At 39.9% G+C, this 143,012-nt stretch overlaps 10 protein-coding genes across 14 annotated transcripts in view; 3 read left to right on the forward strand and 7 right to left on the reverse strand.

Moving 5' to 3' along the window:
- Positions 1-2,172: 2,172 nt before the first annotated feature.
- Positions 2,173-6,674, reverse strand: LOC121886123. The gene is made up of 3 exons (XM_042396047.1): positions 6,554-6,674; positions 5,115-5,684; positions 2,173-2,583 (listed from the first exon to the last, which is right to left on the reverse strand). The coding sequence occupies exons 1-3, from the start codon at positions 6,672-6,674 to the stop codon at positions 2,381-2,383; spliced, it is 894 nt and encodes a 297-aa protein (XP_042251981.1). The 3' UTR covers positions 2,173-2,380.
- A 4,909-nt stretch (positions 6,675-11,583) lies between these two features.
- pigo (phosphatidylinositol glycan anchor biosynthesis, class O) lies at positions 11,584-22,501 on the reverse strand. 2 transcript variants are annotated; one of them, XM_042395846.1, is made up of 11 exons: positions 22,410-22,501; positions 21,531-22,009; positions 20,459-20,602; positions 19,946-20,069; positions 19,451-19,610; positions 17,315-17,497; positions 15,534-17,130; positions 15,210-15,413; positions 14,178-14,362; positions 13,878-13,948; positions 11,584-13,290 (listed from the first exon to the last, which is right to left on the reverse strand). In XM_042395846.1, exons 2-11 carry the CDS (start codon positions 22,006-22,008, stop codon positions 13,161-13,163), a joined length of 3,276 nt encoding a protein of 1,091 aa, XP_042251780.1. In that variant the 5' UTR covers position 22,009; positions 22,410-22,501; the 3' UTR covers positions 11,584-13,160. The 2 variants fall into 2 exon arrangements, with proteins under 2 accessions (XP_042251780.1, XP_042251779.1); XM_042395845.1 differs by having other exon boundaries at positions 22,288-22,501.
- A 958-nt stretch (positions 22,502-23,459) lies between these two features.
- LOC121885605 (stomatin-like protein 2, mitochondrial) lies at positions 23,460-29,608 on the reverse strand. 2 transcript variants are annotated; one of them, XM_042395234.1, is made up of 10 exons: positions 29,587-29,608; positions 26,912-27,064; positions 26,528-26,627; positions 26,340-26,398; positions 26,106-26,207; positions 25,859-25,993; positions 25,464-25,608; positions 25,176-25,255; positions 24,933-25,061; positions 23,460-24,818 (listed from the first exon to the last, which is right to left on the reverse strand). In XM_042395234.1, exons 2-10 carry the CDS (start codon positions 26,993-26,995, stop codon positions 24,714-24,716), a joined length of 939 nt encoding a protein of 312 aa, XP_042251168.1. In that variant the 5' UTR covers positions 26,996-27,064; positions 29,587-29,608; the 3' UTR covers positions 23,460-24,713. The 2 variants fall into 2 exon arrangements, with proteins under 2 accessions (XP_042251168.1, XP_042251169.1); XM_042395235.1 differs by lacking the exon at positions 29,587-29,608 and adding an exon at positions 27,967-28,136.
- Positions 29,609-29,756: 148 nt separating this feature from the next.
- Positions 29,757-100,236, forward strand: LOC121885601 (protein unc-13 homolog B-like). Of its 2 annotated transcripts, XM_042395223.1 has the most exons (40): positions 29,757-30,031; positions 39,660-39,689; positions 45,328-45,427; positions 48,080-48,197; positions 48,676-48,799; positions 52,052-52,125; positions 52,438-52,495; positions 54,210-54,423; positions 68,207-68,500; positions 68,620-68,710; positions 77,078-77,124; positions 77,358-77,436; positions 77,714-77,719; positions 78,393-78,467; positions 78,663-78,882; positions 79,155-79,382; positions 79,514-79,655; positions 79,964-80,133; positions 82,525-82,640; positions 83,305-83,468; positions 84,004-84,154; positions 84,373-84,441; positions 84,665-84,754; positions 85,012-85,149; positions 85,305-85,435; positions 85,652-85,737; positions 87,771-87,897; positions 88,057-88,153; positions 88,291-88,434; positions 88,848-88,925; positions 89,367-89,444; positions 94,476-94,564; positions 94,670-94,816; positions 94,986-95,109; positions 95,255-95,308; positions 95,468-95,545; positions 96,116-96,263; positions 96,762-96,854; positions 97,025-97,184; positions 97,647-100,236. In XM_042395223.1, the coding sequence occupies exons 1-40, from the start codon at positions 30,010-30,012 to the stop codon at positions 97,930-97,932; spliced, it is 4,740 nt and encodes a 1,579-aa protein (XP_042251157.1). In that variant the 5' UTR covers positions 29,757-30,009; the 3' UTR covers positions 97,933-100,236. The 2 variants fall into 2 exon arrangements, with proteins under 2 accessions (XP_042251157.1, XP_042251158.1); XM_042395224.1 differs by lacking the exon at positions 77,714-77,719.
- A 4,634-nt stretch (positions 100,237-104,870) lies between these two features.
- On the forward strand, positions 104,871-118,462 carry LOC121885589 (phospholipid-transporting ATPase ID-like). Its single transcript, XM_042395197.1, has 24 exons — positions 104,871-104,999; positions 105,826-105,887; positions 106,032-106,104; positions 106,318-106,388; positions 106,576-106,658; positions 107,083-107,241; positions 109,763-109,851; positions 110,126-110,319; positions 110,445-110,653; positions 110,741-110,784; positions 110,883-111,048; positions 111,334-111,522; positions 111,874-111,989; positions 112,105-112,269; positions 112,639-112,750; positions 112,922-113,027; positions 113,511-113,661; positions 114,036-114,219; positions 114,369-114,592; positions 115,353-115,436; positions 115,585-115,830; positions 115,932-116,070; positions 116,482-116,612; positions 116,930-118,462. The coding sequence occupies exons 1-24, from the start codon at positions 104,982-104,984 to the stop codon at positions 117,191-117,193; spliced, it is 3,279 nt and encodes a 1,092-aa protein (XP_042251131.1). The 5' UTR covers positions 104,871-104,981; the 3' UTR covers positions 117,194-118,462.
- Positions 118,463-123,825: 5,363 nt separating this feature from the next.
- stbd1 (starch binding domain 1) lies at positions 123,826-131,087 on the reverse strand. Its single transcript, XM_042395963.1, has 3 exons — positions 130,647-131,087; positions 129,221-129,636; positions 123,826-128,008 (listed from the first exon to the last, which is right to left on the reverse strand). Exons 1-3 carry the CDS (start codon positions 130,936-130,938, stop codon positions 125,369-125,371), a joined length of 3,348 nt encoding a protein of 1,115 aa, XP_042251897.1. The 5' UTR covers positions 130,939-131,087; the 3' UTR covers positions 123,826-125,368.
- Positions 131,088-132,652: 1,565 nt separating this feature from the next.
- On the forward strand, positions 132,653-133,603 carry LOC121886062 (heat shock protein 30-like). Its single transcript, XM_042395964.1, has one exon. It carries the CDS (start codon positions 132,716-132,718, stop codon positions 133,400-133,402), a length of 687 nt encoding a protein of 228 aa, XP_042251898.1. The 5' UTR covers positions 132,653-132,715; the 3' UTR covers positions 133,403-133,603.
- Positions 133,604-134,772: 1,169 nt separating this feature from the next.
- LOC121885650 (heat shock protein 30-like) lies at positions 134,773-135,534 on the reverse strand. The gene has a single exon (XM_042395318.1). The coding sequence runs from the start codon at positions 135,402-135,404 to the stop codon at positions 134,811-134,813; it is 594 nt and encodes a 197-aa protein (XP_042251252.1). The 5' UTR covers positions 135,405-135,534; the 3' UTR covers positions 134,773-134,810.
- Positions 135,535-136,802: 1,268 nt separating this feature from the next.
- Positions 136,803-137,696, reverse strand: LOC121885649 (heat shock protein 30-like). Its single transcript, XM_042395317.1, has one exon. It carries the CDS (start codon positions 137,591-137,593, stop codon positions 136,955-136,957), a length of 639 nt encoding a protein of 212 aa, XP_042251251.1. The 5' UTR covers positions 137,594-137,696; the 3' UTR covers positions 136,803-136,954.
- A 1,438-nt stretch (positions 137,697-139,134) lies between these two features.
- Positions 139,135-143,012, reverse strand: part of LOC121885330 (N-acetyllactosaminide beta-1,3-N-acetylglucosaminyltransferase 2) — a 3,888-nt gene continuing 10 nt past the window's right edge. The window contains exons 1-3 of one of the 2 annotated variants that reach the window (XM_042394695.1): positions 142,962-143,012; positions 141,442-141,585; positions 139,135-141,304 (exon numbers count right to left, since the gene is read on the reverse strand). The exon at positions 142,962-143,012 is cut by the window's right edge and continues 10 nt beyond it. In XM_042394695.1, the coding sequence (XP_042250629.1) occupies positions 139,958-141,301 (1,344 nt within the window). In that variant the 5' untranslated portion in view covers positions 141,302-141,304; positions 141,442-141,585; positions 142,962-143,012 and the 3' untranslated portion in view covers positions 139,135-139,957. Of the gene's footprint in view, positions 141,305-141,441; positions 141,586-141,928; positions 142,669-142,961 lie in introns of those variants that run through there. The other variant, XM_042394694.1, reaches the window with a different exon arrangement.

A 143,012-nucleotide genomic window follows, 5' to 3' on the forward strand; every position in this document is an offset into this window, starting at 1 on the left:
TCAGCAACCAACCCTCAGATAGAAACATAGGTCAGAAGTTCAGCTAACCTAGGAACAGTCTTTCTTTACGACCATATATGACAGTACATAAGCACCAAGTAGCATCACAAAATAACATCCCTGCTATATTAAATTAAGGACAAACCACACTATCCTCTAAAGCTTATCAGTTTTACACATAAACATCTACATAACTACAGTTTATCTTATCACTGGCTCAGGTAAGGGTATAACAGAATAAACTTAACTGTTAAACACACAACTGCCTCATCTTACACAGCAAAGAACTAAGTTTAGAATATATATAGCACAGAGGAATTTAGAACATGTGTAAAACACTAACTAACACTAAACTGAACTTAAACACTGTCTGAAACATGTATGATATATTGAAGAAATACATCAAATGATAACCTGTGATTCAGTTTTCTTTTACATTCCCTCCTTTTATCATTTGATAATCCTTCGTACATATCAGAGCTCAGAATAAACTCAAAAACTAAACAACATGACTAAAACACATTTAAACAAACAAAAATAGATAATGAGTTTCACACTTATTACTACATCAGAATATAACAAATAGGCCTACACATAATATCAATACGGATAAAAGTCTTCTCACGTCCTCTTCACCCTTATAGCTCTTGCAGCTCATTCAAAGGACCAGCGCTGCATGCTTATGCATCCTCGAAATCATCCAAGTCAAGTTGAAGTTGCTGAAGGTAGTTTTCATCACCAATATCCCTACAATTACCCTCAGCCATTAGATACGAGTGGGTGTCCAATAACGTATTAGACAAAGGTCTTTTCATATCAGACTGTATTGCTACAGCAGTCAATGAGGTGTTAACCACCTTGTGAATCATAACTTTAACACAACTCAAAGCGCACATAATCATTACAAAAAACAACAATATTACTCCAACAACTGGCAAAAGTAACTGTAATATACCTGCTCCCCATGATCCAAAGATATTAACCAACCAACTGCGATAAGGATTCTCAATTCTAGGTTTAGAATACAAAGAAGACTGAAAACGGCCTAAAACAGTGATAACATCTGTCAAATTATCCGTAACATCCGGAATCAAAGTCATACAAGAACCACCAGTCAAATTTAGAGTCGCACACAAACCTCCAGTTTTAGCTAATAAAAAATCCAAAGCTTGTTGATGTTTCAACAAGGTCAATCTATGAGACTTTAAAGTATCCTTTATGAGTGAAAACCCTTTCATTGTTGCATTTGCAAACCCCCACATAGTATAAGATAATCTATCTACATGCAAAGACATAGCAGTTACTGCTACTTGTGGAAAGAAGAAACTCATAAACTTATCATACCAAGAAACTTGTTGACCAAAAGCTGCTTGCTGACCAAAGGCTGTTATATCTGTAAGCTCTGTAGGAAGTGATCTAGGCTTTCTAACATGTGTACTATTTAACTCGCTTGCTTCAGCCGAAGAAGTATTTTCCCATTGTCTTGTCATCTGAATTAAGTTTACTGGTACTGTCAAATGAACATAGTAACAGCATCCTGACCAAAACCTAGGCAAATAATAATAATAATTTTGACCCCCACACATAAAAACAAGATCTATCAAAGCACCTGTGGCTGAATATCCAATAGTAGGACCCTCTTGTATTACTACAGTTTTTCCATTTCCATGAAACTTATACACACCAGGATACCTCCCTCCATACTCCTTACATTCTGCCACACCCATAAACACTGTTTCAATCATATCCTGTCCAGATGCATATGGAGGATTCCCATCCTGGTAACAAAAACAATAGGGTGGCTTTTCTAACACCCGAACCTGACCAACAGGCTCCGGTCTACTCCTAAGATCTGTAGCACTATGAATCGGAATAATTTTACCATACTTACTATCACACTCAACATCGAACGAACTCTGAAAGTACTGCTTCCCAATTTGCTGCTCATACTCACAAGAAACACCCTTCATCTCATCTTTCCTCAGTGGTCTTCCAACAGGACTTAAACACATGTCTATGCTATTACAAGGAGGCGTAACCACAGCTATCATTCCTCTCCTATCTGGATATGTGTGCTTCACCATATAGGCCATCATTTCATACCATGTATTACCCTTCTCACCTAATGGCTGTAGGTAATTATCATCTAGCTCATTTTCATCATCAGTCTGTATTGGTTCCAGCAGAGTTTGCCTCTTTGCCTTTCCATGAATTCCCGCTGATGAGACATCTTGAGTCTGCGTTGTTTCCACTAAGTCTGCAATGTGCTCTTCCAGGGTTGCATTTAATGTCATTAAGCCTCCAACAGATGGTAGCAAATGCACCAGCATAAGCAATCCCACAACCTTGAATTTGGGCATCTCACGGTATTGGTGCCCTCTTACAGTGGGACGCATGGATCCAAGTTGTCCTCTCCTTGACTTTTACTGCCGTTGGTGTAGTCAGCAGGACCTGGTATGGACCTCTCCACCGCGGAGAATGCCAATGTCGTCTCCTCAGATCCTTCACCAAAACCCAATCTCCTGGCTGGAAAGGATGGGTTGTTTCTCCTTCCCTCAGAGGCGATGGAAGAGCTGCTTTCACCTGAACAGAAATTGAACTCATTACTTGAGTTAACTTCTTACAGTAGGCCACTATAGCCTCATCTACAAGAATTTGATCTGTGTGTGTTCCCTTATACAGATTTTGGCCTATAGGCATAACTCTTCCTGTCAAAACTTCATGTGGGGAGAGACCTGTAGTAGAGTGATGCCTTCCCCTCATATACATTAACACCAGGGGGAGACAAGAAACCCAATCTAACTGCGTTTCTTCCATCATTTTCGTGAGCTTGTTTTTCAACACTCCATTAGCTCTCTCAACAGCACCCCCACTCTGTGGATGGTAAGCACAATGCTGTCTTAAATCAATACCTGTTTTTTCCGCCAGGTATGAGATTGTATTATTAACAAAATGAGAGCCATTATCCGATGACAATTTTTCCGGAATCCCCCATCGTGGAATAATTTCCTGCAACAAATGTTTAGCAGTAGATTTTGCATCTGCCTGCTTACAGGGAAAAGCTTCTATCCACTTGGAGAACATATCTACAACAACCAGACAATACTTATATCCTCTAGCTGGAGTTAATTCAATGAAATCCATCATGAGATGTTGAAACGGACTATCAGGAATAGGAAATGCTGATTGTGTCGTGTTGTGCGACTTACCTATGTTATGTTGAGCACACACCAGGCATCTTTTGCAAAAGTTTTCTGCTACGGTGCTAAAGCCAATGGAGTCCCAATTTTGTGCAATGAATTCAGTCATACCACCCTTTGAAACATGATCCGGTCCATGGGAGAGCTTCGCCATGTAGGGGAAAAGTTGCTTAGGCAAGCAAGGTTTATCTCGTGGACCCCTCCAGACGCCCTTTGAATCACAACGACCATGTTTCCTCCACGCAGTCTTTTCTGCTGCACTGGCCATTGATTGGATGTCTTTAAGGGACATGTGTGGATCAAAAGGGGTCTGAGCCGCTGGAAAAGCAAGGTACATTTGAAGCGAATGCATTTCAGATGAAACCGCAGCAGACTTAGCAGCAGAATCAGCAAGAGAATTTCCTTTAGAAACAGCATCTCCAATCCTAACATGTGCTTGGCACTTACAAACAGCTATCTGAGATGGAAGCAGGATAGCCTCAAGAAGATTGCCAACAAGTTGATGATGTTGAATCGGGGTACCCTGTGACGTAAGGAATCCTCTATTCTTCCACAAAGTCCCAAAATCATGTACTACTCCAAAAGCATACCTGCTATCAGTATAGATAGTAACAGATTTTCCAGATGCAAGAATACATGCCCTTGTTAAAGCGAAAAGCTCAGCAGCCTGAGCAGAAAGATGAGCTGGAAGTCTTGCTGATTCCACCACTTCATGATCAGTAACAATGGCATAACCAACAGCCCCTATTCCTTCCAACCTTCTAGCTGATCCATCCACATAATAAATCAGGTCAGGATTAAGAAGAGGTTCAACAGAAAGATCTTGTCTAGGAGTTACTGTTTCAGCAATAACCGCCAGACAGTCATGAGCTTCCCCATCCTCCTCAATAGGAAGAAGGGTGGCTGGATTCAAGACATTACACCTTTGCAAGGTGACATGTGGAAGACTCAAAATGTTATAATAATGGAGGGTAGAAGCTGGGGTAAAATGAGCCGTCTTAGCTTGAAGAAGAATAGTAGCCACAGCGTGTGGAACCAAAACAGTCAAAGATCTGTAAGCCACTAAAGAAGAAGAAGCTGTCACAGCCGCTGCAGCCGCAGCCACTGCTCTAGAACAAGGAGGAAGCCCTCTCACAACAGATGGAAGCCTTTGAGAATAATAAGCAACTGGCTTAAGTTTATCACCATGCTTCTGAAGCAAAACAGCACTATAAAACCCTTTCTTCTCATCCACTGCCAAAGTGAAATCCCTTGACAAATCAGGAATGCCTAAGGCTGGAGCAGAAGCCAAGGCTTCCTTCAGTTTTACAAAAGAGTTAGTAGCTTCAGGAGTCCAAGTCACTAAGTCATGTGCAGTCAGTCCAGTCGCATGCGCCATGTCTGAAAGTGGTTGAACTATTTTAGCATAATCACAGATCCACTGTCTACAGTAGCCTGTACATCCCAAAAAGGATAGCACCTGTTTCTTCGTCATTGGTTTAGGCATTGACAGTACCGCTTGAATTCTGTCTTTGCCAATTGTTCGTTTATTTTGTGAGATCTCATGTCCCAAATAGTGCACTTCTTGTTTTACCAGCTGGAGTTTTTCTAGCGACGCTTTATGTCCCTGCAAAGCTAAATATTTTAAAAGGGCGTTTGTATCCGCGATGCAGTTTTCCTCAGATATCGAACACACAAGCAAATCATCTACATACTGAATTAAAGTACTTCCCTTGGGAAATACAAAACCTGCTAAATTTTCCTGCAATGCAGCTGAATAAACTGTTGGTGATTCTGCAAATCCTTGAGGAACTCTGGTCCAAGTATATTTTTTACCTTTAAAAGTAAAAGCAAACCAATATTGTGAAGCCAGATCAACTGGAACGCTAAAGAAAGCATTTGCCAAATCTATCACAGTGAACCATTTTGCATTACCAGGTACTGAAGACAAGATTGTAGCTGGATTGGGTACAACTGCTGCACGGGCAAACACAGCTTCATTCACAGCACGCAGATCATGAACAGGTCGCCAGGATTTGCCATCAGCTTTCTTTATTGGAAGGAGTGGGGTATTACATGGAGAAGTTGGAGCTGGAACAATAATTTTATCGTTCAGGAGTTGCTCAATAATAGGAGTCATACCTTCTTCTGCATCGGGCCTCAGAGGATATTGTCGCTTATTAGGCCTGTAATCTGATTTAGGAACCACTACTAATGGAGTAGCATCCTTGATCAGACCCACATCATATTTATGTGTTGCCCACAATTGTTTAGGAACACCTTCCAATGCTGGATGGTTTTCTTTAGACTCAAAACTGTCCATCACAAAATTATGGACCACAAGGGGAAACTGATCAGCCAATTGAATTGTCCTGTGGGCGCTAAATGTACAGTGGAAAGGATGGAGAATGACTCCCTTTTCACAGTTCACCTTCTGGCCTGTAGCTAACTTAGTGTCACAACAGGACACATCCATGCCTTGTAATACCATCCCTACATCATAATCTGAAAGCGCAGGCGAACTGGCCAAAACAACATAAGGGACACCAATCTTCCGAAACACTTTCCTCTGCATTTCATTTAGATCAACAAGCAAAACAACAAAATCCTCTGTGACCACAATACCATTACCATGCAACCTTTCCTCTTGTATTTGTCTGTTCCACTCTTCCTTGAACTGTTCATCTACACCTTCATATGTTACATGTGACACACACTTATAGCTGCATAAATCCTGTCTAAAAAACATTTCTTCACTATGAGTCTCAACAAAATCATGCAATTCCTGCGCAACTGAAGAAGGGTCTATGCTCCAACAATACTCAACAGCTGGGGAGTGACACACCATAACAGCCAAAGTTTCGTCACAATGATCAGATTTTTTCAACACTAAACCTTTTTCTGTGCACTCAATAGTCAAGCCCAAAGCACATAACAAATCTCTTCCTGCCAAATTCACCGGACACTCTGGGACAATGACAAATGAATGCTGTATTTTTGAAACACCAAATTCCTCACATTCTACTGGACACAGTTTGGTCACCTTACACTTTATAGGTGTTCCGGAGACTCCAATGCAAGTCTTAATTTTTTGAGACAAATGGAAAGCTTCTGTTGCCGATCTTAATGTTGATTCAGTAGCTCCTGTGTCAGCCAGCATTTCATAGGTGGTGCCGTGGACTGTGATCTTAAACATTGGAAGTTCTTTAGACTTGAAGCAAAGAGAAAGGTAAAATAGATCAGAGTTTTCAGAATTATTTATTTGAGGTTTTTCACTCTCCTTCTCCTGAATATTAGAAGGATTCGAGACTTGCTCAGACAGTCATGTTCTCTGTGATAGTTGATTCCTTCTTCCAAATGGTCTATTCACAGACACATTGCCAGGTGGAGGACGTGCCACTCCTTGTCCACCATCCCATTCCTCCGACATTGCAACAGGACAGTCTCTGGCCCAGTGGCCCATTTGGCCACACTTCCAACAGGCCTCGCTTCCATCTCTATTGTTAAAGGAGAAGCCTCTACCTCTTCCTCGTCCTCGACCTCTGCCTCTTACAGGTGGAGCATAATAAGCCATCTGAACCATCTGCAATCTTTCAGCCACTACTTTAGATTTCTTCTTTTGCTGGTTTCTTTCATCCTGAAGAACAGTCTCAGCATGTATGCAATATCTTTTAATGTCATTCAATCTGGCAGTTTGCCATGCCACACAGTGTCTGACAAAAATAGCTCTCACTTCCGGAGACAGACCATCCACCAAGGCCTGTACAAACTGTCTTTCCCACACAGTATCATCGACAGTGTTAGCTGGTTGTTCATTTCCACTATGTGTGTTAAAAACTTGGAGCTTTCTGAAGAAATAATCATCAAATGATTCTTCTGGTTTTTGCACACATGCATTTACAGTTGTCATATTTATGACTGGTTTAAATTGTGTCACCAATGCTTGACACAAAGCTGCCAGCTGCGTTTGATAAGGGGCGCCATTTGCAACAGTCCATGGGGCAGCTGGATCCCAATTAGCAGGCTTAACTTCTCCCCAGGCAAGACCCATCTTAGTAGCACAAACGTGCTCCAATTCAGCAGCAGTGGGTTTACACTGTATTACCATCTTTGCCAAAGCGTCTGCAAAGACTTTTCCATTATTCTTAGGGTCTGGAAGTTTGTCAATGATAGCCTGCAATTCTGTTATCTTCCATGGTCTATAAACATGCTGTACACCCCCAGCTCCATTAGGGCATTCTATCATTGGGCCAAGAAATGTGTCTCCAAAAGCACCTCCACATGCTCCCTCCTCTGGAGCAGCAGACGGAAGATCCAATGTTGAAGCTGACATTGTGGGCTGATAAACAGTTCCTGACCTTGTCATAGCTAGGCCACCTGGATTGAAACTTGTTTTTCTCCTCACCACCATTGGAGTCAACCATTCAGCAGCACAAAGACGTGGTGTTTTCTGAGGTGTTAGTGTTGGTGGTTTCATGGCTTGCTCCAGCAACCCAGCATATGGTGGAGGGGGACGGCTGATAGGTGACACTACAGCAGCTCCTTTACTTTCCTCTGATTCTATAAATACCTCTCCTACAGCTCCTCCTACAGCTCCTTCTCCCAGCTGTGGGTGATATTGTTGCTCACTGGGAGGAGCCACATCTCCCAACTGTGGAGGAGGACTTCTTGCTGGACAGTCCAACAAATCATCCACCTTATGAACACTGACCATAGTAGTAGAGGGCGGTGTTATTTTAGGACGACTGCCAATTATCTGCTTCGTGTGACAAATCTTTCGACTGATGGCATCCCATACCCCAACACATTCTATCATATACCCATAATCCCAATCAGAAGGGCCTAAAGGACTGGGTGGAGCTGTTAACTCATGCAACAACAATATCTGAGACTTCTCAAAAGAACCACTTCGTGGCCACCGCGAGTCAAAATCTGCTACATGATCACAAAATGGCACTGTGTAATAAGTTGTACTCGTTATTTCTTCAACAAGGGCTTTTGGCGTCATTTGTGCCAATTTGTTGTATGTGTCATCCACACACAAGGAAACAAATGTTCTAACACTTTTACACATTTTTTCAGTTCTTTCTCTATTGTCTGCTTCTTTTTCCCACAATTTCAAACTTTCAATTTGTTTTGTCCATCTATCATTAACCTTCTTAGCAGCTCGTACTTTAGCTTTCTTAATTTTATCCTCAAATCTCTTTGCTATTTTTTTTCTCAGATTCCTAAGAGAAGCATGTTGTAGACTCCCATATTGAGGAAATCCTGAATTCTTATGCCACTTTGGCAAAAATTGTACGGCAACAGAGCCATACTTATCAAACATTTCTTTTGCTGGACTTTGAAGGTTTTTCTGATTGCTGTTAATGGCACCCATGGCGATTCTGTTCCAATTATATAATACTATGTTAAGATATTTAAATAAACACCTTCTAATGAATCTTATATTAACTTCTTCAAAAAGAGAAAGAAAAAAGAAAAAGGAAAGAAACCTTCAAAAAAAACTATCCCTTTTCTTCACCTACTGACATGCACTCAGGGACTGAATGAATGTGTGACAAAAATATCTCCCACAGACTAACCGTCTGCTGTAGAAACAGGGGAGACAAAATATGTACCAGCTGTCTGGTTCCCTAGTCTGACCACTAACCTAATCAGACAAATCACTATTTCTCACACTTCTTTTTGTCCTTTCCTTGTTGAAAAGAACTTAAAAAAATACGCCACACCAACTGTGCAGTGCGTTCAATAATTTCAATAGGAGAAAGGAAAATTTGACCTTGCTCATCAAGAGATTGATAATGCATGCGATGTAAATCACCAAAAAGGTGGACAGGCATCATTAATTACTCATACAAAACAGTCCACATTGAACTATTTTCATTTAGTCTATGCATTCAGCATAACTCACTTTTCGTCTTTATTTATTTATTCCATTTATTTATCTTGTGTTTTTTTTTTTTTTTGTTTGTTTTTTTTTTTTCTTCGTGAGTTCAACAACTAATTGTTAGCATTTATGTGGGGAAAAATTTCCTGAACTGGTCTACACCCAGACATCAAGCAGACAGAAGCCGCCGACACATAACCACACAGGGAAATGCAGTAACTCAAACAAAGAAAAACAGTACCGTACTAAGCGCTTTTTAACAATTTACGCAGGCTCACATATTGATAGAACTCTGATCTCACCTCGTATCGTACGCAGGCTCACATATTGATAGAACTCTGATCTCACCTCGTAATTTAGGCCTTTTTGGGGACTCTAACCCCTTTATTTATCTGGCTTTTATTTACGCAGGCTCACATATTGATGGAACTCTGATCTCACCTCGTATTGTACGCAGGCTCACGTTTGTTATTCCCGATCTTACCTCGCACTTTTAGCCTTGGGGACTCTAACCCCTATTAGCTTTTATCAAGGACTCTAACCTTGAAAGGGACCCTGGCAGCGGACTCTAACCCTGCCTTTTTTACAGTGCACACAGGGGACTCCAACCCCAAAACCAACCTTATGACTCCACTATTTCAACAACCAACAATGCATAGTCAAACCCACCAATTTAGAATTTAGAAGCAACAAACAAATGCAATTTCCACATAATCAGATCAACAGTTGCCAATACAAGTCCCCATAAAAGTGGTTCTTTCAACTTACTGCCGTCCCGTTTCTCGAAAGGAAGACGTCAGGCGTCCCGAAAAAACCCTTTCTTACTGGGCGTCGAGGTTCCTCAGTCTCCTAGGACTGTCCCGATCGTGGAGTCCGTCAGTCTTACGAGAAAAGGTCGGCAGGTTAGCATCCCGGACGAGCCCCCAAATGTAATGGGAAATTGCTGATCACTCAATAAACACACAAGAGAGCATTGTCAGGTTATGAAATAGTGTAATCAAATAATACAATCAGAAGTATAATGCATCATAGTTCTGGAGACAAAGATACGTACCACCTAGCTATCTTTTCTTTGTCTGAAAGGTTGGCACTTAACCAGTCCCTTAAATACTACTTGTACAGAATTTATGACATCTGCTTACTAACCTTACAGGTCAGCAACCAACCCTCAGATAGAAACATAGGTCAGAAGTTCAGCTAACCTAGGAACAGTCTTTCTTTACGACCATATATGACAGTACATAAGCACCAAGTAGCATCACAAAATAACATCCCTGCTATATTAAATTAAGGACAAACCACACTATCCTCTAAAGCTTATCAGTTTTACACATAAACATCTACATAACTACAGTTTATCTTATCACTGGCTCAGGTAAGGGTATAACAGAATAAACTTAACTGTTAAACACACAACTGCCTCATCTTACACAGCAAAGAACTAAGTTTAGAATATATATAGCACAGAGGAATTTAGAACATGTGTAAAACACTAACTAACACTAAACTGAACTTAAACACTGTCTGAAACATGTATGATATATTGAAGAAATACATCAAATGATAACCTGTGATTCAGTTTTCTTTTACAACATCCACTGGGTTAAAGTTTGGGAAAAAGTAAATAAGGTGTGTTGTAAAAATCTTTCAGGTGCCCATAGCACAAAAAAACAACCCAATATATTTGCAGGGGGTTGAAAGAACTTTTGATCAATACCAAAAGTTTGGTTATTACTTCGGTAGGTGTTTAGATTTCTGGCTTTCAAAACATGCTTTTCAATTTTCAACATTCTATTATTATGTGATTTTTTTTTTCATTTCTGACTTTTACAGTACACATAAGCTGTGCCAGCAGTCTGTTGATGCCACAGCAAATCCTTGGTCACTCATCAAGTTCAACTAAATCATAAATGACTTCATGCCCTTTGAGTTGCACATTTTTAGCACAGACATTCAACCCTGTCCAGCTCATGTTATGGCCATGACCAAATTATATTCTGTAATTAATAGTTAAAGAATGTGTAAATAAAAGTGTGAATCCCCATCTGAGACTTTTTTTTTTTTTTTTTTTTTTAAAGGATGAAAAAACTCTTAAAGGGTAACTAAACAGATATATGTAACTAAAAAATCTTCAGTTGTAAAATAGGAATTAGATGGAAGCACAGAAAACTTTTGCATAGAACTTTTGCTAATGTGTGCAAGTGATACTTTCAACAACTTACAGAGTTATGGTAACTGGAAATGTGGAAAGCCACAGTAAATAATGAATGAATCACCTTGACTGATGGGCAGTAAAAACCTAAGGCAGCACCCATCCCTTCCATCAACTCCTTAGATCAATAAACAAAACATTAAATACGACTTTTATGCACCATATAAATAGTTTGCACTGCTACAATAAATAAACCAGAGGTTGAAACATGGATCTAGAATCATAAGTCAAAACTGGGAATAAATTGAGTGCAATATTAATATTTCTCATCCTTGAATCCAAATTATTGGGAGAGCAAAACATCATGTAAAAAAAACTTTTATTACAGTTTTCACAGAATGTAAAATCATTTTAGTTATTTATATATTAAACTTTTTTTTCCTTTTTTAAACAGAAACAAATGTGCCATCTTCATACAACCACGCCAAACCATCAATTGGGCTGACGACCCATCACTCCCGTACAACAGCCTGAGGAATGCAGTACTAGTGTAGCTAATTCAACCTGAGCTCAACATCTCTTCGATATCATGTATTAGCTAATGAGCTTCGGCTGCTGACTACAGCCGCAGCACAGTAACAGATCTGACTCAGAGGTCCTGCAGAAATAAATTAACTGACAGTGTTTGTGGAGGTCCTGGATTTAATGACCATGTCAACTTGATGACATCATACACAAAAAAAAAAAGGCATTTGTTAAAAGGTAGGCACCTATTCCCGGGAAAAGGTGTACAAGACCTAATTAAGACAAAAGTTTCATTTGAGATTAGAAAACTCAGTGATTAATAAAATCTTAATTATAAATAGGCATTAGAGTTAGGAATCAAAACCCTAAAAAACATAAAAGACCATGGCAGATTAAGTACCCAAAACTGTAAAAAAAACAAAAGCTAACTGCACAGTAATACTCTATGAATTGGCAGTAACCAGACAACACTGGTTATTTCAACATCTTGAAAATACAAAAACATAGAAAAAATGGAAAAAAACTTCCTCCAGCAGACACTTAGATGACAGACATGCTGTAATGCACTTGGATGGATTTCGGCAAATGGAGTAGACCCGCTTGTGAATTGATAATACACTAGCTCCAGACATCGGGTGATAGAAGCTTTAGTTGCACACTAATTGTAAATCACTATGGAAAAGGGTCAGCTAAATGGCTCAGGTGTAAATCTAATTGTCAGTTCTACCAGGGAAAATTCTCTAATTGATATTTTACTGTTTTTTTTAACAACATGAGACTGTCAAATCAGCCATTCTGTCACATACAATATGCGTATTTCAGCCTAAGTAATGAAGTGTTTAAAAAACCTTCACATATTTAAGGCCAAATTTGTTTAAATGCTGAGGCAGCTGTGACAGGTGTGTAGCTTTTTTCTGTATGTAGTTACTGAAGGTTTTTGACTGCTGCACTATGAACCACTTGCAAGACTGTCTTGCTTGAAGAGCTTGGAAGTTTTCATCCACAAGTCAGAAAACAGGAGTTTAGGAGAAACATTCAGAAACCGTTGTTTCCTCTTTTAACCGCATACAATCTGGGCCTCAGAGGCCTTAATCCTCAATAACTGTATGAGGGTTTACAAGCTTATCGCCAAAAAACACCACATATAAAAAAGTCCAACGCTGAGTTCGGTTGACGTGCAGAAGTCCCTCTGGCTGAAAGATGGGCCTCAGTATCAGTATTGTACTACTTAGCCCTCAATAGAGTTAAGAGGCAACCTCACTTGACATGTTTGTGGGAGTCTTTATGTTGGACACGAATGGCAATGTTTGTATAAAAAAACTTTACGGTTACCACCATGTCCATTTACTCTGTGGCACAGTGAGCTCTGGTGGGCTGTGGTGGTAAAGCAGCAGCAGCAGCAGCAGCGCCGTCGCTACCTGGATGCATCGGGGATGAGTCTCTTAAACCAGCGGCCCACGGCCAAATCTATTCTCAGCACTAATGTGACCCCGATCAGCAGAAACACGCTGCTCACCAGGAACCCTGAGGCCTCGAACATTAACCTGGAGGGAGAAAACACAGGACTTTGACCATTGGAATCACCGTTAAAAACAGTTCCAACTTCCTGGTTTCAATATTCATCTCAAATTCAAGCTTACCAACCTTTTCAAACCTGAAAGTGTTAACTTTATCTGTGCAATATGACTACATAACAACATGACAATATGGTACATGCCAACGACATAATATAACTCTATATAATGCTGATCAGAAAATGCAACTCCAAACTCCAAAAACTGTTTTGTTGAAATTGAAATATGTATAAAATTGACATGTTTATTTAAAATACTTATAAAAACACATAATTTGATGAGATGTCATAGGAAACAACATTTCATGCTCACAATTATTTTAAAATACTGGTAAAGAAAGGCCAATTATGTAATAACTGAAAAAAGACAGGCCTTTCTACAGATGTAAATGTGCACATATGCATTACAGTTGTTGTTTACAGCAAAGCAGACTTGCAATCACTAATGTGTGTTGAGTGACCTGAGTAAGTGGTTTGCAGTTATACCGTGTCCATATCCTCAAAAGCCTTTACTGTCAGTGAATTTGCATGAGCTGGGAAATCCATTCAGGCACTTACTTGGGTGCGAAAACCTTCCACACCATTAGGTGTCTCCTGAGGATAGCAGCTGCACAGACTGAAGCAAAGACCTGTGAAAACAGCACAGATACTTAGTGGAGTGATGCGATACTGATACACATTCTAAAAGGTGGAACTGAGCCAAAGAAATAAAAAAGAAATGATCCTCATACTAAAAGGGGACTTAATCCCAGCTCATAGATTCCTAAACTGAATGACATGTTTTTGTTTGGTGACACTTGATCATTTGGAGACTTCATTATGTGAATTTATACAGACATTCTTAGTCTATGGTGGTACCTGTGCTCCAAGAATAAAGAGGTAGCGTGTTGAGAGTTGTAGGAGAGCAGAGCTGAACTGCTGGGGGTTTTCTCTCAGTCTCATCTCCATCACAGCGTCCTCTCCTTCTTCTCCGCAAGCTCTTACTCCTCTGCCCCCACGTACCTCACACACCAGAGGCCAGAACAGTAGCAATGGACAACCCACTGAAGACAATGAGACATGAGACACAAAATCAGCAAGTCAACAGGTTCACCATTTCATTTCTAGCATTCTAAAAATCTGTTTCCTTTTTACTCTTTTACTTTTAACTACTTTGGTGTTCGACAGAAACACTCTGGCGTGACAAATATCTGCTTTACCAACCAAGCTTAACTGAAAGTGGTGCAGCTACCAGGTTCAACTGAGATGTTATATTCAGTAGTCTCTGTATTGTTTACATTTTTTGGGGACCGAACGTCACACTGACTTACATATTATTTAAAAAACAATTAAAGAACAAACTTTTTCAGCAGTGTTCCCAATATTGCACTTTAATTTTCCCTTTTAACATATTTTAAACATTGATGGGAATGTGTTTATTATAAGAGTTGTTGAGATAAAGATTAAAATTCATGATGCCATAACATAATGTTTCAATATGTTAGATTTATACTAACAAAGTATACTTGTAGTTTGTTATAACTGAAAAAAACTTTTTTAAAATAAATAAAAGCTTTTTAACTTTTGTACTTTAACTAAGCAATGTCCCGCTGTGTAACACTGCAAATATGAATCATTTATTAATAAAAATGATAAATAATCCACAACACACTGAATACATCATATATGAATGCATGGTTTTAATTAAATTATCATTTAATTCAAGTAATTTTAAAATATTTTCTATTGCTTAGTTTATTCTTATTCTTTGTTTATGCTGAACCTCATCATTTATAGCAACTGAATCCTATTACTTTTTCAGATGCAGCAGCCTCATTTCCCTAAAGAATCATGGTTTTTTTAAATCATATTAAACTTGCTAACTGCTTCACTCTTAAGTAGGATCGCTACCTGCAAACAGGATGTGTGAGGCAAAGGTGTTGAGGGTAACCAGTGAGGCGGGTAGCATGGTGCCTGTGTGTCCATCAGGGAATCCCACGAAGGCAGCGCCCCACTGGATTGAGGGGAAGGTGGGCAGGTGACCTGTGGCATGGAAGAACTGGGTGGCAGCCAGGGACCAGAGCACAACGGGCGTCCAGGGCACGTTAAAGCCACCTGAGGGAAACAACGAGAAGTGGTGTGAGCGTAACCGAGGTAACCAAAATGCAATGACTCAAGAAGAGGCAAACAAACCAGAAAAGAAAAGCTCTGTGTGTGTGATTCTGAGTATCTCACCAGGATATGTTCCATGCAGGCCACTGAGGGTGGTGGAGGAGGCGTGAATGTGCAACAGAGCTCCCATTTCTAGCAGCAGCAGGAGGAAAGACAGAGCCATGCCCTCTGGGTGCAGCAGCAGCAGACCTATCCCCAGCAGGCCACAGAACAGAAGCAAAGGGGCAGAGTAGACCGTTCCCAGTCCGTAGGCCTCCACAGCAGGCCTGCTGTCCACCTCGCCGCCCCCGCTCAGCTCTCCGTCATCCAGGGAACGACGCATGCGCTGGTAGATCTGGGGGATGAGGTGGTGCAGCTCTGCTTGGGGGCTGATGCCGGTGCTGGCTCGGTAACGGGGTGGGGGTAGAGAGGAGCCCCTGGCTGAAGCTGTGGCCCTTGTCTTCACGAACACAGTGAGAGGGTCTAGCCAGATCAGGAAAAGACCCAGTCCCAGGAGACAGAAGGCAGCCCTGGGGAGGGCCAGCTGTGCCAGGCTGATCAGCTGGGCCAGATTCCTGAAGCTGTCCTCTGGAGTGGCACTAACAGCCCAGTGCAGCCCCAGGCACACAGACAGCAGTGGTAGGATCCAGCGGGCTGTGAACACTGTCCCACCTGAGGAATTGAGGTTACCGTAGTGGCGGAGGCATCGTCTCAACAGATACGTCCACAAGCCCAGGGAGAAGACTGATAGGATGTAGTGGAGGTTCTTCAGCTGATTGTCCTGCATCCGGGAAAGAGGAGAAAGGAAGGGCGATGGCTGGCAAGAGCCCTGCTCTTCCCGACAGCCGTGGAAGGAGAGGGAGAGGTAGAGGCTGCCAACGAGGAGTCCTAAGCAGGCTAGGAGGGTGCTGCTTTCTTTTCTCACAGTCGATGGGGACAAGGCGGGTGAAGGCAGCAGCCCAGCAGGCTTCAGAGGGTCATGGATGGGGGGAAGAAGCAGGCCTTCCCAGTTGAGATGGAAGGGAATATAGAGACCAAGAGAGAACACCAGAAAGGTGACTACACGGCCCTCAGCGATCACATAGCTATCAGAGAGCAGAGAGGCACAGCGGAGGAGGAGCACCAAGAGAGGGGGGATGAGGAGGCTACTGGGTGTCAGCCAGCTAGCAGACTTTGGAACTTTAGTTCCGTTCTTAGCCACAGCAGTTGCCCTGGATCGATGAGCCCTCCAGAAGAAGAAAAGTTCAGAGCTGAAGGCAGCGGCTGCCAAACACCATGCCACCTCGATGTAGCCCTGTGTGAGCAGCTGACCGGCAGCCACACAAGCCCCCCCTGTTAGCGCCGCCACAACCGGGACCTTCAGTACTGGACCGTTCTCTCTGACCAGCACAAGCGACAGCTGGGAAAGGATGAAACACATCAGGCAGGCTAGCGCCAAGATGGCTAAACCTGCTGCCATCTTAAGTGGGTTGAATCGGGCCCAGGTAGCTCGGCAGGTGTCTCTGACGGAGGTGAGGTAAGCCTGCAGCGAGGAGGCCAGCTCTGGGGAGGGTGACCGACCCTCTCTAACCGATGAGAGGTACTCAGAGGAGAGGCGGGCAAATTCATCCTTCAGCTGTGAGAGGCTCTCTGGTGGGATATCTTTTGCCATGCCGGAGTATGTTTCCAGGAAACGGTTGACCTTCAGAGACAGAACGATCACATCAGTAAGACAGGTAAAATTAAACAGAGAGACAAAAACACACACTGCGTACAACTGAACATCCTCCAGGGTATGTATCACATTTTAAAGTGAAGTCTTTTTTTCCCCACATGAAGACATTTTAACTGGCAAGCACAAGTGAACTCTTTACTGAGCAGAGTACCTGTTTTGCGTTGATCCACAGCGCCTCCAGCTGGCTGAGACCTCCAACTGCACCTGCTGTCTGCCCGTGAGGAGGGAATAAAGGCAAGAGAACCTGCCCCACGCTGCTGTACGGGATGGGAATTCCCAGCAGCAGAGCCAGGGTGGGCACGAGATCAGTCTGGGGCACCACGTCTGGTTCACGCTACAAATGTGAGGACATAAAAGGGGGTTGTATTACTGCATTACTGACATTTTAATATGTAATCAGTAACTGATTAATGACATATCTTAAACTGCTCGGCTTAAGTGGACTGATACACAAAAAATAATTCTCTTTCAATTAGACACACTCTCAATGATAAAAAGTGCCTATAAATACTTACCATAGCAACCAGCACAGATAAAGCTACCACAAACAAACAGGCGATTTTTGGGTGATTAATTGCACTTATTTCTCAAAAGTTGGCGTAGTCTCTTAACTGCAAGCAGATTATGAATAAATGACTCAACTCAAGCAATCAGCTACCACTGCCATTACATTCATCAGTGAGATTAGTGGATTTGTTTACTGGTAGATAAAAATAACTGATCACTGAATAGAAAAAGTGTCTCAGTGTCTAATAGAGCATCATGTCTAATAATCTCTCCTATTCCTTGTACTGGTGGGTATTTTCTGTACAGTCGTGCAACCCGTGGTTTTCCACAATGTGTTATGTAACGCTCCAATTACACTGCAATTATGGAAATGAGCTGTGAAGTTCACTACTTGAGTGTTTTACCCCTTAACAGGCAGAGACCACCTGCCAGCATCAAATTTGTGGATTCAGGCAAATGCTTTGAATGGTTTGATGTTTCATACTCATAACACAGCAAACACTCTGCTGAATTGGAGAGATAAACGTGATGTAAACTATTGTTTGATAGCAAAATAAAAAACACACAAAACTAATTTATTTATGAGAAATTAAAATCCTTGATGACATCAATTACCTCTGGTTCCTTATCAGCTCATTCATGGACTGAACTGATTTGCTCCTGTTGTTCGACAGTGTGATCTGTTCTCTCAAAAGGTCCAAGAGTTTTCTTTCTGCTGTGTGCTTATCTCTTGCTCTCTGTTGCATATACACCTAGTTCACTGATTACTGGAATGTGGGATTTCATACGTTTTACTGATAGTCACGCTAACATCAGATTTCCTGTTCTAACTGAGCCAAGATCTTTAAGATCTTAGTTTTTATTATTATTCTTTTATGCTGTTTTGTTTTTATTATTGTTTATTCTTACTTATTCTAATTAATTCTAAACTTTTGTGTTTATCAAGACTGGGAAAGATATTTCCTATGTTTGCCAGACCTGGTTATAAACCCTGTATTCCTAATCTCATTTTCATAAACTTGAGTAGTACTTGATTTGCTTTTAAATCTGCATTAACTGTTTTTTTTTGGCCAGTAGGGGACAGCAGAAAAAAGCTGTGAACAGAAGACTGACATATAATAAATAACCTTTAAAGTTGATATGGCGAACTTGTTAGCAAACAGTTTCTTATTTACACATCCAGCAGTTACACAGCAACAACCAAATGTCTGGCTCTTTAGCTGCAAAATGTTCCACTGTGTTCACCAGCTAGTCGGTAACTGTGTCTGTTTTCCATTTGGTGCTATGCAGGTGGTGTATAGTGGGTTTTTAGAGGTTTTTCTCTGAAAACAGCTGCCTGCTGTGGCTGAAAATGACACTATGAGAGCAGTGAGAGTGAACCAAAACAGTAACGTTGCAGCCGGACAGCAAAATAATGAGCTGAAACTTGCTATAAAGCTACGTAAAGCCAAGGGGCGCTGCAGAGTCAGGTGATAATTCTCTGTTGGCTCATCACTACGAGCTATGCCACTGACATTACACATCGTCATTTGATACAGCCGCTTTAAGCAGACTTGTCATTTACTTTGATTAGTATAAAAGGTTATAAAGGTTGCCTTCTATAGTATAACCCAGTTAAAAATACACAAAGGCCTCTCTTGACACTGATTAGTTAGCTAGTAATTCATCCTACCAACTCGACCACAAAATAAACTGTTCCTTTGCATTTCCTTCCCTCTCATTACAGTATCAATGAGCTCTTGTTAAAACTGAGTGTGAAAAAGGCATCTACTCTACTGACCTGCGACGGGGGTCCGGGAAAAAGAGGTGAAGGGCTGTAGAGAAAGATGGCGGCGTCAGTCTCCTTCTGACTTTCTCCACCATGATCTCCGGTGTCTGTCATCCCGTGATCTCCCATCACCACCAAGAGGGTGTCATTCTGCAGACGGTCAATCACAGACCTGAAGGAAAAGGATGAATATGGACAGAGGGGTTCAGTGGAGTTCCTGTCCATTTCTATAAAAATATATGATTTCCCAAATACTGACCTTCTGATTTTAATGTTCAAGTTGCTCGTTCATTTCTGAACTTTGATATAATTTGTCCTAATAACTCATATTTCCTCCCTGTCCATGACTGTCTGGGTCAGCGTCTTACACTTAACTTAACTGTGTTATTACAGCAAGTGAACAGTGTGAAGTGAACAGAACTACAGGTGCACTGAGACAGCACATAATGATGATTGCAGCTGGGGATGCTGTCGAACAAGCTCGCAGCAGCTGTACTGTTGTCTGACCTGATGACTCCATCCATCTGGGTGAGCTTGTCAGCCATGGCCGGGTGGTCAGGACCAAACCTGTGACCGCAGTGATCCACCCCGAGGAAATGAGCAACCAGGACATCCCAGTCACCCCCCACCACTGTCAAAACCAACAACAAGTGACAGATGGACAGATATGAAGTGCATGTATACGACAGAAGCACGATTAGATGGACAAAAAATGTATCTGTGACTATTTTAGTCTATTGATTAATTGAAGTTAAAGTACATTTTAAGCAAAAAGATTGATGAGATTTGAAACATTTGAAGGTTCCAGGTTCTCACATTTGAAATTTGAAGATGCCATCCAGGGTTGTAGTAAATCACTGCTTTCTAATGTTTTGTATCCCGATAACAATGTCATAGGTAACAAATTAACATACTGTACAGCCAGGAGTTAGACCTTTTTTTCCCCCACTGTGGCTGCATAATGTACGTTAACATGTATGAGCTCATGGTACAGTAAAAACATATGAACAAAATACATACTGGTTGTGTAGAGGTGCTGGAGGATCCCATTGTCCACAGTGTGAAGATCCTTGACATTGAAAGAAGGGAAGGGTAGAGAACGGTAGAACTTCTTAGGAAAAAGATTCTCCCAAGTATCATCGCCCATGAACACCACCCGTTTGCCTGTAAGGGGACACGCACGTTTAAGAACGAACAAAACCATATCTTTCTTTTGAGGTAGAAAGAAAGGTTTCCTTTTAAGCATAATGGCCATATAACTGTCTAGATATTTTTTTTACAGGTAACATAAATGTGAGATAAAGGTATCTGACTGACATCTCAAAAACTATAGTTCTCTTACTTGTCCATGCTTTTCTAGACTTCGTCCAATTCCTAAACCTTGTAACAATATTATTAATGATGATAATTCAATGTTTGATCACATGTTTGTTATATACAAAGTTGTGATATATCAGACTTTTAGCAATATATTTGCACCAGTGTCATGACAGATTTTCTTATGAGGTGTGTTCTTCCTTTCTCACACATATTTTAAACCCTGAACTGCTCTGCACTCTGGCAGTGAAAATACAGCACAGTTCCCAACTGCTCATAAAGTAGCTGTTCTTCTGACCACACCCTAATCACTGATGCCGTGGCAGATATTTTACCCTTGGTAGCTGAGTGGTAACTCTCCTAATCTAATTTTGGAGGTATATTTACCTCTCCAGTTCCGCAGGATACATCCATAATGTGATGTATCCTGAATAAGGGTCTTGAACTGCAGATATATTCACTATATAAATATTATTGTTCTGCACAATGTATAATAACAATGTTTCTATTGCACATTATTTTGTATCATATTTCATTATATACTATGTATACAATCATTGCACAATGGATAATAACTATTTTTCTCTCTCACTACTCTCATTTCATTATATACTATTATTGCACAATGTATAATAACAATATTTTCTATTTGACTATTTTATTTTATTCTATTGTTGTGTGTGATGTGTGTTGTACAGTGCTGTTGTGACACTTAAATTTCCTCTTGGAGTTAACAAAGTATTTCTCATTCTTATATCCCTGTCTAACTACTCACCTTCTTGCCCAAGCTGGTGGATGAGGTTGTCCTCCAAGATTGCACTGGAGGCAAAGTTATTACCTACATCCACAAAGGTGGGCAAGGACCCTGTAGTGAAGCCCTTGATCCTCTGCATGGTGGTGGTGGGTGGGTCAGCACGAAAGGGGTACAGGCGGCCGTGGGAAGGCCTGGATGAGGCTGTTTCCTCCAGCACGGGCAGCTTGTTCTCATAAGGTCGGGGCGTCGTGTTGTTGGGGTCAAAACGGGCGAAATCGATCTTCAGGGCGTCGATGATGAGGAGGACAGCCCGGCGGAAACGTGGCTGGACGCGGCAGAAGTCCCCCGGCTCCTCTCCGGGGTGCAGCACGTCTCTACAGGTGCTGGTCCTGTTCACCTCCAGCCTCACCAGCAGGAATCCACCCACAAACAGGTAGATGCCCACAGAGTACACCGCACACATCCAGAGGAGCAGGGACAGCACAGGGAGCCCCTTCATCCTACACACAAACACACATATAACACAAGTCAATACAAGTCTAATTTAGGCACGTTTTACACACCAAGGGAAAAAAAAGTCAGTGACACCTGCTACACGAGATGCTAACGCTGGTAACGTTTCAGTTGACGTGAACTTCAAGCTCCACTTAAACTAAGCAAAACGGCACACAACATTCAGACGTGACAGGTAATATTAACTATTAATAGCTTTACGTTAAACGGAGGAGACATTTAACGCTGTTAGCCGCGGCTAGCTCGCCTAGCTGTTATCACTGACCTTGTAGCAGTCGGGTTTTCGTCCTCTCTCGGCCGGAGGGCGGACGTTAATGTGTGTGTGTTAACAACACAGGGGGCACAGGTGTCTCAGGTAAACAGAGAACGACGCGACACCACGCTCACCTTCATTGGGACTCCGGTACAATGAGATTAGATTGCTGGTGACAGCCAGGAACTTCAGCGTGCAAGAACCCGGCGGAAATTCGGGGCGGACGTTTTTCTTGGTGACACAGATGGTTTCTAAATTTATATCCCTGAAGTTTGACTTGCAGGTGCAGGTTGCTTGATACATAAATACAAAAAACACTAGTCAAGAAGGTATTGACAAAATGTTGACGAATTTTATTTCCTTATTTATTTATTATTTCCTTATACCTTCCATTGGGAATCAGAAAAGCTACATCAGTGTCCTCTAAAATATATTCTTAAAAACGAATTTTTATAAAATGGCATTTAATTAAGAGTGTTTTCTTTTTGTTTCGTTTTATGTTTTATTCATTTATTAATTCTTCGGATTTTTATTCATTGTCTTTGATCTGTTTCTATTTCTTGATTGCATTGAATTTATTCTAATTTGTAGTTGCATTGTGTTTATCTGTATTTATGTCTGTGAAACATTTTGTAAACTTGTTTTTGAAAAATGCAATATAAATAAAGTTTATTATTATTTATGAAATCTAATAATTGAGTGAGATGCAATAAAATACAATGAAAACTGGGTCCATACCGTCTGTAAGACATAGTGGAGGGATCAAACACCCATAACACAGAGGGCGAAATAAAGATGTCTCACTCTGTCACTACTTCAAGGAACCAAAAATAATTCTGTAGAATTTCATCTTGTGGAAAGTGCAGATTATCTGCTGGTAAATTAATCAATCCTATTTCAAGTCTGTCTTATTATGGTAACAGTTATGCCTGTTTGGCTCTATCATATGATGCAGAAAATTCCTGAAGAGTTTCTAAAAATGCGTTTAACTACATTTGGGGAATTTTGGAACTGTCAAATGTTGTTATGAAATCCAATGCTGCTGAATTTGTTTCTCCCCTTCATTCCCCCTTGGATCAACCATAGACTGTATGGGATTAACCCAACTACTTTGTACCATATTGCTACTGATTTAAAATCGTAGTGGCACATTTTGAAATAAAACCGTTCAAACACAGACCTACTTAAACAATTCAACAATGTTCTTTATTTTATGCTAATTTAACATTGCAGAACCGCAACAGAAAACTAAAACATGGAGGTGAACTTTAACATTCATTTTCCAAAATCATACTGTGAATTTTTCTTAATCAACATATTTCATATCATTACATATGAAGAAATCCACTAGTTTCTCTTTTGCACCATTTTCTTTTAACATAATTGTATATTTTTAAACAAGTGTTTCACAACATCCCATTCCCCCCCCACATATACCTTCTAAAGTCTCTTGTGAGGGTCTCAAATGATAAACACTAAGATGTGCTGGTTTCATTTTGCACTATTTTCCATAAACCTGTAAGCATCAGTGGTCTTTCTTTACAGAAATCCTTGATATCTAATAAATATATCCCATAAGACATAAGAGGCGAATACATACATGAAGAGGACAGGCACACTGACTTTGTATACTATCAAGAGGGAAATATTTCTGAATTCTCAAGACTATTTCTCAAGCAATGATTGGTTTTGCTTTTCAAGGGAGATACAATAAAGTTTTAATATAACATGAGCCAAACTGTCAATTTACTACACTTTGGGAAACTTTTGACCATGCTGAGCCCTCCAGCCAGACATCACATGTAGCAACTTAAAGTTGCTGGTCCCAACGATGCTGAAGACAGTTGAACAATTGCTTCTGATTTCTGTAAACAAGCCGTTTCAAAGCAGATGGTAAACCTGAGCTAACTGAACCAAAAACAGTACCAAAACAGGTTGCAAAAAAAGGAGAAAACATTGTACACAATCTTATGTTTCACTTAAACTTATACATTTTCAAAACCTTTACATCCAATTCCATGAGGGTTTATGTGGGAATTATGCCAAGAAATCATATACTGCACAACATCCAGGGCTTATTTAATATAAATGTCTCCATTCTGTCAGCCTACCAAAGTCACTGCTATGAGTATATTTGGCTGGAGGCTGGTGTTAAATTTCCCAACCTGAAAATAACTGACCAACATAAACAATAGTCAGTGAAGATTATAAATCCTCTTACAAAAGATGTGATTTTCCCAGGACTCCCAAGGCAAGAAATCCCAAGAGTTTATAAGTTGGCAGTTTTTCCGTCTGTCCTGCTAGCGGATGTGTATGTGAGCTTCGGTCACACAGCGATGCCTTGGAGACCCGTAACTACTGTATGAAACATAAACTGCTTCTCCTGGTTCTGTGTCATTTACTGCTTTTGAGTTCATTCACGGATCCCCCCCCCCCCGTTATTGAGATGATGCTGAATGATTCTCAGGCTCTTCACTCTTCTCCTCCGCCGCTGCTGCTACTTTTGGGGCTGTCTTCGCCAGCGTACTGTAAATGGTCATAGCCTGAGGGCGGGAAAACATGATGAGTCAAGACAACAAAAGCAACAAGCCTGTTAACAATTCTATAAAACTGACCCCGCTCTGAACATGAACATATATATATAAACATATACATACCTGTGTGACCATGCTGCTAACGTCACCACTATTAGATGGCAGAAGGATGGTGTTGGACTCTTTGGCGAGTTTGGAGAAAGCAGACACGTACTGCTCGGCCACACTTAGCGAGGCTGCCGCATTTCCATTCTGCACAATGCACACAAAACAATATCAAATTGAAACACTTTCTAAAAATAAGACTGTGATCATGGTAATCCCATTAAAAAATATAGTTAGTTAAAAATATAAATAACCGTTCACCTGTTCAGTCAGAGCTTCTGACAGCATACGGATGGCCTTGGATTTTGCCTCAGCTTTGGCTAGGACTGCTTGGGCCTCACCTGAATGGAACACAGTCATGTATTAGTGATATGTACCTTGTTTCATCAGCAGTAATTTGAGTATTTTTTTAAATCATTTTTTTAGCCCCACAACCTCAACTTAAGAGCAGCAGATATTGGAGAATACAAGAGCTATCCCTCCGAGCGCAGTAGCTCGCGTTAAAAACTACAGATAAAACAACTAAATTGGGTCTGTGAATGCACCTACCAGCCGCTTTATTGATCCGCTCTGCTTTTTCACCCTCTGAGGCCAGGATCTGAGCTTGTTTACGACCCTCTGCGACGTTGATGGCTGATTCCCTCGTCCCTTCAGATTCAAGCACTGTGGCTCTCTTCTTACGCTCAGCCTCCACCTACACAGAGTGATACAACTTTTTCTGTGATTAATACGTCTCTCTAGATTGCCTGGAATCTCATTATATTAGTTAAGTGCTGAATTTCAGACTGGCTTACTGTAGTTTAAACAACAAAAGCCACACACTGATTTACAAAAATTGTATTAATTGCTGAAGACATCTAATAAGGCCTCCAGCAACTGAAATCCAAATAAAATATCCTTTGATCCCTTTTCACTGTCTCACATACTCATCATATTAACCCCACCTGCATCTGCATGGATTCTTTGACACGAGGTGGAACATGTATATCTTTAATTTCATAACGGAGGCAACGGATTCCCCACTCGTCTGAGGCTTGGTTGATGGCGTGGACGATGTTGGAGTTGAGGGACTCCCTTTCCTTGAAAATAAGTTAAAAAACAGAATTTTTTTTTTAATTACAAACTTTTCATTACAGGGATACAGAACAATGTGAGATACAGCAGTAGTAGTAGTAGTAGTAGTGTCTTTACCCTGAACACTTTGTCCAGTGTGAGTTTGCCCAGTTCTGAACGCATGGTGGTCTGTGCCAGCTGTGTGACAGCATATTCTGGATCCTCCACACCATAACTGGCCTGGGAACGAACAGAGGTGATTAAGAGACGAGAAATGCATTCATAAAACAATGATCAGAGCGTAACATAACATAAAAACAGAGAAGACAATCCCTCCATTATATAAAGCAGATCTAATTTTTACCAGCTTACCTTAAAAGGATCTAGGATCCTTAAATAAAGCACTCCATCGATCTGTAGTGTTACATTATCTGTAAAAAACAAAGGAAATTTGATCTTTTTTTTTTCCACTGTGTCACACAGGCTCAACATAATCGTCAAAAAATGATGAATGATTGATACTCATCTATACACCAGTAATGGAGAAGCCTGTTACTCACCTAAAGATACTGCAGACTGCTCTGGGACATCAATGACAATCTCTTTCAGACTTTGCACATAGCGAATTCGGTCAAGTAAAGGTATTAGGAAGTTTAAACCCTAAAAGAAGGAAAAGGGGAAAATGTTAAAGACTTGCAGCACCTTCCCATACCTGTTTGAATTTTTTTTCATACTACCGCATAAACAATATCCGATATACAATACTAAAATTGTTTTTTTTTGCTGTCTAAACACAAGCCTCTGTACACAGTCTAAAATTGGTACAATTAAAAAAGTAAATACTTCATTACAGAATGAGTAAACAAGATTACAAATCTAACAGGACACTGTTCTAGTAATTGTGCTTTTGGTTTTTTGAAATCTATTAAAACCAATGATAATACCGGCTCTAAGATCCGGTGGAAGCGACCCATCCTCTCGACCACCCAGGCTTCCTGTTGGGGCACAAACAGGACCACAGTGTTCATGGGCAGGTTGGACGCCCATCGCTGCTGCGCTGGTGTCACCCATAACCTCGGCGCCGTTCGCTGGGTTTGCTACAAACACACAGAAGTAGAAAATTTATCAATCATTCATCAATCAATCAAAATTACAAAACTGATAAAGGAATTATCTGAAGATTAGTGATCATGAATGGTTTTGTTTTGTGCAATTAATCAAATATCAGAATTGCTGCCAGTTTATTTCCCGCCAATTTTTATTTGATTTTTAGTTTGTTTGCTCGTATTCCTGCTATGGTTTCAAAAAAATGACACATATATTAAAAAAAACAAAACTCACAACCATAACAAGTCTTAACAATTAAACTATCACTCTCATATAGACAACAAATACAATTGAAATAAAGGAATAAATAAATACATACATAGCAATTCAGAATCCTCTAAAAATGTGCAAAGTTGTTGATATACACAAAATTTATATAGCATCTGCTCACTTTATATATATTGAACCGTTACTTATTTTTGGTTTGGCTGATTTATTCAACGTATTTATTTCTATTTCCATACAGCTCATCTATATGTATTCATGCAGCACATTTATATCATTATATACAGTACAAGTTTCTATTCTCACTTTACATCCATATTATATATTACTCTTCCACTTTGAATGCCTGCTTGATATGTGAATGTTATTACACACTATTAATGATTGATACTTTTAACTTCTATAAAAAGACATTCACTGAAAGCCACAAGCAGCCGTCTAACAACAGCACAGAAGCGTCCAATTTGGTCAATAATTAATCTGCGTAAAGGTTTAAAAGTACATTTTCTTAGTTCGTACGGACTAAGTGACACTTCTGTCCGGCTGAAGAGTGACAGTTCGTGGATTATTAACACACTGATGCACGCTGAATGACATGAAGGCAGTGTCTCTCTCAGCAGGTTTACACGAACTAACGAGCCGCAGATGATGTAACGCTTGAATTTACCTGCAGAAGCGCCCCGCCGGCCCGACACAGTGTCCGCAGCATCATTTAAATACAGTTGAGTGACTGTACTGAGTAGATTCAGCTCCGCAAACTGGACTCTAGCTACCAAAACTCTACACTCATGTGAGTGACCCTTACTGAGCAGGAAATGAAAGTTACATCATTGGTGCAACGCTGAGAAACTCCGCCAGCGCCGGCAACAGGAACCAGAAGGATATGGTTCCACTACTACTACTACTACTACTACTACTACTACTACTACTACTACTACTACTACTACTAATAATAATAATAATAATAATAATAATAATAATAATAATAATAATAATAATAATAATAATAATAGCAATAATTTGGTGTGAAGGCGATAAGTAAAATATGTTGTAATTTAGATATATGTTGATTTATGCTCTCTTACACACATTTGCACTACTTGCATCCTTGTTTACAGTTTACAGAAACTCTTTGACCTGTATATTGACATTGTGTGTTGTTGTCCATTTGTTATTTCTATATGTATGTATCTAGTTTTTCTCCTACTTTCTTGTGCATAATAGTCATATGATTATGTCTAGTTTTCTTTGCTCAGCTTTGTTGTCTTATTTGGCTATATGTCCATGTGTATATTCGTGAACATTGTGGTATGTAAATACAGTGTGAGCCACTAGAAACCGGAGTCAAATTCCTCATGTGTGTAAATATACTTGGCCAATAAAACTGATTCTGATTCTGATTTTAATCCATTTCATCCATCAAACGATTCGATGCATTGACTCACTAAACACACAGGGCGGTGCTGTTGAGTTTGTTTTCGTTCTACAGTTATGGCTCCTTAGAGAAAAAACATATTCAAATTTAATTAACTTTTAACCCTATTATTGTTCGGGTCCCTTGTTCTTTGTCATGGCTGATCACACTTGATTGGGGTGTACGTAGTGTGAGTCTAGATTTGTTCAGCTGGTGCACATAAAATTCCAGTGGGACTGATGTCAAATGGTGGTGATGGCCAACTAGATAGGGATAGGGCTAGAGAAATGCATTCTATTTTTTTTTTTTTTTTTTTTCTTGATTGATTGTTGATTATCGGGTGGACTCAATTTCTGTAAAGCTCATTAGTGATTAAAGGGTTAATAAACCTGACCCGACTTTACACTTTTGCAAAATCAATAAAGCAGTGGCTAATATTAGTAAGCAGTAGCAGTGACTAAAGCTTAAAATAATAAAAATCAATAGCTTAAAAGACTCAAACCATAGAAAAGGTTACAGCAATGCTACAGATAAAATACTGCAATAAAACAAAATATGTGGGGATAATGCATTGATGATAATTACAGGATAACGCAGGATAAAGAAGAACCATAAACTGAGAAATAAGTGAGAAACTAAGATATTAGTGATCAAACAAGTTGTAGATACAACTTTAGGAGGTAGGAGTAGTCAACACCTGGAAAAATAGTGAATTAGTCCCATACCTGAGAGTAACTTTAGTCTAAATTTAATTCTAAAAACACAAATTAAGTAAAAATAAAATGCTTTAAAAATAAGATATTCATTAAACAATTTGAAACGTCACTTTTACAAAGAAAAGTTTTTGGTCCATTTGAGAACCGTGTGCGTCACCTGTTTCTTCCTCCAACCTGTCCCTGTCAGTGATTGGTCAGATGTATTCAGACGGCTCCACCCTCCAGCGCGGCACTGCATTCTCATTGGACACATCAGACGCCAGTAACAGGTGCCTCGACCCCCCCACCCCCCCTTTCCCCTCCCTCCAGTGCCCTCAGGTTGTCCGTCAGTCTGAAAACCTGCGATGGGAGTTTTAATAATGGCGTGTCCGTGGCGGGGGGCTTCAGCTCTCTGCCCAAGTCCAGCATCAGAAAACAACCTGTAAACATCGACGAGGAGCTTATCAACGATTAAAAAAAAAAAAAAAAAAAAAAGTAGTTTAACGGACGCTACAATGTTACCGCACAGAAGAGGCTAAATCTCCGCGGAGAGCCTGCGCTGTAAACAAAAACTGTGTGAAACTACTGGAAGCGCTTTGCCATGTCGTTACTGTGTGTCAGAGGTAAGTCTTAGTTGTTTTTTTATCTCTTTATCCGGCTAGAAACGACAATAAGAGGTAGTTTTACACGTAAACACCGACGTATGTTGACTTAAATCTGATAAAGTCAATGAAATCTCACAGAACAGGTTTTCTCGCAGGAGACATCCTCCCTCAGGTATCCAAAAAGTAGCTAGTAACGTACATGATTTTACGTTTGCCTCTTCATTAGGTTAATGAAACACCAGAGTAGCCTAATATTTAAACTGTTTTTCCAACGAAGTGTTGCCTGTATTTTAATGGAGTCAGGAGTTCACCATACCAGCTGTTAAGGCTAACAGTATAATCACTGACCTCAGGTTTATAATGACTTTAAGATAATACAAAAACAGTAGCAATGAGTATGAGTTATTATCTGTTTAGGATTACCCCAATTCACTATTACAGATCAGTTAATTTTGTGAATTATCAATGACATCATGTTTACTGTAGTGTTCATGGAATTACAGGTTGGTGTATCTCTGATGGGTAGCTCAATTTGACTGGCAAATAGATTACTGATGAATGACATGAGCAGTGGGATACCTTTCATTAAAACCAGTACCAGTACACAAACTCAAGCACAGGCCCTACTCACGATTTTTTATCAAGGGTCCATATTGACATAAAGTATTTTTTCATTGGTAACTTTCTCTCCTCATTTACAAACAAAAATGAAATGTAAAAAAAAATAATAATTAAGTGAAACATAAAATAACAATCATTCTAGGGGCCCAAGTGACAATATAGTAATACACTTTATATCTACAGGACCTTTCAAAACAGAATTACAGTTTGCTTTACATGAACACATTTCAATACTAAAACAAGACCGAAACAAATCAGGCTGTGGTGGGTTGATACAAAAAAAAGTTAGGGAATCTGTGCCCACTGTAGCATCCTTTACAGCAGCAAAGCACATTATGTAATATCCAATTCTGTGACAACAAGACTGATGCCCAGCAATTTGGTCCAGAGCTGCCAGGAGGGCGAAAAAAACATGCTGCAAGCTCAAATTAGAGCTGTGAGCTTATTTCCTTTTAATCACATATGTATGTACATCTGTAAAGACAGAGCCAGTACCTTTTTTTTTCCAAACAGTGCTTAATATAAAGTTTGGCAAAAAATGTTAATGTAGTCATTCACAAAAGGATAAAAAAATTGTTTCTTCTTCTCTTCCACCTTTATGGTAGATAACATGACAAGTCAATAACTAAATCTTGTTATCATAATTATGCTTGTTAGAAATTACACACTCTTACATTTATCAAATAAAAGGCAATGTTAGCAGTAACTTTGATAATCACAGTGGGCTTATATCTGTCAGTCCTGTCTCTGATCTATAATATCCTTCCAAGTGGTGGTGTGATTACCATCTGTTTCCTTTGTGGCCCTGTGTCAAATTGATGCGTAAAATATCATTGAGCATTTGGGTCAAAAACTGATCTTATAATTTTTGTTGGTCAGAGGAGTTGGGATTGAAGTTTGTTTGTGTTTGCAAATTTTTGTCTTGAACCATGGTGTAGCTATATTGTTAGTGCCTCCCTCCTACCAGTACTTGTCTCTCATTCTGTCATTGTCAAAATAATTTTTTCATAACTTTTTGAATGCATTTTGTCCAATTCATATTAGACTGACTTTTCTCTTACTTTCGACTGTATTATTATTGTTAATGAAGCCGCTGATTGTGTCCCAGGTAAAGGGCATACTCCCTCAAATATCCTCTGAAAATCTAGCTTCTAGCAGGCAGGTAATATACATATAGGGCAGCCTTAGTCTGATGTATTGAATTGCTTCCACATGTTCTTATGCTTTTGGTGCCTGGCATTGAATTTTTGATGAAAACAACAGCCAGGTTATAAAGCTTCATACCTAGTCATAGACCCACCACAATTCCATTCTCCCTCCACTCATACCTGTTTACACAATCAAGCAAACACCTTCTGTCATGATCTCAAGTTTCTTCAGTGCCTTTGCAAATGTTAGCCGAGTCACTGTTGAGTTATGACTCAACACAACTCTCATCTCAAGATAGACAGAGCAGGAATCCTCCCCACTGAAGTTGCATAAAACAATCTTAAAATGATCCTGCTCAGTCATGATCCATCTGGGTTGTGTGTCTGTGCCTGTACACGCCTTCTGCCTCTGTTTCTATTTCTGAATGCTCAGGATACTTTTGTGCTGCAAACTTTTGAAAGTGGGTGTGTGAGCCTGAAAAACCTGGAACTAATACCACTGCTAACTGACCCTTATCCTGCTGCTTGTAATGAGATTAAGTTAAGATTGCAGGCTAATTTGGAGAACCAGTTAACTAGTAGCTATAGGTAGATAATAGGGTGTTTGCAAATTGTATACACAAGTAGCAAGAGGCAAACTGTCACTTGGTATACTTTTAAGCAAGTATGCCATTGTAACAGATAAAAATTGCAATGTTTAGGGTTTCCCTGAAGAAATTGTTGAACAGAGGTGGTAAGTATTGTCCCCTCCCTTCCTCTGTCTGATCATAGCCATTGAGGATACAAGTCCAGCTGGTCAGTATCTTGTGATCACTCAATTAACTGTATAGCAGCATCAGACACACCCTGACATTAGTTACTAAGTGACTGCTTCAACATTCCCCACACTCATTACTTAAAAATGCGTCTTGTGTGACGTAGCACCACTGCTTGTTTTCCCTGAAGCTTATTATATGTCATGAAAATCTAATAATTTCGTCTTACATTAGCAGAGGTGGTCTTTATTTCAAGCTGGTCAGATTGCCTTCTTTATCAAATGCTGCAAAGTATTTATATGGACTATTTGGAAGTTGTGTAATCACTAACTGTGCATCAGCCCCTTCATACGTGGCACAAAGATGCACATATTCCATTAAGGATGGAAACAGCCTGCAGCAGGAAATACAAGAACTCTGGGTGTGTGGGGACATAAAATCCAGATGAAAGTCAGTTTAAATGTATCCTTTTGAAGAAGAAAAAAATCAAGATATTTTTCTGTAAAAACTGAAAACAATAAGCCTCAGAAGAGATTCAAGCATCAATACTTCAGCTGGGAAAGAAAGAGGCTCCTGGCGGTGAAAAAGGTCACACAGAGGCAAGTCAGTCTGGTCCCACTTTCTTCCGAAAGTTCAGCCTAACGGCTCTGGTAATAAAGAGTTATTCTACTAAATGGGGCCTTTCACTATAGAGCTTGTGCACCATCTATTTATTGATTACTGTTAGAGCAATGTCAAGCTGGTAGGTGTTATGCAGCCCAAAGATAACAGGAAAAAAGGTTGCTTGGGCAGGGGTTGTGTGTGATTAGCTGATGTTGTGACTCATCCCCTGATAGCAAAGCTTGACAATGTTGCTTATTTATTGCTAGTCGAGATGCTTCATCTCCATGGTGATGTCTTTACACAACAGATAAGTGGTTGCCCTTACAAGTGGACATGTGGGTGAGACTCCTGCTGTCGATCAGGGCAGGGCTGAGTGGACACATGTATCCTAATGATGCTGCAGTATTGGAGGTGTACAGATGCTGTTTCAGACACGTGATCACCTCAGCGACAGAATACCTGGTAATATCTGAGACCAGCTGGACAGAGCTCATACACGTCCTGAAGGAAGCTTTCGTGGTTACGGTCTTAAAAGAGCTGTGTGGGCCACAGCAAGTTTTTGAAGGAAGTGGTTGTGAACTGGATTGATGGTTTCCTTTGCTGTCCATCACTGATTGTTTCTTGCTGTGTTTTGATGGAGGGCAGCTGTCAGACGATAACCTGTTCAAACTGAACAAATCGCCTGGAGGTTGTTGTTGGAATATGTGGAGGCAAAGCATAACCTAACTGTGCTGGAGGGACATTCAGACAATTAAAGCAATTAGATTTAGACAGGAGGTAAATGTGGGTTATATTGTATACGTATTCGCCTAGTGAATGCAAAGTTATCACATAAGTCTTTAATCTGTTTAAGTAATGCATTAGAGTGACATTGGACAGATACAGCATTGAAGCGGCAATCTTTATTATCAAGAGGATTGCAACTAATTATTTTCATCATCACTTATTCTTCATTTATTAGAAGTAAAGCACAACATGTAACAAAAGCCACTTTTCAAAAGCTCACTAATTAACCTCTTCCACTCCCCGAGGACGCTGGAGTCCGCGGGTGACATTACTGTCTTTCAGAGGCTGTAGCGGGCTCAGTTAAAGCTACAGTGAAGATACTTCTATCATATGAAACTAGGCAACCTAAGGAATCTATTCCAACCTTGCTAGTTTGTCGGGAAGTGGGCTAAAAAACACACCAAAGTTAGGCTAAATTTTGGTGAGGGAAAAACTGGTATGGCCATTTTCGAAGGGGTCCCTCGACTTTTCACCTCAAGATAACTGAATGAAAATGTGTTCTATGTTCATTACAGATTTATCACTAGAAAAACTTGACACATAGTGCTGAGCTGCATTTCAAATTAATCTTCAGGTTCCAAGCTTTCAGGTGATGTATACCACTTCTATGTGGCGAATACTGTTGACCCGCTGTCTTTCCCTAAACATCCCGTTTCCCTCAAAAATGAGTCTGAGGTAGGGGGACAGGAGTGAAATAAGTTAACACGCCATATCTTGTCTCTCTAAGATGTACAAAAACTGAAGTGTAAAAATGACATGTTGTGGTTTTAAAGGTTTAATGTGTAGAATTGGCCACCTAATTGAAATAAGGGGCAGCATTTCACCCAACCCCCCCTTCTCACACACACACACACACACACACACACATGCGTGTGCCACCCCACCACCATTATCACTCACTGAATATAGTGTAAAGCTTACTGTTTACAATGCATCTGTGCTATGGCGTTGTCAAGATATCAAAATGCTACAGAGACAGTGCTAAATTACAAACGAGCTGCACAGATCAGAAAGCGGTTGCACCATGGAGATGAGTTACAACATGACTCTTAGCAACAACTAAATATTTACACACATGCCCCTAGGGTAGGTGTTAATCATAAAATATCACAGACCTCACTGATGGTAAAACAGCAGTTTTTCTGCCACACAGCATCATTTTTTCATTAATTGCTGCCATTTTAAAACACAGTAATCCAGTAGAGACCAAATTTAGCAATATGATATTTCAATATGGATCCAGCTTACTACAGTGTGCTATGATGCCAAATGGCTCATGCCAGCTTACACATAGCTGGTGCAACCCAGTGCATTTCATTGGATCAGCTGATATGAACAGCTGATGTCTCTCCAGCAGCATCTGCAGCAGCAGCAGCCAGCTGCCCTAACGACGTCAGTGCAACTTTCCAAATAGGCGTTATTTGGATAAACTGACCACATATTGCTGTCTACATGGTTACTTTCTCACCTGAAAAAATATTAAAACAATAAAATGACATATTAACAGTCCTACAGCGAAAATTTCAACAGCATTCAGCCTGGTTCCACTATTATTGCCAGGGCTCAGGCCAGCGCTACTTCTTCTTCCCCTCATGTACGGTAGCTATGGGCCAGACGGGGCCGAAGCTAGCTGGTTAGCATGCTAACTTCAATACAATACATATAGGTCTTTGACATAACGTCAAAACTGTTATTTCTTCACATTCTGTTTATAATTTTAGTTAATTTTCTGGCCAGTTCTCACACATTATACCTTTTAAGCAGGGTTATGTGCAGGACTTTTTCTTGGCTCTGGATTTTGTTACTGTTGTACACAGTCAGGCTAGCCATTTCCTCGTTTTTGTGCTAAGCTAAGCTAACCAGCTGCTGGCTGCAGCCTTATATTTAACGGACAGACATGAGTTCATGAGTTGTATCAATTTTCTCCACCAGAAAACAAACAAGCATATCCCAAAATGTCAAATTATTCCTTGAAGGGATTAATTGATTATCAAAATTGCTGTGGATTTACTTTCTGTCGATCAAATGAATTGACTAATCATTGTATCAGTGATCAGTGAAATGCTATTCAGCTGCACTAAATGTAATAGGCTGGTGCTGGTGAACTGGCTCCATGCTTCCTACTATGGTACCTTGGTTTTATTGCCAGAACAGTGTCCACACAGGATGTCAAGCTTGTTTCATGCATCATTGCACCTTTTGTGCATTGATTCTTCTGTTGACATACAGTAAGATTTGTTTTACTTTCCAATTGAAAACAGTGATACAGCAGTTCTTTGTCATGACATACACTCCAGTCATTCAAGTGTTAAAGCCATGAATTAAGGACACACTAGTTACAAAACCACATTGCATTAGCTGTCACAACTGCATTAAGACCACTTGCTTGAAACCCCCTTGCTTGACTTTGGCTCTGTAGCAGAATAAATAGATGAGGAGATATAATTTTATAAAGAGTGATAGGAGGACAGAGACCCAGCAAGACTATAAACCACAGAACTGCAGGCAGAGTGGTTGAGTGTAGCGAGCAGCAGAGTAGTGGAATTATGAGAGAAAGAGGCAGAGTGAGACAGAGAGAGCGCTTAGAGATTGAGGGTGTAATCCCCTGGCCATCTGTTGCTCTCTCTCTCTCCCCCTCTTACACTGGCTCCACCTGACCAGATCCAATAGCCAGCACAGAGCGGAAGTACGCCACTGCCTGCAACAGTAGTACACTGTGGTGTCATTTCCTGTTCTTACTTTCCTGTTTTCTGTCTGACTTTCCAATGATGATTTCTTTGTATTTGGAAATTACTTTTCACTTTCACTGTCACTTTCCATTTCCACTAATAGCTTACAGTAGTATCCATGAGTGGATTTTGAATAGAGCTGCATATGTAATACAAAAAAAGAGAAAAAAGAAAATACTATGATATTGACTCTTGCGATTTTTGCACTTTTGTAAAAATAAATTCATCCTTCTAAAAAGGTATACCTCTGTTGCAGGTATTTTAGCAAATGATTATTAAGTTATAAAGATCATAAAGTTATTAAGTTAATGATTATATTGATTATTCCGCCAATTAAACCTCCACAGTCACTGCTTCAAGTGAAGAAAATCCCTCCACGACGACACCAAGTTCCCCAAATGAGCCAAACACTCAGATAAACAGACCTCCAAACTAACTGTCAGGAGGGAAACTGATGACAAAAAAGGAAAATAACAACATCAAATCTCTGTCTCGAAGCACATAAAACAACAGGCAGGAGTCCCGGTTTGAACTAATATCACGGAAAGTGAGCAGGAGTCGAGAAAAGAAGCATCACCGACTCTCCATGCTGAAGTTCCCTGCCAGAGAGGCTCCTTGCCCCAGTGTGCACCGCACAGGCAGACCCCCAGTGACACTTTTTTTTTTTTTTTTTCATGTCTGTGACATATTCTACAAATATAGACATTGAAACTATAGTGAAAGGTGTAATGTTGCTGGTATGATGTCAATATGACTGTCAACAGATCGTTTTCACTGTCTATTTTTACTGAGAACCACGTGCATCACATGGGAAAAAAATAGGCGAGACACCAAATCTCTAGCCTGTGTAGCCCACATGAGCCGTGTGGCTGCTCTAACCTGTTAACACGGGCGCCGAATGAAAAGCAAAAGGTTCGGCGACGCACACCTCAACACTGTACCTGAATGCCTCTTGTGTAGATATTTTATTACATGCCTATTTTGGTACATTTACCTGCCAGTGTGGCAGATAGCCTTCCGAGATTTACTCACCAGATGGAAAATCTACCCGCGTTTGGAACTTGGCGGGTGTTAATTTTGGACCCTGATAACAAGTTGCAGTCATGTTCAGAAGAAAATGAGCACAGTGGAAAAAAGAAGAGGGGGGAAAAAACAGTAGGCTGATAGGATAACTGGTCCTGCAAAATAGTTAACTAAATGGCCTCTAAAGCCATAGAGGGCCCAGGACAGAAAATGATAAGCATCAGTTTCCACCATAATGGCCCCCTGGTTTATTGCCCTCTGGTCTGTGTATCACAGTCCTAAATAACATCATGCAAATTAGGACATAAGGCCACTGTGCCAGCTCATTTGCTCCAGTGACAAAGAGATACGCCCATGGCTGAAAAGCCTTAGTAGAAGGCCAAAGAAAAAAAAAATCACACTTCTGGTTTCTCTCCACATTTCCACTGCTCCCTTTCCGCCTCACACTGAGGTATGTACAAGACAGGAAACTCAAAGTTCCTTTTTTCCCCATTGTTATCTTAAAATCACAAATGGTAACATCCGGTGTGTGGAATTCCATTTAGACGTGTTCTTAAATTGACTTTATATATTCATTTTCTTATATACAAATAGGCAAGAACTGTAGCTTGTTTTGGTTTAGTTCTTATAATAAAGAATGTTATTTCAAACATAAGGGAACAAAAAAAAAAATTCTTCTCCTGCATAGTTGTTTTAATGTGCACAGAGAGAAGACGAGGGATGTTACATGAAAATATGAAAGCGTCATTTGTGCTTCCATCATCCCATTCTGCCCATCTGCCATCTCAGGCTCCAGAGGTTTAGTTGGTTATATGCCTGAACACATAACACTGCCACAGCAATCACAATTAATCCCCTCCAAAGCACTTCAGAATCCCATAAATGTTATTGTATAGATGGATCAAGGGGCTAAACATGGACAGTCTAAAAATAAAACAAAAAAACACCATTTTCCCCCCTTTTTAAATAATTCTTTTAGAGGTTTTCAGAAATGGCTGCAGACATTTTGTATTTTTTTTTGTTATCTTAATCTGCCCCAGTTCACATTTGCCATTGTTTACCAGCTGTTGTGGTTTGTGATACAGCTGTCAAGGCTTATGCCTCTTGATAACATTAAATTTACAATCAGATAAAAGGTATTTGTCAGCTCTGATAAAGGTGTCAAGCTTAAGTAACTTATTTTACACTTGTATAATTGTTTAATTACACTTGGGGGTCTGACTCAATGCAAATATTATGTCTTAATAACGTGACCACAAATAATCCAATATACAGGTTATTATTTCAAATGTATGCTCAGCATAACTGAGGTGTTACACATCTTTTTGTCAGAATATGAGTGTCTCATACTTATTTAGATGTTTGAAACAAATGAAGAAACTAGACAAATGAAATAGAACTACTCACTTCTAAGCTCTAGCAGAGGTTAGGATTATTGTTTCATTGTCAGAGGGTTTTCTCGATGGGTTGCATTTGTATAAGAATGGATTGGTACCCGGAGATTAAATAAAGATTAGTTCTTCAAAGGCAGTTAATATGGACTAGTAAAAGGAAAAATGGAAATGAGGCTATTTACATGATAATGTCATGAGTGATGACATTTATGTGTTTTTACACGTGAAGTGTCCCTGCTCTTGCGGACGACAACATCGTGAGGCTGTTGATGTGTTTGTGTGATTCGGGTGTCACGAGTCATGGGCACACGGCTTCGCTTGTCTGCATATTAATGAATTTGTCAGGCTTCAATAACATGAGATCCTGTCCACTGTTCATTACTCATGCATAGATAAGTTTGCATTTCTGACTTCTGTTTTCTCTACTGGTTCAACAGTGCATTAATAAGATTTCAATTAACATCACATTGTCATTTACACATCAAGTTCTGCTGAGTAAACCTTGCATTGTATGTCAGTACATTCCAAATAAGTTGATTTTAAAGTGTTCTTGCTAGACTAATCATTGTTTTTGTTTTGTTTTACAGTGAAAAAAGCCAAGCTCCAGGGTCCTTCAGGTGAGTACATCATCCAAATGTTTCACATTTTCACTTTCTTTGTCTCACATCACGTTCTCAATTTCCTGGGAATTCAGAGCAGGTTTATATATTATGGGACTTTAATTTTGCCTTACTGGCATATTTACACAGTTTGCAAGCTCTCAATCCTAACTTGCTACATGTATAGTAGTTGTGTTTGGAAAAAGGCCACATGGACTCATTCTGTCATGTAGGTTAATCAGTCAAATTCTGGCAAGTCACTGAATGCAAGGGTTGATTTTACATTATGTAATCCTGTGTCCTTCTACACCAGGCCGTGCACCGGTGAGCTTACATGAAGATCGCTAGCTGCTAAGTCCAAATCCCCATGCTCTCCACCTAAGCAAATCCCCCTAGTGTTCAGCCTCACGCCTACCTTTAAGCCCTGTGACGTTTCCAGCAAGAGCAGGCAGCAGAACTGACAGAAAGTCATTGCGGCTTTGGATCCGCCGGTGACTCTCATTCTCAGTCCCCAGTTGACCTCTGTGTTCGTCAAGGATAATTGCTAAAGTTAATTATCCAGTAGGTCTTTGCATTAGTTAAAACGTTTATTATTATTAGTCCCTATCCCTTCACCTTTGGGAAACGTGATGATTTTGCAAGGTTTCCGCATTGTGTCATGAATGACTCTGTTGCTCTGAGATATTGGGTTTTTGATTGTGAGGTTGTGCTGGCCTAGTCTATCTTGTCTGTGTCCTCCTCCCTCCCTTGGGCCACACCACATGAGACACCTGTCCCAGAGCAAACATCCAGGATAATTCAGTTAAGCCTGTCGTCTCCCTTTGGCAAAATGTAAACATCAGACACTTTTTAGCTACTGGGCAAAGTAGGATTTATCAGATATTGGGCAAACGTAAAGTCAACTCAAAGGTTATGTTCATACTGTAAATGACAGTAAATATCAATTTGTTTTGCACATGCTACAGTACAGAGGAATAAAAATGAGTACTGTGTGCATGGGAAGTTAATGGAGACAGTTCTTTTAGCAAGTCTAGGGCTGCCTTGTTGCAGTGCAATTTTTTAATTTTTTTTATTCAACATTTAGTAGGACATTCACGCAGAAGAGAAGTTGTAGATAGAATTCAGAAATAATTCAATACTATTGTACATCAGCTTGTGAAGATGTGATCATATCATGTTATCATGTTATCAAACCTCTGTTGTCCAAATCAATGATTCTAAACAATTTTTATTAAAACCTCACAAATTAAATATTATGATTTAGTTCATGTATTAAGAGATTTTTGTCTGAAATATAGTGTTTAACAGTTGGAATCAGTTTATTGCATTGAACATGAATTTGATCATTTTGTTTGTAATTTTGCATACTTTTGCCATACCATCATATTTATCCATATTGTAAAAATAAACTATTGTTTTGGTACTGTAGTATTAATATTACAGCCCTAGTAGTAGAGACCTGTTCAATGAGGTCTTTCAAGAAAATGTAATCAAAGATTCCTCTTTCAATCAGAACACCTCAGCTTAACAAAAATATCTCTGTAAAAATAAAAAAAGACAAAGGATAGACAGACATTATGAAATTATTATTGAAAACAATTATTTGGCACCTGGCCAAATGTTTCTTTTTGTTCAGGTTTAAGGAAATCATTAATATGTCATGGTTATTTATAATTCCCCTGCTCATGATAACCCTGACTCACTCTGCATACTGTAAGTGAACCTGTGACTTATTGGAAGATCCCACAAAGTTTACATAGGGCTGGTCTGTGATGTATTTGCATTGTGCTTTCACCACACCTTCAATTGTCTAGCTTTTAGGCCTGAGTTTGGAACTATTACATTAAGTAGTTTCTGGAAAATATTAGTTGGACTAAAGGTGACCTTGGATGTGCCAGTGGCCAGCTGTCTGACTTTCCACTGATTGCCTCAGGAAACTGGAGCTTGATAAGGGCTGAGTGTTACTGAATTTGTGTATGTTCAGCCTTTGCATGTATACCCTACGTGCAGATTTTCTGTGCTGTTAGGTATTTTAGTTGTATGTTTCCCATAGAGCTTCTCTTTCAACAATACTCCAAGTGCCCAGAATACAGACTGTTCACATTGTGTTCAGTCCAGAACTCTACATACGTAGGTTTATGTCTTCTGTTGCATGCAACATTAATGAGTGGTCTGAATTTGAAATGTCAGCTTTCCAACTGCCTGAGTTTTCCTGACTAATTTATTGAAAACTTCATCATCAATCAATAATGGATGAAGATACTTGACTGAGGGCTCAGGGGGGAGTGGGTGGTTCACATACAGGGGCAGTGAGTACTGTAGTCTCATGACATGGACAGGACAAGCAGGCCACATCATCACACAATTCACTTCAACTTCCTTCTCTTCACAACACACTGACTGGTGTGTTTGGTGTGCTTCCACTAAGTCAATGTGTGTGTGTGTGTGTGTGTGTGTGTGTGTGTGTGTGTGTGTGTGTGTGTCATGCATTTTAAAATGTCAGGACCAGTTCTCACATTGAGGAAGATCCTACAAAGCTATAACTTTTTACAGTATAGGCTTGATTTATGTGGTTTTATGTTGTGTGTTTGCGTGTACGGGCTGACCTGGATATGGGCAAGGTCAATACTATCAGTCACTATTTCCTTATGATGGATATATTAGTAGTATCTGTGTATATGTTGGTAAAAAAGAAAGTAAGAAAATGTATCACTGGAATTTGTAGATCTATGGGCTGCATGTAGAGTTAATGACTTTCATTTTTCTTTGTTTAACTCAAATAGATGCTTTTTATAGTCACAGTCATTACAATTTAATTTCAAGTTTCACAAGATTGATAACTTGAACATTGCTATTCTTTTATATCAGGGGTTACTGTCATCTTTGATAATAAAACATTTTGACAGATCTCTCTAAACTGAAGCTACATTTCAGGGATTATTGCAAAGAAAAGTTTGTAACTGTTTATGATTCGTGTTAATGTTAACTGCATGTCATCGGTAAAGAAAAAGAAAACAAAACAAAAAAAAAAACCCAAATATTAAGACAGTTCCAGCCCTACTTTGTGTTTTTCCAAGCAGTTAAGGCTGCTTCCTCCTCAACAGTGTATCAGCCACAGTTTACAGTGCCTGCAGTAAAGGGCCCACAGCCACTAAGTGGCTCTTATCTAATCCATACATCCTCTTCCCTTATCTCATCTCTTCTATTCATGGGAGCCAGCCCAAGTGTGGCACAAGGCATGGACTATCTAATTAGGGAAAGGCTTGAGCATCCCCCAGGCTCCTTTTGTAATAATGCCTGTGTTTTGTCGCTAGATTTGCTACTGTCCTCTTGAGACACTAATTAGGTCTGCGTCTTGTCACTCATGGTACTTATAGGCTGGACAATGCTTTTAGACAGTGTCATGTCAGCTGTGCTTTTAGTACAGCTTTTTATTTTGGGGTCTAAACTAATCCTAATTTATGTTGTGTGTCAGTGGAATGTTGTAAGAATCCACCTGTGTCAACTATTTACTGTCTCATTGTGTCAAGAGTTGTGTTTACTTATCTGGCTGCTGTGTTAAACACTATGTGCAGAGTAAATGTTTCAATATGTTGCTAGGGTAACCAGGAAAATCTTTGTTTAGTGTGGTCAGGTGATCAGTCTGCAAACGAACAGCTGATGCCTTACTTTTATTTCCCATAGACCAAAAGGTAGAGTGTGTGTGTGGGTGTATTGTGTGTTTGCCCCAGAAATCATGAACATGACAGTGCGGTCAGTTTTAAAAAAAAAAAAGAAATAAAAAAGAAAAGTTGTATGCTGAAATGTCATGTTAATATTGCATGTCATATTTTTTTCTCTGTTTTATTAGGTATCTCTTATAATTGTTTAACTTAACATTGTTAATGTTTAATATTACTTAATATTTTGGAGGTGCATTGATGGCACAGTAGTAGATTTTGATCAGTAGAAACAATACTCTGTAATACTGTGATTGATAAATGTGAAAAACTAAATGAGATGAGTTGTATTTTGTAGGGCTGGTTGACATGATGATATACACTCATTTACAGAAGCCGCATTAGGTACTAAGAGGGTTTTAAAGAGGGTTTTAAAATACTCAGGTTACCGTGAATGATATACAGTAAAGAGTGTGGAGACTTAACTGTAATAAATACCAAGGTAGCTCTCCCTTTTTAATATCTCTGGATGTATCAGGCCATTGTTAGCACCGTTGCAAATCAGTGAGTACTGCATCAATGTGATGAAATATCTAAATTTGAGATAAATTTAATTCAATGGATCAGCCAAAATTAGACATTATCATTAGCTTATTTCTTCTATAAACAGCTTCACATGCATTTCCAGAAAATGTACTATAACATGATATATATTTTTATCACAACATTAAGTTAGATATAATGGCATAGAGGATTTTATCCATATTGCCCACCCCTAGTCAGTCATACAACCCATACCCATCCACGTTTTTCAGCATTTCTAATCTAAGCTGTTCCTCCAGTCCCTCTAGCTGCTTTTGTGCCCAGGTAGGCAGTCAGATTTATGCTGCTGGAAGGGGGTAGTCACAAGGAGGACCACCAGTGGTGCAAAGCTAGTAACTACCAGAGTGAAGCTGAGCACATCAGCAGGCACGTGTTGATGCTCCCTCGCCCTACTGAGGGAAATGAAAAGTGGTGGTTGTGTCACGGGCCGTCTAATCCCCCTCTCCCTCCCCCTCCCTCACCCCTCACCCCTGCCCAGCGCTGACAGCTGGTACTGACGGTCATCATCGCTCCGTTGTCCGGGACTACTGGCTGAGAGGAGGCTGACGGAGATCACTGGGTGTGAAAGTTGTCTACACAGACAGATAGGCACTTGAATCTGTGTCTCAGCTGCTAGTTTCAACAGCCAGCAGAGTTCCAGCAGTGTTCATTTAATGCAAAAATGGCCCAGCTGTCATACAGTATTTGGACTTTGTTTGTGGTCGGAAACAAACAGGAAAATTAAATTCAACTGACACCGTCACCCCTGACCTAACTAAATTTCAATTTCAGTCTTGATGGTATTAGGGCTGACGGAGACCTTTTCTGCAGTAGTAACAGGTCAGGAGTGACTTGTGTCTTATTACGTCATCAGCAGACGGGCTTCCTCTGTTGTATACTGTATGTTTAGAACGCCATTATTAAAACTAGGTTCAAATGAAGCTAGGACATAGGAGGCAGTTGAATCCTTTGGTTGCATTTGCTGTGTGGGGTTGGCTCTTGGTGGAGATTAACAGGGTCAGTTAGCTAGCCTGGCATGGCTTGGCTTGACATAGTTTGGGGGAGGAGACTTATCTGCTTTCACTCTCACTAGAGCTCCTGATGTTATTTTCTCCCACACACAGACAAATTAGAACTGGCATGTATCCATTCGAATGTCAGATCTCCTGCTTGTTTGTTTATGAGCTGCGTTTCATTTTCATTCATCACCCTTAAAAATATGTTTTGGCCCATTTGTGTATGATAAATGACCCTGCAGTTCCTGCAAATATCTTTTCCACCACTCATTTTCTTTCTTTTGTAATAGTGATACTGCATAGTTTTCTCCCAAATGCAACCAGTCCTGTGCCTCTAGTGTACGGCCACCACATCACTACATTTTAAAATATAATCTTTGTTCTTTTCCTTTGTTTCAGACAAGTTCAACACCTACGTGACGCTGAAGGTGCAGAATGTCAAAAGCACAACGATCACTGTGCGGGGGGACCAGCCTTGCTGGGAACAGGATTTCATGTTGTAAGTTATTAAACACAGACACACTGGGTTCATGTTTGAAGATTTATTGAACTAATTAAAATTTGATCACTTTAATCAGCGACTATAATAAATGTAAAGTTTATGATAGACTGAGCAAGGGCCATAAGGACTTCACAGAATATATATATAACCAATATAAATGGAACACACCAATTCAAATTTTATACTAGGGTGTAACCAAAAACAATCAGTATGTTCAACTTGGTATCTTAATGCTCTGTATCCTGCATTGCAACAAAAATCATTCCCAAGGGGCTTCTTTCTGCTCACACATTTTAGGATTTAGTGAATTTACACCTCCTGATATACTGCCTTTCATGAGACCTTCTTGGCTGTTTATCCTAAAGAATATATAGAAACCATGTGTGCTGCATCCCTCTGGGTCAGACACATGTGGTACAGTGTATTCACACTGCCCTGGAGTCACATTTATTGTCACTCTGTGCTGTCAAAACGGTTCAATAAAGGCAAATTGCCCAACAAATCTAAAAATGAAATGGTGCAGGAGCTCTGAACGCTATAAGAGTTCTTCTTTTTGTTCTTTATCGTTAGTTTTATTTCTTTTTCAAGTTGCCTCACTGTAATACCTTAGAGCTTAGAGCTACAGGAAATGTTTTCAACTTCTGTAACTCTTTCTAGGAAACATACTTGTTAAGCAGCTGCTGTTCATTTCCTCCTTGTAATTCATTGGTTTAATTTCCTCATTTTACTTTCCCTGTGAAAGGTATCCATGGTGATGAAAGAGCCAGCACGTTGTTGCATGTGTGTCATTGTTTGTCTTTTGTGAACTCCCCCATTGCAACAGTGTTTGTTTTTCCAGACCTTCATCCTTCTACTGTCCATTAATGATGTGTCAGCTAGGTGTAATTCATAATCATTCATCAGTGTTTCCAGCAAATGCCCAGCACCACCTGTTGCAACAAAATACGTTCACTAAATGCTAAGAGATGATGACTCGGCTCAACTGAAATCTAATAAAGGAAATTCCAAACTTCCAAATTGCGAACCCCAGCTGCTAACCAGTAGTTAACTCTGCAGGCTGTTTAGATATGCAAGATAGATGAGAAGATTGGTAACATTGTAAAGTGTCTACAGTTAATATAAAGCTACTGCCAGCAGCCATTTAACTTAGCATAGCGCAAAGTCTGGAATCAGGTAGCCTGACTGTGTCAAAAGTTCATGTTATTTAAAATATATATATATTATATATACTATACATTGTCAAATACATAACAAAAAAGTGTAAAAACGACAAGTTGTGATTTTTTGGGGTGTTATGTGCCAGACTATTTCTTGGTGGAGAGCAGTTACTTCCTGCAGCTATAGTGATAGGGAACTAGCAGAGACTCCGGAGGCCTGTACTACAAAGCAGGATTTAGGGTTAGTGAGGTAACTTCAGGTTTAACCCTGTTCACTTCTTACCGGGGTACGTCGCCATGGTAACTTATGCTGAACAGTTAACCTGCTCCAGAGCAGGTTAACTTCAGGGGATCGGATCACAACCTATCAACACTCAGATCACTGACCAATCAGATCACTGCAAAAAAGAGTCATCATTCCTACAGGATCCTGACATGGACAAAAGTCCTGAGTTTACAATGAAGTGACGGAAAAAAACCAAGATATACAATATTTGTTAGTGAGCTTTAGGGGTGCTGATTTCGTTACCTCTGGACAGAGCTAGGCTCGCTGTTGTGCTAACTTAAGCTAACTGGCTGCTGGCTACAATTCCATATTTAAAGTACAGACATGAGAACAAAAATAAATACATTTTATAAAACAGTACTGTATTGCTTTGATTTGAACCCAGTGTTGTACTAGAAGGTAGGAAATCAACCTGTATGCTTTTGGTATGCTAGGCAAAATGGTCATCGATAACAAAAAATAAAAGACAAAACCGCCACTAGGATCCTTAAGTGCATGGATGATACACATTGATAAAAATAAAAAAAAATTGCAATATTGGTTAATAGTATCTAAATGACAATCTAAACAACCAAAGTTAAAATTAGCAACAGTTTTATTTTAATACCTCTCTAGACTTGTTTATTCTGTGCCATTCTGTCTGAGCACATAATTCAGAAAGCCTTTATCTCTGCACCTGGACACCATGGATACTCAGCGCCCTCCCCTGCACTTCTCTCAATTAGCTGTTCTCTTTGATTATCTTTTCTCTCATCTTCCTTTTGTTTAGCCTGTTGATAGTTGTAAACTGCCACAGATGAGAATATGCAAATGCCCCTGTCACACGGCTCCTTTCAAAATTGATATGCCATTTTATTGCTGTCATCAAGCTGTTTTTGTGCCCTTTGAATAGCATGTTGAATAACAAAACAAAGCTGGAATGGATTATGACGGCTAATACACAACAAAAAGAGGAAGTAGCTTTTGTTATCCGACAGTGGTTGAGCCTGGCTGTAATTATGTAGAAATTTCTGGTTCATTGAATGTGAATTGAATGACATATCGGAAAGTTCTCTGGTATCGTTGTTCTAATAACAAAGCCTCAGACTACACAGTTAATTGTTACACTCTTTTCATCGGATGACATTTACCACGCTGTTTATCAGGAAGGTTTTTTGTCGTAACTTGACATTGGTTGATACATGAAAATTTTTTTGTTTCCTCTAGTGAGATCAACCGGCTGGACCTTGGTCTCATTGTTGAGGTGTGGAACAAAGGCCTCATCTGGGACACCATGGTGGGGACGTCCTTGATTCCTCTAAAGAGTATCCGACAATCAGAGGAGGTTAGAATGCAACCACACATCACATAATCCACACAAAAATAGGAAAGATTTCATTCTAAAACACTATGATTGTAAAAGATAAAAGCCACCGGAAATCCATCAGTTTTTCTCATTTGTAACAAGATACATTATTTAACTTTTGAATTTTCTTCTTGCTCCATAGACATTCAGATTTATCTTAGAAAAAGTACAAATACACATCTGGTAGCGGAGTGGTTAAGATGCTTACTGTGTAGCCATAGCACCCTCGGTTTGATTCCGGCCATGGACCTAATAAAGTAAATAAAAAAACAGGCCAAAGTCAAAATAAAAATAAAAAAAATCCCACCCCAAAAGCTTTGTTGTTACACTGATAAGACTATCTGAAATGCATTAACTTTTATAATAACAATAATGGCATAAGGGTGGTAGAAGAATAGACACAAAGAAGGTCCAAATGTCTTCCTACTGTTAAGTAAATGTCAATATCAAATTGCAGGAGGGCTCAGGTGAATGGATTTTCATGGATGCAGAGGTCCTGATGAAAGCAGATGAGATATATGGCACCAAGAACCCAACACCTCATCGAGTCTTGCTGGATACTCGTTTCGAGCTGCCTTTTGGTGAGTGAATAATCAGAGTCCCCAAGCCATTTTTTGTTATAAATAAGTCCAAGCTTCTGGCTCTTCTAATTTGAGGTTTTGGCTTTCCTGCCTTCGTTGGCTTTTTGTCTTTCTCATAACTTTCTTTTTATTTTAGGCTCACGTTTGACTTCCAGAATTAGGGGCAAATTCCTATTGAATAATCCGCACTTTTGAAAAGTTCAGGCACTTATGTAAGACATTTCGCAATGCTGTCATCTCAAGTACCTGCTCTGACTACAATGGGTGCTTTAGTGATGTAGACAGTACATTAATGATTCTGGCTACCTTAGGGCAAATCAACCTTGATCCCTCTGAGTTACACAAAGACCACAAATATTTCCTGCTGAAATGTCAGCAGATGGTTTTCAAGGCTACATAGGAAAAATTAGCCAGCCTGGGGCACCTTGTAACAAATCGATGACGTAGTGTAACCTGGTGTCCTGTAGTGTTATGCAAGCATACCTTACATTGATCTCTCTTGAGCAGAAAACATATGAACAACAGGAGTAGAGTATGAGGTAACATTTTTCTTGAATTAAGTTAAATCTTACTTGCCATTATCTCATTGCATGATGTGAAGAAGGAGGCTGGTATTGAACAACTGATGGCTAGAAACACTCCTAGATATTCACTTTACTGTCTAATCTCCTCTATCTGGTTCCAGTAGGGATGAGGAGCCTGGTTCTGTCCTGCACAAATTGAGGGCACTGACTCATCATTTGCAGATCTTCCTTTATTAACTTAGGTTCTGTAAATATAATTTTGTCTTTGCCAGATTGTTCCATTGTGGCCAACAGGATTAAGAAACCATTCTGTTTCATTATGCTTTTATATATATTGCTAAAATGATGAAGAGAAAAATATAACTGTAAGTTCAGGTCCATTAGCCACTTACTGTTTTCTGGAATCATGCATCACAACCTTTCCATACACATTTAATTAAAGCTGCATTAATGTATTTATTTTTTGGCCATTTGGGTGCAGAAGAGGTCCATAACCTTAACATGTTATCACCTAGCAAACAGTTTCTCATTGCACATCCAGCAGACACAGAGCTACATAAGCATTCTTTTGGAGTCGTGTCTTGTATCCAAATATCTGGCTCTTTAGCTGCTTCCACTTTCTTCACCTGCTATTTTTTTTGACAAAAATAGCTGCCTACTGCTGCTGGAAATGGGGTTGACGAGAGAGCGATGAGACCAAACCACACAGTAAATGTGCCATAAAACCAAAACAACAAGCTAATAGAGGTTAAAAACTCCCTAGTGATGCAATTGGATAATAATTCTCTGTGGGTATATCGCTATGAGTGTCCCCTTTCACAATACATGTAGTTATTTGGTTTATTGTTGAAATAAAAATATTAATGCTGCCTTCTTGCTTGCCATGATGGTGGCCACAGCCCATTCACCACACCTTATCCAATTTCATTGGTCTGTCAGTTGCTAGATCCTAGAAATAGAGATGGGTGACAAATTAATGGAAAAACTGGTATAGGTCTGAATGCTTGACCCCTACAGTGAGGGGATCCGGTGGCTCTGTTATGCTTTGGGGGGCATTTTACTGGCATGCTTTGGGTCCACTTGTCCCCTTAGAGGGATTGGTCACTGCAAATCAATACAATGTTGTTCTGAGTCATGGTTTTCCTCAGCCTTGGCATTGATTCTACAGTTGCTGAATCTCTTCTGGAGGGATGAACACCATTCTTCAGATGATATTCCCTCATTTGGTGTTTTGATGATGGTGGTGGAGAGCGCTGTCTAACACATCAATCCAAAATCTCCCATAGGTATTCACTTGGGTTGAGATCTGGTGACTGCGAAGGCCATAGCATATGATTCACATCATTTTCATACTCATCAAACCATTCAGTGACGCCTTGTGCCCTGTGAATTTGGGCATTGTCATCCTGGAAGAGACCGCTCTGATCAAGATAGAACTGTTTCATCATAAGATAAAGGAGATCATTCAGAACATCTTTGTATTGATTTCCAGTGACCCTTCCCTCTAAGGGGACAATTGGACCCAAACCATGCCAGCAAAATGCCCCCCACAGCATAACAGAGCCACCAGATCCCCTCTTTGTAGGGGTCAAGCATTCAGGCTTTTCCTTTAATTTGTCACCCGTCTGTAGCTACATTAATGTCAAGTCAGGTAATTTTTTATTTATATATGCCAATATCACAAATCTCAAATTTGCCTCAGGAGGCTTAATCCTTTATTCTTTTTCATGTGATGGAACAGGATTTCACAATAAAAGTCCAATTGATAATTAACAGTATGAGTTAATGTATGCAATGAATTTCATTTCATGTCATTTTTCCCAGGGGGACAATTCAGTGCTCTCCATGATTGAAGGGTAAAAGGTCCCCTGTGGACCCCTCTGCTCTCTGTGTCCTTGACCACAGCTCTACCGGCACTGCATATATGGCTGAAACCTTGTGATCAAAAGGCATCAAAGTTAAAGCAGGGTGTCTGTCCGCTGAGTGGGAGAGAGCCTCTTTTTTTCAGTTTAAAGAGGAGACCTTTCAAGGTTGCAGGAGGCCATCATGACTCTGCCACCAGAGCCATTCATTAAAGCTGTGTGTCGGTGTGTCTTTGAAGGCCTGGCCTTTGTGTATATGGCCTTTTAATGTGCATCTGTCTGCAGAGCAGTGCAAACCCCCCTCCACCCCCCCCAAAAGTGGGAGTGGTGAGAGAATCTGATTTGATACAACAGTAATCTTGTCTCAAGTAGTAGATATATTTGGAGAGGTTGGGTTAAGTGGGGAAAAAAGGAGGAAATAACACTCTTATCCTGCTTATGGCTCCATCAGCTGTGAACCAAATTTAGACTTGATTTCATATCAGCTGTACCCCACCATTATATACATGCAGCTGTATGTTCATTTGGCCTCTTGTAACGTTTTTTTTTTTTTTTTTTTTTTTTTTCGTGGCTGCTGGCATGTTTAAGTTGTTTTTTGTTTTTATTTAGTTGTTTTTTTCATGTTGTGTCTGCTTTAAAATCTATAACTTGTTTCTGCCGTTTCTAGTCCCTTAACAGCTTGTAGCCATTGCTTACTAAATGTTTTCATTTCCTCATTCCTGAGAGGCTCATGAGAAATTCAACAGGCATTAATGTATTATGATGGCGTCCTGGAATATGATGCTTGAAATCAGAGGGGGCAGGATGTTTACTCCAAACCCAGGTTCACATGTATGTATGTTTGTTTATGCATATTTTGGTACCAGACATCCCAGATGACGAGGCACAGTACTGGACAGGCAAACTGGAACGCATCAATACCATGCGAATCCATGATGAGGTAAAGAAAATTAACAAGATTTTACTCCTTTGTTTGTATGAAGGCCAAACAGTGCATCAGTGTGTTGTTATGATAAACATACTGTATGTCCTATTATAGATCAAGCTTTTTTATGTTATGATATATTTAAAAATTTGTTTGTATGTTCCTGTTTACTACTTCTTGTGCTAATAATGCAGAACTGCTATATTTATTTTTGTTGTCATTAATGCCGATGGAGTGGTGCAAGTAAATTACTGTGGTAATAACAATATGATGACATGAAAAACATACTTGATACCTCCTGTTTTTCCCTCTCTCTCTCATCTGTAGTACCCACTTCAAGATGACGTTCAGAGCCGCCCACTGCCTCTGGCAGCTTCCCAGTGCTGTGAGTGTGCCTGACCATACTCCTCTTGGCCTCTAGATGGAGCCAATTCTCCATCCTTCCAGCTCACAGGCTTTGATATTATTTCCTCTCATTTCCTTGACCCTTTTGTATTGCCTAATGTAGTAACAGTTGAATCCTCTTAATCAGAGTTGAAAATGAAGACTACAAATTTCAAATTTAATCTGTGCATATTTTCTCAAACCACATAGTGAGCCCATGTTATGCATGTTAAATCTTTTCTCACTGTTGTGACATTTTGTTTTCCACTCTGAGCACCGCTGATGGGGTTCCCTCATCCTCCCTCTTTTACAACACAGAGAGACTTTTTGTTTTGTTTTCACAACCCCTACCTCCTCTGACTGTACCTCTCACTTGTAACATTTGCACTTTCACCAGGCAACTATTTCGGATGGGCTGACCCACTGAGTATGTAAAACACACTTTGATGAAATTATCCCCCAGGCCAATCCTCAGTGCCCTCTGCATGTCCTAATGCCTATATTTTCCAATAATAACTCTAACACTTGATTTTCCTCACCTTCCTCACCTAACCTTTGGCCCCATTTTTTTACCTCAGTTCCTGCTATTGCTATTTTCCTATTTTCCATGCTCTGTGCTGATGTTATTTGATTTTTATAACCCATGTATACTTTATCCATACATTATTGCTTTAGCACACATCCTGGAAAAAAGAGCTTTGCAGTCAGGAAAACGCTCTCTCTCTCTCTCTCTTTCTCTCGCTTTCAGTAATAATATTGAGATCAAACATATTTAAATATGATCAGTAATACGCAAGAAATATTACTCATTTCACAGTTAAATAAACAACAGAAACCCATAAAAATCCTTAAGGGTGTAAATTGCAGTTGCATCATTAAACTGATAGGTGTCAGTCTTTGCTAAACTATATTCATATATCACCTTGAAATTTCATTGTCCTCCCACTTTACTCTTAGAGATATCAACAAAAATCAGTTTACCCTTCATCCTCTCACTTTATCGCTTTGAAAAGATAAACCCCCAGCTCAGCTGTCCCCTCCAGCAGACACCAACCTCTTGGTTAACTCTTGAAAGACATTTTCCAAGGGTCATTTTTAGGGTTGCCATGGTCACTTTCAAAATAGGGTTTTTGTAGGTTCTCTTCTTATGAACAATTATCCGTTATTATTATTACGGGTTTTCGAGTTGCTCTCAGTAATCTCTCTTAACATGTTACTCTTATGTTTGTGTAAGATGGCTTAACTGTGGCAACAACAATTGCATGTATTTCTTTTTTCTTTTACATTTTTTGTCCCTATCCTTCTTGTGGGAAAAACTAAAAGTACTCAGTCATTTTCAATTGAGGATCCATCTATGAATTCTGTACCTCTTTATGCATTGATGATAGAACAAGATACAGGATAACACAGATTAAGAGCAGCTCAGCAGTTTCCATTTGACTGGAAACCTTGCATGTATCAAGGTTATAGTCTTTTAAAACTGCATGACCTTTGCCCTCTCATCCTCCCAATTGGTATCCACTGACCCTAATTTGTTAATTTCTTCAACTTTTTGCATTTCTTCAGATAGATAGAGTTCTAACAAGGGTGCATCCTCAGCTTCCACATGGGTTTAATGATAACCAAGGTTCTTTTTTATTAATGATTGCTGTCATATGAAGCATGTTTACTAATGTGTCAGGAAATATTAATTTATTGTGCTCATCCTGTTGCAGCTCTGGATGACCAGGACAGTGCTGTAGATGACCGGGATAGTGACTACCGCAGTGAGACGAGTAACAGTCTACCTCCACGTTACCATACAACGGCTCAGCCCAACTCTTCCATGCACCAGTATCCCATGGGCCCTCGGCCACAGCACCACCCAGACTCCTGCACAGACTCTGTCCACAGTTTTGACTTGGACTACAGGGACCAGAGAGGATGCAGGTAGACAGAGTTTACTCGGTCACCCATACACACCCTCACTCGCTCAGTCAGTCATAGCTTTGAGCTACCGATTTAAATTTATTTTTGTCCAATTTACATACATACCTCCATTTACATATACGTACTTGAGGGGAAAAAATTACCAGAGTTAAATCAACACCTCTGACACAGTGTCAAAAATTGAATTATAAGCTCAACAAAAGGTAAGATACTGTTAATTGCAGGGCTATTTTACTAATTGCATTAGTATGAACAGGTATACCCTCAGCAATAAAATGGTTACTCAGCACATGTTATTCTGTTATCTTACTAATTTAATCATTTAGTTTCAGCTTTACAGTGACAGAGGAAGTCATTTTAATTATCATGCTTCTTTCAGATAGCTTGCCTGACCAAGAATCCAACATGACTGAAGCTGTGCACTTTCATGTTTTTGTCTGTGAGCTGGCTTTCTTTGTGCCATAGTAGATGGGTCGTTCAGCTGCTTCAGTAGATCAGGAGGGATCTGTACTCAAGAGGCGAAATGGGTTTTGTCAGTTAGTTCTATGGCAAAGTGTGTGTGGTGATTGTTACTATAATTATGTATTTACATTAAAATAATAAGAATTTTAGAGGAAAAGACCATAATAATGCTGTTATTATTAATAATATTATTAATATTACCACCACACAGCTGCTTAGAGGTCAGTTTTGGTCCATAAGACAAATGGTCTTAGTGCATGGAATTTTGCATGCACTCATGGATTGTCATGGAAAACATGTGTCCCAGTGAGACTGCTGCAAATCTGCCTGTGTGGACTGATAGGAAGCTGATCCGGATAATTCTGTAACATCAGGAAAAAAAGGATTACAGCCAGGGAAAGCTCATTGCTCGTGCTTCTTTTTGTCTTGAGGGTCTATTGTGTTGGTGAAAGTTCCTGGTAGTTGGGATGACTCTGAACTAGTCATATCACTGAGGAAATCCCTCTGTCACACAGGGAGGGAGTGGGTCAGTGACATACATAGGCTTTTCATTGGTGATTAAAAACTTTGTTTAATGAACACCATATGGTGGTGATTTAGCGCATATTTCTCATGAACACTGTTACAGGCTGAGTGTTGATAAGCATGACTGTTGCTGTAGGGATTTACAAAGATCTAAATTCACACAGGCACAGGCAAACACAGGGGCACACATACACGCTCTTACTCTTGCATACACAATTTCATTACCCATGCACACTAAAAGAGTAACAATGTATTTTTCAGGTAATTACTGTGCAGCTTTCTGACGACAATGAAATTAAGCTGTCTTCAAATCTTACAGGATCATGGACAACTGCTAAATAATTGATTTAGTCTGTAATCTCTGTTAAGAATGTTGTAATATTATTATTATTACAACTCAAACTGAAGAGCATAATCGTGTCTTCACATTTGCATGAAACTGTTCTTATCTTAATTTATCGTATCGATAAACTTGTGTTTTTGTTTTGCATTTTTTCTTCTTATTTGTTTGCTTGTTCTTTTCTGTCCCTGTCTCCTTTCCCACTCCCCTTGTTAAATTTACCCTTAAAATTTAACCTATTTTACCTCAATAAGATCATTACACCAGAAAGGAAGGGTCAGAATTATACCTGTGGATTCTGGCATGGGGGTTGAAGATTGGGAAAGCAAATACAAAGGGCAGGCCAAGCCTCAGCTAAGCGACTTCTTAGATGAAGAGGAAGACAACGTTATCCTTCGAATGGGAAGACCTTACCCTGAGCCATCACATATCTCTATCCGTCAAAATACTCAACGGAGTGGTATTCTGCCTGCCACCTACCCTGAGGGCTATGACACTATTGATCGGCGGCGAAAGAAAAAAATAAGGGACCCAGGAGGGTTGCTCAGTACAGAGGCAGACAAAATGAGAGAAGAGGCTTTTCCCACTGACCTTGCACTGCTCCGTGAGAAGAGAGGGGAGCTGTTTATACGGCAGGTAGCAGAGATGCAGGAAGAGGAGGAGCATATGACATCATGCCTCAGGCCATACAAGAATGGGCTTCTCTACAAGACTAGGATGTGGGCTAAAAATGAGCTGGACAACACTTTAGAGAATTATGTGGCATACAAAAAAGAGCAAGATGCTAAAATGAGGGCACGGTTTGATTTTGATTCAGTGGATTCTGAGGATTTGCACTACTCCATAGGAGCAGAGGAAGATATTGATGACATTATAGCAGAAGACTTTACCCCAGAGAATGCAAGACATTTCAAAGACAGGTATTCTTTCTCCTATGAGGGCCACATAGAACATTCTCAGGGTTTTCGGGAGAAGAAGTGTGGAAAAGCTAAAATTGGAGGATGGGCTCCAGAGGCAATGCTTTCTCCTGTAGAAGAACCAAGTGATGAATATGTAGACCCTATGGATGAGCTTCAGTGTCTAGTTGAAACTGTTTCTGAATACCTTGCTGAAAAAGAGGAGGAAATTAGCAAGTATGGTTCCCTTCCTAAATCAAGCAAATCTAGGCTATCATCTCAGGGTAGCAATAGAACCGATTCTTTTGGAGAGGATCAAAATAGTTCAAAGGATCCAAATCCTTTGGACAGACCCAGAGAAGGAGAAGCCCAATTGCACACTCCATCTGACCAGGGCATTTCAGGGGTAAAAAATGCCATGAGCTCCTTATTTAGTTCTCTCACTGACAGAGTTGGAGGAGGCCCCAAACAACCTGTCCCGTCTCCACAAGCACCATCTGCACATCCCTCACAATCTGGACTAACAAAACTGTTGTCCTTTATTCCTAAATCAAACAGCTCAGCTCCTGTAGCTGTTGTATCTCCAGTAGAAACTTCCCCTGAAAATTCATTCAGTTCTTTGCCTTCTCAGCCACCACGTGATGCCAAGACACAAGGTCATAATCATGAAACAAAAGCTCCCACAAGGAGTCAGATTCATACAAATACAAAAGAACATGTATCTGAGTTTGTAGCCAAACCTGAAATTGCTTCAGGAAACTCAGTCTTGGGGAAATTAAATCCTTTAAAGCTTTTTTCATCAGGAGATAATATGAACTCAGATGAATACAAACAGCCGCCAGAGTCCACATATTCTCAAGGCCATACACAATGGGATGGGAAATGTGTTCATCAGGGTAAACAGTCAATGATAACCGAAGGAGGTAGGAAATCTGAAAAATTACGAAGTTTATCACATGAGAAATATTTGGGACAAAATCTAGATGTAAATATGCATGGAAGACAAGATCCCCTGATTATCAAACAAGAAAATGTGCCTGCTGCAGGGGCAGCAAGGCCTACTGGCCAAACACAATCAGAAAACACTGGTTTCTTTAGCCCTTTTAAGAGATCATTCAGTTTATTGATCACACCTGCTGCCCCCATTCCACCTCAGGGACCTCCACCTGTAGCAGTTTATCCAATGTTTAGATCCACGGAGGAACCTCAAATACAGAAACCAGTGGAGGACCCATCATTCAATACTAAGCTTAAACTGCCTTTCCGCTCTTCTGAAAATGTCTCTACTCAGCAACATCCCAAAGCAGAGGGAGGCATGCTCTCTGGTTTTTTAAAGTTCGCATCCAGTGAAGATGTTAGTGCCTCCACAAATACTCAGAACCCTGTGCAATCATATCATGACTCAACTTCAACAACCTCCACCACCTCTACACAAAATTCTGGAGTGCCCCAGGAAACCTCTGAGAAAGGATGGCTCTCCAGCATATTTAACCCTACATCTGCTCCCTCTGGTTCAAACCAGAATTTTATCAGTAATCAGCAATCTCAGAACAGCAAAGTGCCATCTGGCTCACATGCACAACATACATCAAATCAGAAACCAACAGTGGCACCTCATGGAATGCAGCACCAAGCTCCTAATCAGCCTGAATCACAAAATTTTTTAACAGGTCTTTTTAAAGGGGGCTTGACAGAGGACATCTCTCACTCGGGCTCTAATCAACCCAAGCAAGGAGGACTGCTGTCTGGACTCCTTAAATTTGGTTCAACCAGTGACCTATCAGGCAGTTTGCCACAGCAGGCTCCCCATAACAATCAACCACCCAGGAGCAGTAATCCCCCACAGATGCCTCATCACCCTCCCCCACAACAAAATTCTTCAGCTATGCAGACAGGGGGCCTTCTCTCAGGGCTATTAAAGTTTTCATCAACAGAAAATATACCACAAAATGCACAGCCCTCTGAAACTGAAAGGCAGAGGAGCATCCCTGGCAATTACCCTGGTCAGCAGCAGACTTCAGATGAAACTGAGCAAAGGCAACCTCAGCAAAAGAAGCTGTTGTCTGGCTTCCTTAAATTTGCGTCCTCTGAGAATATTTCAAGCAGCCAAACAGTTGAGCACTATGAGCAACAAAGCAGTGTTCAACATAATCAACAGGTTTTTAACCAACAGAATACTCAAGGACCAAACCGAGGGCCTCATTTTAGGAACAGAACATCAAGTCAGCAAGTTAACCAACAGGAAACAAGTAAACCAGGCTTTACTCGACAACAAACGGTTCCACTCCAGCACAAACCATCCCAGCAAGGTGGTCTTTTATCTGGTCTTTTTAAATTTTCTTCAGCAGACAACATAAACACACAACAGCACCCATCAGCACAACACCATGGAATTATCCCAAGTAGATCCAGCCATGAGCAAACAAGGACAAGAGATATCCCAGTTTCAAACCAAAATCAACCACAAAATAGCTCAACACAAAAAACAACTCAAGCAAGTGGTTTACTTTTTGGATTATTCAAATCCTCCTCAGAAAATATACCTCAGCAACAGCAGCCTGAAATCATTCATGAGACACAACAACAGATTAAAGTGCCATGTAGCCAGACTGGTCAAACACAACCAGAGATGACAAGCCAATCTGGAGTGCTCTCTGGATTGCTTAACAAGTTAACAAAATCATCTGACAACACTGACACAACCTGCCAGACATCAACAGGACAATCACTGCATCAGAAAGCTAATAATCATACAGTCCCCATAAAGACACCCCTGCAGGCACAGTCACACAATGATGTTACAGAACAATCCTCACATGAACATACAGAGAAAGAGAGGAGCACTCCACAAATTGCCCAGCAAGGGTTTTTATCTGGACTTTTCAGCAAAAATGTACCTGAGGCCCCATGTTCTTATAAACAAGCAGAAAAGTCAGGTCATATTACAGAACAAAAGACACCCTCAACTAAATTCACAGAGTTACATTCAGGCATATTAAAGAGTGCTACGTCTGACTTTGGAAGGGACAGCAGTCACAGAGTTGTTCCTGAGTCTCTCAATCCAGCACATAGCAGACACGCTTTCATCAGTGCACCTGTCTCAATTGATACTGAGAGTTTAGACTTAAGAACATCAGCTACTTTCGCAAGATCTCTTCAGAGTCAGGCAACATACTCCTCAATTAGCACAGGTAATTTATCTCAGTTATATTATTCTGGCTCACTGCAGTCAGTTCACCCAATGGCTTATAGTACAGGAAATATTCATTCTCTTTTACAAAGCCCTACAAATTCTTCAATAATGACCATGCAGCCATATATTGGTGGAAGCACTCCCTCTTTGTATGGAGCTACAAGGCAAAATCTTTACCAAGGTCAGTTGTCCCCTTATGGAATAAGTCCCTCCTATGATGAAAACCAGTGGATCCGTGGAAGTTCGATATGGCAGCAGTTTCAGAATGAGTCACTGAATTATCAATTACAGGAAGAGGATCAACGGTATATACAGAGCAGTGAAGGTGCGTCATTACAGCCATCTTCTCTTTGCTGCAGCTCCTCAGATATCAATCAGTCATTTAACTCCTCTACACCATGGCAAGGTGCTGTTTGTCACCAAGAGCAAATCGAACCATATAATTTTGTGGGAGACAGGATTGGCGATCCGTATCCCAAGAGGAAATTATGGAACAGCCATGAGGACTTGGGAAACAAAGAGTATACATCTAATGAGGAGGGTGCTTTGAACTTAACTACCAAGCAGAGTAATGCAAAGTTCGGGAAATGGCATTCATTTAATGATGGCAGCACTTACAGCTTGAATGGAGTTTCATATCATGAAGGCTATTACGAGGAGACTGTGCCAAGCTTATCTTATTCAGCTAACTGGCAATATGGAACGGATAATGCAGTCCAACAAAATTTTCACACTGATGGCATGATCTATCAGAGTCAGTTTAATTTGAATAAACCAAAATACTCAAACTGTCCTCCAAGTGCCAATACTGAGACTGAAGACTCCCTGTACCTTGAAGACACTGAATGGTATCAGCAGTGGCTTGCACTGTTGGAGCAAGGTATGTGGTGGCCAGCAGAAGATGGTGACTGTGGCTACTTTGTTTACACTGATCATGAGTATATTTATGCCTTGCTTACAGATGCAGCAGGAGAATATGTTTATGCATGTGCTCCTGAAGGCGAGTCTTGGGGAAATGCACAGAAATTAGATCATTTTCCCAATGCTGTGCTTTACAATGAAATGGTTTTAGTCTGCGGCTTTAAAATTCCACTGTACAATGAGGATGAGCTTCTTTGGCTGCCTGGTCAAGATCACAGTGATTCTCAACTTCTTAATGCCCCCCTAGATTTGTCTGCTGCCTATAGAAAAGGGAATCAGATAATGAATTTAAATCTTGAGCAGTTCTCTGAAATGTTTGAAAATTCGTTTTTGTCACAAGGGCAACACGGCTTAGATCTCACATCTTACAGATTAAACAAAGTCCGAATAGATCCAAGACAGCTCAGTTATGTCTCTGAAGACCAGTGCAAAGGTGTCATTGACCTTTCCTGTCATAACAGGGACCAGATGGGCCCTCATTGGAACAATCAGGAAATTAAGACATTTCTTGCTCAAAAGGTTGCTGTTTCCCTGAACTCTACTCCTACTGCAAATTCCAATCAACAACTACTTTACAACTGTTACCAGCCTAGCCAACGACGGCGTTCGTCCACTGGGGTTACAGTGAAGCATGTAGATGATGTATCAGAGGAAGAATGGAGGAAGAGAGTGACTCCAGGAGAAGAACAACCTAATCGTCAAGTCAAAAAGATTTCTTCCCTCATATCCTCCTTTGTGGGAAAAACGTCACAAGATGAATCAGTCAAAACTAGCATATCCTCATGTGATCAAAGAGTACCCGGAGAACCTAAGAATATTTTTTCGTCAGGTTTTCAAAGCCTGAAGTCAAAGATCATCAAAGAGGAAAATACTGCTGTTGTGCCTCAACCAGAAAGTGTTAAACAACAAATACAGAGGCCAGCTACCACACAGGGAAGAATTTTGCCTACAATACCAACAACTGCTCAAGTGAGTCACCCTTCAACACAACCAAATACAACTTCACAGAAGCCTAGACTGGCACGTCAGACCACCATGGTACAACAAGCAACCCCACCAACACAGCCAAATGTTACAGTGCCCTTAGGATCAAAAGAACCTCTAATTAAACATGGACCTCCTAGACAACATGCAGCTGATAAGCCAGTGGATATACCAGTGGAGAACCCATCTGAACAGCCTGGCCTCATGAACTTTCTGAAATCTGCAGTAGGAATAGAGGAGCCCAAGCAAGAGCCCCAGACATCTCTCAATCAGCAGAGCAAAACTGGTAGCACTGCTTCCTTACCAGGCAGTACTACTACAAATAAAGAGGCTACAGGAGTGTCAAATCTCTTTGGCTCAATTAGCAGCCTATTTAATACTGAGCCTTCTACACCACAGAAACAGCAAATGAAACCTAGTAGTACAGAGGGTTCGCTGGCATCAGCATCCAGACCAAAGGGAATACAGAGACAACAAACAATGGCCCAAAGTGGTACCGCCCAGGCAGGGCAGAACCAATCCCCAAACAAAAGTATATCCCAAGTGCTTTCTCCCAGTTCTTCCACAGGCCCTGCTAGAAGCCAATCAGAAACTACGCCGCCTACAGAAAAGACAAAACCGGAAGCAGGAACTAAACCATCTGGTGGACTTTTTGGATTTTCACTTGGAGATATGCTGACAGGATCACCAACAGCTCCCCAATCTGCACCCACACCTCAAACACCGACAACATCTACAGCTCCACAAGAAGAATCACTTGGTAAAAGTATATTATCAATGTTTAGTGGGCCAAATCCCCCACAGGCTGCAGCTAAAACTGGGCCTTTGCCTCAAGCACATCCACCAAATGCAGCTCCACAACCTCCTCAACAGGAATCACTTGGTAAAAGTTTATTGTCAATGTTTGGAGGATCGAGTCCTCCACAGCCCCCTCCTCAAACCAAGCCTACTGCTGAGGTTCCACAACAGGGAACTGTTCCTCCAAAAGACCAGCCAACTACAGGACTCCTTTCAATGTTTGGTGGTCCAAGCACCCAACAGTCTCAAGCCCAAACAGGATCTATTCTAGGGGGAATCCTGCCTGGGTCATCAAGTTCAAGTGATAGCCCAATGAAAGGACTGTTGTCAATGTTTAGTGATCCCAGTCCTCCACAAACTCAGCCGCAAGCAACCTTATCTCAACAACAAAGAGTAGCTCAATCACAAACTCAACTACAAGAGGAACCCCAGACACAATCTAAACCACAACCACAGCCGCAAGCACAAGGGCAGCAAGCCACCTCTGTTCTTGGGGGGATATTGGGTGGCTTGTCTACCTCTAGTGAAAGTCCCAGGAAATCTTTGTTCTCCATGTTTAGTGGCCCCAGTACTCCTCAAACACCAGGAAGTGGTGGAAATGCAAATATGTCCACTACGCCAGGGACTGCTGCACCAAAAGAGCCTGCCAAGAGTATATTCTCTGTTTTTAATGATGTTGTGTCACCTCCACAACCAACTCCTAACTCATCATCTGCTATTGTTACGGCTACCAAAGAGCCACCAGCTACTTCTTTACAGCAAAGTTCTTCCCAAATGTCATCTGTTTCCAGTAGCCATGTCCCAGCAGCAGCCACCAGTGAAATATCCAATGAACCCTCAGGGAACAAAGCTAGTACTAATTCAAGTGGCGTTCATGCTGGCCCATCCATTGATGCTACTATAAATAGTACCAATTCTCCTAACGTGGATGCCACAGTTAAAAGTACTGGTATTGCATCGACAGAACCAAATTCAGAATGTATCAAAATACTAAAGGAAACAAACACAGGTGGTGCACCCCAGGGTCCTGCTCCCCCGAAAGATCCACCAGCTTCAGGCCTGCTGTCTATGATCAGTGGATCAGGCTCACAGACTCCATCCTCACAAGCCGGATTTATTTCAGATAGTCCAGGAAAAGGTTTGCTTTCATTATTTTCTGGGCCGAGCACTGAGCCTAGTGCAAGCCAGACAGGTCCTTCACCTACAGGGGCTGAACCAGGGTCATCAGGCCCCAAGGACCCACTAGCTAAAGGTTTGTTTTCCGTCTTTGGAGGTTCTACTCCTCAGCCCTCTTCTCAGTCTGGAAGCTCTTTATTAGGGGCTATGTTTGGAGGTGCTTCACCCCAAACAGCACCTTCTCAAACAGGAGGATCATTACTTGGTGGTTTATTTGGAGGGTCTGCTCCTCAGGCTGCTCCTCAAGTTGGTCCCACTAAGAATGGAGGCTCTGCCCCTCTGACAGCAGGACCTCAGGCAGGGCCATCCTTACTTGGAGGCTTATTTGGTGGATCTGCCCCCCAAGCTGCTGGATCTCAGACTGGAGGGTCTATTTTGGGTGGGATTTTTGGAGGATCAGCAGCTTCAACTACAGCACCTCAGGCTAGTGGATCCTTGAGTGGATTATTTGGTGGGGCTGCCACCCAAACTTCAGCTCAAAATAGTAGCTCTATATTAGGAGGCATTTTAGGGGGATCATCCACTCAAACAACCACTGTACAGACTGGTGCATCTGCTCAGGGTGGAACATTATCTGGAGCTTCTGCCCCTAATGAGATGCCTGGTAAAAGTTTGCTTTCAATGTTTGGAGGATCCGTTCCCCCCGCAACACCCATTGCAACAGATACAGCAAAATCTAATGATGACAAGAAAGTGTTAACTACAGCTCTCTCTGACACTGTTCCAGGAGTAACTGTTTTACCAAAACCCTCTGATGACAGTAAAACTGCTCCAGCTCCAGCTGGTCCTGAAATGTCATTAACTGATACTGCTCCCAAAAGCAAAGACCAGGCAGAAACACTACAGCAACCTGACAGTACAGTTCAGGGTCTTGAGGCAAACTTGCCGAAAACTGATGGCAACGTCATAGACGTTCAGTGCCAAGATGCTGACAAGCCAACTGCTTTAGCTAATGATAGTGAATCTAACAAATCTGAAATCTGTGCTCCAGCAAAACAACCTGAAAGACCAGAGCTTGTTAGTGGTCAGTCGAGTCAAGATACAATGCCACCTAAAATAAAAGAGGAGGCACCTGCCACTCAGTCAAGTCCTATGGCCCAGGGAGAACAAAAGCCTCCAGAGCCAGAAACATCTGTTGGTAACTCATCGGCAGATACAGTCACAGGCTTCATGTCCTCCCTTTTCAAACCAACAGCTGCTCCTGCTGAAGGTTCTCAGCAACAGCAAAAGAACTCACTTTTTGGACTGGGAGGAACAGAACCCCAAACTACAGGTCAGACTGGAGCATCACTATTGGGGGGTATTTTTGGAGGGTCCAACACTCAGACGGAAGCTCCCCAGACAGGGGGATTACTAGGAGGTTTATTCAAAGGGTCTGTCCCCCAGTCTGGTCCTCAAACCACAGCCCCCACCAGTGGAGGGTCAATATTAGGTGGGATGTTTGGCGGAGGATCCTCTGCCAAGTCTGTAGGTCCCCAGACTGGTGGATCATTACTAGGTGGGATGTTTGGAGGATCTGCGGCAACATCACAGCCTGGTGGTTCTTTACTTGGAGGAATGTTTGGAGGAGTCACTGCTCAGACTGCAGGACCACAGACTGGAGCATCACTACTCGGGGGCATAGGGGGGTCTTTATTTGGGGGAATGGGACAGCCACCTAAGCCATCTGAACCAATGCCAGCTGAGCCCAAGCCAACATCTGGCACTCCTCCACAGCCACAGATTAAGCATGAAAGTATATCACCGAAAATAGTACCATCTGGCACTGAGACTAGTTCAAATAAAATGGTGGACTCAACTATACCAGATAACACTCAAGTGAAATCTGGCTGCCTAACAGGTAGTAGTGCAGTGGCATCTGAGGCAGCTGGTCCAAAACCCTCTGCTGTCACAAGTGCTTCAATAAGTACTACATGCGACCTCACCCATCAGGTTGACAACACTGAAAAAGATAACTCAGCTGTTGAGGGAGAAGTGATACATGAGACCCCCATGATCATTAAAGGAGACCCTGAGAGTAAAGAAAATGACAAATCTGTCCCACCTGATACCCAAGTAGCAGATTCTAATTCAGCTCCTCCAGTAGATCAGTTGTCTAACAATGCAGAGCCTCCTCAAGCCAAGTCTCTGTTTGGTTTTATATCAGCTCAGAGTGATGCAGGAAAATCTCTTGGATCTTTATTTTCACCAACAATGCCATCAGGTGCTCCATCAATGCCTCAAACAGAACCAGGCAGTGGTCTGTTTTCAGGATTAAAAACCTTATCTGGAAATCTATTTCAAGAGGAAAAACATGTTGCTGGAAAGCAAGAGCCCCCCACCACTTCATTATTTGGGACAAAGATAAGTTTTCCTTGGCAGGCAGAGTCACCCAAGCCGCAAGCTGTCCCAGATGTTATAACATCTCAACCCAAAACTAACAACAAGCCAACAAGTGGTCAAACACATACTGTTCAAAAGGTTGAAACATCTGATGCCCAAAAAAACGAATCGGTAGGTTCCACAGATGATGTAGCAAACCCCCAGATTTGCATCTCCACTCCTGATGTAGATCCTTCAGCATCCCTGACCCCAAAGGAGAAGGAAAGGCTTGTAGAAACATACCCCTCTACAGGTCCTAACTCTGGAGTGCAGCTGGACAACCAGTCCAACAAGGATCTATTGAATGCAAAAAGGCTAGTAAAAGCATAATAAATGGCATTCCCCCTTACCATTTATGATGCATTCACGTTTTGGAAAAACATGTATTCCCTGTCCAGCTCTGCAATCCATCCCCACTAGTTTAACTTAATCTTTAGCTTGAGTGTATGTGGTACGTCTGTGTGCACTGGTGTAATCTTTGATATGGGCATTTTGTGTGTAGTGTCTACATAGTGTGTGTCATTTCAAAACAGAATTCCAAGGTAACACTTTACTTTAAGAGACCCTATTTAGCATTTATTTAGCAGTATACAATTATTTAATACATTATTAATAAAGCATTATAATATAAGCAGATATATGGACATTTCATGTGTTTATTGTGTAGTATTTGTCAGCACTGAATTTCTCCTATGAAGACATATTTTATGTTATTACAACTCTGAATTAGTATATTGTCATTCCTGAACTGTTTATACACCAGCTTTTAGTTATGGGTGCCCACAGGAGGTATAGATGTTGACAAAGTACCTATATCTGTTAACAACTACATTGTAGTGTGTTGTAAACCATTCATTAGATTTTTGTGTACTGCTTTTAAATGCTAAATAGGGGGATTTAAAGTGTTAATGTGTTCCAAAACAAAATTAGCATATTTATATGGGGAATTCACAAGTGAATGTACGTAATCATTTATTAGTTTATTAAAGAGAGATCATTTCTTGTGCTATTCCTCTGACAGAAACTTATTTATGGTTCACCTGAACTTCTATACTCAAATGATGTTTATTTGATTGCTGCCCTCAGCACTTCCAAATCAGCCAGAGTAATATCCTCACCAAATGCAAATGTCCCACAATTATATTTGCCAAATTTTGCTTCCTATTTAGTTTAAGAATAGGTTAAGAGACATGTTTGTAGCATCAAATAAAACCATGACTGACATTATTAATAATGCAAATTTTGTTTGAGCATGGAATTCTGATTTGTATTGTGTATAACTTTATATGGTGATAATTATTTTATAACTATTATGTTTATTCTTTAAAATCAGTTTTTGTAAATTCTTACCATTTAACTGAGAAACTCAAACTATAAATGTAGCTAATCTGTATTCTATCCCTAAAAAGAAAATGCCACTTTATAAAAGGTAAAATGTCAAACACTTGGATCAACTCTGCATATTTTATTGTTTTATTCATTATAAATCCATCTGTACTTGCCAAGATGGATTTGGCTCACCAACCATTGTGCACCATGTACATGTGTTCTGTCTTGTGGACAGCTCAAAGGAAGATATTTACAATGAAATATGCAGATGTGATTGCATGCAGGAATATACCCTTTTTAGTAAGGACTAGCAGTTATAGGGGCTTTATACCTCAAACCACAAAACAGAGCATACACTTTTGTCTTCCATTATATTTTAAAATACAACTCCAATGTAGAAAAAGCATATGTAGTGTATATGTACATGCTAACAAGTTGATACGATTTTCACATTTTCATTATTTTTCAACATGCAACAGCCTCCCTCCAAGGTTGGGTATCTTTTTAGGGCATGATATGTGTGTAGACCTTTACTAAAAAAGTGTACGTGGGGTTTATTACAACACAAAAACCATGAGTTGTGTTGTGTCATTTCAGCAGTATAAAAAGAATTAAGAATCTCTAAAATTAAGAAGCGCTTAAAAGTTTTTTTAATGTAAAAACCCCCACTTATCTAGCGTTGACTACTGGAAAAATTTAAACCACAAACATATTTAGAAATAGTTTTTCAACCAGTTCTAATTTCAAAAGAAGTATTCTGACTTTGAATATTTCCTCACTCCTCTCTCACCATTGTAGTCCAGTGGAAAGTAGTCGCTTTGGGTCATCAGGAAACCTGAGCCAGACCAGCTCCCAGCTCAGTGAGACTGGCCAGGAGAGCACTGGAGGCTCAGAACTGGAGGAGTCCTTCCACTCCTACCACAGTACTGGCTTTCACCCCTCCACCAATGGACAGCCACGCACAAATGGACATCTTCCCACTAATGGACACTCTACTGTAGGCGAGCAGGATATTTGTAAGCTGTCTCCTGAAGTAGGTCGAGGCCTGAAAAATGACCCTCCAGCAGAAAGAGGGTTCTCTAAACTCCAAAGGTAGGGTTTTTGTTCAGAATTAAACTCAGTTTTTTATGTGCTATAATGAAGCTCCATGGGAATTGAAAAATTTTCTCCATCTCTTTCTGCCTTTGTACTCTTAAATCCACATAACCCAGGTTTCATGATGATGGGCCACCATTACCCTTTTCCCCTTCCAGAGTTCGTTGGTTGAAGGCCATCAATAAAGTCAGGGTTCAGCTCCGGGAGGTAAGTGGTGTTCCACATAAGCTCCTCCAACTACAACTTATCTCACATCAAGTCTGACAAGTCTGATTCTTGAACTCTTTCTCCCTACCCTACCACACATACACAAATATCACATATATACATGCACAGACATATACAAACACTTGCAATTCTTTGAAAGTGGTTGAGTTTAACCTCTCTGATTGTTTTCAGATAAAATATGTATTAGAATAATATATACCTGCAATTTTGGAGTTTTCCAACAAAACGTGTTTTCTCCTCTGCACCTTAATGGATAAATACATCCATAACTGGACACTGTGGAATCCACAGACTTAAAGCCTCATTAAAGGCACCTCACAAATCATTTTCCATTTAAGGTTGATTGTATGTGATTTAGTTTCACCCATCCGTACATTTCTGTGGTATTTTAATTGCAGCCAACTGGTCAAAAGCTTGCTCCTCTGTGCTACAGCAGTCTAGCGAGTATGTACTACTTAAATATAGAGGTTAGATGATACTGCCTAGTTTAAGTATTAGCATATTTACAATTAATTTTAGATACTCAGTCTCTGCTTCCTCTCCCTCTCTCAGTCTCATTTTTCATTGGTTGATTTATCTTTTCTCATGGCACTGTAATTGTGAGGCTTAAGTATACTGTCCCTCTGACTTAAGTCCACCACCCAGTGCTTCAGGGACCTACAGTATAATTTGCATTAATGGCTGGTTCACTCATGGGAGTCCCTCTGATGTTCTACTGCAAATTGTGTTTACAGTGTTATGTATTACATGTATGTGTCATATTAACTGGCATTTAGTTTTCACAGATTCTTCTAAAATGATATGTTTCTTTAAGGAAATGTATGATGTACCAACATCTCAAAAGAATTGGGCTTCAGCAGGGAACGTTTCTCTTTTGCCATTTTGTATCACCCACCATCTACTCTAACCTTCTTCATCTCTTAATAGGGACAAATCTAATGGGGTGTTGACAAAGTTTGAATCTAATGAGAGGGAAGAAATTAAAAGTGGCAATTGTATTATCAAAGCTGTTTATCCCTTATCCATTTCTCATTGGCGAATACTGTATAATTTTCAAACAAATGAATTGACCAGTAGCATTACTCACTGAGTAATTTGTGGTCATCAGTACGATTTGGAGCCCCTACATTTTCTGAAAATATAGATTCAGACAGTTACTAATGTCAGTACATCAAATGTCCTTTGATAAAAAAAGATTAGCAAATTATATGACATTGCTTTTATTTCTCTCATTTTATATTTGGCTTTAGGTGTCACAGGTGCCATGTAGCTTCATATTGATCCAATGTCCAATACAATTTCTGCAGGATTGTGTCCAGCATGTTAACAGATGTTGAGTCATGCATCTAAATCCAATCAGAAATCTATAGAGGGTTCTCATAATAAAACATCAGAATCTCTCAGCCCTAGCCCCCTTGATTAAGCCTTTTATGGCACAGCAGTAAAGGAGTAGCTCAGGTAGTCCTCCCTTGGCTCCATTATGATGATTGGTTCGCATGCACTGATTGAAATGAACATGTACTGTAAATGATGGCTGATTGAAGACTAGTGTATTAATGGAAAGCAAGGTGAACGCTGTCTAAGTGCCATTTATTACAGAACATAGGGAAACACTTTTTGGTTGTTAATCTGTCAAGCAGTGTCATAGTGACCAGCATAATAAGAATGCTGTCACTGTAAAACATCCTCACATGCTTGTTTGCATCAAATAATAGAGTGAGATTATATGTGTGGTATATTTAGTTTCCCTGAGAATTTTTGGCAGCAATTGCTCCCAGGGGCAAATCTAGAGCAGCAACTGGAACTGGCTGCCAGTCCAATTTCCGGTTTAAATTTCAATACCCATATTTGATGTGATTGAGCAACTAGCCTTGAATAGAAATCCCTTTGTCTTTATTTTTCCATTGACAAGGTAAAAGCAATCAAGACAATCAAGAGTGCAGGGAAAGGAGTGGTATTGATATGTTTATCAGGCATGTTTTCATTTCGATGACCAAACATTCATATTAATAGAAAGAGAAAAATTGCAGCAACTGGAAGATGTGGAAACACAGAGAGGAGTGAATGAGACTGAGAACTGGCAGTCTTACAGCCCCAGATTAGCTTTGTGCTGGGATATATTGCCAGAGGACAGAAAGAGAGAGCACAGAAAGCATCCAAGAGGGGTGGGAGGGAAGTAGGGATGGCTACTTAACCGAGGGTGAACTGCTGTGTGATCGTGGTCTTCCACTATCGCACTTGCCGTTCCAGCGGTAGAAATTAGAAATTCAGCACTTCTGCATTTCTATCAGTTAAAGAAGATCTGCTGCTGATTGAGGCAGAACAAGACATTCAATAATACACCTGGGGATGAATTTTGAAGAACGACAGTGAAGTTACCATTACTGATCTGCTGAGCCATCTTCCATGTGGATTTAATGAATCTTGCAAGATGATATCTACAGGTTGTTCTTGTTTATTATTTTTTCCTATAAGGTAAGGCTCACATTTTAATATTTATTTGCACTTAGTTTGTTTTTGCAGCATTGATTAAATTAAAACTTATAGTAATAGATTATTTTTGGCTCATAAATGTACATAGAAAAGGTCTTACGTGCTTTGGTACTTTGACAGGAACAGAACTTTGACTGAATTTCAGCTTGTTTTTTGTTAGTCACTTAATCTAAAATTTTAATAGAAAATGTTATTCTTGGTGACAGTCAAACTTAAAAACTTGAAAAGAAAACTATCTTGTTTTTTTATCCAGGCCACAGACCATTTCGTAAGGAGAGAAAAGAGATTGCTGCAGGCTACTACTATGACTAGCCTGGAAAATGGTCCTGACCCCAAACAGCCCCTCAACCTCTCTTTATCCTGGACAGTTAACTAATAAATCACTGACTATTATAGTGCACATACAGTGAATCATGGCTGTCTGTAAAAAGGACCAGTGGTCCTCGGAATTGCAGATAAATGGGCATTTTAACTATTTTAAATGTAATGTGTTATATGACAAATATATTTTAGCATGTTCATATTTATTTTTAGGATATAAAAAACTCATCAGATATTAGACATTTATATGTGATATTTTACTGGGATACTTCTTGTTCCCAGTTAATTTCAGATGCCTGATTCCATTTAGTAAATATGCTCATGGTCTTAATTCAATTCAGTTCAAATTCAGTGATAGTAGTGATAGGAAAGTTATATTCTGATAGGTTTGATTATACTTTTCTGCCAACCTAGCCCTTATCAGGCTAGCGCACACCTCCAGTGCTCAAGTACTTATTGCAATACAGGGGAGAGTCAATGTAGTTAGCAACTATTACTTCTTTGGAATAATTTACTTAATGGAAGTGACAATTTGCTTAGCAAAACTACAGCTAAGGCATGTCACAGTTATGCTATCTTATAAAATAAATGCACAAAATAGTTGTTGTCAGCTTGTTGATTCAAACAGTGGAGAAGAATACCCAAAGATCAGTATGCATCCTTCTTAATCCACAGTGCAAGGCATTTTAAAAATTTGACATTGTGCGTGTGTTTTGTTAAGACTGTAATTAAAGCCTTTATGTAACTGTATGTATGTAAACATTTTCTATTTAGCTAGAGAGATAACGTAATAAAAGACAGAAAAGAGATAGAGATTTTATTTTATATATTTAATGTTCATAAAGGTGCCATTGAACAGTGAACTCAGTTAAAGTATCAAGAAATTCCAAAAGAATTCCATATTCTCTAGTTCTAACAAATCCTACTGTGTCCGGTTCAAAATGTTTATGCAGGTTGAGTTCCAAGCAGCAGGAACCACAAATGTCTCATATGATTATCTAAATGGTTATGCTCAGTGGACAAAGTTGTATCACTGAGCTGTGTGTAGTATTAACTAGGACGAAATGGGGGGAGATAATCGCTCAAACTTGTGCCCCCTCTTTTTTGTAAACAAGACTATGTTTATTGTTTCTACCAAGTGATTGACATGAAGCAATAAATTTTGATACGCACTTAGACTACTTACCTTCCTTGAGTCATGTAGTGCCATCAGATAGTTTTATGTTACATTTTTTTGAGTATTCAATAAACTCTGTAGTGTGTACACTAGGCAATGGGTCAGAGCTATCAAGCAGTGCAGCTGGTATGGGTGGGAAAGAATGACATGGCCTTAGAGGAGAGAATTGACCTGTCATCTAATTACCATGCTGTCTCTCCAAAGCATCCTAATTACAGAGATCTAAACAGCTGCATGGTGTTTGATTCTGCAAGTTGCCATACTGAATGAGGAGGTCAGTTAAACAAAACACTGTCTATCTTATGCCTATACTGTATTGAGTTGTGCCGTTGCTAATAATGTCCTCAAATATCAGTACAGGATCTCATATGTGTTCAAATGTATTAAGCTGACTCTTTCGTCTGTAAGTAAAGCAGCATTCTGCCCCATTTTTTAAAGGAAATACTTATACTACATAGACATAATTTGTTAACTGTTGAAACCCCTGAAACTATCTTGTAATCACAGTGTTAGAAGTTAAAATTCTATTTTGCTTTTCTCTCTGTACTGTCTGGTCTGTTGGTCGTAAGAATAGAATTCCAATAAATTCACAAATTCTTAAAAAACTATGCAAGTTGTTATGTTTTGGTGGTTTAATGATTAAGTTCAGTCACTATTTTAGGGCAGAGCAGAATGAAGGCATAGCAGAATTACCAACCAAATGAGTTTCAGGTAATATTCCTGTAGTAAGTTATGTTGACACTCAACAAATTAAAATCAAATGCAAATTTCCACTGCTTTGTCAACAAAATAACTTAACTAGTTTTCTCTTGTCAGAAAAGGTGCAGGATCTCAGTTATTGAAGTTTAAGATGCTGGCATATGCCTACACCACCCTAAGGAGGAGTCACTGAGGCAGTGGTTTTTCCATGTATGGGAACAGTTGATCAAGTGTGCCACTTCTCAGGGATGTTCCCCAGAGGACACCTCAGTATACAGGATGAGCCCTACAACACAGAGCGGCTTCCACTCTCACCCAAGAGGCAAGACCTGCAAAAGAAGAAATCACAGAGCCCCAAAGCGGGACAAAGCCCGCACAGAAGGATGCAGGACTGCCTGCAGGGGCCAGACGATAACTCCCTTCATGAGCTGTCATTAGTGGACACAACCTGCGCTAAAGCAGACCTCACCCCATCTGAGGAAGACAGCAGTTCTGATTGTCAGGCTGGCATTGGGGTTGTGGAGGCTACTATACCCAGGCTCATTGAAAGGATCAATGATGAAGAAGAGAAGGAGGAGACGGAGGATGACGAGGCAGATCAAGGCTCTAGTAACATAGTGGAACATATCCTGAAAGAGCTTAAAGGCATCAACAAGATCCAGGAGGAAATTTCTGACCTGAGGCAGTATATAACATCTGTGCGAGGCTCGGTGGATGAAGTATCTTGTTGCGTAGATGCAGTGCTCAGTGAAATAGGTGAGCTGTATTCTGGGGCTTCAGCTGCACCTCATCCCAGTCCGGTTTCTCGAAGTCCCAGCATCAGGCGAGGAAGTCTGGGTAGACAGAATGCCATTACATCTCTTCACAAGATAGACACAACTCACAACTCAACTCGCAAGGATTGTGGAAAAGATTCAGGATGTATACTATCTCACAGATCACCCAAACAATGGATTGTTGATCGGGTCACTCTCCAATCAGACCTGCAAACAGATCAAGAGAACTCAGCACATAGTTCAAACATGCAAATACTAGGCCCTACAAAACCTGACCACTGCTGCCTGGAGCTTCATCGAGCCCCTGACTGCCAAAGTACCAGCTCTTTGTCATCCTGTCACAGCTCCAACTGTCCAGAGGCAGGCTTTCTTTCTGGTGACACAGAGTATCACAGGTGGCCCTCAGTTGATATGCAGCACAGTATAAGTGGAGAAGAAGGTTGGAGTATGGAGGACATCTGTTCTTGCGCAAACAATGGAGAAGAGGTAGAGAATTTTTTAGGTGTTTGGGACAGGTGTGCCACAGAGGAGACACAAAGCAGCACACCGGGTCATTCTTCACACAACAGTTCTGAGCATCTCTCATTGCTGTTTGGACACCATTACAACTCTATTTCAAGTTCTTCCAGTTTGGTGGACTGGACGCCCACCAGACTACAAAATGAGGAAGAAAACTTGGAGTGTGACTGTGCTGCAAACTGCCCCTACTCACGAAGTTCTGGTTACCACACCATGGACGCCTGTGCAAATGCAGAGGGCAGTGGGCCCTCCAGGAGCCTGAGTTGCTCCACTGTGCTGTTGACGGACTGTGAGGATGGTTACCTGGAGCCACATTCATTATGCGATGACTGCCCATCGTCCGGTGACACTCTTGATCTGGGGTCTGCTGAGAGTTTGGACAGGGAGTGGACAGATCCCAGCATCTCCAGGGATGAAGCAAGAGAATCTTTGTCACAGGATTCTTCTGAAATAGATTCTGAGAGCACAACCCAGACCCCCAATGTAGGGTTTGATATAACAACTTTTAGCAAGGCTGTACTCTCTTTCAGGTCAGCTTTGAAAGGGGCTTTGAAAAAGTTGGAAGGACCCAACCCTGAAGATGTGAAAGATGATAGTGGGTCTGAGGCATCTCCCTCCCCTGTCAGACAAGCCAGTGAACCCAAGGAGGAGCAGAGTAGTACAGATTATACAGAGGGAGAAGTTAGTCTGGCAGAGAATCACACTCAATTTGGCACTCTAAAGGAGGACAGTGAGGCTTCAGTTTACATGGATTGTGGTGAAATACATGAGAATCTGTCATGCTCCCTTCAAGCATCGCCCCTTGAAGCAAGCCACTCTCCTTGCACCCCTACTGAGTATCACTCTGTAGAGATTTCACAGGGCAAAGGAGACTGTCCAACTGATGGGGAACTGTCCAACCTTGACCTAACACCAGACCATTGTCCAGCAAGGCTGAGTGAGAGTCCACTGGGACCAGTGCTTAGTACAGATGAGGTGGGTTTAAGCCCAATTAGGGAAAACCACGTTCTTGATGATGTTTTCCCAGGAAAGCCTACTGATGCCAGTCACAGAGAGCGTATAGCTAATTTTCAGCGCATTCTGAGGGAAAAGAGGCAAACGCGTCATAGACTGTCCAAATCTGCTCAGGGGTCCCAAGGGTCTCATGGCTCTCAAGGGTCTCAGGGATCCCAATCTCAAGATGAGTTTATGCCAGGTATTGTTAAGGATATTTTCTTTTACCACTGGCAAACCCAGTAATAACAGCAAAAAGTACATCTTAAAGTATATAATATAGCATTACACATGATAATGATCTATGAACCTTGTTAATTTGAGAACCATCAGTTGATTTTTTTTTTTTGTCTCTCATAAATGCAGTATTTTGCAAATGTACTCAGATCAGTTTGCTCAACTACAGCTACTCCACATGATTTAGACTTCTAATGTGATTTTGTTTTTTCTTTGCAGAGAGTTGGAGAGAAGATAACCAGGTCACTCGTGTATTATTAGCTCCATATTCAAGTTACAGTTTGTTTTTGTTATTTTTTTCTAGTTATTTTGAATGTTATCTAATAACTTTGTGGATTTTTTTTCCCCATTACTTGTCTTGCTTTTCTTTGTCAAAGCAGAATTGAATTTTAGTTCAAAAATATTACTTACATATACATATATGGGTAGATATGTAAAATTTATTGAAAACCTAATATTTCTCCCATCACTTAAATTATTCTGTACAATAAATAGTTTATCATTGGTTTGATTAATCTCCAGAGTGTGATTTCTCAATTCGGTTCCTAGTGCTCGTGTTGTGCAGCCGCTTTATGTTTTCCCCTGAAGTTTTTCAAACACTATAAAAAAACCCTTGCTGTGAGAGTGAACCCCAGAGCGATCTCCACTTTCAACTTCTGTCATCTGAGAGATGGATGAACAGACATTGATGAAAGATTCTACCTTTGAGGAAGAAGTAAAAGACCTCATGTACATGTAGTCCCCCAGTCACAATTTTGGTGATTTTGTGAAATCCGTGCACAGGCTTGCTTTTATCTACTTCTTCTAAGTTGCAGTATATGGGTTGTCTCTTAGAACGGAAAGAAAGTTATTTGAACAGATTTGAACAAATATTCTGTGGTTTTGAATCTGCATAATGTTTGTCCACCATTGCATTTCACTTAATATCTTTTACAAATAAAGGTCAGCAATGTTTATTTGCTGAAAATGTGTTTAAAAGTCATCATCACATATTTTTAATTTGACTTTGCATGTTCTGTAACATCAGAGAGGTGAAACTCAACCAAACTTTCTATTCCCTTCCTCTTCTCATAATACACTGCTATGTTTCTGCTACCGTCAGCCTAAATTCTCAAATTTGAAATCTCGTAGGTTCGAGATGAAGAACCCAATGCTAGACAGGCCTGGGTCAAACCAGGGTAAGTCATATAGATTACACCTACATTTGGGTTGCTTAACACTATTTTGAGTGTTTTTTATTTTATTTTAATTAATAACTTAATGAGCAGTAATGAATTTGTATTTAAACACTAATACTGTTTAATACTGTGACTGTAGTCTGATTACAGTGAAAATACCCTGCTGTACAGTGCTGTGTTATTGTATGTGAGGAGTTTTTATTCACTTACACATTATTTTTGTCTGTGCATAGTGGCGGATCGGGTCTGTATGGAATTGATAGCATGCCAGACCTTCGTAAAAAGAAGCCTATCCCCTTGGTCAGCGATGTGGTCAGTACTAACCTGTCATTTCTCTGCTGTATATACTGTATGTCATATGTCATTCTGTTTGTTTTGCTCTTTCTTTGTGAGTGCATGTCATTCTGTTTGTGAGACCACCGCAAAAGTCACAATTATTCTTACACTTATGAGCTGAATTTGGGATGAGATTGTTATCAACAAATGGAGACAAATATGAAACTAGACTGCTAATTTCTCTCTCCCTCCTCTCTTAAACCTGAAACTATTCCCCACAACTCTCTTGAATGCATTCACTCTCCTTGATCAGGCTATGGTAAGTTTATAGATCCCAGTTGCCACTCCCTTCTCTATTAAAGTACAAAATATCAAGTAGGACAAATGAAACAGTTGTTGCCTCAAACCTGTATGCCTCTAGCATGTTGATCCCTTTGATCAAAGACCTCTTGTTTAATAGAAATGAAAACATTTGCATGCATCCTCTTGTTCATGGGTAGTTTTTCTTCCTACTTGATATTATCATTAAAACATATAATCAACAAATCATTCCCCCACCTTTTGGTTTGTATTTTTCCTCACCTGCTGAGCTATGCACAGGTTATTAATAAAAATGGCAATCACAAAAGTACATGGGTAGAATACTCTACTAACACTCTCGCAAAAAATTGTGGCTGATGGCCCTGTTGTTGTTTTATATTGTTGACAGTAGTATACCTTTAACCTTTGTAGTAATCTCCTCTTCACTAGTTGCATAAAACTAATAATACTCACATGGGTTTACTGATCATCTGGTAAGAATTTGCCGATGGGGGAAAAAAAATTCTATGATAATCCTACTGACCACCCTTATAACCACCCTGCCACCTTTTTAACCATACTGACCTTCATTTGTTATAGTAATATTATGGGGGTGTGCTTGATTGCGGGTTGTATAAGTGTTTATTAAAAGCTAACTTGGCTAAATGTTTTCTTTGTCACCTGTTGTTCAGTCTCTTGTACAAGCCAGGAAGGCGGGGATTGCATCTGCTATGGCTGCACGGTCTTCAATCAAGGATGAGGAGCTGGTAACTATAACTCCTTAATCTTTCTGTACTGTCATTACAGAATGATAATATAATTTCCACAAAAATTCAGCACTCTCATGGTGTCCTCATGTGTCAACAAGCAAGGGCACATTTCCTGTCTTTGTGGTGTCATTTCTTAATATGCCATTCATGACTTTTGTTACCTAACAACCTCCCGTCTGTCTATCAATATAGAAAAACCATGTGTACAAGAAGACCCTGCAGGCTCTCATCTATCCCATATCTTGCACTACACCACATAACTTTGAGGTGTGGACCGCCACTACTCCCACATACTGTTATGAGTGTGAGGGACTACTGTGGGGAATTGCCCGCCAAGGCATGCGTTGCTCCGAGTGTGGTGTCAAGTGCCATGAGAAGTGCCAAGAACTGCTGAATGCTGACTGTCTACAGCGTGAGTACTGCCGAGAAAACCTTTAAAACAGATGCTTATGGGTGATCAAAGTCTGTTGATTAGGTAGGCACAAAAGTTCATGAACAGTTATACAAAGGATTTCAAGCTGTTTCACCACATTATTGTCAAAAAACTGTTTTACCATCTTTCCTCACATTGACAAGCTTTCACTTTCTTAAGAAAATGTTTATAGCTTAGGTATCACAACATGTTGAATACAGTATATTTTTAAATTGATTTAGAATCTTAATATATTTCTATTAAATGTTTAGGTGCTGCGGAGAAGAGCTCTAAGCATGGAGCTGAAGACCGGACTCAGAATATCATCATGGCCATGAAGGACAGGATGAAGATCAGGGAAAGGAACAAACCAGAAATCTTTGAACTCATCAGGGAAGTGTTTGTCATTAGCAAAGCCATCCATGCGCAGCAGATGAAGACCATCAAACAGAGCGTACTGGATGGCACCTCGAAGTGGTCCGCCAAGATCACCATCACAGGTATACCACTGATAAAAATGAAGAAAAAAATTGATAAATTCAACCACAACTTTAGAATTTACTCCTCAGCATTAGTCTTATATATGCTAATGTTGGCTCCTTTTGTCTTTGTTTCTCCGTCATCCTGTTAGTTGTTTGTGCCCAAGGACTTCAGGCAAAGGACAAGACAGGATCTAGTGATCCGTATGTCACTGTTCAGGTGGGCAAGACCAAGAAGAGAACCAAGACTATTTATGGCAACCTCAATCCAGTCTGGGAGGAAAAGTTTCACTTGTGAGTCACCAGAATTTATTGGTTATGAAGTGCAGCCTCATCACTTACATATCTTACAGCTGAAGTATACCACTTTTTGTTTTTTAATTAGTTTCCTTCTAATATAGTGAATTACCGTAAATAATTGCAGGGTATACACTATACACTTCATCAGTGAATGATGTTTTAAGTATTTTCAAAAAAGATTCATACATTGTCTTCATCTTTGTTCTTCATAAATTGCATCAGCTATCTTATCTGTGAAATTGCATTTTGTATTCTACTACTCTTTACATCATATTGACAGCTTTTTTCCTGTTTTCTATAAGTGAATGCCACAATTCCTCAGACCGAATCAAAGTGCGCGTGTGGGACGAGGATGATGACATCAAGTCAAGGGTGAAGCAGCGTCTGAAGAGGGAATCAGATGATTTCCTGGGTCAGAGTATTATTGAAGTCAGAACGCTGAGCGGAGAGATGGACGTCTGGTACAACCTGGGTCAGTTGTCTTGTTCCTGGACTGTAGAAAGTATACTGTATATAAGGAGAGAGATAATAATAATAATGATAATAATAATAAACTTTATTTGTATAGCACTTTTCAAAACATAGTGCTCTACAGAACAAGATAAAATAGTACACACAGTCAGGATAAAAACAACAAAAACATTATTAAAACATAGAACATAAGACCTGATAAAACAAAGTGTAAAAGTACATTTTGGGAAGTGATGTAAAAGAAGACACTGAGTTTGCTAACCTCAGTTCCTCCTTGTATTGAGGCGGGCTGTGGGCATAAGTTAGGAGGGAAATTAAAAAAAAACTTTAACTTTTGCAGTGTTCCTAACTTGGAGAAAGAATGATTTTACTAAATTAATGAAATGTGGTCTGTTACATTTGTGTATTTTTAGATGCAAAGCATCTAATGGAAACTCATGTAACTCATTCACAAACTTACAAACTCACTTATTCACATTTAGCGGGCTGCAGATTTTCCACAAAGAGGGTTGTTTGGTCATTTATTCCTCTTGGTGGTGGAATTGTGAAAAACATAATCCCTGGGACCCTCAAGAAAAGATTTTAATATAAAGATTTTTTTTTTTTATCCTGGAGCCCTCAGATCAGAAAATACCATACGGTGTTCCTCATTTAGCATGTTTTGCCTAGCTCTACCTCAGGCTATTTCTCTAATGCTTGCTCCCCAGCCAGAAAGGGAATCATCTACAACAACCTAGATTTCATTAGCTGGTCACATTACTTTGTCTAAATGAAGGATTGATCTGCTTCTGATGAGGCGTACAGTCTTGCCACATCTGTATGCTTCTGTTTGATGTTAAGCGTCCTGTTTTTAGTAAGTCAAGTCAGTGGTTTGTTTGAACCTCATTACCCACATCTCCATTCCCTGCAGTGACATTTTTTATTTATATTTTTTTACACAGGGAAGCAGCAGCCCCAAGGTCCATATTGGTCTGAATGACAATACTAGCCTTCCCTGGCAAGCTTATTTTATGAAATTTTAAATGAGTCCCATTGCACTTGCTGACAGTTGTGCTCATTTCAGGAAAACCCATTAGTGATCCCCAGTACTATCCCCTGGTGAATAAAGATATTTTCATTACGATGAGGCAGTCACACAGGAACACAGGAGCTACTTGATCAATCTCTTGTGCTGTTATGTGTCAGTACTTTTTTTTAAAACAAATAAAATCAAAGCACCTAGGAAGAAAGGGGAAAGGATATGTCATTGAGTTTTTAATCTCAGGATAACATCTCTTCCTTATCTTGTCTCTTTTATCAAACAGATAAACTAGCTTGTCTTTGGAATTATATCTCTGAATTGAATTGCTCTTTCTGTATCTCTTTCTGTTTCTTTTAAAATCTGCCTTCCGTGTTGTCAAACAACCTTTATCCAGACATCAACTCATTGTTGGTCCATAAACAGCCCCCAGAATTTAACTGACACATTAACCCACCCCTGGTATCATTTCTTATTGCTTAAAAACATTCCAATATTTGGGATGTTTGTTTTTTTTTCCTACATGCACTTTGCATGTACATGCATGTAAGAGTAATGAGTTCAGTTCTTAAGCACAAAGCATCTCTTGTTTCTACTTGATTGAAGTGCTGAAATTGCCTTCACCGTGGCAATAATAAATCTCCCCCTGCAACTGCATGGTACTGAATATAAACATGCCTATAAATCTGCTGTTGTTTCTTATAAACTGGGAGATATGAAGTGCTCAGTTTAATATCTCTCTGATAATCACATCAACAAAATATTCCCTTGGTTAGAAGGCATTAGGAATTATAATTTTTGATGCATATCAACGAAAGCAAAATGAATGATCAGTCATGTAATACGCCCCATCCTTTCAAACATTCTTCCTTCACTATCTCTTTCTTCTGCTCCATAGTGCCCCTCCTTCCTCCTCTTTCTCCTTGTGATGTGTGATTATCAAGTAGCAGCACTCCAGTCGGAAATCGACCGCTCCGCCGACATGTACAAATTACCCCTAATGATGTGCCTGTCAGGGCAAATAGCAGGGGTGAACCGCCGAGCACTCCACCTCCAGAAAAGCTCCGGCTCAAGTGTCTTCAGTGATCAGGCACAGATCCATACAGCCCACTGCCATTGTCTCCTTCTACACTATCAGCTGGAGGACTTCTATTAGCGCTGCCGGCTCTGCACTGCCATCAAACTCTAGAAACAGAACCCCCTACAATAGAAGTGCCATGTTAATAGTCTATAATTAGTGTTGTGTTAACAGACCTGGTTTAATTTGCCATCGTGTCACAGACTTGGACTGGAGTTATGAATCAAGAACGTGTGTATATATGTCTGTTTCTGCGGCTGTCTTAACTGCATGACTTTGTTTTTGTTTAATTACAGAGAAGAGAACAGACAAGTCAGCCGTGTCAGGTGCCATTCGCCTCCAAATCAATGTGGAGATCAAGGGAGAGGAGAAAGTGGCTGCGTATCATGTGCAGTACACCTGTTTGCATGAGGTATTTGATTCTATAGAGGTCACAAATGTGTTTGTGTTAACTAGTTTCTGTTAACTAACACTTTGTTAAATAAACACACAGGATATTCTGCAGGTTCAGCATACTAAAGCCTTCAGTTTTCAGTACAGTGTCTACCTAATTAACTTTAATTAACTTTAATTAGATAAATTTCACTCGGCATTTAACAAAAAAGCGTTGTAATCTTTTGGCGCAGACGTGACTGATTTAGACAGGATTAAAATTGGAGATACTCTTAAAACAATTACATAATCCCACCTCTTCCCTAAAACTTATCCCTTCCCTAAAATCAAATACGTTTTAAGACATATATCCTGTGCTTATAAAACATTCCATAATCAGGAAGGCCAAAAGTTTTGAACCCCTCATTATCTTACAGGAACATGATTGTCAAAATATCCTTGAGTATGGCAATGTACTCATTATAAATGGTTCAGATGCCTCAAAGTCTTTGTCACTTTTCCATCTATTCTCTGTGTCTCCAGGTTACTTTCTATTGTATACTGTAATAGTTATGATTAAATCAGCAACACTAGAACTGATAGTATTTTTTGTGTCTTGCTCAAAAGTATCTAAGCAGGGTGGATTCTCGCTGATGCTGCAGCCCGTTCAAATGACATTAACACACTGTTTCTTTCCATTACAGAACCTGTTCCACCATTCGACTGATGTGCTAGGTCAAGGTGTGGTGAAAATCCCAGAGGCTCGTGGAGATGACGCATGGAAAGTCTACTACGATGATGTGGCACAGGAAATAGTGGATGAGTTTGCCATGCGCTATGGGATTGAGTCAATCTACCAGGCCATGACGTGAGTTAGAGATATCACGGTGGACTATAATGACTGTCTCCCTATAGCTCTCTCTCTACCTGTCCCTGTGTTTGTTGCCTCTTCATTCCACCCTGTTCCTTGCCCTCCCTTTCTGCCTTTTGCTCTCAGTGCTATTGTCGTTCGTTGTCGGCCTCCAAATGAAGGAAAGTCAATTATAAGTGGGCTGAGGAGGGATTTGTCTCCATGAAATGTCATGCTCAATACAGATGCCTGTTAGCTGGGCCCATCATTCACAGAAAGCACACTCTGATGGGCTATTCCTCAGCCTAAACGTGCCAGCTAGCTGATGGGCAGATGAAATGACCATTCCTAATAGGGATCATTAGGTGAAAACAAGACCTTTGAGAGGACACAGGCTGACCATATAAAGCCACAGCTATTCATGGTTTACTGCCCAAACCTTTTTTTCTGTGGCAATGAAATGTCTTTGTGAGTGTGAGAAGGTACAAATGGGAGGAAGAGAAGGCCTGTTGTCCAGGTCTTTACCAAGCTTTGCTTGTGCTTTTATTTCCAGGCACTTTGCCTGTCTGTCGTCGAAGTACATGTGTCCCGGTGTTCCTGCAGTGATGAGTACCCTGCTGGCCAATATCAATGCCTTCTACGCCCACACAACCGCCTCCACCAATGTGTCCGCCTCCGACCGCTTTGCTGCCTCCAATTTTGGGGTTTGTACTGCACCCACACACACATGCAGACAGACAATAAATATCTCTTTTCTCTATTTTTTTTGGTCTCCGTCTTCTTTTCAACTACTTATACATACACACAAACAGCCTCTGTCTTTCTCCCTGCATTTTTGATTTTTGTGCATCTATCTTTTTCCTTCTACTGAATACAAACATATATAGAATCTCTCATGATTTCTTTTTTCATTACCATACAGAAAGAACGCTTTGTCAAGCTCTTAGACCAGTTACACAATTCCTTGCGCATTGACCTCTCTACCTATAGGGTAAGTTTTTGATTGCACTTAATAAATATCACTGCAATTTATGACTGATATTGTTCTCAAAAATGATATTGTTGCCTTTACATTTTAATATGGCTTCTGCAGTGTTGATAACACTATTGCTATAAAATCTATTTATCATATCAGTCAAAATATTTGTAAAGGTGATATGTACTATAATTATATTGTATTTACTTGTAAATTAAACTTGTTTTTTCTTCTGTAGAACCACTTCCCTGCCAGCAACAAGGATCGCCTGCAGGATTTAAAATCCACTGTGGATCTGCTAACCAGCATCACCTTCTTCAGGATGAAGGTAGTTAACAGTGTTCATTTACTGCATCTTTCTTTTTACTATGGCTGCTCTCTACATGCATCTCACCAAGCAGTTATCAATTGATGGGACATTTTGCCATAGCTTTGCAGTGAAGTCATCTCTTGATAAACACAGTATTATTTTTAACTTATTCATTGCTGATGGCCCTAATGTCAGATTCTGTATAAATTGGTGAAATGTAAAGGATTGCTTGCAATCTTTCACTGTCAGTGATGCTATCTCCATCTGGTGTTCAGGTCCAGGAGTTACAGTCTCCACCAAGAGCCAGTCAAGTTGTGAGGGACTGTGTCAAGGCCTGTCTCAACTCCACGTATGACTACATCTTCAATAACTGCCATGAGCTATACAGCAGACAGTACCAACCTGCAGACACAGTGAGTCACATACTGAGTCACAACTGAATCTTAGATCTCTCACCTTCTCGTTAATTAAAGCAATTGTATAAGCACATTGAGAAAATCTATTGTGCTGATTGTATTTAATCTTTATCAAGTCCATTTTTAGTGTTTGACTGTGTTTTCTAATCCAGAACAAGGAGGAGCTTCCTTTGGAGGAGCAGGGGCCAAGCATCAAGAACTTGGACTTCTGGCCCAAACTCATCATGCTCATCGTCTCCATCATTGAAGAGGACAGGAACTCTTACACTCCTGTGCTCAACCAGTTAGTAACCGGAACAATCCTGTCTTTATTCTCTTAAACAAAGAGAAAACATACAGACCACTTGAATAAATCTTCAGCAGTTTTCTTGTTTGCAGCATTTATAAATGCTTAAATCATGATACTAAGGCATATTTTGTCCTTGCTTGTTTGGTCTGAATTTTCTTAATTTGACTCATTTCTATTTCTATGTTTGTCAAATTGTCACTTTTCTCCCAGGTTCCCTCAAGAATTGAGTGTAGGGAAGGTGTCAGCAGAGGTCATGTGGACATTGTTTGCTCAAGACATGAAGTATGCTATGGAAGGTAAGCCACACTCGATGTCAGATATTTCTTATCCTTGTCAAGGTCTCATTCTCTGTTGTATCAATGGCACACAGCAAGTTATCGTCAGTAGTGTGAATGTGTATTGTAATATATCTGGCTCCCACTTCTGATTCTCTAAATAGTAAATGATAGTAGTTGCATGTATCGGTAGTATCCTATAGAGACATATTCTTGACTCGTTAATAGTATAATGCGGCTGTGTTGCATTGTAGAGGTATTTATTTATCTAGTAGAAGTGAAGTGAAAACCTGAAGGTTTAGAGTGTAAGAACAAGTGGGGAGAGAAGTTCTGATGAAACTGGAAAAGGCAAGAAGCATGAGGACAGAGAGGAGAAATTCTGGGGTAAAAAAGATACAATGGCATGGAAGAAGTGAAAGAGCGAAATAATAACTGTGCAGGGTTTGAAAGCGGCTTATGTCTCCCAGGAGCGTGTCTGCACTTTTCTCTGTTGTACTGTACTGTACAGCAGCACCAGTCCTCAGAGGCAGTCAGCTTTTATCCCAGCCCCTGTCCTCAAGATGAATCCCCTACACAGACTATCGCTGTGAAATTTCTGTTTCACAGAATAAAGTACGAAAGTTCTGGCCACTGCATTTTCAATCTGCATTAATATGAAAAGTGATAGAAAATGTGTTCAGAGATGGAATGAGTCCTGAGAGATTTGCTCCAGAATTGCTACCAAAGAGTACTTAAAATTTTATTATTAGTACTTTTTAGTACATTACTAAAAAGATATTGAAGTGCTTGGTTAAATTTGAGGTTGAGGTTTTTTCCATTACTTTCCACGAGTATATCTTTAGTTCATATGAGCACTATCTAACTACATATATCATCACTATCTTAGCATTATCTAAAGTCAAAGTACTCTCAATTTAGAGTGGCCAAGAGTATTACATTTCATTTGAAGTCAGGTATTGTGTGTGCTCTATGTTAAAAGTTCATGGGAAAACATGAGTGTAGATTCACTGTGCTCAAATTCACTCAATTTCATCTTTACTGTAATACATTTTTCTTCACACCTTCAAAAAGCTAAAGGAAGAAGAAATCCATCACGAGCCGGCGTCGGCTCAGGCTGAAAGTAGCTTCCTCTGTGCTTTTTGCTCACAGGGATTACTTCTACATACATTTACCTCAATATTTGACACTTTTGCTACATTTAATATGAACATCTGACATTGTAATATTATATATATGATTGAAAATAAGGAAAAGCATAATAGGTCCCCTTTGATATAAGAAAGGCTGCAGCTCTAAATGAGCTGGCAACCAAAATTGTGCTAGAATTTAAACTGAAACTTTGAGAAGGAGTCTGCAACAGTCTTCAAAATAAATGTTTGTTGTGTTTCTGGGAAGTTTACCTGTTTTCAGTCCCACATTTTCCCAGATTCCACTCTTTTCATGCAGCTATCAGTTATAGCAGGTAAAGTCACTCTTTGACTTTAAATACATGAGCTCATTACACTAATTTCTCTTGTATCTGGAATTAAGATTTGAAAGTACACATAAACACTTGTAATAAATGAAGGACTGACTTTTAGAATTACTTAAAAGAGTAATGCCACTCATATTCATATTAATCTCAGTGAAAGAGAAAACATTTTGTTCAGTCCTGTTTATTTGAAGGGGTATTTTAGAATTAAATTTTGACTTTACAATTAGGATTTGAATTAGCACGACTTTAACAGAGTTTAAACTAGACTAGATTAGTCTAGAGACTAGGATTAATCATGAAATTAGGATTATGTTTAAGTGTTAGGTGTGGGTGAGGTTAAGATTAAAGTTACTTATAGTACAGTGGTGAAGGCTGATTTATGTGGGTCATCAATGGTGGTGCTCACAACAATAGTACAGTATAACAGATGTTTTTGTGTGCTTGGCCTCCCTAACATTGTATTCATTGACAAGTTTAGCATCAACTTCAGTGCACACCAGAGTGGCCTCAGAATCTCTCCCACTCCCTTACACAAACTTATTAAAAAGCTCACAGAATCTTTGTGTCTTTGTGCCTGCAGAGCACGAGAAGCACAGACTGTGTAAGAGCACCGACTACATGAACCTGCACTTCAAGGTGAAGTGGCTCTACAATGAATATGTCAAGGAGCTGCCAAACTTTAAGGATGTTGTTCCCGACTACCCATCGTAAGTGCATGTGATTGTGTTTTTTTAATGATCATTGAGTTAATTGGGAACTGGTTAGAAATATGACAACTGTAAAACTGTGTTAAAAAGATTCTTGTTTTGAAAAAAAAATTTAAAATAATTTAAAAAATAACTGCTAATCTTTATTTTCCCTTGTAGATGGTTCCTACAATTTGTGCTACAGTGGTTGGATGAAAATGAGGATGTATCTATGGAGTTTATGCATGGAGCCCTAGAGAGAGACAAAAAAGATGGAGTAAGAAAAATAAAATTGAGTCTTAATATATTGTTACCTTGTCCATGTTTATAGACACTTAGTATCAGTACATTAGCTTTCGTACTTACTTCTGTACTTACTGTTTATTTTCTCTTGCCAATCCTGCTCCACCTCAGTTCCAGCAGACGTCTGAGCATGCTCTGTTCTCCTGCTCTGTGGTGGACATCTTCACCCAACTCAACCAGAGCTTTGAGATCATCAAGAAACTGGAATGCCCAGACCCTAATGTCATGGCTCAGTACAGTCGCCGCTTCTCCAAGGTAACCCAGTTCACTGGATGGTGACTAAATGGAAATGAATGGCCTTTAATACTGTAGTTCCCTGTTCTTCATGAAGTCCAAATTTTCCACATCTATCACACTTTTTTAAAGGGAATTTGATATTTCCTCATTAAGCAGAATGTTGAATTGGACATAACACGTCCCTCCTGGGGCAAAGAAGGACAGCACAGCTTTGTGTTTTGGGATTTGTTTTTCTGTATGACAGAGAATACATTAAGGAATATCTGGGAATGTTTCTAATAGTTGGGCAAGATTATCCTTCAGACATATTCCCCAAAAGTGTAATATATTCCCCTCTGTAGACATCGAGAAATGTTTCAGTTTGAAATAACTCTATATCCTTTTTATGTTCCATACAGTTTTAATGTCTTTCTCCCTCTTCATCTTTACAGACTATTGCCAAAGTTCTTCTGCAGTACAGTGCCATTCTGACCAAGAGTTTTCCTTCTTATATTGACAAGGAGAAGATTGTAAGTGGTCAATACCTTCTAGCATATCACCTTTTGCTACCCTTGTTTTATGTTTCATATACTAACAGGTCACTTTAAAGTCAGTGGTGTGGTTAACTCACTAATTCAGATGTTCCCTGCTGTAGATCCTACATAATATAACTCCAATCAAATTTTTGAATTGTTTTGACACATTTACCTTGGCAGACTCACCAGTGGGGCTATTATTAGAAACATGTTGCAGAACTGAACAATGTTCAATCTCTTCAACTTTATTGTGAATTATAATAATATTTCCCAGGTTGATTAATTACATAAACAAAAACTAATATGTGTGTGTTCTTTGTTTAAAAATTGTTTTATACAGCAATGATTGGACGCAGTATCAGAAACTGAAGAATTCCTGCTACATTTGTGTAATCTCACTGTCCACTGTCTCTCTTTTCCTCTGTCCTCTTGTAGCCTTGTGTCCTGATGAATAATGTGCAGCAGTTAAGAATCCAGCTGGAGAAGATGTTTGAGTCCATGGGTGCCAAACAGGTAAGCCTGAAGATGAAGATGTGAATATGAAGACATTGAATTTGTTATGGCATCATACTGAATGAATAACGGTGTGATGCTTTTAATTCGTTCATTCCCTATGGAAAAAATGGCATAAACTGACTAATCAACTAAAATTTTCTTCGTTGACCATGAAAAGTAAACATTTTAGGGTTGGTTATTTCTACAACACTTGAATTTGTGTCTTTCGTGTGTCAGATTGCAACAGAGGAAGCACTGGTATGTACAGTAGTGGTAGTTCAGGCCATGTAGAGTAGTTAACTGGTAGTGCTGGATTAGGACATTAGTCCTGAATCCTTAGTCTATGCGCCATCGCAGTGTCTGATGCTGTCAATGAAAGTATAACCGTTTATCAATACTGCCAGTGATTAAACGCTGTGCTCCCTAATAGACTAGAGAATATTGAGACAGATTTAATTACATCATGTCCTGTGTATCAGTGTCCTAAGTGTAGCTACAGGAAGGACAATCAATATCCTCTCTGTCAGCTGTAACCTCCTGCTTTGAATCCTTACCAGGCTTTTGAATATAGTGCATTATCGTAGTATTGTAGCTGTAGTGAAGTATTTGTTTTCTAGTGTTTGGTTGGTTGTAGGACTGTAGCTACAGTATGGGATATCATAGCTTAAGTTACAATCAGTGTGTTCCCTTCACAATTAAAGCAAAATGAATTGGTGGAAGAGGAAGAGGAGGAGGGGGCAGGAGAGGAGGTAGGTTTCCATCATGGTCTAAGCAAGGCTGAAACTGCCATTTGAATGTACATCTTTCAGTTGTTTAATCAGTTTAATGGTGTGCAGTATACCACTGTATTGATTATCTCCCCCTTGCTGTGGTTTGGACAGCAGGTCGTAACTGAGGATGGGGAAGCAAAGGCTCTGGTGGGTATTGTGGATGGTAACAGTATACAACCAGTAGTGGTTAGACAATAAGCAGTAACAAAAATTAGCATAGCAACTGTCTTGCTACCAGCTAGTCTATAGTTCACATTGTGGAATATTAAATAAACTTTGAACTGAAGTTTAAAGAGCAATAGATCCAGAATCTTAGATGGCCAACTCTCCCTTTAGCATATGCTGTAGATTAGCTGTTGCCTTCCTACAACCCTGTGTGAAGGGGAATATCAAAAATACTTGAACAATGGTTGGAATTGCTGATGTAGCTCGCATTCTGGGGACCTGTTCTATTGGTTGCTATCCTGGTGGATAAATGTTACCAATGTGACATCATCTGTCTAAACTAGTCATTGCAAGTGTATGATTTGTGCACTACAGAAGTAAAGAGAACAGTTTTGCAACAGTGTTTATCAGTCTGCAAAATAAGCTTTTTCAGACAAAGAGATAGTGATTCCTCTCCTGGAGGTAGCATCATTGAACCAAAAAACAGTGCAGTCACAAGACATGCAACATATTTTGTGTAAGGGCAAGGCTTTTACTTTTCTTGTATGGAAAAAGTATATCTCCTTGAGATAAAGTGAGCACAGAATGGTGATCTACAGCAGTGTAAGAGCATCTCATCGTGGAAGCTTCATTTGTACATGAAATGGAAATGCAATAGTAATTAAGTTGGCCTTTATCTTCTTTGACTAATGATATGCTTGAACCTGGTTAATTTGAATCTTTGTCTTTGTGGTTCATGGTTTGGAAAAATCACCTTATGTTGCAAGGTTTTTACTGATGTTGCCTGCAGCAGATGATTAGTTAAGTGTCATGTCATGAGGTGGTGGAGGTGAAGCCGTTTGTTTCATGTGAGTTCCATTGAGAGAGATCAATAGAGTTTGTGTCTAGAAATGAGTTGCATGCTGGAGGGAAATCATGAGAGAAAAAAAGAAAAGATAATTCAGTGAGATACCAGTATTAGTCAGATTACAGTATTATCCATGCTATGTTGGTGCAAGAAGTTTAGTTTTGTTTTTGTATTTTGGGGGGTTTTGGGGGTTTTTTTGTTGTCCAGCCAAAAAAATACCATTGGTGACAATGGACCAATGTCATACCAGGGGTCAGCTGAAGGCTGCTGAAGCTAAGGACAGCCAAGTATCCCAGAATGCATTTTGCACCAAATAGCGGTGATGATGGAGAAAAAAGCTATTTTGAATTTCACTGAAGGACTGTTGATATCTCACTTTATTCATTTTCATATTTTTTCAGGCTAGAAAGTAACCATTTAGATTCCCAACATGTGGTCAGTTTATCTAAATAATGCCTATTTGGAAATTTGCGCCCACGTTTTCGGAGATGTGAGCTGTTGGAGCTGTTGGCCGGTTGCCAGCCAGTCATCACAGCTGTTTGCAGCCAACAGCCCGACTTCTGAGATGACCAACCGGTCAACGTCCATTGTCATCCCAGGGCAAAATCGGATTGGTCATCGGGAGCGTGGGCGAAATCCCAGTGGGCCACTTGAGCACTATGTAGGCTGTGTGAGCAGCCCATTATACAGAAACAAGAGCCCCTTATGTCTTTTCCTCTCTTGATGTCACCAAACATAAAACCTCTTATTTACAAAGGCTTTTTAACTTTATTAGAAAAAATAAGCCACACGAGGTTAAAAAAGGGAAGTCTTAATATTTTAGACTTTCATTCAACCATATTATCAAAATTAACAGGATCAAATGATTTCTAAAAGATCCAGATAGCAAGTGGAATATTATGCATGTGGTCTTAATTTTTTTAATTAATGTGCCCTTACGCTGACGGTAAACTTCTTATCAAATTCTCCAACTTTCATAGGCAAGCTCTTATGTGTTGGTCCTTTCTATATAAGCACAACTATTCTCCCCACGAATGATTTTTATGGGATAATGTCAATGTCTTCCTCCACATTCAGATGTTGACAATTAACAAAGATGTATTTTTTCGAAAAGTCAAGTCACAGAGGTGTTTGTCCTCTCTTTTCTAGAGCAACAATAGACTGCTAGCATGGCAGGCAAGTTCACTGTATATGCGTGCATGTTCTGTGATACATGACTGCATATACGCACATGTTCATCTCACTACTTGTGTAAATTACATATTGTTGTAATTGGAACTGTCTTTGGAAATGGAGGAAAATGGAGCAAGCTTTGTTTCATTTTGTTGATCATCGGAATTATTGAACTACTCATTTTCAGGCACCTTAATGAATATGGTCGTTGTTTTGGCAGCCATGAGAATGAGATGGGTTTTTTTGTGTTGTCTTTTCACTGCCTAGTTTGAGGAGAGTGAGGAGGAAGAGGAAGTAGGGGAGGAAGGGGAGGAAATTGAAGTTGAGGTTTGTTGGAGTGTGAAGTGGAGCCCGAGTCATTGTTGTGAACCGTTTCCCTGTTCTTTCTACTCCCAGCAACTTCACAGTGATAATCAGTCCCACTGCAACTAGACGTCTCTAGTTGCAGTTATCACAGGGATGTTTATTGTGTCCACTTTTTATCATCATCTGTGGTGGTTTCGCCTTCTTTCAGTAGCATTTTCCCTGGCCTTTCCTCAGACCTGCTCTCTCATTTCTCCTTAACAATAGTTATTTCTAGATTTTTTTTTTTTTTACCTTTTCTTAATATGTGTTTTCTTTTTAATTCTCTTTTGTTTGCAATAGACTGACCAGGAGAAGGTGGGTGTCAGTGTTACAAATACAACATGTTTTCCACTGTGAAAAAATAATTGCTGTATTTAAGAGAATTTCAAGTAGCTTACGAAAAACCTTATGTTCTCTAGACTTTTATTTTTGACTGGTTGTTGATGATGATGCTCTTTTTTTAGTGTTCATCAGTGAGAGCAGGATTTTTATGACAGTTTTTATTTTTTTATTTCTCTCTAAAAAAAAAATCTCAAATCATTCCCACCAAACAAAGATGGATACACCAGTAGAAAAGGTAGGTTACATGCTTACTGGGGTATATCTGCTGCCACAGCACTTTGTATTATTACCATTGATCCTCTGTAGTGTCCCACTTAGTATAAATGAAAATCAAATTCTAAATGTAAAATGACAGTTAAATGAGGTTGTCCTGTGTTACCCCACCCTCGCCCCTTTCTGTGCGGTCGTAGACTGAAAATGCATTTGAAGACAAAAAGGTGAGTGCAAGAGTACAGATACATGAATATTAATATTAAAAAAATACTCTGTGGCAAAAAGCAAAACACACAGCACATTACAAACAGAACACAATCCATTTCTAGCTGCCTTTCCTCCCCTGAAGCCTTCCCTTTTGTGATGCGTAGCAGCAACTTCTCAGTCTCTCCTCACTAATGGTGCCACATAACCCCGACAGACCATGAATCAAAAGGCCATTGGATCATTCACTTAATGAGCCACATCATGGTTTCATTCATATGGCTTAGCTCCCCTCCAGGCAGTGCATATTTAGATGATGCCATGGTATACCTGGGTTAGGTATACTGGTGGTAATCCATGGATCTCTCACTTTCCTTCTTGTTCCCTCACCCCATGCTTGTGAGACTCACCACTTGAAAGACACATATCTCCTGCAATATTAAACTTTTTTTTTTCAATGTGCTCCCTTTGAAAGTTGGAGACTGCTGTTAAAAAGGTGGGTTTGCCTGGTTGTGCGTGTTGAATTTTAATTTTATTTTGTCTGTTGTGGACATTTCTCCGCTACTGGAGTTGACAAATTGGAACTTAAGCATCAAAGACAAATATTACAGTGCAACCTGAGAGAGCTGAATTACACTATTTGCCTCTCTCATCCTTTTAGCTTTTGACTGGCTGGTATGCTTTTTGCATAATAACATGATGTAACATAACTGCTGGTTATCTTGCCGTCATTTGTAGCTTCTAGCTTTTGCTGTGAAATGCAGCTTTAAGAAGCTCAGAAGTAGTTTGGTGTATTTTGGCCAAAAGCTGCAAAAATATGACATATGAAATATGCTGTTAAAGGGTTCTATGTACACCATGTTTGTAGGAAAGCTGGCACACACATTCTTGAAAATAATTATTTTGCAAGTTTATAAAAGCTTTTCAGTCAACACATTTTAAACTTTAACTAATACTCTAGTGGGCTTCTGTCTGCCTGTCTTTCTACAGATGGACTCAGAGGCCAGTGACTTACTGAACGACCTGCAGGTGAAGCTGAACAACGTGCTGGATGAGCTCAGCAGTACATTTGGGAACAGGTAACCTAATACTAATACTAAAACACACACTCACACATATAAAGTTAATCTGGTAACCAGACCTGCATTTGTGGCTGATTGATCCTTATGGTTCTTTCTTTCCAGTTTCCAGATCCGCATCAATGAGTGCATGCGGCAGATGGCGTCTCTGCTGTACCAGATCAAAGGTCCGCTCAACGCCAACAACAAAAACCAGGTGGATGCTGACTCTGACAACATGTTACGGCCACTTATGGATTTCCTGGATGGGAAGTGAGTGAATTCATTAGATTTGATACTGGGGTTAAAGTCTTTTTAAAAATAGTAGCAGTAGTTAAGGCCACAACACACCAGCACTTTCTGTGCTCCAGTGTGTTTCATTCCCAGCTATTGAACTTGTGTTCATGCGTGTGTGTGTGTGTGTGTTTGCATGATTCTGCAGGTTGACACTGTTTGCCACCGTATGTGAGAAGACTGTATTGAAGCGTGTGCTGAAGGAGCTGTGGAGGATTGTAATGAGCAGCCTGGAGAAGACCATTGTTCTACCACAGGGCAACGACACCTTTGTAAGCTCAACATTATCAGTTTAATATTTGTTTAATGTTTGTTTATCAGTATTACTAGAGATTGCGAATTGACTTTTAAGTGCCAAAATGAAAGGAGAAAGAGAGCAGCAACTCAGTTCCCTTTTTTTTTTCTTTTTTTTTTCAGGGAGCACAGATCCTCTCAGCTGCAAAAGAACTGGGTCAACTCTCCAAACTCAAGGTATCATAATGCCCTCATATACTGCACATTTACACCATGTCAAATGTCCTGCTGTGTTACCAAACGCTGAAGACCTGACCACAAAACTACTCATCAAGAGTGAATGTGACTATTTTTATGGAACTAACTCATCTCTATGATTATCATTTGGATGTGTAGGATCACATGGCAGGGGAGGCTAAAAGCTTGTCTCCCAGGCAGTGTGCTGTGATGGATGTGGCACTGGACACGATCAAGGTCAGTTTATACTGCGGTTTTGGTTTCATTAGGATGCAGGGCAGACGGGTCAAATTAGCTTCATCAACTATTCATCCATTAATCAGGTTTCCAGGAGGGTTATGTAAGCGGGTTGTGACCATTAAGATTGTTGATTTTAACAGATCATAATAGAGAGGAAACAGTGAAATATTTCACAATTAAAGCATCATTCTAGCCATTTTCAACTAGGACCTTGTTTTGACAGTGATTGATTGTCACCACGGTCAATCACTGTCAAATGATTGATGATTGACTGTCTACAGAATGTAATTAACTTACTTCACTGTAAAGTTTCTCTTCACCTGGAGCAGCTGCAGGATTCTGCAGTGTTCATATAACACCAAAAAAGGCCAATGTTGCTTCAGTTTGAAAGTGTTCCTTATGTTTTTAATAAGTTGAACACCCACGTCAGAAATCCCCCAAACTTCCAGAGCACATAAAGAAAACCTTTAAACTTTTTTTTAGTTTAAAATAAATCAGAATATTCCGACCAAGATTCAGTTTCTTCCACATATTTATACTCTGACTCTCCTTCTGTTTGCTTTGCAGCAATATTTCCATGCAGGAGGGAACGGGCTGAAGAAGGCGTTCCTGGAGAAGAGTCCCGAGCTGTCCTCGCTACGCCACGCTCTGTCCCTCTACACTCAGACAACAGACACGCTCATCAAAACCTTTGTGACCAGCCAACATGCACAAGGTATGCTTAATGATAACATCAAAAAGGGACAGGAAGAAATCTTTTCCCATAGTAGACCAGGAGAGGGCACTAAATGAACTATGTGTTTAATAAAGGAGGCTTTTTTTTTTTCTTTTTTCGATGTATTTCTGTATTTAAAATGCTCTCAATGCTGTAATTTGTTGACATGTTATTGCTGTGTTCTCTTTATCTCTTGTGCTGCCTCTGTGCCAGTGCACAATGGAAAGGGTATTAGGTTAACTCCCAATGAAAAAATACAGCCCAGCAGGGGTAGGTTTCATTGAAATCATCTGCCAGCCATCCTCTCCTTCCCCACCCGCTCTCCCTTTGTACATTTTGCTTTTGTCACTCTGTACCACTAAGGTGGGTAGATCAACCCTAACTCGACCTCTCCACCTGTATCCCCTTCTCATTCTGATTCTGCATTATGAATCAAAGTGTATCTTCATCAGTCCAAATGAAAGCTCACTGATGTATCTACGCTGTGTATTAAACTAGGCTCGGGTGTGAGCAAGCCAATCGGTGAAGTGTCTGTCCAGATTGAGCTGTACACTCATCCTGGGAATGGGGAGCGCAAAGTTACTGTCAAAGGTCAGTTTGAGTCTTCACAACTAAAAAAGCTAAAAATGCAGTATTTTAAGAAAAGTGTCTGATAACCTTGTCCTTCTCCTCTGTGTTTGTGTGTGTGTGTGTGTGTGTGTGTGTGTGTGTGTGTGTGTGTGTGTGTGTGTGTGTGTGTGTACACGGGTTTGCATATGTAGTTGTGGGAGCCAACGATTTAAAATGGCAGACGTCTGGCATGTTCCGACCCTTCGTTGAGATCACCATGATCGGGCCTCACCTCAGCGACAAGAAGCGCAAATTCCAGACCAAATCCAAGAACAACAGCTGGTCTCCCAAGTTCAATGAGAGCTTCCACTTGTAAGCATGATGACAACTGTACCTGATTTTCTAATGTTGTAGCTTATTACAAACTTTTTCAACTTGCTTACCTGGAAATAGTTGTGCAGTAGTGTGCAAGCAGATAATCTTTTTTTATTTTATGATTATTTTTGTTGCTACACTTGGCAATTTGCACATTATGTTTAAATGGCTGTAAGAGGCAGATATTTGAAGAATTTGACCTTCAGCACTCAGGATGATGTAATATGACATCAGCTTTGTTAATGTTTACCTTGATGCTTTGCTGCTGTTCATACTTAAACTAAATCAAGAGCATCTACAGTAAGTGGTTTGGCTTCTCTTTTGCTGCTACACATTAACAAATGGGTGTGTTCAAAAAAATAAATAAATAAAGTGCAGCTTTTAGTTGGCAAATTTGCTGTTGTGCTGTGTAACTGCTAAACAACTTAATGCTTTAACCTCTGTGTTCTCTCTCCACAGTGCTCTGGGCAACCAAGATGGCTTTGAGTGCTACGAGCTGCAAGCCTGCGTCAAAGACTACTGCTTCGGCCGGGCTGACCGAGTGGTGGGCTTGGCCGTGATACAATTAAGAGACATCATGGAGAGGGGCAACTGCGCCTGCTGGTGCCCGCTGGGCCAACGCATCCACATGGACGACACCGGCCTCACCGCCATGCGAATTCTCTCCCAGCGTTCCAGCGACGACGTGGCCAAGGAGTTTGTCAGGCTGAAATCAGAGACGCGATCAGCCGAGGAGGGCAGATGAGGAGAGCTGGGGAAGGAGAGAGAAAGACAGAAAGGACGGAACTCTCCTAATTTCAGAATAAAAGTCATGATGCAGGGAATTATCTTCCCTACACGGACTCTTTCTTAGACCTTTGATGTGTCTTAGCTGCTGTTGACTGTTTGGTGGCGCCATGCCAAGCTCACCGACACACTGTCATCACCTTCACACTTTGGGCATTTTCCCAAACACTCACTTTCCATGTTCCTCAAACACTGGCATTATTTACATAGCTACTACTGTACAGCACACAACCACACAGACACCAGCTCACTCAACCTTCCACTCACCAGCTGGTTCACCAGGCAGTGACCACTTACTCAGTCATTTAACCTTTTTTTTTTTTAACCCCTTTCCTCATCTTGCCAGTTGGACACCATAACCTCAAGGGAACAGAGGATGCCAGGCCCCGCTGGAGGGCCAAAATACATTCCCACACCTCCCCAGTGTTGTCGTGTAATAACCCCACCTAACCCCCTCAAACTGTGGCCATGTGTTTGATGCCTTACACTCTACAAACTGTGAATGTGTGAAGTAAAAAAAAAAAAAAAAAAAAAAAAGTATTTTGAATGCCCTATCCTGTAGCTCCACTGTGATGGTTTGAGTAAATGTGAAAACACTGTTCTGTGTCTGATGAAGGAAGGACTGGTAGCTTGTCAGTTATTGAACAATGTGGAAGTGAAGATGATGAAATATTACAGCCAATGTTTCAAGAGAAGGTACTTTTAGTAATCATTTCACCCCTTAATTTAAAGGATTGATAAGTTAATTGTGTGCCTTGTCATGTTAAGTTTCTTACATCACATTGAGAATGATTGTTCCCATTCCTGTTTCCTCAGCGGTAAGATCAACAATATGATTTAAATCGAACCTTCATGAAAAAGGAGACTAACAGGGTGGACATTTAATATGTATGTTGAAGGAGAATCCTGTTTTGGCCATATTTATTCAGTATATAAGTATAAGCTTCATTTACAACTTGTGGCTCACCATGATGCTGTAGCCATTTTATTTATTTTTTATATATATTTATTTTTGTTTGTGCTTTTCAAAGCCCATGATTTAAAATGTTGTTTACTGCTGGAAATGGACATGTTTGCCAGAACAGTATGTTTGAGAGTTTTGCACAGTCTGAATGAGTTGCTGCTGCAGCGTTGTAGACGTAAACAGCAGGTCAACCGAAGAGTTTCTTTACAAGATGAGATGTGTACAATTCACCCACAGAATAAAGTGACAACATAGTGTTTGTCGGTGACTTGTATCCTTGACTGACAAAAGAGATGACTGTCTTCAAGAAATGTTCACTTATAGTAAAGAAATATTACATGTTGAACTTAAGATAACTTTTTCTTCCATAAAAAGGAAATCTGAACATTTGGACACAAGCTCCTAGTTGATACGGGGTGTAGAATAACTTATGGTTTACATACAGTATATCTTCCTGCTCTGTTTTCTTCTACTCTTCCTATGAGTGGCCTTACTTTGGTGAAAAACCTACATGTGTGTATCTTTTTAATCTTTTTTTTTTTAATCCCTGTATTTCCATTGGCTCTCAGTGATGAGGATTAGCCACTTCTTTGCCCATAATGGTGTCAAATACTTTTTCCAAGTGATGTTCCCTCTCATTTTGTACTTTTTAATCTTTGAAGATATTGCAAATGTAACTACGTCTAGGCCGGGTTTTCTTTGCTGTCTGTTATCATTTGTGTTATTTTCCTTATGAAGTTTTGTAAATGTTTTTGTGTCTTTAATAGTTTGGAATGATGTTGATCACTGTGTTGTAAGATATGTTTGAGTTCGATGGACAGGAGTAATATACAGTGAGAAGTGTGCCAGTGAATGTGTTCATAACTGATATTACTCTTAACGAAAGATGGATATTGCCACTGTATAATACAAGAACCTCAATGTGTGCACATTTTTAAACCGACCACACTCTGTAGAAACCACAGAATCAGATTCCTCTTTGTTACAGCACATTAACCCTTGTGAATAATATGTTATTGGTTTATGAGGACAAATGTTTCTTAGCCATTATGTAATATACATGTCCCTTGTGCCAAGTTGCAAGTGTTCACTTTTGATCTTTTTTTGTCTTTTTTTTAATTTCCATATTTTCTAAATTTGTTAACCCTTGCACTATCACTAAATCACTGCAATAGTTAACAAGTACAGTATATCAGTCACAGTAACTGCATTTTTGTGGTGTTTTCTTCGTATTGTCACTACTCTGAAATGTTGTCATCATGTAAACATTCCGATTAATGAATTTTGTATAAAGTATCTGAGAAGTATCTATTAATGTGTGTATCTGCTTCTTTCCACTATAATATGACTCTGACTGCACATGAACACAGATAGGATTTTTTATGATGTTTTTCTGATGCTGACATGATTGGTTTTATTTGTTTTACTTAAGTTTCCAGCACACTATCATGTAGCTCATGAACTAGTTAATTTCAACTAATTGAATGCAAGTGCAAGTGTTAATTAATGTTTAGATTATGATTAGAGACTTGAAGAACTATTTCAAGTCAAGGGATTTTGTCATATTAGTATAACCAACTAGAAATTTATTGTCTCAAATATCAGTATAATTGCATCATTTTATTCTGGTCCCCAGCTTTAGTTGAGCTAACTTAATAACTTTTTACAGTGTAATATCAGTTTTTCAAGGGTTTTTTTAAATACATTTTTATTAACAAATTTTGCCTTAATTTCTCATATCTGCGTCAGACCAAAAGGCACTTTTTTGTCATTTTAAACCAAACCAACAGCTACCAATCGATTACCTTTGCTTGAGAAGAGCCCTAGAAAATCCTTTTTTCACTCACAAACTCACTCAGGAATTTCAGGTATCAGTGAATCTAATGGAATTTTTTTTTGTAATTATTCATTGCTGAGTACTACTCATGCAACTTCATTTATTTCTATTGTATTGGAGTGGCAGCAGAAATCTCAACTGACCCCTTAACATTGAATCAAGTGATTCTATATAAGATGAGAGGGTTGCTACTAATAGCGCACAACCTGCTGAGACAGGCACTGCCTAGCACTGACATATACATATAACATATATAGCCGAAAAATGAGTGACTGATAAAGAAAGTTCAGCCTCAAACATTATCAAGCAGAAGACTTGGATCATTTTGAACATTTTTGCATTCTTATGATATTAATAAAAGCAATTAGTTGGCCTGCAATTGGTAAAGTATCACATTTCACTTCTTTTCATATGTTTATGGCTGTGAAAGTTTTTGCACAGGCAATGAGTAAAACAAAATAATCATATTTTCCAAGCGCTTATCAAGTGCAATTTTTGAATTTCTTCTTTCCAATTCATGAGTTGATTCTGCAATACAGATCGTATTTTTTCAAGATTCAGCTTTGTAGAAATATAGCAGATTCAGATTGTTGTGTGATTTACTGCAACAAATTTATTACCTTGGTAACTTTTGTGTAGGCCTAACTGCCAGATGAATTTCATACTACCACTGTGCAGTTATAAAATGCAAAATCTTTTGTTTGTCGACATGGCACACCTTCCTATTGAGGTCAGAGTTGCATCCTCCCAAAGACAGTCATCAAATCTGTTTTAAACAATATGTGAGTATGTCTCTGCACGTGCACATCTGTGCATACGTGCAAGTATGGATTCATGTCTGTGTATTTGCAGGCAGAGAGCACACACACCTGCACACACTAATTAATTTTGCAAGTGGTTCATGCTGAGGTCCCCTCAACGACACAGCGTTCCTTTGTGTTCGAGCTCAGGTATTAAATTCCATTTCTGAAAGCACCTGGATGTGCATATCAGTCATGAGGTCACAATATTCACAGCTGTCATAACTCACTTTTCGTGATCATAAAAAATGTTTATCCTTCAAGAACACAACAGATGCTTTGCTTTCCATGCAACTGTGAAAGAGGCGAAACAAAGGAGCTGATTTTGAACATGAGAGGAAGAGAAGTCCTCAATCTGAGCATGCGCACTCATCACTGGGTGTGTTACATACCTCACTGCCCAGATCACAACACTTTATTTTGGCCCTGATTGGCTGCAGCCATTCACCTCTACTGTTGTTTTACTGCCCCTACACTTGTCTCACCATCCAGGTCCAAAGATCGCTGCACTGTTTGCTCAAGCCCTGAGCGGTTAGGCGCAGGGGGATCCCGGCTCTTCCTGCATGAACCTGAAACCTCTACTGTAGGCACCTCTTTCACCACTACACCACCTCACCTCTCATCCATCCTGTGTGTCTTTCATTCGGCTGGGGGCCCCGGCCGAACCCCATCCTCTGTCTAGGACTAGGTTGGTGCCTGGCCTGAGCGCAAACAGGCGCCTGGATTTACTTTATCTGAGACGGAAGCAAGCGGTGGATTGAAACTTGTGTTTTTTTTCCCTCTCTTTGATTTTTTTTTTTTTTTTTTTTTGGCCTTGTGTCTGTGTGTGTGCAACACTTAAAGGACACAATAAATCACATTTTTGTTTGAGGTATGTGGCTGATTTTCATTTGTTTTGATACAGCAGGAAAATATTGGATGTCCGGTACTTTTGTGGACAAAGATCATTTGAACATACATACATTTGAAATACAGTACATGACTAATTAAATTTCAGGTCATGTGGCTCAATCATTTCATGGTTCACAATAACTCTGATCAAATTCATATATGTGTGAGTAACATCCCCAGCCAAGCCTCTTGGTTTCCTTTTGGTTTGGAGCTTAAACTTTGAAATCTTTCCCCACTAAGATGCAAAAAAAATACAAACGTCTTTAATCTATTGTCTGATTCTGTTCTAATTTGGGGTGTCATAGGGTGCTGAAAGCTGATGATCGGTAAATGTGAATGTATACAAGTCAAATGTTCCTGGTTCCTGGTCATATCAAGATCTTAATCTTTGTGGTTGTGAATTATCTTGCATAGATGTTACTCTGGTACAAAGGGTTGAGCAGGGAGTGGATGAATTACTTAACAGCTCTGCAGCATAGATAAAGTCTTGAGTAGTTAGCATGTTAGCCTCAAAGAAAAACTTCTAGATTTCTCCTTTGCATCCAATGCATGTCCAACATGTTTCTGCATTTAAACACCATCTTACCTTTAAATGTTTTTAGAAATGCACAAAAATGTCATTCATTTTCTTTTTTGAGGGGTTATAAAGGCAACCCAGGGCATGTGTTACAGAAAGCATGTTCTGCTTTTTACCATCCCCGTATGTTGCACATCTCTCCTTTAAAAAAAAACAACAAACAAACAAAAAAACAGAACACTAATTTCCTCTGCTAATGTTAGGATAAAGATTTTTGCACCAAACCACACTTGTATACAAATCTGACCTTCCATAAATAATCTGGTTCCCCCTCACTTTGCCAGTTTCCCCTTTCAGTCGGTACAGTCTGACTACAATGACTCTACGTCACTCTGTGATAAACGTACAAACCCCTTTTCTCTGCTGTAGGTGTGAAATATGGAGAAACTGAGCTAAAGATGGGGTCAGTAGTGTCATACTTTGGCGAATTGTGTGGGAGGCAGGAAAAGACAGGTGAGATCTTACAAGCTTTCTCACTCAACTTTACATTGAATGTTGAACTGTCTCTGTATGTTTTTCTTGTCCTCACATCATATAGAGTATGTCACATACAGAGTAAGTTTCAAAATGTCAGTGCACTAATATCTTTACCTGCAGTATGTTGTACTCCGACATACCTTCAACCTTTTCTTCCTCTTAATCTGTTAACTTCTTTACCAACAGAGGAGGAGAGACACTTGCGAGCTAATGACAGACCTTTCAACCTGTCTTATCACTATGCTGTAAGTATAGAAACAAAAACTTTCTTTGTGTTCAAGGTTTAACAGGGACGAGAGAGACCTTTTATCCCTTTTGGCATTTATTCCTCATAATTCAGTAGCCTATATGGTGTGATAAGTACTTTTTTGTGCTCATGTCTCTATCATATGTCATGTTGCATCTGTCACTTCCCTCCTACTCCAGAATAATGCCATCAAGACCTCCAAATACAATATTTTCACCTTCCTGCCACTTAACCTCTTTGAACAATTCCGGAGGCTTGCCAACGGCTACTTCCTCTTCCTCTTTGTCCTTCAGGTAAACATTGTTTTTACACATATCCAGTTGCAGAGTGTTTGCTGATTTGAAGACGAATGTCAACTGAATTAGAATTCAATATGTCTGCTTGTGTGTGTGTTCTGTCGACAGCTAATCCCACAAATCTCCTCTCTCTCCTGGTTCACCACGGCTGTCCCTCTGATTCTGGTGCTGTCTATAACAGCAGTCAAGGACGCCAGCGATGACATAGTAAGCTGTATAGCAGTATAACAATATTTTGAGAAAAATTTGGAAAACAGCCCTTTATTAAAGGGGACATATTATGTTTTGTGTGATTTTATGTTATTTTTATACAGTTATGATGTCTATGTTAAACAGTTCCAAAACTTAAGGTGAACATCTGTAATGCTAAATGCTCACTGAAAGTCAAAAGCCCAGCCTGCTCTGAACACTCGTTTGAAAAGTTACTTCTACTTCCTCATCAAACTAATGTCAGATTGTTCCCGCATGACCACAAATAACCATCTGTTCTATAGTCTTTGTTGCTAAGGTCTTTGTTAAGGTTGTTCCATGGGCTGTTTGCATTGTCCACTCGCATATTTCAGATCAGATTCAGTCTCAAACATGTACAAATGTATTGGGGAAGTTTACATTGAGTAAAGAACAGGAAAAAAAGAAGAGAAATCCAGCTACTAGGCCCAATCCTAAACCAGTCTCTACCCACTACCACTTCACCACCAAGTGTCTCTCCAAATCAAGTTACACTCGCAGCTGTGGAGGGCACTTCTAATGGAGGGGGAGGGTATAAATGGATAGCCAAATTATGGGACGCCCGTGCAACTCTACCAGAACAAGGAAACAGCCGTCATCATGACAATGGATAGACGCCGTGATTGCATGGCTGTTATGTTGTTTCACAGTTTAAGAGAGGCAAGGATAGCTGCTTGCAGAAGATGAAACCATGAGAATGAGATATGAGGTAAATTTGACATATTTTCATTTATTTTTATGTAGGCTATGTATGCATACAGGCATTTGTGGGTTTGCTACAATTCAAGCGACCTTAGTGAGAAAGTGATATTCTCCTCATTTTTGTTTTATCTTTTCACACCACACATTCTGAGATTTTGGCTCAGACTATAAAGTAAGCATGAGGAAAACAAAAGTGTGTGTGCTTGATCTAAAATACTTGACAAAGTAGAAAGATAGAATTCTTACATTTGTATGTTGTTTCCTCCATTCTCCCGTCGCATGTGCACTTCCTGTTAGGATGATCGTAAGCCTGCACCGATGCAGACTCGCTATTTAAAGGTCTCACAGTCCGCTTACACTCCATGCTAATTTGATTGGGGCTGCCCTTAATATGGCGAACCTCCACGTGAACGCGCAAACGGAGGGGGAGTGGATAGGGCGAGGGGATAGGGGCTGGTTTGGGATTGGGCCCTATTGCAGCTTCCAGGAGCTGGCAAATCAGAACTGAATGGGTTAATTGGGAGGGGGACCTTAAAGAGACAGAAGTTAAAACGGCCTGTTTTAGACAGAGGCTGAACTTAGGGGCTGTTTAAAGGGTCAGTATAAGATAAATAAGGAGTTTTTTTTTAACTGTAAATCATGCATAGATATTCCAGTAGAGCCCCAGAATATAAATATAGACCTGAAAATGTGCATGATACGTCCCCTTCAAACTAAAGGGAAATCCCACTCAATATTAGACAGAAAGTAAGTACCTTAATCGTAATGTCTGTATATAATGTAATGTATCTAAACATAAACTGTTTTCTCTTCATCTTGTGTCAACTGAGTAGAACAGACACAAAAGCGACAATCAAGTGAATAACCGGAGAGTGGATGTCCTCATCGATGGAGAGTGAGTCATTTAAGATAAACATTTCATATTGTATATTTGTAAATGATATATAATGAAAGAAAGAACACACATAAAAAGCTATAAAATGTCATGACTTGTGATTTCATGGTGTATTTTGTGTTTTTTGTTGTTATTTTCTGGCAGACTGAAAAGTGAAAAATGGATGAATGTTCAGGTTGGAGACATAATCAAACTGGAGAATAATCAGTTTGTCACAGTAAGTACGAAGATAATAAAATGCAATGCCACAATAAAGACTAACAGTAATTTATCTTTTGTAATTGCCATGTTAACTGTACACTTTGATGCCTCTTAGTGATAACAGCTACACTGAGTCTAAGACAAAGTTTCCATATGTGATAATAAAGTTTATCTTATCTTATTATCTTCTATACGTTCAGCGGTCTGTACTGTATACTTTTTTTCTTAGGCAGATCTTCTGTTGCTGTCAAGCAGTGAGCCTCTCAATCTGGTCTACGTAGAAACTGCTGAATTAGATGGGTGTGTATATTTAGTTTGATTTTTGGGTATGTATTCCTGGGATATATAAGCTTTTTAGACTGTGCAGTGTGTATGTGTGTATGTGTGTGCATGGGTGTGTTGCAGGCATGGCTGACGGCTAATGTCTCACACTTTCTTGAATTTCCTCTCAGTCATTTCCTTCTCATGTCCTTTTGGTCTCCCCCAGTGAAACCAATCTGAAGGTGAAACAGGCTCTGACTGTAACTGGAGAGTTGGGAGACAGCATTGATGCACTGGCTGGCTTCAATGGTGAGAAGCCGAATGAAACAACATTAAAAAACCACCAAGATTTTTAGAACTGTAATCTGGATTCTTCACCAAGTACCAATCATGTGGGGGAAAATTGATTTGATTTTCAGTAAAGATATTGGGATTTCTGTGACCAACTTTTTATGTACATAACAATATTAGTATTTCAGAGAGAGAGAGAAAAATAAATGGAAGAAATTTGATAGGATAGGATATTTGCTAAGATCAAGATATCAGGATTTCTATTGTGCTTAATTTACAAAAAAATTGTAGATTGGAATTTCTTACTTTTTTTGTTTCTGAGCTGTGCTGGAAGTAAGAATCAAAGTTAACTGAAACCTTTACAGGTGAAGCCAAAAAACAAGTTTTCCTATGAACAGTTTCCTTGGATGTGTTGCTGAAACCTCACCTCTGTGTCTCTCAGGTGAAGTGCGATGTGAGCCTCCTAACAACCGTCTGGACAAGTACAAAGGGACCCTGTCTCTGAACGGACAGACGTATGCTTTGGACAACGACAAGGTGCTGCTGCGAGGATGTACTCTGAGGAACACAGACTGGTGCTTCGGTCTGGTTGTGTTTGGAGGTAAACTCTCACTAGCTGCTAGATGTTAATTATGTACTTTTTCTTTCTAGTGTTGTGTAATGAGGAACAAACTTTTGGCACTTTTGGCTCCAACAAGCTGATTAACTATGTTTGTAAAAGGTTGACATCCACAGCTAGCTTATTCATGCTAACAAGTTCCACAAACAGACTGTTAAAGATCCCCTCCAGACACATATTAAGACATAAGCTATATAAGTACTCTGCTTGGAACAATTATGTGTGTCTGATATCTGGTTTTTCCACAAAAAAAGTATAATTACCACGTTAAAATCCTTAAAATGGCATCATCTCCTTCGCCCTCATTAAAAATTTGAGAATCTATGAATACACATCCACATCACACTTGTGTGAGTTTAATATTGGACCCCAATTAGCTTCCAAATTAGTTGTGATGTCACAAATCATCAGATTTTTAATGAGCACAGATAAACTTTCCCCCTTCGGCAGTTGAATGTGAAAGCAGCTTTCTAGAGTCAAACTCTACACATACATCATTCAGTACAGTGACGCTCAAACATCCAACTGAAGGAACAAGAAGAAAAACATATTTTGAGTGGAGGGGGACTTTAAATTTGAGGCACACCCCTCTAGTCTGCAGGGGCCCCGCAGACGGCACTAGAGGTTCACAAAACAGACCTGTTGGAGAAATAGAAAAAACAAAGTTATAACAGGAAATAAAATATAGCCATGACTAGTAATACATTAATTGTATTGGGATAATAGTAATGGTAGGTGAGGAATCATTAACTCTGTACTAACTCTGGCAAATGGCCATTCTGAATCATTTTATAAGCTAACTTTGGACTTTTGACTGATAAGAAATCAATAGTCCGTTGAATCTCGAATACAAGTTCAAGTTCAAGTTGATTTGTCACTAAAACACACATGAATTCACACATACAGTTGAACAAAATGTTGTCTCTACAGGGTCCAGTGCAAGTCAAACATATGAGCAAGAAAAAGAACACACAATGAATATATATCTTTAAAAACAGCACACATACAGCAGCATATTAAACTGAATGAAGGAAAAAATGTATCTAAACGAAACCAAAGAAACAAAAAGAAAGATACTATGAGAACAGCAGGTTTAATAGCATAAAACACCAACAGATATGGTAAGTTTTAAGCAAGTGGTGCTGCCTCACTCACAATGTAGTGTTGACAAACTCTAGCCACCATTTATAGGCCCATACTCACCTGTTTGTTAGGAAGTTAATGACTGGAGGACAAGCACACACGTGAGACAAATGTCTACTTTAAAATAAACCTCTACAGTTGCTGAAAATGTACACTGATCGGCCAAAACATTAAAACCATTGAAGTGAAGTGAAGCGAAGTGAATAACTGATTATCTCGTTACAATGGCAGCAAGGCAGCAACATCTCTCAGTTCTTGAAGTTGATATGTTGGAAGCAGGAAAAATGGGCAAGTGTAAGGATCTGAGCAACTTTAACAAGGGCCAAATTGTGAAACAACTGGTTCAGAGCATTTCCAAAACGACAGGTCTTGTGGGGTGTTCCTGGTATGATCAGTACCTATCAAAAGTGGTCCAAGGAAGGACAACCAGTGAACCGGTGACAGGGACATGGACACCCCAGGCTCACTGATGCATGTGGGCAGCGAAGGCTAGCCCATTCGGTCTGATCCCACAGAAGAGCTACTGTAGCACAAATTGCTGAAAAAATTAATGCTGGCTATGATAGACAGGTGTCAGAACACACAGTGCATCGCAGCTTGCTGCATATAGGGCTGTGTAGCCATAGACCAGTCAGAGTGCTCATGTTGACCACTGTCCACCGCCGAAAGCGCCTACAATGGGCATATGAGTGTCAGAACTGGACCATGGAGCAATGGAAGAAGGCGGTTTGGTTTTTAAATCACATTTTCTTTTACATCATGTGGACGGCCAGATGCATGAGCATCATTTAGCTGGGGGAGAGATGGCACCAAGATGCACTATAGGAAGAAGGCAAGCCGATGGAGGCAGTGTGATGCTCTGGGCAACGTTCTGCTGGGAAACCTTGGGTCCTGGCATTCATGTGGATGTTACTTTGACATGTATACCGACCTAAACATGGCAGTGCCCTTTTTTAGCAGGATAATGCGTCCTGCCACACTGCAAAAAATTGTTAAGGAATGGTTTGAGGAACAAGACAAAGAGTTCAAGGTGTTGCCTTGACCTCCAAATTCCCTAGATTTCAATCCAATCGAACATCTGTGGGATGTGCTGGAAAAAGTCTGATCCATGAAGGCCCCACCTTGCTACTTACAGGACAAATAGGATCAGCTGCTAACCTCTTGGTGCCAGATACCAGAGGACCCCTTCAGAGGTCTTGTAGAGTCCATGCCTCGATGGGTCAGAGCTGTTTTGGCAGCACAAGGGGAACCTACACAATATTAGGCAGGTGGTTTTAATGTTGTGGCTGATCAGTTTACATATGTGCCTCTTATCTGCATGAATGTCAATGTATCTGAATAAGAGATTGAATCTTTCCAGGTCCTGACACCAAGCTGATGCAGAACAGCGGAAAGACAACGTTCAAACGGACGAGCATTGATCACCTCATGAATGTCTTGGTGTTGTGTGTGAGTTCAATGTCCATGCACACTCACACACAAATACACACGATCTCCAATGTACACTTCAGCCAAAAATGCTTTTTAATGTTGACTATAATTTGTAACATACTTATGAATGAATTATTATTTGTCATGTGTCTTGTGACACTATATATATATATATATATATATATATACATAAATTATTATAATGTGCATACAGCTGGGTTTTGATCAGTATTCATAACAGTAGTCTTCTCTTTTTTTTAAATATAATGAAAAAATATCTTTAATCTATCAGATCTTTGGTTTCCTGGCGCTCATGTGCTCCGTTCTGGCCATTGGCAATGCAATCTGGGAGGTGAGGGAGGGCTCACTGTTCACAGCGTTCCTCCCTAGAGAACAGGGGGTTGACGCCGCTCTCTCGGCTTTCCTCTCTTTCTGGTCTTACGTCATCATCCTCAACACAGTGGTGCCCATTTCTCTCTATGTCAGGTATGTTCAAGCACAGAAAGATAACTAAATCAACAAAAGTCACTGTGACAAGTTTAGAGTCTTTGTTCTTTGTTTATGCGTTCCTGCATGTCTCACACTTTGACATCTTTACCCTTATGTGTCAGTGTGGAGATCATCCGTCTGGGGAACAGTTTCTACATAGACTGGGACCGGAAGATGTATTACCCCAAAAATGACACTCCTGCCCAGGCGAGGACCACCACACTCAATGAGGAGCTGGGCCAGATCAAATATATCTTTAGCGACAAGACTGGCACCCTTACGCAGAACATAATGACTTTCAACAAGTGCTCCATCAATGGGAAAGCATATGGTGAGCAGCTCTGCTTATGTAAAGATGAATGGACACACCAGCATGAGCTCAATGACTGATTTTGGTGTGTATGTCTCTGTCACTCAGGGGAGCTGTTTGATTTTTCTGGACAAAGGATGGAAATAACAGAGGTGAGAGGAGAGCACCGATACATGATTGTATGTTTTTGGGAATTTTAATGCATGTATTACTCCAACTCTTGTTTCTCTCCTCTTATTTTTCTCTGCAGAAGACACAGAAAGTGGATTTCACCTGGAACCAGCTGGCTGATCCAAAGTTCATCTTTCACGACCACAGCCTGGTGGAGACGGTGAGAGAGGGAAACCTGGCGGCACAGGACTTCTTTCGCTTGCTGGCTCTGTGCCACACTGTCATGCCTGAGGAGAAGAAAGAGGGTGAGTGTCCTCTAATGGACGTCTTTATTACTGCATGGCAAGTGGCTGCAGTGGTTTAAAACAGGAGGATTACATCGCTCATGTCCTGTGTCTGATGATTAAATAGGTTTTTAATGGTGTGTGAAATCCTAGAAGAGATCAGTCCTGAATAATGCAGATTGCTCTTCTTTATTTTACTTTAGTTTCCTCTTCTTTTTCTTTTTTTCCTCAGATTTCTACAAATGAAAACTTATGCCATTAAAATTATTTGACAGATTCTTTAAGTATATCTTCTTCTCCTGGCAGGGGAGCTCTACTATCAGGCTCAGTCTCCTGATGAGGGCGCCCTGGTGACTGCAGCAAGAAACTTTGGGTTTGTGTTCCGCTCACGTACTCCAGAGACCATCACGGTCGTGGAGATGGGAAAACAAGTCACCTATGAGCTTCTGGCTGTCCTGGACTTCAATAATGTGCGCAAGAGGATGTCAGTCATTGGTGAGAGAAAGTAGTGACAAGAAGTTTGATTTTCCATGTTTGTGGTTTTGTTTGTTGCCAAACAATTATGTTTGCCTGAATTCCCATATATTTTCTTAATAGAGGTGATATTTGATCCCACTTATAATTGCATGATAATACAGTTACCATTTAAAAAAAATACTGTTGGTGCATTCAAGGACTCTGACAATTGAGATTCTTCTGTTGGCTGCTCAATAGCAATCTAGTAAAATCAGGAAATCATCCTTTTTAAGACACTCATTTAAATTCATGAAAATGACCCTAGCAACATCCTGATCAGTTTTTATGTCAAGCCTGGATTCATTAAGTAACTTTCACTATGATTTCCAGTGCGTAACCCTGAGGGCAAGATGACCTTATACTGCAAAGGAGCAGACACCATCATCTATGAAAGACTGCACCCGTCCTGTAACAAGCTGATGGAAGTTACCACTGGACACCTCAATGTAAGTGATGCTGTTGGGTTTCTCATGATGTGTATTCCTATACAAAACTAATGTACATTCAAAACTTGTCAGGATTTGTGTTTTTAACTGCTTTAAACTGTCCAAACCAAAATAGGAGTATGCAGGTGACGGCCTCCGTACACTGGTTCTGGCCTACAAGGATTTGGATGAGAGCTACATGGAGGAGTGGAAACAACGCCACCATGACGCCAGTACCGCCATGGACGATAGAGAGCAGAGACTTGATGAACTTTATGAAGAGATAGAAAAAGACCTGATGGTGAGTCCATCTGCTGAGTACTTTGACACGTTGCTAGATCGTTTGATTGACTCAACAACTGGCTGGTTAACTTTTTGGTGGGTAGTTTGGTTGCTTGATTAATATTGAGAAGAATTTAATATGTTGTATATCCTGCAACATAACACATTACAAGATTATACACTGCCTCAAACTAACAAAAAGATCTAATATGAATAATTAAGAGCCAGTTAAACCAGCATTACTTTATCATCAGATGTTTTTTTAAAATCTTCCAGAGATACAACATGAGCCAACATGATTTTGAAATTGTTGCTTTGAACATACAACATTGGGAAATATAGTTGTTGGTTTCACATTACCACTCTGTACTCTTGCTGCGGTTTTTAGCTGTTGGGGGCAACAGCTGTGGAGGACAAGCTGCAGGACGGTGTGCCACAGACCATAGAGCAACTGGCTAAAGCTGACATCAAAATCTGGGTCTTGACTGGGGATAAACAGGGTTAGTGTCACATACGGTATATTTCCATTCACGTCACACACACACCCTGCAGGCCCAGTTTCCATGGGTTCACTTCACTTGACAAATGAACTCAGAGCCAGAGTTACTGTTTGGCATGTTTGACAGATTAACTGCTCCACAGTGACTGTAAATATTAATGTTGTGAAACAGAGACAGCGGAGAACATTGGCTATTCCTGCAACATGCTGAGAGAGGAGATGAAGGAGGTTTTCATTGTGGCAGCAAATACGGCGGAAGGAGTCAAAGAGGAGCTACAGTAAGTTAGTCAGAAATGCTGTTAACTGAAATACTACAGTTGCAGGCTGCAAAACTGAAAGATGTTATAAAGCTCCGTAGAGCTGAGGGGAGCTGCAAAGTAATTATCTGTGATCTAATCACTATGAGTGACCCTTTTGAGATTACAGGTTTTTGCAGTTTTTTGTATTGAAACTGTGCTTCACAAAATTCGCAGCTCTAAATGAAGGTGCAAATTGATCTTTAAAATAATTAATTTAATACCCGTAAATGAAATCAGCAGATTAAAATACACAGCCATTGAAAGAGACATTATGTTAACTGTCGAATATCCATGAAGAAGAAGATGAAAGACAGAAGCTGATTAAAGTTTATCATTAAACTGTTTTTGTTATGTTGCCAAGTTCTGACATTTTTTGCAGGTAATCAGTTCATGTTTAATCATTTGTTTCTATCCCAAACACATCATTCTGAGGAATACATCTCCATGTCCTCCTGTTTTTAGGAATGCAAGAAGGAAAATGTGTCCAGAAGGAGCAGAAGAGCCAATTGTGAGCAAAGCTCGTGCAGGCCTGTTTTGGCTTGAGAAGACAGAGACTGTGCAGGATGAGAAGGTGGATGGAGAATATGGCCTGGTTATAAATGGACACAGTTTGGTAAGAAGGAACATCACTATTTCCCATAGCTGCTGAATCAACAAGAAATTTTGTACACTTTTGTTTCCGTCTGTTCTCGAGCCAGAAAAAGTCCTGCCGGATATTGTTAATATCTTAAAAAATTAAGTTGCCTGGAGGGGGGGGTGACTGCAAAGTCACCACACTAACTTTTAATAATCTGTGTCACCAAGGGCACTGAGGTCATGCTTTCTGTATTTTTATGGGATTTCTTTGGGGGAGGGTGGGATTACATTCTACAATAAAAACATAAAAAGAAATGAAGGAGACTTTCTTTTTGGTATTTTGGTATTGTTTTTAGGGGGATGGTGTTGTGTTGGGGTGACTTACCTCTGTTTCTCCTCTTTCCTTCTCAGGCCTTTGCACTGGAGAAGGGCTTGCAGCTGGAGCTGCTGAGGACAGCATGTATGTGTCAGACAGTGATTTGCTGCAGGGTCACCCCTCTGCAGAAGGCCCAAGTGGTTCAGCTGGTCAAGAAGTACAAGCAGGCTGTCACTCTGGCCATTGGGGACGGGGCCAACGATGTCAGCATGATCAAGGGTAATCATATTCAATTCGGACACTAATACAAGAACCGCAGAGATGTATTTGCAGCAAAACCAAACATCTAGAAAATGGTTATTCATTGTGTGTATTATTTGACAAACATCAACTCTAAATCTGCTTCTTTTTTCCTGTCTGTCCCTCAGCTGCTCATATCGGTGTAGGCATCAGTGGTCAGGAGGGCATGCAGGCAGTTCTCTCCAGCGACTACTCCTTCGCCCAGTTCCGTTACCTCCAACGCCTCCTGCTTGTGCACGGTCGCTGGTCCTACCTGCGCATGTGCAAGTTCCTGCGATATTTCTTTTACAAGAACTTCACCTTCACCTTTGTGCATTTCTGGTATGCCTTCTTCTGCGGCTTCTCTGCTCAGGTGAGAGACATGTGAGAGAAGAAATGTTGCTGCTAAAATTTGATGAGTACAGGCTACCATTGAAATTATGTTTTGTTTAATGGGTTACATTACATGCAATGTGAATAAGGACTCTAGTAAGGCACAAAAGTAACTCTAAGAACAGTTCATATTGACATGTTGACTATAAATGTATAATGCAATTTGCAAAAGAAATGCAATGTTTCACTCCACTTCAGTTGTAATGTTATGGTATGATGTTAAATGAAATAATGCAGTTCCAGAAGTGATGATCAAGATGCTCATAGAAAAAAATTGCATATACACAGAGTACAGAAGTATACATTTTTTGCTTTGTTAAGGGGATACATGTAACATGGAGATCATACTATACAATGCATCACAGCAGAAATTACAGCTTCAAAAATGGTCCTATAGTTATAACAAAACCTCTCACACACAGTTCTATCTAAAACTGAATGTTGTAGTCTTTACAAAAGTATTAATTGCAGAGCTGAAATGCTCCTTTATATGTCATTAAGACCACACAGTTATGTCTATTATGCTGAAATGAAATTTGAGCATCCTTTTATAGACTCAAGAGAAAGTGACAACATTTAAAAGAGAAATGCAAATTGTTTCCTTATTAGCAATTAGCAAACTATAAACGTCTCCACCAAATGCTCCAGGAGAGGTGTTCATACACATATACTGTACACAGACAGTGGTATTAATGCTGTATTTTGATGTTTAATTTTGTCTTTGTTGTTTTTGTTCATAGACTGTGTATGATGAGTGGTTCATCACCTTGTACAACCTGGTTTACACAGCTCTTCCTGTCCTTGGCATGAGCCTTTTTGACCAGGTATGCACTAAGGGGAAAATTTATTAACTACTCAGAAATTCAAATACAAGCTGTAACAACATCATATAATTTATCATTAGTTCACACCCTGGTGCCTGTATCCTCTAGGCTTTCTCTTCTCTTTTTCTCTAACGCTCTGTTTCTGTAGGATGTGAATGACCGCTGGAGTTTCCAGTATCCTCAGCTCTATTCTCCAGGCCCACTGAATCTATATTTCAATAAGAAAGCCTTTGTGCGCTGCATGATGCACAGCTGCTACAGCTCCCTCGTCCTCTTCTTCATCCCATGGGCCGCCATGCGTGACACGGTCCGAGATGATGGCAAAGATGTTGCAGACTATCAGTCCTTCGCTTTACTGGCGCAGACCTGTCTGCTCGTTGTGATGAACATACAGGTGAGGGGTACAGTTGATATTACCCACACTTACACATGTTGTGAATAAATATATGCACCAAGATAAAAAAGCAACTTTTTACTCAAAACCACATTTTTCAGCTGTGTCTGGACACCCATTACTGGACGGCAGTCAACCAGTTTTTTGTGTGGGGCAGCCTGGCTGCCTACTTTGCCATCACATTTACCATGTACAGCAATGGCATGTTCTTCATCTTCACCTCCTCTTTCCCCTTCATCGGTAAGTAGATTAAGTTTATGTATGAGAGCAGAGAGGTTGTTGGTGCCCCTTGATCTTCTGTTTATTCCTGAGAAAATCCATTCAGGACACTGTAGGATTCATTTCCTGACTAGCATTTTCTTTTTGGGTGTCTGTTAACATCAATAAGTTCCCACATTAGTCCATTATATGTAGGCCAATATAGTTTAAAAGAGGCTAACAACATAGAGAATTGGTTTGCCAATAATCATGCGACACACTCATGTGTGTCCATGTAAGAATTTCATTTATGTTTTTGTGGTTTTGTGCATTGAATCTTTAACCCTTTAAGTCACTTACAATCCATACACAATGGTATACAGTTGTGTAACAATAGATCCTTTTTCATATGTGATTCTGACTCCTTCTGTTCTGATGTTTTTGGGACTCCAGGCACTGCAAGAAACTCTTTGAGTCAGCCCAATGTGTGGCTGACCATGTTCCTGACTTCCCTCCTCTGTATTCTGCCTGTGGTGGCTTTCCGCTTCGTTCTCATTCAGCTTTGGCCCACCATCAATGACAAGGTGGGCACATGACACGTACACTAACCCTAAACCTAACACTAACCCTAACCCTAACACTAACCCTAACCCTAACCCTAACCATCCTGTCTTTTATGCATCCTATTGCTACCTCTATAAATAAAGATACAGTTCTCTGAATGATAAATGTGTTAAATGGCAATAAATCAGTTAAACATTGTTTACCATTTAAACATGGTATAAGAATATGAGTAATATAAGTAAACCCTGAAGAAGCATGTGAATCAATGGAAATATTCTGTCCTGAGTAAGCTGAAATGTACCCATGTTAAGAAGAATAAAAGACATGTTTCTTCTAGGTGAGGCATAAGTTGCGAAAGGAGGCACTGCCAGCTCCAACGCGTCGTATACCTACCAAGCGTATCAGCACCCGGCGGTCGGGCTACGCCTTCTCTCACTCCCAGGGCTATGGTGATCTGGTGACATCTGGAAGATTCCTAATGAAACGACCCCCGAAGACTCGATCGGTCCTGTTCTCCCAAACAGACTCTCCTCTGGATCACAATCAGCCACAGCACTACCACACCATTACAGAGGAGCCGCAGGAGCCACGGCGCCATTAGACAGGAGGTATGCAGGGACTAAACCACTGCAGAGAGTGTGTGGGACCAATGTGATGAATGCTGTGAAGATGGTGTACTTGGGAGCACATACAGCCCACACTGATGGTCTTTTCAGCTCAAGAAGTACAACTATTATACACTACAGTTCACATTACTGCTGACTGTTTCCCAGAATACCAGCAGATTTTAGATAGATTTTCTACCTTCTAAACAGACATTGGTTTCGAGCAGGGACTAGTGAAAACCTTTTTTGTTGCATTCAAGTACACTACAATCTCCATATTTTGCAACTCAGCCAGGTGCTGAAAAAGGATCAACACATTATTTCACAACATGCCTAAGCGGGTTTGATCTTCCAACAGCATAACTCACAAATTTAGCTCAACTCTCAAATTTCAGATATCAGAGAGACCTTGAACGTGCTAACAGAGTTTTTAAATCAGTACTTGATTGCAACTGATAATGTAGATGTGACAAAATATTCTAAGTCTCAAGCATGGTTTAATACTGTAGTGAAATAAACAGAAACTAAAAGCAACATGTAAGGTAAAAAATTAGCCTAAAAATCTTATGGTAAGCTCTTGGAAATATCCAGAAATAATGTATGCAGTTTGTACTTCATGGGCTAAAATACGCAAAACCATAAATTGCTATGAGATTAACTTTGTGTCATGCACACCTTTTTTTTTTTTTTACAGTATTTGTTGTGATTTCTAGATTGTTAAGTTAAACATTTCTTTTAAAAAAATTGCCACTGGCTGATCTGGAGAATCTGGATTACCACACTGCCTGCAACATGATGTTGCATTTTGTACTTCTTAATTCTTTTTTTCCACCTCAAGTTAATTGTCAATGCTCAGTGCGTCATTTTGAGAAACAGTGATTTCATTTCCAGTTGATAGACATATTTTCTGTTAGCTTTTATTGTTTATGTAATTATTTACATGAATATTTTTTAATATTGTTTTATGTTTGTTCTACACTGTGTTAATGATCTGTTTGACCACTCAGTCACAGTATTGTCACAGTACAGCCAGGGGTCAGTGTTGTCTTTGTAACTGTGTTTTCAACTTTCCAGAGCCAGTAAAGTAAATGTTGTATGGTTTAAGTGTCTTATAAGAACCAGCGGACCGCACATATCACTCAATATATTTTGTATTGAGACCATCATGTTTTCATGGTAGGCTCCTCTGACTCATATCTGATGGGATACGAGCATGAACATGATCATTCAAATTTTAACATAGGGGATCACGTGTGAATAAAACAAATGAGTTCATTTACAACTGTGTAGCCATTTTCTTCCGAATCAAATTGGTTCACTGTCAAGGTAAACTAAGAAATAAGCAGGCAGAGGTAGTAAGAAAGATATAGTGGAAGAATGAGGAACAAACTGTAGTAAATACTTTCATATTCTCAGTTTCTTCTTATAACATGAAACCTTTCATGTTTAAATTTGATCCTTTTCATGTTATAATAAGATATAATAAGATATATATAATAAGATTTTTCATGTTATGGTATATTTATCTCATTATTATTTGATAAAAATGATTCTGTTTAAACAAGAAACTTTTTGTGTTATAACAACATGTCATTCTATCTTCTTATATCACAAAACTTTCATGTTATTTCACAAAATTAGTATATCATATGTCATATGACTTATCTCATTAAAACAAAAAACTCCAGAATCGTTGGGGAAAAGTTGTTAGAATCTGTATGACGTATGGGAAAACATATGGGCTTATTGTAAATATTTCATAACTTGACCTCTTTTCGGAAGCCTCAGCCCAAACCTCCTCCAGATTTGCTTGCATTATGTATGCAGCTGTGCGCACTTTCTGCCTGTCTTCCTCTCCCTCTCTTTTCATGCACACTTCCCATACATACTATACATCTTCATCAGCAGATACACACACACATACTGCATTCAGCCCACAACAGAAAGCAATGACATCACTGGTTGAGGGCTTTCCCGGCATGGCACGGACCCAGAAGAGCTTTCAGTCTGCTTCCTGATCCTCGATCCAAGAAAAAGAAAGAGGTGTGAAGAAGTGTACATTGTGCCAAAATATTAAGACTAATAACAGCACCTTTAAAAAAAAATGACAAAACGAGCAGTATATAATATTCACAAATATTTTACACACTTACAGACATCTAGATGTACTTGACATGATGCATCAGAATGCTAAATAGATTCAATTAAAAAATTAATCCCAGCTAATATAGCTTCCTCCAGTTTAACCCTCGCTGATTGCTCCTCCCCGTATGGCCATGTAGCACAGTCAGCAGGCTCATCAGTCTCCAGTGAAGGTCACTGCATGATCCCACAGTATGGAACAGGAATGAGGACTGGCATGCTTTATAAATAGCCTGCCTGTGTGGCACACCCTAACCACAATCACGACACAGTAATAGATTAGCTTGGGCTTTTTTCCATTTTGAAACAACCTAAAATAGTACATATGAAATCTCTTCCACAACCTTCTTTTTGGCCCATATCACTGAAAAAATGAAGCTAGGAGTAGTGATGGTGCTTTAACTAAAAGAGAAGTTATGTAGAGTGCCAAGAATAATCAGGACTTTGTCATAAACGGGATGGTCCCCCGCTCATACACGACACAGAAACTAGGATGAATCAGGGACAAGAGTAAAGAGAGGAAAATGGATGGGAGTCAAGGCAAAGAAAGCATTTGCATGCAGACATTGTGCCAGAGACACAATAAAGAACAAATGTACACAAACACACTCACACATGAATGGGATACATGCATACACTCTGTGATATTATCATACAATCTCCCTGGGTCAAAGTTTAAGTGGAATGCTGCAGCCTGGTCTGGCTGGTCGGCTTCTGTAAGAGGAGACGGCAGGCTCGACTGCAAGTGAATTTCACACTTGCCGGTCCAACTTGGCGTGAGGATCACTACATGTCTCAGTCTCCTGCTCTGTGACAAGAGCAACCTTTGTACCTTTTCTGACTTGGGGAGTATCTTTCTGATTAAAATGCTGAGCTCTAGATAGAATATAAATTCTGGATATTCTGGATATTGCACAGTCCTTATTTTCAGTCTCAGGTATGACAGAAATATTTATGCTGGTTGTTTTTTTTTACTTTGTTTTACAGGATTTCAGAACTTCAACAAACCTGTTATGAATGAATAAATGTTTTGCCTGGCTAGCAGCAGAGCTTTGGTGATAACAGATCAGTTGGTTAGTTGTAAATCAAACGCTTCAGTCCAGGGCAAAATATGTTGATAACTACTGGTCAGATTGCCATAACATATGGTATGGTCATTTCATGGTCACCAGCTGAAGACAAGCGTTAGAGCATAAGTCAGTCTTCCTGAAAATAACTTCTTTTTTTTATCACCACTTATTTCCAATATGATTTGGGTTCTTAGCCTTAATCCTACTGATTGGGGTAACTTCAGCCCCCAGATATGTACTTCTTGTCATATCTCACAGGTGCTTTATTCTATCATTCCATTTTTTGTGACTTTGTCAATCAATTTGTTCCTAATGACTTAATATCATTGTTTTCTGTTCATGTTTTAAATAGCATTGGGGCCCTGGGGGACCCCAGTCAAAATCAGCCAATTCTGCCTATGCAGTTTTGATAGATGGAACTATTTATTGTGTTCATGTTTGCCATGGGTCCTAATTTAAAAATATCACACACTATTGGGGGGGTATAAGGGCACTCTGTTAGTCATTTTGAAGGAGACAGCCACAGAGGCAGCAGACACAGATTTCCTCATGTGCTCTGTCAACAACACTAAATACTGCTCATCCAAGAGGTATACTGGGAAAGGATTAACCCTAACCCTAAAATAATAATAGTCTGTTTTTTTTGTTTATGATGGTTGTTTTTCTTGGGGTCCCCCGGGACCCCAGTTGGTAGTCCTTGTATGTAAAATATGTTGGTAAGATTAGGGTTAAAAGAGTATATCAAGAAGAAGAACAGTCACTTCAGGGTGTTGATTTGAAGCCTTTGTTCACTCTAGACAACTTAACTCTATGTGCAGAGCCCGATAGAGGGGTGTTTCAGGATTAGACAGATGACTCAGTGTTAAGACCTTTGCCTTAACAGAGATCAAACATTGATCCAATGGTGGCTTAACTGTTTAGATGTTTGGTGTGTCCATGTGTTTGTGTGTACAGTATGAGAGAGACATACATAGAGAGAGAGAGAGAGTTATCTATAAGTAGAGTGTAGGTGGTGTCAGTTGTGAGCCTTGTTTCTAAATAGAGGATTACCTTCAACTTTAGAAAGTGCATACACTCCCAGCTGCCACATTAGCAGTGGGGGGAGTGAGGGTGTGTGCTGTGTTTACACCCCTCAAAACCAACACACATGACCCAGGGGATCACATTAACATGTTTTTTAAGATTTTGTTTTACCAACACCTTCTGCTGGCTCTCTATGAACAGTGGTTAATTATGTTCAGTTTATCTTTGTTATAGGTGATTATAACGGACAGATTCTCATGTTAATCCTCATTTTCAACTCTAGCTGTGCTACCAGGTGTGTAATTTAAGCACAGGTGTTACTAATACCATGAATGAGAGTTGTTTCATTTCAGTGTCCCAGTACATAATGTGAATGCACAACACCTGACCTGAACCCTTGCACTAGCACAGCTGACAGGAATTTAGCCATCATTAATGTCATTAATTACACCTGTGCTTTTCCTTTTATGACAAGTGAAAAAAGGTCTCATGAGTTTAACTATAGATTTGCTTAAAACATATCTTTGTCTTGGAATTTTTACAAAAAACCCTAAAAATTAAATTGAAAAAATAATAATAATTTAACAGCCACGTGGCCTCCTTTACGTTTCACATTAACAGTGCACTTCAAAGAATAATCAAATCTTCCTTATTAACATTTACAATATGGTTAAGGGATAGAAATGATTCCCGACCTCTCAGGCTTTCAGTGTTAACAGAGCCTCTATGTAACATCATGTTTTGTTATATTTGGCTCTTTGTAGTGGGGCAAACAGGCAAAAGTTCTTCAAACTCCTGTTTTGAAATAGAAAAAAGAAAAAAGAAAAAAAAAAACCCCACCAGAAATCATGCGACTTACAGCTGGGCAGAGTCCTATTGACCCTGTTTGAAGTGGATCAAATGAGTCCCAGAGGCCTTGTTTGGCTAAGAGGAGCATGGTGTTAATACTGTAAAGGTTCAGGGTTCGATACCCGAGGGGAGGCCCCCATATATCTGTTAGTCACTTTGGATGGAGGAGTCTTCCAAATGTGGAACCACAGCAGGATCACATTTCACAGACAGTCACATATACATGTAGATAGAGCAGGTCAACATAAGGAGCATGTTAGAGTGGCAATATTTTTTTTTCCTTTACAATTTCACTATTATTCTTCTTAAGCCTTCTTTTTTCATCACACTGAATGTTCTCTTTGCCTTTGTCAATGGTAGACTATTTATTGTTTTAAAGTCCTTTGTGAGCAATTAGTCTGCATGACTTACCCTGAATTTTTTTCTTTTGCTGCCCTGCCAAATGAAACATTAGCATCTAATTTACAGATGAAAAAAAATGTAAGACTCACTTTTCTTCCCATAATGCACCTTCTCCTCCTTGTTCATCAATGCTTATGTATGCTGTTAGTCTTTTAAATGACCTCACAAAACCTTACCGCTCCCTGCAGTGCAGATTAATCATTTACAGGACTGGCCTTACCAAAAAAAACAAAACAAAACAAAAAGATGCATTTGTGCATGTGTGTGTTTGTGAACTATTTACCATCCACAGAGCCCCTGGACTGGAAGATGAACAGCGCTTCTTTTCAGATGCAGTGGAGATCACCTTCAGCACAGAGCTGAGTGGAGCTGACAAGCTGGCAGAAGAATACGCCTGCTAATGACGCTCTCCCTGCATGAGCCACCTCTGAGCCAGCTGGAATCAAAACAAGGTCACAGTCTCGGCTTCTGGTTTGAATCACAGAAATTTAAATAGAAATTTTGGCACTTTTTCAGTGAATTACCCCACAAGACCCTACAGTGTTAGACGAGCTGTTTGTTGCACATGATTCACAGACATTTAGATAGCAACAACACATCTTTTGCACATAATGGTGCTTGGCTGAAAAATAACAGACTGGATCTGACATATTGATTTTGAATCAAAAATCATAGTTTTGAAGGGAGATCTGCAAATGTCTCTTCACAAATGGAGTGCAACTTGCCTCATCTAGACATACATATTAAATAATATCTTTTCTCTTTGAGACATTGTAATAGTGCTTCAAAAGCATTGGATATACAGAATCCTGCCCTGTCACAAACAGGAGTTGCTGATGCAATATTTGAAAATTCATGGACAGCAAAATAAAAAAGTATTTAGAACTGATTAAACAACCCCAATACAGATTTGTAGCTCAGGACAAAATATTTCAGGTTTCGCTTTGATGCATTAAATGATCTGATCTACTGAAGCACTTCAAATAACGGAGAATACTGAAAATGAGTTGTCTATCTATTTTTATATACTGAGACACTTTTTTTCATATTGGAACAAACACTTGCAATTACCTCCAAATATCTGGTCTTTCAATAAATTCACAAGAGAAATTCATAAGAGACATATATTTCCAGCTACGACAGACTTTGAAGATTAGTTTATTTGACATTTACATTCAAGAGTATCATTATCATCATCATCATATTGCATAATAAGATACTCTGGTGAGATCTGAGATTATACACTGATTAAGAACTGAAATGACCAAAAAACTAAACTGACAGCATTCATTTTGAAAAAAAAAAATAAATCACTGTAAGTAATTCAATAAAAGTTGTAGTGAAACACAGAAAATGATGACCAGTAACACCATTTTAAAAGGAAAAGCCAAACTGTTTGGATGCATTATTACACATTAATAGAACATCATTTTTAAAAGGCACAGTCATAGAACAACAATGGGACAATCTTGCATGCACAGAGTCCCACAGGATAAAAGCAGCAAGTTACAACTATATCACAGTTTAGTGGTAACCACATTAGAATACCTGATAGAACACCATTCATACAGTTTACTGAACAATTATTGCTTTGATTATTGCTGTAGTAAAAGTGAACTATGTGCATTTATTCTCATAGATTGTTAGGGAGTATTCAAGCAGCATATGGACAGTATAATAAAGTCTCCATTTATACAAATTGAACACTTGCATTAAATCACCCACTTTTAAAGAAGTGCATATTGCATAATCATAGAGAAAAACATGAGGATGTTTTATGTACAGTAACGCGTCTGTTTGATTGAGTGATTGAGTTAATCACTGGCTATTAGAGGGCAATCCTCTAAGAAAAGTCCCATTAGATGACAGTAATCATGGTGCTGGAAATTTGCAGACCAAAAGACATATAGACAGATATTTCTTAAGTTTAAAACTGGGCTTGATTTGGTTAAAAACATTTTAAAAAGTGTTTATATAATGCGTATGGCTGTTGTTTCAACTGACTCTACTACATGTTGAAACATAGAAGGGCTGCAGCAACAACCGATTTATGTGTCTACTGTTTTTCGACTGTTGAGTCAAAAAATGTCAGAAAGTAGTGAAAATGCCAAATCACAAGTTGTGAGAGCCTATGATTTTTGATATCTTGTTTCAACCAGAACACTACAGCTCTCTAGAATTCTTGGGTAATTCACTTACAATGATATAAAACAGGGAAATGCAAAAATCCTCACACAAGAGGTTGGAAATGTAAACTTTTTGGTCATTTTGCTTAAAAATGACTTGAACAATTAATCAATTATCAAAATTGTTGTTAATTTCCTGTTGTAATAATAATCAATCCAGCACTAAAATGTACTCAGTTCATAGCTGTTGAAACAAAAGTTATTTATATGTAACTGAGACATCAGAAAAGTAAACCAATTTAAACGTAGTTGTTTGGATGTCTTTTGACCGTCAAATTACCAAAGCAATGCTTACTAGAATGTATTTATGGTATGATCCAGTATAAATTAGTTTTTAGGTGTCATTTTAATCTACTGTTTCATCATGTGTGTCTTGTGACAGGCTGTACAAATAAACACGACTTCATCTGGTCCAATTTCCAATACCAAAGTTCACTGTGCTGTACATGCCGCTCTCAATCTTCCTCTCACCTCTGCAGCATATTCCTTTCATCCCCTCTCACAGGAATCCCCACCATTTGTGCACAAGCAGGTCATCTCCGTAGCCCGTATCGAGGAGGCGGTTTCCACATTCCTCCCAGCGACACAACTCACCTTTGTCCACCACCACAAACTTCCACTCCACATGGCGCTCTGCGGGGAGGCTGACCACAGTGGCCCAGTGCCCATCCTTGGCCCTCTCTAGAGGGATGAATGCCTTCCAGTTCCCCAGCTCCTCCTGGTTCCCCGTTATGGCCACCGTCTGGTATGGTGATTGGGTAAGATAGTGGACGCGGAAGAGCACATTGACGTGCTGAGGCATGGGCTGGACAGCCACAACCTTTTTGCTATTTTCTGTGTTTTCATCAACAAGAGAGAGAGTGCTGGTTTGTTTGACGTCAGTGGAAGGTGGGGTATTTGTATCTATACAAGTAGCATCTGTGAGAGAAGAGCTGTGCTGGCCTTCTTCAGTGGGAAGCTGGTCGGTTTTTGTGGGGTCTTGGGCCAAAGATGGGACAGAAAGGTTCATCCAGGGAAGGACTTGGTAGTTACTTTCCGTGATCCACTCATTATTGTCCATAGTTGCCTCCATAATACTGATTTCCGTCTTTTCATAGTCCTCATCTTTCTCCTTCTCTGCTTCTGTTGCCTTTTTCTTTTCAGCGCTTACTGCTTCCTTCTTATCCTTTACCTCTACAACCTCAACAACAGCTTTCATGTCCGACTGTGTTTTCAGCTCATCGGTTAAGCTAGTAACATTGGCCGCACTCTGTGCAACAAACTGGTCCATCACTCTTTGGTAGCTATCCTCAATTTCTTGGCCAAACATGTCCTCGTTGGCTGCAATTGACCCATAATTGACCCTATCTGTGTGCTCACTTTGGGGTTGCTGAGAAAGATGTGATGGGTAAGGCCCGAAGACCATACCTGCTGTATCTGTCTTGATGACAGATATAGCTACATCATCAGTAAAGACGTTGTTTTGAGCCTCCGTCTGTTCCCCCGACTGTGGATCACAATCCATCACCGGAAGCGCCATATTTTCAACCGTCATGCCAAATTCATTACCAGCATCTTGCAAATCAGGGCTGACAGTCATGCTTGAAATCCCACTCTCTTCACCAACACCAGGAGATGATATGTCAGTATCCCTCAGCACACTTTGCTGGAAAGATGGCAAGTGAAGATGACACATGGGAGGGTTAATGTCTTCAGTCATGACGGGAGCAGCACCAGTGGTAACTTCAGAAAAATCGTTGTTATTTTGTGTTTGGTCACTTTGTTGGTCTTGGGAAGAAGCCGGCATGTCAGGGTGAGATATTTCTTCTGACATTTCAGGTGTAGCAATGCTAGCATTATCACAAGCAGCTGCTTCAGTAGCAGAATTAACTCCCATCGCGTCAAAAGTCTCATTAATTCCCATGTGGTCACTTTGGCAGTCTTGGCTGATGGATGTCAGGTGAGGACAAGGTCTTTCTTCAGCTGTTACAGAAGCAGTAACATTTGTATCTGTATCAGGACAAGCAGCGACATCTGCTTCATCAAAAGCATCATTATCTATCACTTGGACACTTTGTTGATCTTTGCAGCAGGATGAAACATGAGATTCATACACATGATCATTACATTCTTCAGCCAACACAGCGGTTGTGCCACTTTCGTTGCTTTCAGGCTGATTTTTTGACTTATGCAATGGCATTTGAGGGCCAACATTAGCAGAATCAGTGTCTTCATCCAGAGTTGCAACTATTTTATCCTCTTTCTGCACTTGTTGACAATCTGATGACAAGTCAGGGAAATCTGCAATACTTGAGATTTGAGCTTTTGCATCAGTGGTGTCACTTGACAGACCCTCATCAAGATTATCAACCTTTACAGGCTCGCTCAAACAGGGCAGAACAGGGCTGAGCACCGCATTTGAACTGTCATGTTCTTCATCACAGGCAGCAATGTCGTCACTAGTCAGTATATTCTCTTTCACTTGATCAGTCCCAGCAAGAAGAACACCAACCTCTTGACTGCATGTAAGACCATTTTCCTCTTTTTGTTCAGTCTGCAGTTCTTCCATGTTGAGCTGTAGCGAGTGAGCGTCAAATTCGACAGCTGTAAGATTGTTCGTGTGGTCTTCATCTATATCTTCTTCAATCACTTCGGCTAGACCACCATCATCATCACATTCACTATCCTGAATGGGAGGTGCCACCACATCTGTCACATGATCACATTGGTCCTGCTGTGAAGATAGCAGGGTTGTTTCTTGTTCCTGATAATCTACAGACTCCTCTTCTGCCTCCTCAACCTCATTTTTCTTTTCTTCTTCTGTAGAGAGGTTATTATTGCTGTAATCAATACTATCTAGATGGTGTTTTTGGTCCTCACACTCCTCATCTTTGTCATAACAGGGGCAAGTGACAGGTACATCGTCAATATGCATGACAGGCTCTTCCAAGTTGGACTCCACTGTGTTTGTTTCCAGTGTGGTTTTATTATCTCGTAGTTTGTCATTGTCATTGTTTTCACTCGTATGAAGGGTTTGTTCAGACCACACTGGACCGCTTGAAGCATACTGAAAGTTTTCCTCCTCTTGTCTGGTTTTCTTGTCAGAGACATCCTTGTCTGTGGTCACATCCTCATTTTCCTGGTATTCTGCTTTAAACACCTAGACACCATAAAAATAAAATTAGTAACTTCAGGACTCATTTTGTCTGGCAGACAACAGATGAAAATATGTGCAGCATAATAATATAAAGTAGCTACACAAGAGGATACCAGATAAACTGCCTGTCGTTGATCTCCCAGGCTGTTCTAGTCTGAAACCTAGATTGCGGTCTAAGGGTAGAGAGAGAGGAAAAGCCCCACTAGGTTAGCGCTATTACTGGTACCACCCTAGTGGGGTTGTTCCTTAAAGGAACATTTGACAATTTGGGAAATAAACTTATTCACTTTCTTGCTGACAGTTAGATTAAAAGAATGATACCACTCTTACAGCTAGGTATAACAAGTTAATTGAGTTTTAGAGGTGCTGATAGGCATATTTTGTCACTAACGGACAGAGCCAGGCTAGTTATTCCCCCCCGCTTCAAGTATTAAGCTAAGTGCTAATCTTAAAACTAGCCTGGCTCTGTCCATACGACAGGACGTGTAGCAAAATACACCTTCCAGCACCTGTAAAGCCCAATTAACTTGTTATACCTTTGGATCGAGTCAGGCTATCTGTTTCCCCCTGCTTCCAATCTTTATGCTAAACTAAACTAAGCTAAACTAAACTAAGCTTAGCTAAGCATATCCTGGCTGTAGTGTCATACTTGACAAATAGAGAGTGGTATTGATCCTCTCATCTAACTCATGGCAAGAAAGCAAATAAGAAAATAATTTCTTGTTTTGGACACCAGATAAAGTCCAATAGTACCTATTATTTTAGCTACAGTATATGTTATACTCCTTAGAAAAATATCAGTCTCTTAGTGGGATTATCAGAACTTGTTTGCTGAAAACAGCTGCCTCCTGCCACTGGAAACACTGTTGTTGAGAGCACTGAACCCTACAGTTAATGTGCTCTAAAACCAAAATAATGAGCTAAAAGAAGCTAAAAAACACATAGAGCGACATAGTTCAAATGACACATAGTTATTTAATTTATTGGTAATATAAAAAAATATTGATTATAGTGAGGCTTTAAGTTTCCAAATCACACTTGGTACAGTCAAATAATTAAAAAAAAGACTACTGAATTTAGTGTGTTCATCCCATGGTTTATCTGTGCCAATTTACATAAAACTTAATAAACTTTCAGCCTTTAACCTAACTGACCAACTGTGACTTATTTTCCTCTGTAGCTTGCATACAACCTCTCACAAGAATTGCTGCTTACCTTCTCTTCCTCCTCCTGGCAGCTCTCATCATTTATTGGCTCAGGTTCTTTCATGCAGCTGTCGATATCATGGATCTCTTCTTCATCCTTTATACGGTCATCTGTTGCATATTGTTGCCAATCAACAGCATCCTCCACCTCCATTTCAGCCACTGTGTAAGTATCACTTTGCAGGCTTTCAGTGGCCTCCTCTGCATACGTCTCTGTTACTTTGTGAGAGTCTCGCATGACTGCCACGTCCTCTATGTCATCTGAAGTGGTGTGCTTGTTGAGTGGTACTTGGATGTCACTCTTGGGAAGAGAACAAAGTGGAGGTTTCTTCTCAGCAGCAGCAGCAGCAGCAGCAGCAGCACGACGCTGCCTGATATTGAGATCAGTCTGTTTTAGCACATCTGATGAGCCCACGTCACTCACATCTATAACAAGACAAAAGACTAGTTACTTTGCAGCTTTTAACACACAGAATAGAATAGATGAAAGGTGAACTTTTAACTGAGTGCTCAGTGCTACATACATTTAATTAAAAGTGATGGGATTATGGAGATTGTTATTGGTTTACAAAGGACAGACATGGAAAACATGTTAAGATATGTCCTACAATTCACATAGCCTTATCGACCTTTGTAAATCCACCTTTTTAAAATGACAGTACAGCATGATTTCATCAGGTAAAAGTAATGCAATCAGCAATGATTTGTTGGATTATGCCTCCTCAGTTTAAGGCTTTATTTGATCTGGCAAAAATCTTTCTTGTATAGACTACCATTATTAATCAACTTTATCTCAATCTTTCTGTAGCTGAATCCAAATTATATGAATGTTGCCAAATGCAAAATTTTAAACTTATTTTAGGGTACTGATATATTTCATTTGGAAATTTGTACTTTGTTTTAAACTTTAATTTTGATTTCTATATGAGAAATGATATCCTAAATGGATACTATAATCTAGTTTGCCAACAGAGTTCATAATATCCTTTTCATAACAGATGTAAATGTTCATCTTATGTGGTATACCAGTATTTCCTAAGAGAATGAGTAAGTTTAACCAACAACATTTGTATTATGAGGTAATAATTCTATCCGTAAAGATGTCTTTTTAAATCACTGCATGACGTTTTACTGATAGCCCAGATATAATATGGGTTTATAGAATTATGATATTTTTTATCTCCTACAGTATCATTGTAACTTAGACTAGATATTAATACCTCTACTACTATTGTAGCTCATAGCTATATTTTAGATCATATAAAATTATTAAATAAATTATCATTTAAATTATTAGCCTACATTATAAAATAGACTATTGTAAAAACCTATATTCTATAGCCTATATATTACACAGGCTTACTGTATTTATAATATATATATTAGCACCTGTAGACTGCAGCAGCGTACCTGCTAACGTTATTTTGGATCTTTACCTGTTGACTCCACTGAGCTATGTGATTCCTCCGGGCCCGGCTCCGGTCCCGGTTGCAACACCGATGCGTCTCTCTCCGCTTCGGAGCTCTTGCTGTCGGCGCCGTCGGCTGCGGCGGTGGCCTTCCTCCGCTTCCCCCTTACAGTCCGGTAGATGATGAAACCCGCCAGCACGGACACCATCACTATCACAGCCAGAGCCACGGCGGGACCGTGTCGCCCGATCATGCAGAAGAGCGAGGCCAGATCCATGCGTCTCTCCACGGCCAAGGCGTCGCTGTTTTTCAGCGACATTGCAATCGGTTGTAAAATAAAAACAAAACAAACAAAACAAAAGAAAAAAAGCCGGGCTGTTGTGTGATGTCTCTACGTGCGTGTAGAGGCCTGACAGATCCGACGTGCTGCAGGCTGCTGCTGCTCTCCCCTCCACGCTTTCAAGTGTAGTGACCTCTTGTTGCTGCAGAGCTGCAAACGGCTGCAGGTACAAGCTGCTCATTGGCTGACTGGATCACGGGGACTCAACATTCATTCATAAAAAAGGGAAAGGAACGGGTCGTTTTACAATCTATTTTCATGCAACCGTTCATGCACCCATGAATCAGAATCAGGTGTCAACGTGTTTCATCCCACTGAAACCCAGTGCGATAGGATTCAGTTACAAAATATAGGATTTGTCCTATCCAAAGCAAGGTAAAATTTCACATCCACACAGGATGTTTTTTTTGTTTAAATCAATTTATTTATTTATTTATTTGCTACAATTTGTGTTCATTCTAATAGGATATTTAGGAAATCTTTTTTGGTGAATAAGAAGAAATTGTGCTTAAGATATAGTGGAAGGTAAACCTCCTGTAGTCACTCTTTTTTTTCAAATAGGGTGAATTCAGGTATATTGGGACATCAGGTAAAATGGGACAGCATAAGAGGACAGCCGTGTGCCTCTGCCCTAAAAAGTGTAAGTCAAAGCAATTGGTGCTGAAAGCAAAAGCCTTCACTGATGAAACTGTGTCCCAAATTACCAAAACATGTCACTGAAAAATAGTTTTGTGTCAATGACTACCAAAACAAAATGGTGAGCCATGCTTTGTAAAAAATATCATAAATGCTTCCTCACATAAAGAAAGTAGACATCTTCAAGAATTCATAAATGTATCATATGTTGGATTATTTATTTCAGATTGATGACAAGAACACAATCACAAGATTGAATTACAAAATCTCTCCCAGTATAGCTGAATTCACCCGATTTATTGTATATGGACCCCTCATAAACCACCAAGGACTACATAAAGTTTATTAGGATGTTTTGTTGTGTTTGTCCATCCACTTTAAATAAGTTCAACTGAATCACATCACTTCAGAGCTGGGAACCTAGCATGTCAGCATGTTTCATATAGGCCTATAGACTACAATCACATAGCCTAATATTTTGAGGATTCTTTTCCAAACAATTAAAAATGTAATACATTAAGATGACATCTGTTCCAAAAACATTTTGACACTTTGAAAGGCTTTTTCTTGCAAGTTTATAGCATCTTCTAAAATGTGATTGTTTAGATTTGATTGAATGTTAGGTCTGATTACATTTCAAGGCAAACCTAAAATGTTGTATCATTTGCTCTCAGTTTTGTTATTTGAATCATTAAATGCCTTTCGATCAATAGGCTATATTCCAGTAAAAGCTCCGGGCGAGCATATTGATCTGTGTGGTATTATATGGTTATTGACAAAAAAAAATGTAATATAGGTTTTGGTATGAGAATACCTCTTAATTGAATCAAACATTGCTAATGACCACATACATTAAAAATAAAAATTAAATTAAAAATAAAATAAAGAGCTCCGGTCTACCATACATCTATCATGCAGAAAAGTTCATGAAAAAATGAGGATGAGCTAGTGATGTTATCACACTTGAGTAATAGCTCCACCCAGTGGAGAGCTCTGGTAACAACGGGAAAGTTCCTGAAGATTCTGGACCTCCTTCAGTTGGAATATAAAAGCTGAGACAATCTCACTGCTGAGACAGAAAGCAACACAACCAACACAGAAGACAACAGACACTTTAACAATGTTTCATCTCGCAACAAGAGGACTCACCACTAAAAACACAGTGAAGATGCTGTGCTCTCATGGATTCCAGTCTGCCCTCAGTCCATACAGGCAATTCTACTGGCCTGTACGCAGTCTGTGGCCAGAGGTAAAACCTCTGATCTATCAGGACGATCTACTGCAGAGAAACCTCCAGGAGATGCACAGAAGTCTGGAACTGATGCATAAACTTCAATACAAGATCCTGGAGGAGATGGAGCCTTTTCAAACCAGTGTGGCTACACAACCAGTCTCCTACCAGCTGGAGAAGAAGGGAGAGCACTTTGTCCTCACCCTGGACACTCAAGGCTTTTCCCCAGAGGAGCTGTCTGTCAAACAGGTGGGAAACAAGCTGAGAGTCAGCGGGAAGACTGAGAAGAAGCAGGAGGACGGGAAAGGCTCCTACTCTTACAGACGCCGGGAGTTCAGACAGGAGTTTGATCTGCCTAAAGGGCTGAATCCTGAGACCATCAGCTGCTACCTGGCTCCAGACGGGAAGCTCCACATCCAGGCAGCCAAAGCTCTGTGTGTTGAGGAGGCTGAGAGAGAGCTGACTATCAAGAGGAGCTTGGAGGAGAAAACACAGCAGAGTCCGAGTTCACAGCCAGAAGACAGCAGCACAGAGACAGACAACAGCACACAGGACAAACCTAAAGACATGCACTGATCTATATATGATGTGCCAATGTGTGGTTTTTATAAATGTTGTGATTGATGATCATATCTATTTTTATAACTGGGTATGATCAATAAATGTAAAAAGAACAAATTTTCTGATTATATAAAGACAGAGGAGCAAAATATGAAAAACATGATTTCACTCCTTCTGAAGATTAAAATGATGAAAATCAATAAAAATGACTCTTCAAAATACTCTCACCTCAGACTTTTGTTTGTGTACATTAGTTGAGTCTGACCTCAGTATTAGTTTGTCATGTTTGTTTTTTTCTCAGTGTGATGAAAGCAACATAATAGGCCTTTTTTCACAAAGACCTTTTGACATGTCACAGAAGGAAAACCATATATGTAAACAACACAGTTAATGATGGCTGAATTCCATTTAGCTGATTGAGTTTCAGAGTTATGGTATTGTACATGTTGGCTCACTGTCATACTGTCATGGCTGAATGGGACACTTGAGTAGAACAGACTTTATGCATTCTCTTAAAAATATTTAATTTACCTACAGAAAATAACATCAAATGACCTTTTTTTCACAGAGTAGTAAAATATTTAAAGTATGATTGGAAAGTTTGAATTGTACAGAATGGCTCAAGTCATCATTCATCCAATTTCCCTTTTTGACATCTGAGTCCACTCACATCAGACTGTCTGGTCTTATAGTCACTGCCCCTGAACATGGTTTTGATATCAGATTAAAGGTGGTCAGATCATTTTTTTCTTGTAGTCAGACAAAAGTTATATTTAATTCATCATTTCCATCTGCTGTCACATAAAAATCAGGGGTGTGACTTAAAACCAACTGTGCATGATTAACAAAGAATTAACAAACCATAATTTTAATAATAGTTTGATAAGTCAACAATGATTTTCCTGATAACTGATATAGTGAAGTCGCATGTGCGACTGTACTGACAATATTTTCATCAGTCAGACATGACAGTCACACAAACAAACACACCAACAACAGACAGCTCTGTCCACCATAAAGCTGTGCTAAACTTTAACAATCAGCCAATACTTATCAAAGATAAGAAAGTGATGGAGGTCATGATGGCCCTATAAAGATATTTCCAGTACCTACATGGTATAAATTGGTGCAACTTTGCTTTTTTCTCCCTTCTTTTTAATAAGCATAAAAATGTAGTGTTCAGTAATAAATGTACATATGAAGGGCAATGTATATATTTAAATTCTTTTTGTACCAATATATAAGATATAAAGGATATGAATATGAATTTAAAAAGCAAAAACATGATTTGATTTCAATTTAAATTCATTTATTAATAATCATTAATACTAGTCAATTAGAAAAATATAAAGCACATATAATCAGTATTTAACATAGTATAAAACACATTTCTTATACATTGACACAAGATCATATAGATAAATCAGTCCATGTTTTCAGGTTTGTCCTGTGTGCTGTTGTCTGTCTCTGTGCTGCTGTCTTCTTTCTGTGAACTCAGACTCTGCTGTGTTTTCTCCTCCAAGCTCCTCTTGATAGTCAGCTCTCTCTCAGCCTCCTCAACACATGGAGCTTTGGCTGCCTGGATGTGGAGCTTCCCGTCTGGAGCCAGGTAGCAGGTGACGGCTTCTGGGTTCAGTCCTTCAGGCAGATCAAACTCCTGTCTGAACTCCTGGCATATGTAAGAGTACGAGCCTTTCCCATCCTCCTGCTTCTTCTCTGTCTTCCCGCTGACTCTCAGCTTGCTGCCCACCTGCCTGACAGACAGCTCCTCTGGGGAAAAGCCTTGAGTGTCCAGGGTCAGGCCAAAGTGCTCTCCCTCTTTCTCCAGCTGGCAGGAGACCGGTTGCGTGGCCACACTGGTTTGGAAAGGTTCCGTCTCCTCCAGGATCTTGTGTTGAAGTTTGTCCATCAGCTCCAGACTGCTGCGCAGCTCCTGGAGGTTTCTCTGCAGTACATCCCGCTGGTGGAGCAGCATGAATGGACTGAGGGCAGACTGGAATCCATGAGAGCACAGCATCTTCAGTGTGTGTTTAGTGGTGAGTCCTCTTGTTGTGAGATCGAACACTGTTAAAGTGTCTGTTGTATTCTGTGTTGGTTGTGTTGCTTTCTGTCTCAGCAGTGAGATTGTCTCAGCTTTTATATTCTAACTGGAGGAGGTCCAGAGTCTTCACGAACTTTCCAGTCATTACCAGAGCTCTCCACTGGGTGGAGCTATTACTCAGGAGTGATGATATCACTGGTTATGGTTCCTGTACATTCAAGAAGTTTCTCTGTAGGGAGTTATTATGGGTAAATGGTAAAGGTGTATACCACATAAATGCAATGCTTTACATTTGATTCCAGCTGGTAAGTGTGTTGCATGTCATACCACTCTTTCTCCCCTTGTTTCTATTTGTTTCAATAATGTACCTATCAAAGAAAAAAAAATCTTTAAAGAAGGAAGTTTCCTGTCTGATCGAATCTCACATTAATCTTGACCTACAGAATGAAGACATTTAACATAATTTTTACTGGGTTGAAATAAATGTGTAGAGTACATTTGGAATTGTGATTTTACACTTAGTGAATAATTTTCAGAAATAATTTTCTATTAATTTGTCACTACTCCAAATTCATCTTTTTGATTCTGCATATGGACATTCATTTCTCCCTTCATCTGTGAGGAGGCAGAGCCAGTGGATTAAAGACTCCTACATTTCCATTCCATTTAGTAGAGAAACAAACTTCATCACATCCAGACAGAGATTAAAGTGAAATAAAACATAAACTAAGTCTATATTGGGAGGCTCCCAATGAATATATTCAAATACACTCCATTTTTGAGGAAGATTTCTGTTCACAGTTGCTATATAATATGCTCCATCCATTCTGTAACATTTCAGGTGTCAGAGGGACAGCTGGTTAAAATAAGGCCATTGTGAATGACACACAGTCTGGTTAGAGAAAACTTAATGAAAGTGTTTGATCACTTACTTTAAACTAATTTTTGCTCCCATCGTCACTCATTTACTTTCATACACTACAATGATATTTCTTTCCTTTATAATTTGTTTTTGTTTTTTTCAAACTACACAGAAATTATGTTGAATATACAGTATGTAGCTCTTGTATAATTTTTCCAACTGCAAAGACAATATGATCCCTCCTTTAAACATCCAAGTAGGAGAATAATATCTGTAGCTTCTTAAATGTGTTTAATAGATCAAAGCTGCTGTAAGATAAAAGTCCTGTGAGAGAAGCTTAATGAAGGTATTTGATCATTTATTTCAAAGTGATAAATTCTCATTCAAATCTTCACTGTTTGAGGTTCATTTAATAGGAATAATCATTTCTGTCAAATCAAGTTCTGTTATTATTTCTTTCTTAACATATTTGTAGTTAAAGACATTTTCAAAGAGATCGTAAAAACCATGTATATTATTTAAAATATCATGCATTTATTTATAATACTAAATTAAACATGCAAAAGCATCATCATTCATCAGTATAAAACACTTCTGATAGAAACTGGCAACATTCGGACCAGAAAACTTTTAACATACATTGGTACAAAATCATTTAGATAAATCAGTCCATGTTTTCAGGTTTGTCCTGTGTGCTGTTGTCTGTCTCTGTGCTGCTGTCTTCTTTCTGTGAACTCAGACTCTGCTGTGTTTTCTCCTCCAAGCTCCTCTTGATAATCAGCTCTCTCTCAGCCTCCTCAACATATGGAGCTTTGGCTGCCTGGATGTGGAGCTTCCCGTCTGGAGCCAGGTAGCAGGTGACGGCTTCTGGGTTCAGTCCTTCAGGCAGATCAAACTCCTGTCTGAACTCCTGGCGTATGTAAGAGTAGGAGCCTTTCCCGTCCTCCTCCTTCTTCTCTGTCTTCCCGCTGACTCTCAGCTTGCTGCCCACCTGCCTGACAGACAGCTCCTCTGGGGAAAAGCCTTGAGTGTCAAGGGTCAGGCCAAAGTGCTCTCCCTCTTTCTCCAGCTGGTAGGAGACCGGTTGCGTGGCCATACTGGTTTGGAAAGGCTCCGTCTCCTCCAGGATCTTGTGTTGAAGTTTTTCCATCAGCTCCAGACCGCTGCACAGCTCCTGGAGGTTTCTCTGCAGTACATCCCGCTGGTGGAGCAGAGGTTTAACCTCTGGCCACAGACTGCGTACAGGCCAGTAGAAGTCCATGAATGGACTGAGGGCAGACTGGAATCCATGAGAGCACAGCATCTTCAGTGTGTGTTTAGTGGTGAGTCCTCTTGTTGTGAGATCAAACACTGTTAAAGCGTCTGTTGTATTCTGTGTTGGTTGTGTTGCTTTCTGTCTCAGCAGTGAGATTGTCTCAGCTTTTATATTCTAACTGGAGGAGGTCCAGAGTCTTCATGAACTTTCCAGTCATTACCACAGCTCTCCACTGGGTGGAGCTATTACTCAAGAGTGCTGACATCATTGGATCATTCTTGTGTTTTCAGGAACATTCATGCATTTGCAGGAGTTTAACACTAGATGTCACTGAAAGTCATGTCATTAGAATAGTGGGAGTCTACCCAAATTGTAGTAATCACATAATCTAGCTATGCACTTGTTTTGGTTTTATTTGTGAAGTTTTCCCAGGAAAAAAAGAAAGAAACACTACAACTACTACTACTAGTAGTGTAACATACTGTTCAGAGCAGCTTTGGGAAGTAGTCTGTAACTAAATGTACTTACAATTACATCAAAATATGGTTCACCATGCCTCCATTTCTCCACTTCCTCATTAGTGTTCAGCAGCTACATAATCTTCCTCTTAAAGCCCTCAGATTGATTTTATCTTCCTCTGCAACTACATTACTCTCAAGCCACTGGCTGCCTATTAGTATCAAAATCAATGGTGGAGACCAGACAAGAAAATACTTTCGTACAGTAAAGAGAAAAGAAGCACCCAGGTTTCTAAACATTAGTAAACTGGATTGTAATTAATTAGTAATAAGAATTACTGTTTTATTCATAATTTACTGTTTTACAATTGTTCAGTATGGAAAAAAGAGACGCCCAGTGTCCTCTCTTTTTGTTGATGTTTTTCTGCGACAGCTTTTATTCTCCCTGGAGGAGATCCATCTCTGGGGGTCTCATTTCCCATGTCCTCGTCTTTGTCTTCCAGAATGGCAAATGAAGGTAATTTTTGCCATGCAATTTTGTCTGGCTAAGAGAGACGGAAAACAAATTTACTTCAGGTTTTTTTTTCTTTTCGTTTTTTGTGGTGAATGTAATATATATACTAATCTTTTCCTTGTTAATGTTTACAAAACTACAGTTTCACCGCACTAAATTTGCTCTTCAGAACTACACATTTCCCTTCATATCATGTAGAAAAAACAAAAACATAATAAAGATAGAAAATCACATCATTAACACCCACATGCAAACCAGTGCACTTCTACAGGATCAAGACTAAAGGGGAGTATCAAACACTATCCAGTATCTCTTTAATGTATACACACACATGATTTCATTAGTGTACAGATAATAAATGCTTTCACTGTTAAATATTGTTCACTCTGCTGTGCGTGCAAGGCTGGTGACTCATGAGCTGCATGATGCTTTACCTTCATTTTGACTCCATATGTGCCTTTTCAAAGATATGGTTAGATGATCTTATTTCCTCTTCATTTTATAATTGCAACCAAAATAGAATTGATTATAATACAATAAACAAAATAAATAAATATATAATAATAATCAGTACAATTGTGTTTGAGACACAAACATTTATTCATCCTTGACATGATACATTTTTTGTTGGAATCCTTTAGGAAAACAAGAAATAGCTTTCCTGGTTATTTCCATTTCCGATTACTGCACATCCATTACAGATAACAGAAAAATCAATCACTGTGGAGTTCAAGTGCAGACGGTGAAGGAAAAACACCAATGCAATGTATAATTTCTTAGGCCCCATTTTTATATATATATATATATATATGCAACATATTGTGCCATATTGAACATCAATTACCTTGAACTGTCAGCACAAGAACATTCAAAAATAATTTTTCTGAACATTACACCTTCCCTGCCTAAATGATAACCACGATCAATGTCAAGTATCACTATAAATTAGCACTGAAGTTACAAAATGAGTCACAAAAGGATAAGTTGCATTTTAAATATAGGACAGAGTGGATGTGAGACATGTTGAAATGTCACATTAGCTGGCACAGCTGACTTAAAGGAAACAGCAGGGCACATAACGCAAAGATATCTGAAATGTTTTCTCCAAACATTATGAAATAATATGCATGGCATTATATTTTCTGCATAAGGTAGTAAAATCGTGTTGAAAGGGTACAAATACATACTTTTTTTTTTTTTTTTAAAGTAACAAGTATGTGGCCTTATTGTGTAATGCCCTCGTAATACAAGTACCCTTTGAGGTAGATCAGTTGCCTCCTCAGTTTTACTCTTCAGAGGGAAAGTACATTGCATGTGACCTTTAGAGGGTACCACCTGCCTGCCATGAAGATGCAGTCAAAGTTTGTACATTTTTCAAATGAGTGTGGCAGCAGCATTCATTCTGTACTCAATGAATCCTATTTGGCAGGCAAATGAGCCTCAGCATTGACCAGGCAGGTTCTGGAGCTGCTTCCACAGTGTCAGCATCTCCTTGGGACTCCGTCTGTGAACGAGTAGAACAGATCTGTAAGCACAGGGATTCCCCCTCTCTGTCTCTGGGAGATCAAATGTTAAAAATCCCGGGTGATGGCTTGGTGAGAGCCCAAGTCTGTGCAGGCACATGCCCAGATACACGTCGTCTATCGGGAAAAGGCGCACCCTGTCAGACACCTCTTTCAATCGCAATGCAAGTGAGCCAGAATACACCACCCCTCCTCCACCAGCGTATGGTGGATACACACCTTTGTAGAAACTTTCCGGTATGTAGTATTTAGTAGATGGCTCACGGTTTGGCATTGCGTTATTAATTACATCCCCCACAAACAAATCCATGCCAGTTTCATTTGTATAGGCTCTCCACAAGTTGTGCTCCTCCCACTGTTTGTGCAGGTAATCCAGAAGGGCGCCTGTTCGAACAAAGACATCATCATCCCCTTTGAACACAAAGATGGCGGTGGGGCAGTATTGCTGGAGCCAGTGCCAGAACAGCAAGTCCTTTAGGGTCAGGTTAAAAAAAGTATCTCTGAAATCCCACTGTAGAATATCCCCATATTTCTGGTTCTCAAGCTCCAGGAGGTTTTTGAGGTCTGGATGAGGACCTGTACTTGAGTCCTGCCTTCCAAGCAGAAACACAGTGCGTACTAATCCACCTTTCTTATTTGATTCCCCCCTCACCAGACCACTGCGCCCCCATGTTTCACGGATGGCCTGCCTATTTTCAAAGTTCCCCACTTGAGATTTGATGGCCATGAGGAGCATGGGAGAGTCGAGACCAAAGCTACTGTTGTTCCTCCTACACATAGCAGGCTGGTTGATAAGGAGGGGATACTCCCTGCAGTGCATTGACCTGATAAATGCCCTCATTTGTTCTGGCAAGCTGTTGAGATCGTGCAGACGAGGGACTGAGCACATGTGCGACATGCAGTCAGAAAGGCATTCATCCTCGATTTGTGATAAAAGCTTAACCTTTGGCTTCCTCAAAATCCCAGTTGCATTTCCCCGCAGTATTGGATTGTGCTGACGGTCCCAAGCATGCTGCAGCTGGTTCCACAGTGCGCTGTCCTCCAGACGAAGGTTCCAGAAAGGGCTGAGGGGGTGGGAGGCCAAAGCCCCAGAATTCGCAGAAATCCCCGGAGCAATATAGTGGATGGTTATTTTTGGAGGAGTGTAGGACATGGTGACGAATATGGACACCATTATATAAATCAGAAGGTGGCCAGTCATCATACAGGGCAGCAGGCACATGCACAGCAGTCTCCCCTTGCATTTGCAGCATTTACCCATTGCCTGTGGTGTACAAATCAGACAAACTCTTTCATACACATAAAAAAAACACATTAAGGATATTTTAAAATAATCATAACAGAAAATATTTAAATAACCCTCCTCCCTGACTGAACTCCACTGCAGTGGTATGGCTTTACCTATGAGATTTTTATAGCTAACACTGCAGGCAACCCTCTGGAGTTTCTGTCTCCTTGGTGATGGTCCACTGAGATTTATTATCTGTTCTTGTCTTCACACTCAGAGCATCATCCTGTACCTACCTGCCGGTAGGCACACAGCCCCTGTAAACACAGTGTGGAACATGTATTATGCAATAAAGCAGATAAAATCTCACTTTCCTCTTGACTTAGACCTTAAAAGTTGAGTAAACACAACTTGGACAACAATTAAATAACAATTTGGACTTCACTTGTCCTCCTTTAGCCTATGTATTTCTAATCTATTTTTAATAACCTTACAATAGTGTATGCAAAAGTATTGCTACAGTTGGATAAAAACCTAATGTTTCCAACATATTGTCTCTATAGCCTATCTTAAAGTCTACAGGCATTCATTTTTACAACTGTTTGCCAACCCCTTACTAATTTAGGCAATGAATGGAAGACAAAGAATAAAAATACTTACAAGTAAGTGAATTTTTCCAGTTGGTAAAGCCGACTGAGATCAAATACACAGCAACTTGTGGTGTAAACCCTTTGTTTTAGTATCTCATCCGGCTTGGTTATACGCTGGTTATAACATGACAGGTCTGTCGCTCCTCATTTTTGACATAACGATGGGTGATAAAGACAAGCATCCTTTACATCTAAAACCAGCGTCCGCATAATGCAGTAAACCTGCAGCTGAGCAACAGGTCTCAGGTGAGGAAGAAGTGTGTGCACACAGAGCATGCGCTTCTTTTGGCTCCTCAGTGAGTGATGAGGTAAATACTCACAGGATTGACGTAGGCCTACTACCTGCTGCTGACATGAACTGATTGAAGCTCGGAAAGAAGCTTCATCAGGCAGTGATTTCTCTAAAGGGAGAGACTTTGATTTGCATGCAGGTGCTGCAGGTGTGTAGTCTTATTTGCATGATGAGGCCAAATGACCTATGAAAGGTTGACTCGACAGCATCCCTCTGCTCATATAGCCTATCAGAGTGATTAGCAGTTTAACATTTAACAAATACACAAATATGAGAAAGTACTTTAGTGAACCTAATAATCCATGATACTGGTCTGCTCTTTATTAGCATGACTTCAATGTCCTTTTACACATGTCTATGGATTTGTGAATGAATGAATGTATGAATAAATATTTTTAAAAAATAAGGTCTTTAAAAAAGTTAAGAAAAATGAAGAATATATTGGTATAGACTTATAGAGTTTATGGTGACCTTTCCTAATTTGTCAGCGTCAGCATAGTTTGCCAAATTCTGCTCATCATACAAGTGTGTGTGTGGTGTTAAACCATAGATTGTGTCAGTTTTGAAAAGGGAAGCGTTGTAAAAAAAAAAAAAAAAGTGTAACAGTAACATGTTCTATTTTGTTAATCTAACTAAGGCTACTTCTATTCCATTCTATTTCATTGACAAGCTACAGTAGGTTATTATGCAATTGTAAAAGGACAATCAAGGTATCCACTGATAAACATCACCGACATACCTTCGTACTTACCAACATGTGACGGACACGTTCTCCAGCCAATAGTAAACACGCCTGGTCCAA

The sequence above is a fragment of the Thunnus maccoyii genome, chromosome 19 (genome assembly GCF_910596095.1).
Source record: "Thunnus maccoyii chromosome 19, fThuMac1.1, whole genome shotgun sequence".
In the NCBI taxonomy this organism is placed as follows: Eukaryota; Metazoa; Chordata; class Actinopteri; order Scombriformes; family Scombridae; genus Thunnus; species Thunnus maccoyii.

Coding starts and splice junctions, on each gene's coding strand:
- LOC121886123 (XM_042396047.1), bottom strand. CDS start 6,674: ATGGAAGCGAGGCCTGTTGGAAGTGTGGCCAAATGGGCCACTGGGCCA. Junction 5,685..6,553: donor CGTCCTCCACCTGGCAATGT/GTCTGTGAATAG, acceptor CTGCGCTTTCAG/ATTATGATGTAGGGATGGTA. Junction 2,584..5,114: donor AATCTTGTCTTCAGTACCTG/GTAATGCAAAAT, acceptor ATTTCTGTTCAG/GTGAAAGCAGCTCTTCCATC.
- pigo (XM_042395846.1), bottom strand. CDS start 22,008: ATGAAGGGGCTCCCTGTGCTGTCCCTGCTCCTCTGGATGTGTGCGGTG. Junction 20,070..20,458: donor CCAGCACCTCTACACAACCA/GTATGTATTTTG, acceptor TGGTTTTGACAG/TGGTGGGGGGTGACTGGGAT. Junction 13,949..14,177: donor TCTTTATTCTTGGAGCACAG/GTACCACCATAG, acceptor CTGTTTTCACAG/GTCTTTGCTTCAGTCTGTGC.
- LOC121885605 (XM_042395235.1), bottom strand. CDS start 28,011: ATGATGCTGCGGACACTGTGTCGGGCCGGCGGGGCGCTTCTGCAG. Junction 26,628..26,911: donor TCCACCGGATCTTAGAGCCG/GTATTATCATTG, acceptor TCCTTCTTTTAG/GGTTTAAACTTCCTAATACC. Junction 25,994..26,105: donor CACTGGACAAAGTGTTCAGG/GTAAAGACACTA, acceptor CTTATTTTCAAG/GAAAGGGAGTCCCTCAACTC.
- LOC121885601 (XM_042395223.1), top strand. CDS start 30,010: ATGTCGTTACTGTGTGTCAGAG. Junction 68,501..68,619: donor GGGTTCTCTAAACTCCAAAG/GTAGGGTTTTTG, acceptor CACATAACCCAG/GTTTCATGATGATGGGCCAC. Junction 88,154..88,290: donor AGAGAGACAAAAAAGATGGA/GTAAGAAAAATA, acceptor GCTCCACCTCAG/TTCCAGCAGACGTCTGAGCA.
- LOC121885589 (XM_042395197.1), top strand. Junction 115,831..115,931: donor TCGTTGTGATGAACATACAG/GTGAGGGGTACA, acceptor CACATTTTTCAG/CTGTGTCTGGACACCCATTA. Junction 116,071..116,481: donor CTCCTCTTTCCCCTTCATCG/GTAAGTAGATTA, acceptor TTGGGACTCCAG/GCACTGCAAGAAACTCTTTG.
- stbd1 (XM_042395963.1), bottom strand. CDS start 130,938: ATGTCGCTGAAAAACAGCGACGCCTTGGCCGTGGAGAGACGCATGGAT. Junction 129,637..130,646: donor TAGCTCAGTGGAGTCAACAG/GTAAAGATCCAA, acceptor GTCTTGTTATAG/ATGTGAGTGACGTGGGCTCA. Junction 128,009..129,220: donor GCCAGGAGGAGGAAGAGAAG/GTAAGCAGCAAT, acceptor TATGGTGTCTAG/GTGTTTAAAGCAGAATACCA.
- LOC121886062 (XM_042395964.1), top strand. CDS start 132,716: ATGTTTCATCTCGCAACAAGAGGACTCACCACTAAAAACACAGTGAAG.
- LOC121885650 (XM_042395318.1), bottom strand. CDS start 135,404: ATGCTGTGCTCTCATGGATTCCAGTCTGCCCTCAGTCCATTCATGCTG.
- LOC121885649 (XM_042395317.1), bottom strand. CDS start 137,593: ATGCTGTGCTCTCATGGATTCCAGTCTGCCCTCAGTCCATTCATGGAC.